The sequence below is a fragment of the Pholcus phalangioides genome, unplaced genomic scaffold, assembly GCF_987345545.1.
Source record: "Pholcus phalangioides strain wild (caught in Gottingen) unplaced genomic scaffold, Ppha-v1.0 ptg000039l_1, whole genome shotgun sequence".
Classification (NCBI taxonomy): Eukaryota; Metazoa; Arthropoda; class Arachnida; order Araneae; family Pholcidae; genus Pholcus; species Pholcus phalangioides.
This window is the reverse complement of record NW_028301625.1, coordinates 5,310,679-5,453,854: the sequence shown is the minus strand read 5'-3', so window position 1 is coordinate 5,453,854 and position 143,176 is coordinate 5,310,679. Positions and strand designations below refer to the sequence as shown.

Sequence of the window (143,176 nt, the reverse complement as noted above, 5' to 3'; positions counted from 1 at the left end):
TCCACTTTACCGAGATTCATTGTCTAATACGGATTAAATTTTCAACACTGTACATCAAACGTGGGGAGAATGTCAGTTATCTTATCAATCATCTCTCTTTGTTGATTTTTTTTCCCAACTTCTACTAATAAAGATGTTGACAATAACGACTGATCCCCTGGAATGGTTTTATCTTCAATGTTTGAAATAATTTATTGAAGCTTGGAAACGACAAGTCTGCGACGAATGAGATCAAAGAATTACCTTGATGAAATGATGAGAATTATCTGAAGTTAATCAATATACTCACTTTTTTTAAGAAATGATCACATACCCCTCTCATTTATTTATACCTAACCTGATCATATTTCCTCTTGAAAAATTCGAGATGTTGCAAATCGTCACCAAAATAGTTGATAAAATTAAGAAAAGCCAATTGTCACAAAAAAATGCCGAAAAATCACTAATGGCGGAGAATGAAGAACCACTGAAAATCACGGTGGATTAAAATGTATTTCACAAAAAGAAAAACATAACAGATAACTGAGATGAATACTCATATTTATAATCATAACTATTAGCAGTAGTTGATTAATTGTGAAAATAATCTTAATATTCAGTAAAGGAAAATTCAAGCAAGCTTCGTTGAAAATATGGGAAGAAACGGGAAATTTTTATAAAGGAAAAGTCGAAACAATCAAAATTACGGGAATATCCCGTAAAATACTGGTCAATGGTCACCTTATGTAGACCCGAACGTATGTGAAGGAAGTCCTTCTGGATCATGTAATATTTTCCTTCCCCAGCGAAGGGTTTGAGGGCCCGTATCACAAGATAACCAACATGGCGACTTCTCCGGGCGTTCATTGATGAAATAAATCTACATAAAAGAAACGTACAAATAAATCGATTTCTTTTCTTCGTGAACAGGCGCTAGATATTTCGAAAAGAGTTTTTTTTTTTGAAGTGCAAGGATCTGTATGTTTTTAAATCGAAAAATGTTTCACATCGATGCAGTTGAGTATTAACCCCTTAACTGTGGGAATACGTTTCGGGAAAATGAATGAAAAATGGAAGTCTTTCCCTATTTAATTTCGTGTATTATATCAATAAAAAAGATAAGCAAACTCAATTTGGCCGTCAATGTGAACACAAAAAACACTTTTTCTCGTGTCCAACAGAAATATATATTTCTCTTATTTATTATTATAACTTCCAATCACAAAACATTGTACTTTTTTCAGTTTCCCGGGCGAAGTGCAAACAAGGCGCAGGTAAGAAGTTAAAAGATAAAATAGAGACGTAAGTTTTCATTTTCATACTTGATAAAATATTAGTAAAAAGTTAAAATCTGTTAATGCTAGCATATAAAACTCACCGGCTAATACTTTTATGCATAATTTTCTCGGTTTCTTATCTTAAGCGAATTCAAGATTTTAAATACGTATTAAGAACTCAATTCATTTTTTAAAAATTATTGACATGGCAGAGAAGCCCACTAAATTTCCGCATTTCCAAAGTGAAATAGGCACTTTTTTAACATTGATTTCTATGATGATCATCCTGTGCATGTTGAAAATTTCATGTGAAATGCTTAAAACGCTAATATCTCAGGATGAAATTAAAATATGTCAGTGTTTTTTATGTCAGTGGGTAGATCCCGTTACCAATACCCCACTCTGGTTTCAATACCTCTTCCGTTCCGAGTACCAGGCTCGCAGCTCGAGCCCGAGTGGCGCAGTGGTAAGATGCTCGTCTCCCACTATGGAGGTTACCATCAAAGTCCCCGGATTCGAATCTGGACAAGAACATCAGAAACAAGTTCTTCACCTCCGAGCCTGGGGCGACCACAGATAGATGGCGCCCTCGTTACCTACCCAACTCCACTGGTTAGAAATTGGCATATGGCGATATATGACTAGTGAAGTAGGCTCACAGCCCACATTCATAACGAAACTGTTTTACGCTGTATATCAGGAGGCTCACAACGCAAATATAAGTCAATGGTGTCGTCAGGTAGATATTCTTAAGACGAATCCAATAGTGCTTCTCTGGTTTTCATACCTCTTCCGATCTTTACGCCAGGCTCACTTCCCACTTTCGTAACGAAACTGTTTTACGCTATATCTTAGGAAGTTGACAACGCAAATAGACGACATTAGTATCGGTTAGATATTTGTAAATCTGATGATATCTATTTCATTAAGTCAGTACCTGCCACGCGGTTCAAGGCACAAAACATATTAACGTCAAAACTTGCGACCTACCCCAATTTTTTTGCTTTCTTTCAAACCTAGCGCAACTCCGATCTATTGCTATGGGCAATTTACCACTGAAATGAGTCATGCCAGAAGTGTGTATGTGTGCCTAACAGTCTGAGTGCATATTTAATGTTGTGGGTGAATTTTTAGTGCCGCCATCTATTTTTCAAACTGTAAGTGAAATGTAATGATTGAATAGGTAGGTAGTTTGTAGGTCTTTTAATTTCTTTGGCGAGACTTTTTATTGGGAAGATCGGCTCATATTCATGTCCCGAAATTCGGAACTCCAGAAAACCAACTTCAGTCGAAAACCACTGTGCCGCCGTTGGGGTTAAAACCCGGTCCGTCACTATGACCACACGACTCCACAGTGGCTCAAAATGATGCTGATGATTATGACGTCTATGGGAAAAGCCTCAGTGGCCGGTTTTTAATGATACGCAAGATCAAGGCCGTCTGAACATCTTCATGGTCTTTCCTGGGCAGGGTGATGTTCTGGGGCCTCTATACCTGGCTGGGCATACCAGTCTTTATATTTACATAATTTATTCTCGAAAATCGTAGTATAGTCTCAAATCTCATTATTATATATATATATATATATATATACTTTTTATATATATACAGCAATATATATGACCTATATACCTTAATGCCTAAAGTATCAAAATCGATACCTGCTTTTTTCCGAAATAAATATATAAAATATGTATTGTGATTTTTTTTATTATTTTTCCCTTTATCTGGCTACTGTAACGAACACATTGATATTTTAAATTTAATTTGGAAAATGAGTCTTCTAAGGGTTAAGGCTTTCAGGTTGTGCCCATGTGGACAAATGCCATAAAAGGACCCTGCGCATGACGAGTTTAAGAACAAAACAGAAATTATAGTGTAAATATATCCGGTGATTCCATAATCCCTCTTGCAGCATTTTAATGGTGAACCGTTAATCCTACAGGTACACTTCCAATTATCCAAATATTGTGTAGAGCTCATTTACGTTATTCATAATGCAAGGGGTCGTATAGTTATTAAAATATAAAAATTAACTTTTTATAAGGATACCCTGCCCTCAAAAACCCAATTAGAAAGTTTTGCCTTGTCTCTCTTGATGCCAACAAGTTCCACATGTCTGTGTGAGTGCAATATTTTCTCTGAGATATTTTTTTTTTACTTCAAAAGCTGAAATAAGTTGGAAAAGAACAGTATAAACGAGGGAAGAAAGCATTGGCCGTTATTTATGCTGTTCTTTCCCAATTCTTCTCCGATTTTTTAAATTCAAAAATGTCTCGGCGAATATTGCACTTAGAAACGTGGATTTTTTTTTGCGGGCATCAGGAGAGACAGGGCAACAACTTTCTAATTGGGTTTTTTAGAACAGGGTGTCCGTACAAAAACTTAATTTTTATATTTTAATAACTATACAACTCTTTGCAACATGGATGACGTATCTAAGGTCTACACATCAGGAGGTTATTTGGACACTTTTTCTGATTAGAAGTATGCCTGTAGAATCAACTGTTCGCAAGTAAAATACTGCACGGGGAATTATGGTATCACCCTGTATATAGTAGGGGGTAGGGGGGTTACATTTTATGCGAGTTACATTTGCAGCACCATGGGGTTCTCTGTTAAGTGTTAGTTGAAAGACGCTACTATAGAGGTGCCCCGCAAGAAAAACTACTGCCTGTAGGTTCGATGAAGATCTCGGCCTAGGAGCACATTTCAAGAACGTGTAGGCCCCGGAATTACGTGAATAACATTCGATGGTTAAATTATCAAAATTAATACATTATCTGATCCCATGGTGATTTACGGTGAGGAAAGATGGAACTCTCAAAAAACCAGTGAAAATTTGCAGCTCATGAATGGAAAAACATCAGAAATCTATCGGTGAAAGGGTTGATACGATGACATGATGATAAAAGAAAAATTAGTTAATGCAATCATTTTGGCCTACTGCCGATATTTCTTTGGCCTTCGTATTTTGAATTTTGCCCGTTTGAAACAGCCTTGAAGTTGCTCATCACAATATTTTATATTATTTCTTTTTTTTTTCCTTTTTTTTAAGAACGAGACCATACATTACGCATTACGATGGTGAGCTAACATATCTTTAAATTTGTTTACTCAGATGCATTTAAGAGTGAACTGATATGGATTATCATATTCAGGACTTTGTACTACAAGAGTCCGGACTCCAAGGTGTGGTAGATATCGCTAGAACATCTTTCGGTTGTTATGAGCTTTATCCAATTCCATGATAAGCTACGAATGATAATTTTTTTTTTCTCAACCAGGTGGCCAACCTGTGGTTGTTGAATGACAGCCATTCAGTTCAATGAGAACAAAAACAATATTAAAAAAAAATGGTGATAAAACTGCATCCAATGGATGGAAAGCAAAGTCTAAATGTTCGAAAATCCAACTCCACGGGAACCGTTTTTCGAAAGTGCAGCGTCACATTTCCCAAACGTGCAACATACAATGACCATATGATCCGTATTTCCCGTGAAATTACCACGTTTTTTCTCTCGTGATTTTGGCCCCATCCTGATTTTTTTCCCATTAAGAAGCCTTATGAGTTTTTATTCTTTCCTGAAATTAAGACTTGGAAATATTTTAATGACTTATAAATTTGTGTTATGCATAATAATTATGAGTATATTAGTATATACAGGGGATTTCATAATTCCCCTCACCGCATTTTACTGGTGAACGATTGACCCTAGAGGCATACTTCCAATTAGTAAAACTATGCAAATAACGTGTAGAATTCAGATACGTCATTCATATTGAAAGGGGTTAAAGTAAAAACTTTTATTTTTTATTTGGGCACCCTGTCCTAAAAAACCCAATTGGCAAGTTGTTTCCCTGTCTATCGTGATGCTAACAAAAAATTTCCACGTTCCTGAATACAATATTCGCCGAGATATTTCGAAAATGAGATAAAGAACCGCATAAACTAGTGGTTCCCAAACTTTTCTCACCCGCGGCTCCCTTGCAAATACAGCAAATTCTGCACTTAGAAACGTATTTCAGCAAATATTGCACTTAAAAAGATGGGGGTTTTTTTTGCCTCAGAAGAAACAGGGTAACAACCTTCTCTCTCTAATTGGGTTTTTAAGATAGGGTGACCAAATCAAAAGTTAAATTTTTCCTCTTACAATATGAATGACGTAATTGGAGTCTACAGGCTATTTGGATAATTTTTCTAAATGTCATCAATGATTCGCTAGTAATTTGCGGCAAAAGGATTTGAGCGTTCACCCTGTATATATGACGTGATCTGGTTAACCGCTTGTGTGCATAAATTACCTTGGTGCAACAAAAAAATCAATAAATATGCACGTTCTTTTCAGTTAGAACACCCCAGAAATTTACGAGAGCAATTCAAGAAATGCTCGCATTGAGGGTGCAGTTGTGTAAAGTTGCATTTTCATCTTCAAAGAGGTTTTTTTTTCGCATATCGGTGGCAAAAAATGATTGATTGCGTTGTAAAATGCCAAATTATTTTTTCCTCTTTGTTCCAAAAATTTAGAACATCTGACTTGAAACGGATTATAACATGAATATTTTTATGCAAATTTACATCAACTTGATCGAATAAGTGTTGTAAGTCTTTGAGTTGGTTATGAATGTGAATCTAGAATAGTTCAATCTTCGCATTACGGGTAGAAAAACGGGAAATTTTTTGCAAACGCAAAATTACGTGTGTATTTGCTTGGACAGTACGGGAAAACGCGTGCTGATATCAATAGCTTCTCCTGTGGCTATATTTGGCCTTGACCATGGATTTCATATGCATCCAGACATTGCATTTATGAGTCTCCGGGAAGGATCTGGATCGGACCTCAGCCATGAATCCCATCTTCGCTATTGTAGAGCCAATAGCAGCTGGTTTGCAATTGATCAGATTTTTTTTAATCTCTTGATAAGATCAGCATCGGGTATCAGATATCACGAAATAACTGAAGTATCGATGATGTTTGATGGACATTGGAAACGCGGGATCCTATCAATAATTCGGCAATATCCGTCAAACATCATCGATATACTTTGGTGATATCTGATGATTGTACCCGATGCTGATCTTATCAAGAAATTAAAAAAAGGCTGATTAATTGCAAACCAGCTGCTATCGGCTCTATAATAGCGAAGATGGGATTCATGGCTGAGGTCTGATTCAGATCTGTACCAGCAACTCATAAATGCAATGTCTTGATGCATATAAAATTCATAGTCAATGCCAAATATGGCTACAGTACAAGGTATTGATATCAGCACGCGTTTTCCCATACTGCCCAAGCAAATACACACCTGATTTTGCGTTTGCATAAATGTCCCGTTTTCCTACCTGTAATGCGAACTATTTCTAGATTCACATTCATAACCAGGAAAAACATACAACTCTTATTCGATTAAATTGATGAAAATCAAATTTGAATGAAAATATTAATGTATTAATACGTTTTGAGTCAGATGTTCTAATTTTTTGAAACAAAGAGGAAAAGTAATTTAGCATTTTACAACGCATTCACTCTACTTTATTGAAATTCTTTGCCACCGATATGCTCAAGAACCTCTTAGAAGATGAAAATACAAATTACAACCGTACCCTTGATTTGGGCTTTCCAACTTGAGATTTTCATGAACTGCTGCCGTAAATTTCTGGGGGTACTCTAGTTATTTTTGAAAGGATGTCAATGATCAAAATCAACCCTTCAAATGCGAAAACAGGCGATTTTCGTCTCTATTTTCGCCTGTTTCGACTTAAATTCCCCAACATAAAGGCCGACATCAGTCAGTCAAGGAAAAGTGAGAAAATTATTTCTCTCTCTTCGGCAGCAGTTTAGCGTCTGTACTTTCATCTAGAAAGGATAGATGGAGATCACACAAAGATTACAGCTGTCGAGGTTTCAACGTAATACAGGAGAGTTGTATAGAAGTTTCCCCCCTCCCCCTCTAATCCGCGATCTAGCTAAAGACGATGAGAAGAAACAATAAAACACATTTACCGCCCTCTATACATCATTTAACCCTTTCAGACCCGAGCATTCGGAATTATCAAAATGTTTTTACATGTTTGATACTCAAAAATTCATTAAAAACATAAATGTCAGTAAATCTTTATTTTTAAATTTTTTTTTGTGAAGAAATAATTTACTTCTTTCAAATTTTTTCAGCCAAGATGATGCAGGATATATTCATCTTCACAAACAATTTTTTCCAGAATTTTATTACTAAAAATTTTATGTAATAAGTCACACTTTTCCAGGAGATACTTCCCCCCCCCCCTCCCCTCCGGTAAGCCATCTAAAAAACCCCCTGAAAGTTCAACTTTAAGTGCTGCCCTCTGATGAAAGCTCTCAAAGTTCATATTTAACATATTTCTAACTCAAAACTTACACAATTCTTAAAATCTTAAGTCAGAGCTCAACTCCTTGAGGTCAAAAGAAAAAATTCTACAGTAAGAAAAGTAACTTCTTGGAGGCGTCGCAAATCGCATACACGTGAATAAGTGATTGAAAATTATGTAAAATTACGTTTAATTTCTTCTTTCCCGTATTACCTCACAAAATTCTAAAATTCTTTTTCCCCCTCTTTCTTTATATCAGTTTGCATGAAATCAGCAGGAAAAATTTTCATGAGCACCATTAACCTATTTCTGATTAATCACAACGTATCACCGCGATGTGTTGATTAAATCTTATCATGGAAAGGTTCAAAGCTTCTCTCTATTCATTTTTGTTTTTTCTCAACACCTTATGAGAGCCGAAATGATAATACGAACTTTGGACGACTTCAAATTAATGACAGATTAAATTTGAAAAAAAAAAATATGTATAATCTTGACGTCCATAGCTTATCATCATTCCGGTTTAAACCGTTTGAGCACTTAATATCAATTTATATATTTATATTATTCTACAATCGAGATGTGTATGATGACGGAAGTAACCCGGTCGTACGTTTACATATACAAACCCAAACCCTTTGGCTTTTGGACTTTGTAATTTTATCGAATCCGTTTTCAGAATAATGAAACCATAAACAAGTGATAATATATAGTACAGTAGATATGAAACGATAGCCCGACGTGCGGAAAAGTCAATGTCTTCGAAGGGGAGGGGGGGGGGTGTATCGCTTTCTCCATTCTGCGTTGTTGAGCGCTCCATTACTTTATATAATCGTGAGTCTGTCAGTTCTCTGACAGTTCTGAAACTGTCTCTCTCTGACTGTTGTTTTTCCGTAATCCTATATGTGGCCGAAGTCTCCTAGATATTTTCTCATGGTCGAATTCAATGCACGTGCCCCATTTCGGTTCGCACGCGACCACAGACATCGCCTTTGTGTTTGTGATGAATTTATCCCGACGTGAAACTGAAAAACAAAAATGCATCAAAGATAATAGAAATAAAAATACAGTAAAACTTTTTGGATTATGAATAACTCGGTTTTTACGACTGTTTAGCAATAAAAATTTTAAACAAATTTTGAGCATTACGAGCAAAAATTTTACTTTATAAACGAGAAATTTCTCGCAGTACCTTTCTAGATAAGGTCAGAGAAGGGGGTGTAAATAATACTTACAGCCCGGAAGTTCAGCCAAAATGCCATAAATGCCTTTTTTTGCATATTTTCAAACTTTTTTAGTAAAAATTTGAAATAAACAATATCCGGAAATTGGATAGCATGTATAATAGAATAAGATCTCAAATAATAACAGACAGTACGAAAATACAGTGCCACACTATATCTTTGAGACAAAACTAAATGATAAAATTTTCACAAGTAAATGAAAAATATTTAACAAAAAATCAAAATAGAACCACACAGGTAGATGCAATAGAGTACATACCAGGTACCAAAGCCTAATAAAACACTGTATAAAAAGAGCTTTTCCTACATAGCCCCTAAAGTTTTAAACTTATTTTATACCGAAAATCAATTTGGCAATAGAAAAAAATATAAATCATGTAGTATTTGACTTTGTTAAAAATATTGGTTGTGAAATGATTTTAACAAACACTTTGTAATCAGATATGAATATAGTTTTGCACTATGTACAAAAAGAGAGAGAAAAAATTGTAAAATGATAAAAGAATGTATATGGTTTTGATTGTGCATATAAGTGTAGATAGGTAAACATGTATATGTATGGTTTGTAATGTTCTAATTGGTAGAGAGAGAGAGAGAGTGAAGATATATTCACAATAAGTAATTTAATTATATAACCGTGATGATGTGTAATCATCAAAATGTGACTCTCAAAATGAGTAATTAACATTTTAACATATATCGCAATCGTAAATATATAAATAAAAATACAATATATAACATGTCTAATCATTATAATAAGCTGTTGTTTGAACCATGTGTTTATAATTCCCTTTAGACCTGCTGGAAGGACTTTCTAAGTCCCTTGAGGTAACAAAGTGTATGTATTTGTATATATGTCTGTGTTTTTGTGATTTGTTTATTTTAAAAAAATGCATTTTTTTGAAATTTTCGTGCCGTGTGTGTGTGTGGGCGCGCGCGCGCCTATTTTAACATAGTTTTAATTTTATTAGTGAATATTTCAGTAGTATCTTTTTAATTTTATAGTGAAGTTTATCTGTAAAACTTGGATATTTTGGGCATTGGAAACTTCAAAACAATTGCTCTTAAAATTTTCCAACTCTCAGTATTCAATGCCGTCAGAAAGCCCACTTTCCCCCCCCCCCCCCCCTCCAGCTCCATTTAGACGCAACCAAGTGATCAGAGAGATTTGTGGTGCCATGCATTAACTTTGCTTTGGCCGGATGGTGTTAGAAGTGAACGATTTTCTTTCAGATGAACGCAGCCCGGTTAGAAAAGCAGAGGAAAATTAGAAGTTTTTGTTCCCCAACAGGCTTCACATAATGTGTCTCGCTCAGACATTGGACAGCGTTGTATGTGCCAACACCACCTGTAGCAAAAAGCCTCAGCGCGAAGCTTAGACGTCACTGAAGTCGTCCATTTCACCTGTAGAGCAGGCCGACGTATGCAGAGTTGCCAACTGCTACGGATTGTCCGTAGTTTCTGCGGACGGCGGCAATGAACTACGGAGCTACGGGAGACGCTATCAATACTACCGAAATTGGTTTAAAAAAATCGGATCTTTGAGTTTCTTGTGATGTTTTACTTATTTTTTATTATTAATTTTTATAAAATTGCATCGATCTTTACTGTAACGATGAATTCGTATACGCATATGAGAAAGTTCGAGAGAAGACAAACTCGGAGCCGATCTGTAAAGTCGCGTCTACACCCGCCGCTCTATCAACACCTTCTAAGAAGAAAGCCTCCGCGTGAAGCTCGTGACGTCACTGAATTCGCCAAATTTCACCTATAATCATTGCATTATACAGCAAAAAAGTAAAGATATCGGCCTGCTATATCCAATGGCTACAAGTGAAATAACGTCTTCAGTGACGTCACAAGCTTCGCGCGGAGGCCTTCTGCTATAGAAGGTGTTGGCTCTACTCGATGCACAAAACCCTGTTTCCCGTCAAAACCACTCCACGATGTGGGCTGAAAACAATGGATTAGTGCGGCGGGTCCGGACCCGACTTCATTTGCATAGTGCATGGTCGCGGAACTTGCGTCGGAAAGAATGTTTAGTGGTAGGTGCCGTAACAGTTCTAATACGAAGTAAACGGAGATTGGGGGAATAGGGTTGTGCTAGACGGCCGTATATACTGCCAAAGCCTCCTAGATACTACTTCTAGGAGGCTTTGATACGGCCCACGAGGGCGTATGCGGGTTGGGATTGCATTGAATATATATATATGAATTATTAAGGGACTCGACAACCTAGTAACGTTGTTCCGGGGGGGGGGGGCGCTCATGCGGCTGAGCCCTATAGATTCCAGTTCCACTGAGGTGCTATATTTAATGAACTTTGATTTAAAATTTAAAAAAATTAAATTTTTGAGTGATTATTTTTTATTATAGTATGATTATGTTGTCCTAGGGGGGGTACCCCCCCCCCCATGGCAAAGCTGAACATTCATCATTACTGAGAAGGGGTTTAAGCTAATGTTGGCATGTCTGCGTATGCGAAAAATCTCTACCTTTTTCACAGTATATTCAATGACTATAGGTGAAATGGGCGACTTCAGTGACGGCACGAGCTTCGCGCGGAGGTTTTCTGCTATAGGAGGTGTTGGTATAGCGAACCGATGATTTCCCCAAGAGGTCTTGAAACGTCATATTTCACACAAGGCGGGGTAGGAGCAGACACAGGGCTGGCTATTATAAAACAACCAAGCATTAAATGCATAACCACGGCTATTCATTAAACATACTGTATATGCAGTGTTCGATTAAATTGGCAAGAGTCGCCCTCGGGAGGTGTGACAGATGCGCCCACGCAAGGCCTCGCGTTTGAAGGAGTCCTGCATGTAAAATATAAAAAAGTCACTTTTTTTTTACGAAAATAGAACAAGATAGCCATGTTTCAACTATAGAAATGATAATGATTATTCCAAATAATACAAGTAAATGAGAATTATTCGCTACTCGAGGGAGCCGCGCAGATCATTTTCTCTACAGACTCCGCGTCTGGTAATGGTGGCCCTGGAATTGGCCTAATCCTGAGGCTCTACTAACATTTTATTTTGAACTTGAAATCAATTTAATTTGGATAATAATGCAGTTATTATAAACTGTAATTAAAAAACAATAGACGGATTAAATGCACTCGATTTTTCAACTAGTTTTTGGACCCTTAATACCTTTGTTTTTAGTTATTTTTCTTCCTTCCAAAAATTATGCCTTTTTTAGTGCCTGTTGTAGGCATTTCTTGTGCCTTTTTGCCTGCCCATTTCGACCGTTTTTAGTTCCAAAACTTCCGGGCTCTAATAATAATATTCAGAAAGGGGCACAACCTCCGGCCTAGGATGTGAACGCGGCCCGCCAAGGGATTCCATCTGACCCGCAGAAGGTGTAAAAAGTATCAATACGCACACCAGGAAAAATCTATTTTCAGTATTTCATAGATAAAAATACGAGAAATCGGGAATCCTCACGGAAAATAATAGGGCATGGCCAGGTATCCCCAAAAAGGGCAGACAAAGCTGCCGTTCGTTACTGAAATCACTGAAACATTGCCAACGATAAGAAATCAAGCGCTACTGGTAAAGCACAGTGGATTAAAATGTAATTCACGAAAAAGAAGTTTAATTTGACAAATGCCTGAGATATGGAGATGGATATTTATATGGCTGTTTATTAATCTCGGTAATTACAGTCGTCATAATTTTCATAATATAATTTATAAGTTATGAAATTAGTTTAAATCCTTGATTTCAGTAAAGAATAAAAATTCAAATGAGCTTCGTTGAAAATACGGGGGAAACCGAACATTATATGTAAAAAAAAAAAATCCGGAAAACGGCCAAAATTACGGGAAATGTTCTATAAAACAGGATTCCCTCTCAAACCTCAAATGGGTTTCAGAGGGAATCGAACACACAACCTTCTTTACGTGTGTCTGGGCTCTAACCACCAACAGCAAATGCCGGCTTTGAGCACAATTAAGTATATCTATTGTTAAACGTCACCAGCAAAAATTTCACTATTAGTAAGGTAATGGTTCATCACTCATTTCGGCCAATCACGATGAGCGGAACTAGGAATGTAGGGTTAGCTTATGAGCGCCCGTGTGGGCCCATGCAACACCTTCTATAGCAGAAAGCCTCCGCGCGAAGCTTTGACGTCACTGAAGTCGTCCATTTCACCTGTAGCCATTGAATATAGCAAGCGAACGTATGCGAAATCTTTACCTCTTTTTGCAGTGTATCCACCCGGGCACGGCCCGGGGACCTCAAGAGAAGAGGGGCCCCCCAACAAAAATGAGATGCGGTTGAAATTTTCTAGAATTTACTAGGTAGGGCTTCAGAAAAATCTCTTGGCTCGGGGGCTCCATGATGCTCCTAAGACTATAGGTGAAATGGGCGACTTCAGTGACTTTACGAGCTTGCTTTCTGCTACAGACCAGACGGTATTGGCCCATGAGACATGGACGGTTCGAGAAAAAATTTATATCATTGCGAGACCTACTTTTGGCACACCCCGACCACGTTTTTTTTGGGTCTACGAAGCTTTTTTTTTCCCTTTTAACACGGATTTGGCACACCAAATTTCATGTGTTAAGACGACCCTGCTCATATCTCAGTTTCAACGAGCGAAAAAATAACATAATTTCATGAAGGTTGTCATAATCAAGTTTGACTCAACATGTATGTAAGAAAACGCACTCGTAAATTTTCAGTTAAGTCATGGGCCCTCCCCCTCAAGGGTGGGACTAGCAGGATTCCAGGGCAATTCTTACTTTTTGTCTTTCCACCAGTGCCATCTTAACGGATGGCCCATCCGGGCACGGCTCGCAGGCCTCAAGTGAAGAAGACCTCAAAAATGAGAACGGGTTGAAATTTTCAATAATTTGCTACGTAGAGCGTCAGAAAAATCACTTGGCCCGGGTGTCCTGATGGCCCGGCTTTCCACACTATAAATTCATTTGTGAGATCCCGTGAAAAATCTGGCCTGGTCCCCCGCTTCAGGATGCAAGAGCCCATGCCAAGGGGCTCTGCAGCAGTCTGAGGGGGGGCCATGAGTAAAGTATCATTGAAAAGCAGTGTTGTGTGTGTGTGCCAATAATAAAAGAATCAAACAACCAGACATTTTGAAATTCGCATAAAAAAACTAAAATCGCGTTCTAAACTAGAAAATGTAATTATTTCAATTATATAAAGCTTGGTTTGCTTCGAAAATGGATTGGTATTTTTCCGCCAAAAAAAATCCCACATCTAGTTTGAAAAACAGTAATAAGTCAGTTGGCAGCACCTGAAAAGCGCCAAGTTCACATATATGTCTTGATTTTAACCGCTTTCTTTCTTTTTCTTGCAACTTCGGAAGAAGAGCAATTCCTTTGTCATAGACAATGGGAGACAATGCAGATGCAAGTCTCATCCCTGCGTAGTGGGAGCGCACAATAGACCTTTCAATAGATTACAAAAGCTTTCACGTCCTTTCGCCGCAAAAAAAAAAGTGAATTTTCGCGGCAGAAAAGTTACCGCCTCTGTCATTGGCGCAGGTTTGAGCACCCTCATCACAGCACGGCTGGGTATAAATTACCAGAGAGCCAATCATTTGTAATAAATTCATAATAAAATTATCACACCTAATAATAAATAGACATCTCAAGAAAGAAATTTTTATACTTGCAAATTTCATTTAAAATTTTTGAAACATTCATTGAAAATATGCTCTCTCAGACATAATTTTCACACTTACCGAGGTTTCTTTTTAAGCAGTTTTTGATTTATTTACAAAACACACAGAGCAGCAACTAGGGGAAGCGGGTCTATTGCTTCGGGCACTGGACTAGAGGGGGCGCCGAATTCACCCTTTAACACACTGCTACATTACACGTGGATGTAAAAACCTTGCTTGCCCCAGCTAACAAAGTATCTAGCTGAGGCCTTGTACATACTTACAGACAGTGAAGTTGGGTTAAGCCCAGGGTGGCAAATTCGGAGGGGCGGCAAATTTTAGTAATAGATGGTCAAGAACATTAAATTATAACGTGAAAAGGCGGAGCAATGAGAATAGCCCGCAGGCGGAAAAGCCATAAAGCTTTGTGTCTGCATACAGATTTAGTAAGAAGCATTTAGATGATTTTGTACGAAGGACATTATCCCAAGTATCACAAAGATATAGATCTATATCGTAAAATTTCAATTTCCAATATTGATCTATATCGGGCCACGATATCGTTCTAGCTAAAAAAGGCATATAGTCAGAGATAAATAGATATATATCATGAATGGGGGGGGGGGATGATATATATGCAAGTACTTTAACTTTTGGACGATAGATGGCGCCATTTCAGAAGAAATTAATTTTAAAAAAAAGTCTAGTTTTCCTGTGGGTGGGTTTGAGCAACACCTGCTTTAGAACCTACCCCACCTCGAACTTCATGCTTTACCTTGTATCGGCTGCTCGGTGCTATTATAACATTAATTTACAAGTAATCGTTTTTAATTTTTATTTGAAAGGTCAAATTTATTCATTTTGATATATACACAAAAATTACAAAAGAAAAAATGCGAGACATTTATCATCTAGAGGCAGATGATTGAAAAAATTATATTATAATTAAGGAAATTATATAATAATTATTATATAACATAAAGAAAGACAAATTAATGTATTAAAATTAATGTATTGTGTAATATATAAATTATTTATTTAAAATTATTAATTTATATAATAGAAAAAAAAAAATACGCAACACAAAAAAGTTAAAATTCTCAAAGTATGGTAAAAAATGAACAAAACATCGAAAAGAAATAATAGTAATAAATATTTTAAGAAAAACACACACATATAACAACAAAAACAAGAGCAAATTTTTCTAAATTAAAAATTATGTGCAATTATAAATACAACGCCACAACAGGCAAAATACCCAACGAGGTGGCTGAGAAAAAGATGCCCATAAAAATATGGATGTCATATATTTCAAAAATAAAATATACAAGTGGCAATTAAAGTTACGGTGGATAAGTTCTCGCCTCCTAAAATGCGCAACACAAAAAAGCACACATCATCTACGACGTAAAATATACACAGTAAGGATTCAATTATATATAATTGAGGAAATGATATATCAACATAATTAATCCTATTAAAATCAAAATTTTAATATGAACAATTGTTCATTCAAACGGTTTTTTTTTCCATTGAATTTCCATTCAAACAAAAAATTTTACACTCGACATTGAATTTTAATTTCAATGCACACAATATGTTGATGTATCAGCATAATGTGTATCTTCCTTTCTTTCAAACCGAGCACAACTCCGATCTATCGCCATGGGCAATTTACTAGGGGCCGTTAAAGTATTACGTAAGCACATTTTTAGCCATTTTTGACACCCCCCCCCCCTTGTCAGCAAAATTTCGTCATCAGCTCTGCCCCTCTGAATCCTAACTCATATTTTCATAAAGGGTGTTGATGACGTAAGCATTACCCAAACCCCCCTCCATCGATGATGACGTAATACCTGAACGGCCCCCTACCGATTGCGTTGTGCCGGAAGTGTGAATGCGTACAGTGTTGTGCGTGAATTAGTGACGCCACCTATATTTCAAATTGTGAGTGAAGTGTAATGATTGAACATCTGTAGCGAGACTTTTTAACCGGAAGATCGGCTCGCATTCGCGTTTCAAGTTGGGAAAAACAGAAAACCAACTTCAGCTGACCACCACCGTGGCGACGGTGGAGTCTTGATGTGTATCTGATATAGATCTATGTCTCCTAAGATATATATCGTGAATCCGATATAGATCTATGTCTCCTAAGATATATATCGTGAATCCGATATAGATCTGTCTCCTAAGATATATATCGTGAATCCGATATAGATCTATGTCTCCTAAGATATATATCGTGAATCCGATATAGATCTACGTATTTCAAACTATATTACAATAATTTATTGTCCCAAGTTGTTTTCCTTCAAAGTAAGATTATTCACATGGAATCAAATACATATTCGACTGAAAAATTAAAGACTTGATCAATTAATATCATAAATAATTTGCACCATATAGGACGAGATCGTTCTATATCATAGTTATGAGACATCTGATATTCCTCTAACATTTCGATATGGTCCAGATATTTTACTATGTCATTATGCTACTTGGGTGTGTTCCCCTTCGTGTCATCAATCGATCTAGAGCAACACCACCTATAGAAAAAGGTCTCCTCACGAAGCTTGTGATGTCACCAAAGAAGGCCATCTAACCTATAGCAACTGAAAATACTACAAAAAAAGGGTAAAGATAAGCATGCAAATTGGCCTGCTATATCCAATGGCAATAGTGAGATGGCCTTCTTCAGTATGTCACGAGCTTCGTGCGGAGGCATTTTTCTATAGGTGGCACTGTCTAGAATCGGAAGAAAAACGGCCTCTGATAATTTATCGGGAAAATAATAAGTGAAGTTTTCATGAAGATGCTTTTTCGTGTTCATCAGTACAAATCCATTGATGGTCCGTTGATAGATGTTTCTCATTATTATACAGGGTGGTAACTGTCGTCGACACTGCCCAGTAATAACACATTCTTTGCGAAAAACTAATATGGAAATGTTTTCAGTTTTTTTATTTGACCAATAATTAATGAGTTATAACGCTTTAATCACTTTACGATCAAAAACGTTATTTTGCGTCCAAACGCTATATATATAGTGGAATAAATTCAAACAAGTTTTCTTTCCTCTCCCCTCATCATCGCGAAGCTTTGTTGTAACCCTATGAAAAAAGTTGCTTTTTACATCCGTTTATTCCTTTACTCCTCATTGGAGTTGGGCTACTTAAATCAGTTTTTAAATTATTTTTAACTCTAAACAAATTTTCAGAATTAACGATTTTGCTTGGGGGAGACGGTATTTGCGCACTTTCCCTTATAAATTGGTATAAAAGTGTGACTTGATGAATTAATAGAAAAAATTCGAAACAACTAATTATATTGAATATGCCAATTAATAAAATAACTAGTTTGATTAAAAGTTTCTGATTGAATCGTTATTATTTTACTGTTTCCACAGCCACCTTCGTCAAGCTACCATTTTTACATTCTTCATTGAAGCTTTTACACGCTACAGTCTCGATGAAATTGTATAATTGCTCAAAAATATTGTTCTGTTTTATTGATCAACATGTGATGTAATTCGAAAGACGGTAAAAAAAACGATCGCGCAGTAAACACTATGTGCTATGTATGCACCTTAAATGATTCCATTTAACAGTGAGGGAGAGCAAACTTCCACATTTTGGCAAAAAAAAGTGTTGATTTTGAGAAAACAATTTTTCAATTAGATCTCCTTTGGCTAACACTTTAGAAATCTGGAGATAAATTTGCCAATATAGCGAACGAAGGTACTACGTAATAACAAGGTTACAACGCCACACTACTTGAAAAAAAGCGCCAATCACGAGAGAAGACCGAACTTGGCTTCTAACAGGATTGAATATGTTTCAGTTCATTTTCAAAAATTGGCAAACCCTCTGCTGAGAGAGAAATTTACTTTCGTTCGTGTTCGGCGCGTAACTTGCCGTTTGAAAAGTGGTAAGTCACAAAATTTCAAAACATTGCAACTCCTTAATATTTGTCCGATCCGAAAACGAAACAAACTTTTCCATATTAGTTTTTAACAAGGAATCACGTATGTAATTATTGGGTGGTCGATAGTTACAACCCTGTATAGTTCCATACCCAAGTTTGTTTTTTAATGCAATTCTTTTTTGGCTTGGCCTCCTAAAGTTTTGCAACCCAGGAGCTTTGCCCCCACCCCTCTAGTTCTGTGTCTTACTCCCCGTGTAATTTGTATCTAATTCATTTTACTCACAAAGTAAACTATTCACGTTGAAAGAGCCAAAAAAAGTACTTTCACTTGGTTAAAAGTGATGGTTCTTAACCAAGGGTCCTTGGAGAGATTTTAGGGGCTCCGTGATAAAACAAACTCATTATTTTTACATTGCTATATACAAAATGTTATTTTGTAAAGGCGTCCGTGACCTTCACTTTTCTTCATTTTATTGACGCGGGAGTCCTGAATGAATGAACGCTAGAACTCTGCCTCCGGACTTATCCCGTTGCCGATATCTCTTCTAGCCCAGTTCCGTGGCGTAGTCGGGCACAGGGTGTCTGTGGACTCCATCTCTTACTGGCACAAACTGTCCATGAAACACAAAACGTCAAGAACCTCTAGTAAAACTTCTTCCGAAGAAAACACTGAAAGAGAAAAATAAAAGCAGTAATCAGGATATTATTTAAAAACTATTATTATTATTTATTTATAGATTGCTGTGGGGGAAAAGGCCTCGCAAGGCTCTTACTCCGCTTCACAAGGACAGCATGTGAAAAATACGAAGGTTTTAACAACTGGCTGTTGCGAAGATATATTATGGAAAGAGAGAAAATTCAACTGCCCCTACGGGAAATCGAACCCACGTCCTTTCACTTTCCGGGTGAACGCACTAGACTACAGAGGCACCGAATCTCTAAATCTTTCCTTGGAGCTCGTGTACACTGAAAGGGACCGTACATGGACGGCCGGACCAGACTCAGGCCAAGCTCACAACTGCTGACGCTGCCACCAGATGGCGACTTATACAAGGATGCAATTTCAAATGTGGCAGTTATAATGCGGATGAGGAAAAATTTAAAAACCGCTTAAAGGGTTAAGGTGGTTATAAAAAATAAATAATCCAAATAAAAGTGAAAATGCAATATACAAATACAAATACAACGCCACAACAGGCAAATTGCCCAACGAGGTGGCTGACTTAAGAACATCATGGATCCCCGAGAGCCATATTTTGGAGGCCCTACCTACTACTGCTACACCACCCCCCTACCCCGCGGAACCCCCAACGAATCGGTACATGCGGGAATGTGCGTGTACGTGTAGTGAAACCTGACGTGAAGTTTTTTGTTTTTCTGTAATGCTTGTTATGTGTAGTGCTGCCATCTGCCACCAGTTTTTCTAACTATGAGTGAAGTGTTATGATTGAATGATTTATCGTTGTAGGACTGTTGCTCTCTGTGGCGAGACTTTTTAACGGGGAGATCGGCTCGCATTTGCGCCTTGAAGTTGGGAACCACAGAAAACCAACTTCAGCCGACCACTATGTATATATAGCAATTAAAAACGCAGTGTAGACAATAAAAGTTCAATACCGACTGTAAAATAAAAATGTAGGCAGAAAAATGAAAAAATAAATGATAATAAAATACAAATAAATAAACAAAATTAGAATATAAAACAAATTCAAGGGGAAAAAATCGTTAAAAAGGGTAAGTTTTTAAAAAAAGGCGATAAGTCGAAGTTGGATAGATTTCTGCAGAATTCTCGATATGATGAGCAATATCTCTGACGATAAAATGTTCCATGTTCTGCCAGTTATGCATTTATAGCTGTTGAATCACACGTTGCCTCTTGCCATTGATATTCTGATTTGAAATAAGTGTCGACGAAATCATGCTTGATTACGCAGTTCAAAAAATGGTGATTGAGGTGGTGAATAAGTGTCGAAATGTATGAGTCTGTAGCGGAGCTTTAGGTCGGCCTCCATGCGACGCGATTCCCCAGTGCTTTTACTCTTTCTTCATAGGCGAAACTATGAATTATTTCTGATTTTTCCCCATGAACTTGATATATTTGATGGTATATGGGCAATGCCGTCTTAACGCATGGGCTCATCCGGGCACGGCTTGGGGCCTCAAAAAAAATTAGAAGTAGTTGAATTTTCCAGGAATTTGCTAGGTAGGGCCTCCGAAACATCACTTGGCCCGGTGGCCCATGATGCTCTTAAGACGGCCCTGTATATGGGCTCCATATTTGCGAGCAGTATTCCAATATTGGGCGTACAAAGACAGTGTAGGCATATAAGATTTTAGGCACATCACGTTTCGTACATACTTTCTGTAACACGTAGGTAACTTTACCCGCTTTGCATACAATATCTGAATAGTGGTGGGAAAAATTCTAGTTGCAACTAAGGTGATACCTGTACAAAGGGACTAAATTTCAACTGATACAAAAAATGAAGGGAGTTCTGAAAGTTCCAAGCTTTTTAAAAGAAAAACTTATTCTCAAATTGTTTATTGTCCCTCCTTAAAAATCAAATTGCCCCCTTGCGAGGCGTGAGCCCAGGTCCGTAGCCAGAACTTTCGTTCGGAGGGGGAGACCAAAGTGATAGAACAATAGATTTGGCCATCTTCCCTTTCTTCGGTCACTTTCTCACATTTTGGGGAGGGGAATACCACCCCCAACCCCGCTACGGCCTTGCGTGGGCCCCACGTTGGGAATCACCGATCCAGCTGCTTTTTGAATGTTAAGTATTGAAAAATCTATCAGTCGACTTCGCTTATTGACAGCTCTGTAGGAAAACTAAAAATAAATAGCACAATATGAGAATCCAAAAAAGAAAAAGGAGCTGTCTTTCTTTCAAACCGAGCACAACTCAGGTCTATCACCATCTATGAGCGATTTACTACCTAGTGAGTTGTGTCGGAAGTGTAACTGTGTGTGTACCTAACAGTGAGTGCGTATGTAGTGTTGCGTTTGATTTTTTCAGTGCTGCCATCTATATTTCAGAAGTGAAGTGAGTGATATGTTATGACTGAATTATATTTGTACTGTTCTTAGGTGTGTTGCTCTTTGTGGCGAATTTTTTCAAGGAGGAGATCGGCTCGCATTCGCGCCTTGAAGTTGAGAACCACAGAAAAAAACTACTTCAGCCGACCACCACTGTGGCGACGGCGGGGTTCGAGTCCGTCCCTATGACCACTCGACCACCACAGCGGCTAAGGACCTGTCTGGTTTTCAAACTCTAGACGGCTCCGGTTTTCCTCAAAGTAAAATACGTGTGGGAAATTAAACACCACAACACACAAATAAACACACACTGATGAAGAGACTTATGTTTCAGTTTCATTTTTTTTGCTTCTGGAAAAAGAGAAAGGGAAAAAAACGCGGCACCCTGAAAATGAGAACAAAATGGGAAAATTTCGAAAACGATTCTCCAACTAGATCTTATCGCGCTTGTCCGGACTTTTTTTTTCAGGGGAATTTTTAACGAATCGGTTATGTCGCCCACATCTTGAAGCAAGGGCCCCAGACTAGTGAATTTATAGTTTAAAAAAAAGCAAAAAAAAAAAAAAGCAATAAGCGTCCGGAGCCATGTCAACCCCACCCTTGTGGGGTCCATGGAATCGGTAGATGCAGGAACGTGTTGTCTGTGAGTGCGTGGCCCTAGCGCAGTTATCTTGTCAGAGTTGTGCTTGTCGTGTTCTTGCTGGTGCTGCCATCTTCATGAAGTAAAGATGTTAAAGGCTTAAATTTTTTGTAAAAATCATGTTGAAGAGACTTTTTCAAATGGGAGATCGCGTCTCGAACCCTTGAAAACTGCAGTCTCGCCCGGATCACAAGCAATGAATAATTCAGCCAGTCCAACTAGATCTAGTCTTTTTTAATTTTTTTTTAAGTTGGAAAAAAAATACTAATCTGCAAGCAAACTAAATTTCAAAATTAAAATATTATTGCTAAAAAATTTTCTAGTTGTTTAGATAGCGATTTTAGGTGTATTTCCTGCGAATAGTTGTTTGAAATTTGTACTGCTGGCAACACTACATTTGAGAGAAAATAAAAATGGGCATTTTCAGCGATATTTAATACATATGATGGAACATTGATGGCAACTTGTGGGAAATTTCACATATCCGTGGGAAAAACTAACTATAGAAAATTGAATTTTTTGAAAAAATGCAGTACAATATTTTTCTGGTGTAAAATACTTGACTACGTATTTTCCCCTGTAGATAGCAGCACGTTTTTTCGAAATGAGCAAGGAAAATTAAGTCAAAAGCTATACGAAACTATACGTATAGCTCAATGGTCAAAAGGGAAATTTTATTCCTCGAGGTTACCATCCATCACTGATGCAATGATGGTAACGTATGGGAAAAATTGCCAAAATTTCTTTACATGGGAAAATTTTTGACAGTTCACCGAACAAAATATTTTTTTTAAATAAAAAATTAAGTGCAATATTATCTTTGTGTGTGTGTGTGTAGTGTGTAAAAATTCTTGACTATGTATTTTTCTCGGTAGATGGCAGCACATATTTCGTAATGTGGGGGGAAAATTTAGTCAAAAGGGAAATTTCTGAGGGAAATATTGCTCGATGAGGTTACGATTACTGCTGCGGGAAATTTCCCATATTAGTAAGAAAAATTGGCCAAAATTTGTCTTCGTGGGAATTTTCTTGGCGTTTTCGGGAAGTTTTAAGACTTTTATCAAACAAGGATTTTTTCGGAAAATTTTTTTTAATGCATTGCAATACTTTACTAATGATATATACTTGACTATGTATTTTCACCGGTAGATGGCAGCACATTTTTAATGAGCGGGAAAATTTATAAAAGAGCAGACAGAGGGAAATTTTGCTCACCAAGGTTACCAACACTGGTGTGCAACGTGGAAAGTTCAGTGGCCGTTCTAGTTTGGTGTTAGTTGTGATGAAGTTGAATTTGTACAGTGTGATTGAATATCATGAAATCGGCTATTTCTATACGCTAAGAATATAAAGATACATGAACACGATCCATCCTCGAAAAACTAAAATTTCATTTATAAGTCGGAAACAATTCAGAAAGAGGTAAGCCTATGTTGTATACCAGGGCTTGACAAATCGAAAAAAAAATTTAGGTGCCAGCAAAATTTCGTAGGTACCAAGGAATTTTTTTTCCGACAAAATCGGTCCAAACTAGTGTATTTTTAAACTTTTTTTTTAGTCGCCATAGTGACTTGGCGCCTGGGATTAGTTCGGCCCTGTTGTATATTCCATATAGAAATATACCCTAATGTATATAATACTTGCTCTCTGTTGGGATGTGGTATGTATGGTGTGGTGTGTAATGTATAAATAGGTCATGTGTGTGCGCGTTAATGGGAGTAAAAGTGGTTAAAACCCACACACTCCAACCGTTGAGTTTGTCTCTCTGTGCAATTAATTAATAAACCACAATGAATACTATACCTCACCTTTGTATTTTCTTTTATCCTATTTTTTTACCTATTATTCATCATTACTATTTTGAAAATTGTAAAAACTCTTGGAAAATTTTGAGGATTCATCAAACAAAAGAATAATTTGGGGAAAAAAATATATAAATGTATTGCGCAGTGCTTTTCTTAATGATAGATATTCTCAGTATAGATGGCAGCACATCCATTTTAAATGTGTGTGGGGGGGGGGGAATTTACTCCAAAGGGTAAATTTTTTGTTGGGCATGGTTTTACAGAGTAACTTACAAAGGTGTAATTCAGCATTAAACAATTATATAGCATTGTAATGAGTAAATTATTTTGTGAATTCTAGATTTATTTCAACTAAACACTGTTTCAAATTCTTATGATTAAAGTATTTTTGATACCCATTTATGCTGTGTACATTTAGATAAATTTGTTTTTTACTGAAAAAGTTTTCCAGTACATTATTCAGATGTACAAATTCTCAATGTACGATTTACAGCCATTTGGCTACTTTTTTTCATTGCCAGATCTCATTTAGCGCTATTTGGTTACCAGCATGACAATATGAAATACCATAGTGACTCCACAACTGTTTAAGAACTCAAATGAAATAAAGTAAATAAAAATCCTAATCATCCTTTACTTTCTTACAGAAATATTTAAACTTACTCCTGTTGATTTACATGAATGCACTTGATCTTCAGAGAACAAGATTTTCACTAATCAGCGCATTTATGTGGCCAACAAAACATTAGGCACAAAAATCAAATGAAACTTTTATATAAGCCGATTTCAGATTTTGAAAGTTGATTGCTTGTAGTTCTCTAAGTTCTAACGCTCGAGTGGTGTGGTGGTAAGATGCTCGTCTAACACGATGAAGGTTGCCGCCATGTCCCAGGCAATGCTGTCTTAATGCATGGCCCCAGCGGCCTCAAGAGAAGAAGGGCCTCACAAAAATGAGATCTGGTTGAAATTTTCTACGATTTACCAGGTAGAGTCTCCGAAAAACCACTTGGCCCGTGATACTCGTAAGACTGCCCTGGTCCCAGGTTCGATCCGGGAAAGAATGTAGATATCAAGATATCTTTCCTAATGAGCTTGAAGCCACTACCGATAAATGGCACCTTTATTTTCGATCCAACTCATTAGCTGCAATAAATTGCTTATAGTGATATGTCCGGAGTTGGTGTGTGGTGAAGTAGTGTAGCCACAAGTTCTATACAGGGCTTGACTCTCTCATCAAGCCCTGATCTATTGTAAAATTTGACAGTGATATGAAATCTTCCTTGTACTCAATAAAGTATTCTCCTGATACACAGTCAAACTTGGTTTTAATCACACCTACTATAACGTCAATAATCAATATTTGAAAAAGGATTTATTTGAAGAGTGTTGATCTCATTTGCTTCTCATTGACATGGCCAAAACCGAGACCTAATAATATTTTCCCTTAAAATTTTTTGTTCATAAAAATAACCTGTTTGCCCTGGTTTTTTCAATCAACGCTTACTTTAATTCTTAATTAGAGATGAAGGTACTTGCGTAGTTTTATGGTTTTGCATAACTTCTAAACAGTGTTATAACGAATGACTAAATATTCATTTTGCATATATGCTATGCCATTTTTTTTTTGTGAAATATATTTTAAGACTTGCTGTAGCACCAGGCACAGATCCGAATGCGGGTTAGCGATGGGGATGATTACCCCTTCCAAGAGTCAGATAATATAGGGAAAAATTTATCCGTCCCATAAAATGCAGGATGATTCTACAAACCTAAATAACAAATCACTGCTCCCAACATCTCCCTTAATGTGTGCTGGTTGTATCAACACCTTTGTTATAATGACAAAAATTTGAGAGATCTTCAATGTCCAATTACATTATAACAGAGCTTCACTTATATATTTATAAACAGTGTTATAGAAATACTGACAGTAAATGAAAAGGACTCAATCAATGTATGTATTGATTCCCTTTCCAATCAAATGATCACACAGCTGTGTCAATAATTGAAAGTTATGATGCAACAGCATCATTTAACAAACAAGAATTTCATTTGTTTTGTTATTTGTAGTAAAGGGTTATGTGGAGTCATATCTGGACGCTTAGGAAATCAATTTGACTTATCCAAGTTTCCACTGACAATATGTTCCCCTATAGTTGTAATGCAACATTGTTTCACTATGAGATTTGTTTGTATAAACACATGCTCATATAGCCCATTGGTTCTTAAAGTGTGTCAACTTTTGTCAGTGGTGTCTTGGTAAGCTGGCAATATTGATGTGTGCATGTTCTATGAAGCGGTTCTTTGTTAGACTGTTCTAGGGAACCGCAGACACATGTTGATTAGAACCAAAAGGCAAATTCCAAAGGCGACAAAAGTTTCAGAACTGCTGCATTAGCCACATTAGTGAAAACCTGTTATAGTACAAATAGAATTCTGGTTACAATGTGTTGTTATGTTCCATAAAATCACCTGCCCTTATATCCATTGTGAACCGATGCTCTTATGACAATTTACATCCACGCTGCTCCTGCTTTTTATATGTCTTGGTTGTTCATTACTTCGTATAGGTTTATACAAATTACTTATAATTGGTTTATACTTTGTATTGGTTAGGTAATAAAATTTTGCAAGCATGGCTAATTAACATAAACATGTGGGATACAAAGTAGTTATTAAATTTGTATTCACAAGTTCAGCCAGTTTCACAAACCAAACGAAGGCTATACACACATCTCAGGGGTTGACAAATCATTAAAATATTTAGGCATGGGCCCAATTTCTCAAGGGCCAAGCATAGTATTTTGCTATTAAAAAAAAGTCCTAAATAATGCTCTCTTTTACTCTTCCCATGTTAATAGATGTAGTGTAATGAAAAAAATTTGTGTCACCCTTAGAAATTTAGTATAACTTATCTCAACTACATTTAGAAAATTTTAGCTGCTAATACCAATGTTCTAGTCGCCATGGCGACCAGGGATTTGTACAACTTTGTCATACATAGATCCTTACTTTGCACTGCATCTTTTTTCAACTTTTCCCACAGCTCAAGTTTCTCATCACCGACCTTATTTGCTTGCAACATAATTTTCTCTGCTTGAATCAGGGTGTTTTTTCTTGTATCAACATCCAGATTTCTACTCAGACGAGCCCATACTATTGATAACTCCTTCATGAGTGCTAGAAAGAAAAAAATCACAACAAAGAGCCATATGTATCTCCAATCGCTTGATCATCATTGAAAACATTTGTTTAGGATTAAAAAAAAAAAAAATTCGGCAAAATACCACAAAAAGTTGTTTTTTTTTTTTACCGAGGTACTTGCGGTCTCTTTCGCGCAGCAAAGTGAAACTAGTGTGCAGATCTTTTGGCAAAGGAATGTTGTTCTCTATGTGACTGTCCAAGTATTTCGTCAGCGCGATGAACTCGTTCTGCTTTCCGTTTTCCGCCATCGAGGTGTTACCCACCCAGACACCCACTCCTTGAAATGACTGATCGGCTGACCATGTTTCCGCTAGACAAATACATGAAATTGGATCCCAAAATCGCTGGTTTTCGCCGAAAAGCGATGCCAAAGGTAAAAAAAGTTGCCAGTTGTCGCTCTAAATCCCTGAAAAATATTTGTAGTTGAAGTTGACCATACGTCCCGCATTTTCCGGGATAGTCCGTTTGATTGCCTGACTATTTTGACTGTTTTTCCAAAAATATCCCGTTTTTTTAAACAGTTTACTCGAATTTGTTGTTTTCATAAAAAATGTTGACACAGATAATTTTCATAACTCATTAACTGAGTTGACATTATTTCAAGTGATATATATTTGTATTTTCTCTGAATATTGGCAACTTTCAAAAGTGAGTTGGAGGATTTTGAAATGTTTAGTGGCAGTATTTCTCAACGTACATAAACCATGTAGAATATTATGCTTGTGAATTTTTTTTTTTTTTTGTCGGAATCCTGCTGCTTTTCACATTTGAAAGGCGACTGTGTGAACAAGTTAATTCCTTCAATAGATTTTCTTCCACATCTTAGGGGCCGTTCAAGTATTACGTCATCATCGATGGGGGAGGGGGTTTCCGATTTCCTGACTTTTGATCACAAGAGGGGAGGGGGGTTTGGGTAATGCTTACGTCATCAACCACCCTTTATGAAAATACGAAATATTCTTAATGGCAACTTACTCGGTATGCCAAAAACGAGAAAAACCTTTTGATAGTTTGTGGGCACTTGAAGTAACATCCCCCAATTGATAAGTGTCCCTTAAAGCCACTTTAGTGATCTCTAAATGTTTAGCGGATCCAAGTGCTCTGGCAATGTGTCCGGGCAGCTTAAGTGATCTGGAACTGTGCCACGCATCACTTAAATAATCTGAGAATGTGCCGCGGGTAAGTAGTGAGTGATGTAGAACCGCACCGGGGGCCACTTAAGTGCTCTAAAACTACTTCACATGTCACTCAAGGGATCTGTAAATGTGTCACGGATCGCTTAAGTGTTCTGGAGTGGTGTCCCCGGTCATTTAAGGGATCTGAAAATATGCCACGGGCCGCTCAAATGTTCTGGAATTGTACCACGGGACACTTAAGCGATCTGTAAATGTGCCGCTTAGTTCATTTTTACAAAATTGGGTTAGAGGAGGGCAAGCTGCATCAAATAACCCCCAGGGCCATATTTGCTCCGCTGGACAAAGGCGTTTATGCGATTTATCATTATATGGCTTAGAGGGTGGGTCGCAATGAATTTATTAAAGATAAATTTTGAGTTCACAGCCTTCAAATAACATTGAAATTAAGAGAAATTGATTATAATAGCATATATAAAGGTATTTTCTTCCGAAATTTCAATTAAAAAAATTATTTTTTTGCATTAAAAAAAATAAATTTTTGATCGTGGGAGGGGGCACGAGAGCCCTCCTATGCCCCCCCCCCCCCCCGTGTACGTCTCTGATCCCACCAATATGCGTTAGGATTCAGAGAGGCAGAGCTGATGACGAAATTTTGTTGACAATGGAGGAGGGGGTCAGAGTTTTGCTTACTTTTGCTGACGAGGGGGTCAAAAATGGCTAAAAATTTGCTTACGTGATACTTGAACGGCCCCTTACGTGTTCAGAGTACCATTAGTTTTTCAAATAAAACTTGGAGATGGCCAGTGAATTTCACGGAAAATCTTTTTATTTTATATTTTGGAGAATAAATACATTCAGAGCACAAAGTAAAACTGTAAATAAATATGTGAAAATGTTCTGGTTTCCCTTCACTTTGAGGAAAAGAGTTTGGTGGGCGATGAAAAAATAAATTTGAATCGATTAATGAAAATAAAATATTCGGAATTCTCGGATCGCCACAAAACGAACTTATTCTGAAAATCTTTTGCAACTTGGGAATTGAAAACACCGATTTGTGGGGTTTGAGAAAATTTTGATTGGTTTTGTGCTATAATTGGCAATTTAGCAACAATGAGGCTTTTCGAATAGACGTCATAATCAGCATCACTCTGAGGGACAAACACTGGATAATCCCCATAGAGATAGATCAATGTTAAAATTGCCGATTTTAGCGTAGAAATGCGGAAATTTAGTGGGATTTTCCGCCACATCAATAATTTTAAAAATTGAATTGAATTTTTGATTTTCGAAATATTGAGTTCGCTTAGAAATACGAAGTCCAGAAAAATTGAATATAAAATAATGAGCCAGACCCATTTTTGAAGTGGATATCCATGCAATAACATTGATTTCATCTTTTTATTTATATCTTCTCAAGCACGAAAATGAGAATTAATGTCTCCGTTTTGTTTTATAATATCCAATTGCATCTCTCAATCCATATAGTTTAGGATGTTTTGAAATTATGGGCCCCATATAAATTACATTAAAGAAATTCTGCAGCTTTAATCAAGCATTTTTTGAAGCAAAAACAGGCAGATCAATAACTTCGAAATATCTAGCTCCCATAAAAAAGAAAAAAAACGATTCATATTTCTATGTTTCTTTAATTTAGATTTGTTCCTTTTATGAGTCGCATGTAGCATTCCTTTCATGAGAGTAATTAAAGATAATTCCAGAATTAATGAAAGAAATAATTTCAGAATTAATGAAAGAAATAATTCCAGAATTAATGAGATATAGTTTCGGAATCAATGAAAGAAATAATTTCAGCATTGATGAAAGTGATAATTCCAAAATTAATTAAAGAAATAATTATTCCAGTATTAATGAAATAAATAATTTAATCTTTTTTCATCTTTAGATGAGTTCCTAATCCTTTTTTTTTATCTTTAAAACCCAATATTTAGAGACTGAACTGTACATTTCTATGGGCAAACGAACTTTGTTTTCACCGAGTCACGTGGCAATATAAGCTCGATGCATAAGTGATATCAGTAAGGGGCCGTTCAAGTATACATAAGGAAAGTTTTTGCCATTTTTGACCCCCTCCCCCCTTGTCAGCAAAATTTCGTCATCACTGCCCCTTACCTCCTAACGCATATTGGTGGGATCAGAAACGTACGCGGGAATGAGGTCTCGTGCGCCCCCCCCCCCCCACACGACGGAAAAAAAATTATTTTTTTTAATGCGAAAAATATTTTTAAAAAAATTAAAATTTAAAAGAAAATACCTTTATATGCTATTATAATCGATTTGTTAATTTCAATGCTATTTGAAGGGTAAAAACTCAAAATTTCTCTTTAAAAAATTCATTGTGATCCACACTTTAAGCTATATATGGTAAACCCTTGACGCCCATGGGCGGAGAAACGGGGGGGGGGGCCAGCGTCAAGGGTGAAGTTGACTGATCTAATATATATATATATGAATTGACATCATAATCGTGCCCCCCAGACTTCCAAGTCTATCTCCGCCTATGCTTGACCCACAGACCAAAAGTGGCCCTGAAGGTTATCTGATGTGGCTTGCCCCTCCCCCCCCCCAAACCTAATTTTGTAAAAATGAACTAAGCGGCACATTTATAAATTGCTTAAATGACCCGTGGCATAACTCCAGAGCATTTAAGTGGCCCGTGGCACATTTTCAGATCACTGAAGTAGGCCTCAAAGATCACTTTCACGTTAAAAGATCACCTAAGTAACCCGCGACACAGTTACAGAACACTTAAAGTCCCACCTCCTAATGAATGTTGATGGAATCAGAGACGTAAACGGGTGGAGAGGTATAGGAAGGCTCGTGCCCCCTAGAAGATCAAAAAAAAAATTTTTTAATTAAAACTTCTAAAGAGAATATCTTTTATATGTTATTATAATCAATTTCTGATAATTTCATTGCTATTTGAAGACATTCAACGCAAAATCAAAATTTCTTTTTAAGAAATTTATTGCGACCCACCCTCTAAGTCATATATGGTAAAACCTTGGCCTGTGGACCAAATGCAGCCCTGGGGGTTATCTGATGTGGCCTGCCCCCAAACCTAATTTTGTAATAATGAACCAAGTGACACATTAACAAATCGCTTAAATGGCCCGTGGCACAATTCCAGAACACTTAAGTGATCCGTGGCACAATTCCAGAACACTTAAGTGATCTGTGGCACAATTCCAGAACACTTAAGTGATCCGTGGCACATTTAGAGATCCCTTGAGTGACATGTGGCACAGTTTTAGAGCAATCAAGTGGCCCCCACAGTGTGGTTCTACATCACTCAAGTTAAACGTGGAACATTCACAGATTACTTAAGTGATCTGTGGCATAATTACGGATCACTTGAGTGATGCGTGGCACAGTCAGGGCCATCTTAAGAGCATGGGCCAAATGATTTTTCTGAGGCCCTACCTGGCAAAAAAAAAAATCTCAAAAATTCAACTTCTTATTTTTATGAGGCCCCCGTGCTGGGCCCATGCATTAAGACGGCACTGGGCACAGTTCCAGAGCAATTAAGTGGCCCCGAAACATTTCCAGAGCACTTGAAGGATCCGTGAAATATTTAGAGATCATTAAAGTGGCTCTAGAGCCACTTTAATGATCTCTACAGATCTGTAGGGGACTTATCAATATAGGTAGAATGTTAGTTCAGGTGCCCAATAACTATTGAAAGGGTTTTTTTCCATTTTTGGCACACCAAATAAATGCCATTAAGAATATTTCATATCTTCATAAAGGGTGGTTGATGACGTAAGCATAATCTAAACCCCCTTCCCTTTTGTTATCAAAAGTCAGCAAATCAGAAACTCCCTCCTCCATCGATGCTAACGTAATACTTGAATGACCCCTAAGGCATCTAGAAAGGAGGATCATATTTGAATTAAAAAAACTAGTTTTGCAGTTCCAAGTGATGTCTAATCGTTAAAAAAAGCAAGATAGGGAACAGCAGTTAACTATAACTAAGGAGACTGGATAAGGAGTACTATTTGGACACTATTTCTAGAGGCTATAGCTATAACGATAATACACTGATGTCACACTTCCTTTCAAATTAGAAATCCAAATGCAGGATATTGCCAGAAATCATGCAAAAAGTAAGCAAAGTTGCCAACTAACAAATAAATCATTGTAAAATCGCCAATGGTGGGAGATGAATTCATTTTAATTCTCTCTCTCTCACTGCAATTTGCAGTTAATTAAAATGAACTCCACGAAATAAAACTTTCAAACTTTGCAAATATATGAGACATTATAGTTGAATTATCACAATTTGCATTCGAGCGAATGTAACCAATAGGCTTATTGTGGTTGCATTTTTCAAGTTTTATAAAAGAACTTTTCTAAAACTTTTATAATGTAATGTTGGCCTTACATTAAAAACCTGTCACGTTCTATTTTGTCCATACTAGGGTCACCATATGACCCGTGATTTTAGTAATCTCTATGATTTTTATGTGAATGTCCCATATAATTTCAACTAAACCTACTTGAATTTTTATTCTTTATTGAAATCAAGGATTAAAATTATTTTCCCAACTCATTTTGATAAATAAGTTATCAAATATTTTTCATCTTCAATGGTCTTTTATTGAAATACATTTTGATCCACTGCGATTTACAGTAACATTTCACTTTACGTTATTTTTCAATGGTAACTGGCAACTTTACTAATCTTTGGCAACAATCAGTGATTTCCCAAATTTTTCCCCCAGGGAAATACGGTCAACCTAATCCACACTTCATTAAAGAAAAACTACAGGATGTTGCCAAATTTGCCAATTTTCGGAAAATAAATTATTACTGCAAACCGCTTATATTTTTCTATCTATCCTAATGCAGTGGCTGATGAATTTTTTGTGGAGCAAAATGCAAAGTAGAAATCATAAATACGGGACATTGCAGATTCTTGCCCACAAAGTTGTCAAACATGGAAAATATTCCCTGTGGCCTGTGTGTGAGAAATTGAGAGCTACAGCATAACACAGTGGATTGAAATGTATTTCGCAGGAAAAAAAAGTTGAACATGACTAATAGATGAGATTGCCACCTGTCAGTCGAGTGGTTAGGGAGCTAGCCTCTCACTGTGCAGGTCTGGGTTCGAATCCTGGTTTGGGCATGAATGTCTACTAACCACCTAACACTAATAAATTCCCTGGATGGATCATGCTGATACCTTGGGAATACGGGGGGGGGGGGGGGAGATTGCAGTATTTAAAAAAATATATATATTCATAGTGTTCAAATGTAATAATGCAATAATTTATAAGTACAGTTATGAAAATTATCTTCATCCATGATTCCAATTAAAATCACAAATTTAAAGTAAGTTTAGTTTGAACATGTTTCCTCGAGAAAGAGGACGGGAAATTGGGATCTCGCATACAGAGAATTGCCAGTTGTTGCTAAAGCTAAGCAAAGTCACCAATTACTGCAGAACTCACTGGAAAAATCTCAATGGGGTGGGAAGCGAAGCACAACTGCAAATCGTATTGGATTAAAATTAATCCTAGAAACAAACTTTCAACATAACAAATAAGTGAAGTGAATATTCATATCGTCATAGTAATTAATATAATTTTTGAGTTGGGAAAATAATTCTTGATTTCATTAAAGTATAAAAATTTGCGTAGGCTTCATTAAAAAAAATTGAACAGTTTTATACCGGGCTGTGTGCTACTAAGGGGAGTGCAGGTGGGTCTGGTACCCTGGGGTATGGACTGGAGGGGGTGCCTAATTGACCCTCAAACTGTTCCTTCTACATTACATGGGAGTGCCATAATGCATGCTCTTCTTGGCTGACAAAGTATCTAAAGCAAAAATATGAGAATGTCCCGCGAAATGCACGTCATTTGGTCAGCCTACTAATACACCACAGACATTTGATTACATGCTATGTTTATAGTCTATTTTTGTAAATCACTGTTTGTCGATTAGTAGGAATTATTTTCTGTATTTCTTCTCTTTCAGCCAGGCCTCAACTGTATACGTAATTTTTCCTGTTATTGAGTGAAAGGAGTGAGAGTTGAATTTCTACTGTACAAGTGCAGTCCAGCAGAGCAGCCAATATTTAGGCACGTAAAAATTATTAGTGGCTATACTTCGGTTGCTTTGCTAGATGAAATCATATTTCTGTGACGGAAAGCAATGTTTTTGATGAGATAAAATGTCTCATAAAGCAGAATGAATGTATTGTACCAATGAACCCTCTAAAGCTGGGTCCAAATCGACTGAGCAGCACCATGCTGAGCCAGACAAAAAACGGTATGGTGCCTATGTGCCGGAACCTAGGAACGCCAAGCCATTTGAGGTCCCCAATAAATTTTTAAGGGGGCTGAGCATCCCTCCCCAATAATTTCTGAAAAAACAATGCAATGCACCCTCCCTCTTTTGCGTACGCACTTGAGTCCCATATATATGGGATGACCAGCAACTTTCAGTCCCCCAATGTTTTCTTCATGTTGGCACTTCTGGTATGGTGGACTGGCTCTGCACATTTGCCACACAAGCAAGCCGATTTCTTTTGATGTGCCAACAATGAGTGGTTCTTATTCTTCTGAGCACAATGTTGTGCAGTTTTACTGTCGGAATCAAAGTGCTTGAAGAACTTCACACGCCTTTGGTCAGAATTGCTACAACTATGCTGAGCCTCTTTTCTATACTGGTTTTGTTCTATTTGATACTGTGGGTCTGGACCCTGCTTGAGCTGTTCGCAGACATGTATGCTCAAGATATACTCCATTGGTGTGCATTTGAGACCAGGTATGGCCTGGATGATGTGCAGGAGTGTATAGGTTCATAGGGTCTTCCCATATTTTACGGGACATATCAAATTTTCCAATATTATCCAGCTCTTGGGAGGGACGATCACCCTCCTTTGAATCCAGGTATAGCCTTGTGATAATGAGATTTTTTAAGTATGAAAATTGGTGGGAAGATACTTCCAACCCAGTAGAAAACTGCAGAACATCACTTTGCTTTTCATCACTGATGTTTTTCCCATAAAAAAATTAAAATTTGCCATCGGAAGCAGGCCGTCATTTGGGGGGGGGGGGCAGGGAGGGCCATTGCCCCTCTGGCTTTTGAAAATACACTAAAAATGGTATATATATATATATATATATATACACATATACAAATATATACATACATTGAATATACATGCTTTTGCCCCCCCCCCCTCTCCTGGAAAAAGTTGAAATGACGGCCCTGACCGGGAACACAAACCTCTGCTAGTGCCAGCCTGGTCACTCAATCGAACCCTTTGTAACCTTTGGATGTGGAGTTATTTTAAGAGCTGCGTTCATCAAAGTTTTGAGCTTAACTGCCTTGAAAAAGGCCAGGATTACACTTTACAAGTTTGAAAAAAACAACCAACAAGCATATCGGTTACATTCACTCAAATGTAACTGATATGCTTATTGGTTGTTTTTTTTTCCAAATTTTTTAAAAGATCTTTTATCAAACTTTTATAGTGTAATCCCGGTATAAGGGGTGTCATGACCCTTGGAGTCTTTTTTTTTAGAAATGACTTTAAAAATATTTCATTCCACTTAAAATCAAATGAAAAAAATTTAGTGTCAATCGGTTAATTTTGTTTTTCAAAATGAAAAAAACAAGTAATACACTTCGAACGTGATTTTCTCTGATTGCAGTTTTTGAGATCATCTGTTAAGATAAAAAAAAACTATTGCACCAAAAATTTTGAAATTTTACAGAAATGTTTATTTGACATTTGTTAGTAAAATTGAACCTTGAACTTGAATATCTGACTATTTGTTAGAATTTAATGAATTTTTAAAGTTTAAAAAAAATACAAATTTCAAACAATTTGAATTCAGCACACATTTTTTTTTAAATACTTCCTATTGGTCAACTGCAAAATGGGTTATTAATTGTACTAACACATGTCAAGTAAATATTTCTGCAAAGTTTCCAAAATTTTTAATGTAGTAGTTTTTTTTAATTCTTTATGCTTAAGCTTATTCTTAAGCTCAAAAAAACTTAATCTGAGAAAATCTCATTCAAAGTGTTTTTTCTTGTATACAGAGTGGTCATGAAATGACCATCGCTTGTGATCATCAAGCATTGATCTCATTCAATGCTTGTGATCATAAGTATCTTCACACATTTACATTTCAGTAAATTAATGTAAACAAATATAGCAAGGGTTAATTCAATCAAGAGTGTTTTGCTACAATTATATATTTCATTGTATCAGGAGGCATGATTCCCCACATCTTGCAACAGGGCCCTTAGGCTAGGATCTTTGGTAGACCCCAGGTCACTTGCCACATGCCCCTCTATAGTGAATTAATAGTATAAAAAAACACAAAAATGATTAAAATCGTCTCAGGCTCTTGGGTTGGAGCCCTGTCAGCCCCAACCTTGTGGAATCCATGTCAGGAGGCCATCAATAAACTTGTAGAATGATACAGTTACAATTATATATCTTTCTTGCAAAAGAGCAAAACCTTTTCTGCCAACAATTTAGAACGGTATTGACCTGCCTTACAGTGAATATTCCAATTTATTCCATAGATGATTTGTATATTTGAGTCAGTGCTTTGGGTAGGCTAGTGTAATTCCTCAACATTCAATTCAGCAATCCAGCTCTCCTGCACAGTCTTTGTTCTATGGAAACAAAAAAAAATTGGGCCTCATCAAACTATTATATTATTATATATTGACAATTGTGAGAGACTACCACTCAGGCCTGTCCTGGGGAAGGGAGCCCATAGGTCTGGCATTGCGAACACTGGACAAAAGGGATGCACAAAATTCATCCTCTCTTTCATACTTCAAGTTTTATGGGGGCACCAAAATGCCTGTATGCTAACATAGTATCTACTTGGTTGCAGTCATGTGTGCCAGACCCTAGGGATTGAGGACATTTGAGCCCCCCCCCCAATTATTTCTGAAAAAACAATACAGTGCACCTTCTATCTCCTGTGTATGCACTTGAGTCCCACCATATAATATATATATATATATATGGTGGGACTCCCGTATATTAGGGGACGACCGGTGACTTTCAGCCTCCCAAATGTTTTCTTCATGCCGGCGCCTCTGGTTCCAGTTACCACCCTTCCCCACTAATTTACTACCAATAACCAAAACACTGTCTAACAGCTAACTACAGACCCCTATACCATGCATTATAGTCAGAGAGTCTCCTTATTAATATAGAAGGATTTCTTGCTCTAAAAATATTTGCAATTATCTTCCTGTTTTATGTATCCAACTTTATAAAAGAAATGCAAACCTCTACTCTTTTATTTATCTGTATCTTGCATTACAATGCTTGAAGGAAAATGTCTGGAAACTTCAAATTAAATAGTATACATGCATGCATTTTATGTGAAATACTAACGATACTAAATTCAACGAGATGCAGTTTTGTTAGTTCCTAAATAAAATATGAAGAAAATAAAATATTAAAAAACAAGGGGAATTTTAAAATTAACATTGAATTCAATAATTTTTAATTCCATGAAAATTTTTACAAGGTTTAAGTACAGAGAAGCACACACACTTTCTCAAGAAGAACACACTACACTTTCTCAAGAAGAACACACTACACAGAAGAACACACTACGCAGAAGAACACACTACGCAGAAGAACACACTACGCAGAAGAACACACTACACAGAAGAACACATTACACAGAAGAACACACTACACTTTCTCAAGAAGAACACACTACACAGAAGAACACACTACACAGGAGAACAAACTACACAGGAGAACAAACTACACAGAAGAACACACTTTCCTCAAAAAAAAATATTTGAGGCATTGTAAATGAGAAACATGCATATTTACTAAGTTTGTATCTAAAAAAAAATTCACAAAGCATAATAAAAAATAAGATTCACTATTATACATACAATAAACACTTCAAGAAACTTACAAATTCATTATTTACACAAGTGAAATAGGTACATGCATCATGCACTATTTCTTGACTAAACATTTATTTCTTATAACACATTAGGCTTTTGCTGCCTTTATTTGTACTGTGATGGAAAGATTTTTTTCAACCGAGTAACAGGCATTTTCAAGAGCAGTAATCAAGTGATGCAAAGTTGAGGAAAACCCCTGTATTCACAAAGTTGTCTAGCTGAGCTTGTGTTGCTTTGATGTCATCGGTCAATAGCACTCTCATCTATATATATTTGATTGGTTTCTTCATGCCTGACCCAAACGAGATGCTAGTTTTCTACTATTTGGCTCTGGAAACCATGTCATTGATCTTCATTTTTTTCTTTTCCCTTGAAACAGTGTATGTGCTAGTGAATCTCAATATTGTCTCTCTGAATATCTCTCTCTGTTGTATCAATACTCATATCTTATCCACAAATGAAAGCTAATACCCTTGTGTGAATATTCGCCCATGTAAAGTTTGTTCGATCCCTTCAGTAATGAAAGGTTCTGTGCCTTTTTATGCATAATAAATGCAGTGGTGCAGCCTAGGCTCAATCGGGGGCTGGGGCCCTGGCTCTCTGGGGGTTGTCATGAATGCTATCCAACAAGTTAACCATATGTTAGAGGTTCCTTGTAAATATTAACATGGGGACGTGTCTGGCTTTTCTACCCTTGAATATTCAGAGATGCAATTGAAATTTAATAAGCATGCATACTGTTTCAACAGAAAGAATGAAAGTGATGAGTGTTTCATTTTCAGCACTAAATAGTATGAAAATTGCACTTTGTCTGGAGAGAAGCAACTAATCAAGTAGTTCAAAAATCATGACCAATCACAATGCAACAGTGAAAGTCCAGTCGGACAACTTCATAAATACAGGCTTTGTCTTAGCAGTGCTGAATATACACGACAACCGAACATCCCAAAATCTTTCTATCATAGTACATTTACTTTACTTTTACTACTCACTTTTACAAAGCGATAGGTTTTACAAACTAGTCCTCTGATTCTGAACAATATGTCATTTCTTTGAACATCTTTCCCATTTGTGAACTTTCGATTTTACGATCCAATTGTTCAAGTCTGTTCCAATTCATGAAAACGAACGTTGACTGTATTTATTTATCTCAAACTTACATATGACAATATTGTCATGAAACAATTTTTTACAACAGGCAAGCACAGCTTCTTTCAGTTTGCAGGCCAGATATGTGAGATGGTTGTTGCTCAAGCACAACAAAGTGGCATAGTTATTAGTGGCATTATACTTCTACATTCATAACTGTTGTGTTGTGGATTGATAACTTTATTTAGAACAATTTTTGTGAGTCAGACGAAATCCCTTTGAGCGCTGCATTTGGCCCATGGGCCAGGAGTTGTGCACCCCTGGTTTACAACTTCTTCAAAAAATTAGAACTTGATTGACAATTCAATGAATATACAAGATGCCCTGAATTCATAGGCCGCACATGAGAAAATGTTACACATGAAACCCACCAATATTCATCATAGGAAATACACAGTCACAAACACAGAGAGGAATCATAATCACATAATCATGAAGGACATCATATGAGAAGATATCTTATACTCATAGCTGGCATTCTGATCATTCATGCTCATCAAACATTTTGTTGATTAACATAGAAGTTACCTGTCGGAGACAGCTGGAGGCACAGTAATTCTATAGTGTAGTCTATGGAGCATAGGATCACTCATGGTGTGGTCTTTGCAGATCTCTAACATTGCCTTGAACTACATCTTATATCAAGTGCATTTTGGCTTTCTCTGTATTAGCAAACCACTCAATCTCGTGTGATGGATGCTGTGGTTTAGCTGATTCAGTGCTTCTAAACCATGCTACCTCATCATGCAATGCTCTTTACCAGCACTGAGCTGCGTTTGAAGTTGCATATCTATGACAGGCTTTGGTGGGTATTACATCATCCCCTGATGTTTGGGCCATTAATTCAGGGCCGCTCCATACACAAGTTATTATATCAACAGTTAATGATATCCCTATTTTTGCATGTAATCAATTAATCAGTTTCCTCTTTTCTATAATTGACAATTTGCATCTTAGTTATTTTATGCTTAGAAAACCTGAGTCATTTCTGATTATTTTTCACATGTTGATTCAGGCATTGTCAGTTTCTCAACACAATACATCTAAGAAAAAAGCAACAGTCCAGGATATGCTAAAAAATTAACTGTTCAATATAATCAGCTTAATCAACAGTTGTGATTCACATTTTTTTACAATGTTCATCCTAATACTATTGGAGTTTTAGGGAATATCTTGTATTTATCGCCGAGTAAGGGCAAGCAAGCTTTGAATTTGCTGCCAAAATTCCCCTGAAATGAAAAAATGTTGGAAGTAAGATGAATAAAAAATACATTGAATCAAAAAATTCCTATATATTGATCAATCATTTAGAATTTGGAGAGGATTGTGCAGCTCCCTCTACATTCTAAAAATGCTTCCCCCCCTCCATAGGCCAAGGTTTTTTTCATGGGCCTCTCCACAGTAAATTTGTTGGGTAGAAAATAACAGGATTCCCCTCCCTGACTTCCTAGCTGGAGCCCTGTCAGCCCCTTCCTTTATGCGAGGGAGGGGGGTGAGCATGATGGCAGCCTGCCAATAGATGAGGTTTGCAACCTAATTTGAGGAAACCGTATGTCTTAAAGGAATCTACCTGCTTTGCAAATTGTAATTATTGCCCCTATGTTATTCCACCTGATCCAATTTTTTTGACTACCATTCAAGTGCATCAATTGCGGTGGCAATCACCCCACATTTGACAGAAAATTTCCAAAATGGAATGAAGAAAAAGAAATTCAGAAGATCAAGGTCCTTAATAACATCTCGTATATTGAAGCACATCATCGTATAACCTCTAATCAAGCTCCAATAGTAGGTAGATCATACGCTAATATGGCAACAACACCATCATTAGCTAATAAGACTAACAGTGTCACTAAAGTGTCTATTACTACTCAGACTGAACCCATAGCTGACACATTTACTCAAACATCATCCAACCACCCATGCAATAGTTGTGACTGTTGTTGCTAAGCTGGATTCCGGAGGGAGTTTACCTCTGAAGAAATCGGAAAAGCTACAGCTAACACATTTAAAATTTTCTCAGGTACTAAACCTAAAACCACATTCGGAAGTAAGTCCAAGAAAAAACACATTTCAAAAATGGATACTCTAAAAAAGCCATTCAAAGAGCACTAAAAAATATGTCACTACTTGATGATAAATCAATTGGTGACATGGATCTCGATAATCCATCAGAATCGGCTAGTACTCATCATAAACTAGACCGGAATAAATTCAAGGACCTTGAACCATCCACCTCTATTTAATTCTTTAATTTATAGCCAACATAATTCAATGGAACATTCGTGGTCTTAGATCCAATTACAAAGATCTCAAGGATTTAATCAATCGATATCATCCTCTTTGCGTGGCACTGCAAGAAACTTTCATGAAGCCCTTGAAGACATGGAGCATCCAGCGACATTCCCTATTTCGTATTGATTACGATGGCGGAAGTGGAGCTCGCACAGTGGTGTTGTTCTGCTGGTGCTACATCACATGTCGTTGCATGGTTTAACACTGTGCATGAACCTGCAGGCCATATCGCAGTAGAAATCTTTACAGGCTTAAGAATCACCATTTGTTCCATTGATCTGCAACCAAATGACACCATCTTACAGAGAGATCTTGAAGATCTGATTGATCTATTACCTCCGTCTTTTTTCCTTCTTGGAGACTTCAATGCTCATAATATGATATGGGGATCTAACAGCAACACCCCTCACACACCTTGTCTATCACTGGTACACTCTACGTGGATGATCTGCTAATATTGTATCAATCAGTGAATATGAGGTCAGTCAAGAGACAATTACAAACCACTCTCAACAAGATCAGCAAGTGGGCTCATGATAACGGCTTCCCTTTCTCCGCTGACAAAACTGTCGCAGTGCACTTTTGTCGACGTCAAGACCTTCATGATGACTCACAGATGTCTCTAAACAATAATCCAATACCAATAGTAGAAAACACTAAATTCCTCGGCATCACATTTGACAAGAAACTTACATTCAAGCCTCATATTGCACAATTGAGAGCTCATTGCATGAAAACGCTGAACCTCTTGAAGGTCATATCTTCTACATCATGGGGAGCAGACCATAAGTCTCTCCTTCACATAAATATAAATCTCTTGTAAGATCAAAGCTAGACTACGGTTCTATTGTATATGAGTCAGCACGTCAGAGCTATCTCGCTTTCCGCATTTGCTCTGGAGTTTTCCAGACGTCTCCTATGGAGAGCCTGTATGTTAAATACAATGAGCCATCTATTACAACAAGATGCCAGCAACTTTCTTTGAAATATTATATTAAAATGAAGTCTTTACCAAGTCATCCACTTCATAGTGTCATTTTTAATCCCTCATTTCATAGACATTTTGCTGCTCGTCCTTCATGCGTTCCATCTTATGGTCTTCATATGAGGGCACTCGCGGAAGAACTAAAAAATGGGACATCAGACGCGAACAGTCTCTGCCAGGTGTCTCTATCATTATACCCTAGAGCTACCACAGCAGATGTCATATATTCTTTTGGCACAGGGGTAGGTACAACAGGTACTTCCCCATATATACCAACGGCTCTAAGAGCCCTGGGCGTGTCGGTTGTGCCTACATCTGCTATGAGGAGACATCTTTCAAACTACCTGACACATTCTCTATTTATTCGGCGGAACTGTACGCTATCCTTCAGGCTCTCCATCATATACGACGCAAATGCCACCAACAATGCATCATTTATACTGACTCTCTCAGTGCATTGCAAGCACTGTGTTCCATTACTTTTCACATTCATCCATTTATTCATGCTACTTTTCATGAATTGCATCACTCATCCATCACTGGATACCACAGGTCATGTTGGAATACCGGGCAATGAGAAAGCAGACCGATAAGACCAGATACATCCCACCTTACATCTTTTGCAGATTTCAAAGTGAGGAGAAAGCAGATGCTACAGCTCAAACAACATCCAACATTGACAATAGCTCTTTTGTTTCTACCAGTGGCCACTTCTCAATGCTTCGAGAAGTGAGGCATTGCCACTGGCAGGATCATTGGGACACTCAAATAAATAATTAACTACATGCCGTCAAGCCTACACTTGACCATTGGCGTTCAAGTTGCATGACCAACCAGAAGGAAGAAGTCTTGATTGCTTGGTTGAGCATAGGACAAAGTCGCCTCACACAATCATACCTTCTATTAAGAGAAAGTCAACCATAGTGCCCTCACTGTCAAAGTCCATTGACCATTGCTCATGCTTTTACTTGCTCGCAAAATTGTACAACCATTGTACGACCGCTTTTGGTCAAAGTCATCTTTCACTTTGTGACATTTTAAATGACCATCGCGATGCATCTCACATTTTTAACAAATTATAGCTATTTACAATCTACGTCATTGTTTTACGTTTCACTCAATATTGTTTTTTAAAATGCATAGTACTTTCTTGACAAGACAAGGACAAGTTTTATCTTATTTTATATTAGTCATTTGTTTTGGCGCAGCTTGACCTAATTGATCCTTGCGCCAGTAAAATTAAAATCCAATCTAATTTTTTTTTTTTTTTTTTAAGTTCTTTTTTATTATTGTAATCCATCATAATGTTCAATTGGCACTTTTAGCATGGGGCTCCCGAATAATTGACGAGCTGGCAGGCTTGAAAATCTTTAGATGGCTAAGTTGTCCAAGAATTTTCCTTTGTGCATACCACCCCCCCCCCTCCTTCATGGAGCAGGTTCCTAGGCTAGAATTTTTTTGGGCTTTCTTTTTACTCATGAAAAAAAACTTTCTTATGAATTTACAGAACGAAAAAATTTTAAAAGTAAAATAAATAAAACTAATGTATTTTTTAATGTATTTGCTTGAAAAGAAAAAATTAACATCTAAATAACTATACATACCATCAGGGGAAATTTGTTGTCATTCATTTGACATACAGAGCATCGTGTTGATTTCCCACATGAAAATTCTCAAATTATCAATGACTTCTTTCAGTTGACGATTATGAAGCATCACACTCTATGAAAAATAAATATCTATTGAAAAATCAATTATAGGACTTCTAACTTAATCAAATTAATTATAATGTCAATTTGAGAGTCAGAAACCTTTTATTTAGAATAGTTATCTATAGATATCTGTGTATGCTAATACACTCATTGCCATAAAAATTTGCGCACCAAGAAATAATTGTGGGATCGAAACGAAAGTTGGCATGAAGGTACATGTTGGGCAGATATGCAAATGATTAGAAATGCAGCGTGATTGCGTAATGCCACTAGAGGGCGTTGAACTTCGTTCTCCTTGGAGTATAAAACAGGTAAGCAGAGCTTGCTGGAGTGTATTTAATCGTTTGCAAAGGAAATGCTGAGGTAGACATGCCGTTACGCCGCCGTCGAAGACCATATGAGCAGTTGTCAGAGTTCGATAGGGGAAGAATCATCGGGATGATGGAAGCTGGGTGGTCAGCTCGACGAGTAGCTCGTCAACTAGGCAGTTCTGATTTTACTGTGAGGAGGTGTTGGGACCAGTGGACAGAAGAGACGTCATTTACACGGGGACCAGGTTCAGGACGCCCTCGACAGACCAGTCGTCGAGAAGACCATCACATCATCCGAAACGCACGCGTAGAGCCAACTGCCTCATTGGCCGCTATCCAGACACAGGCAGCAGCTTCACTACAGGCCCCTGTGTCTTCCCGAACCATCGCAAGGCGCCTGGCTGAAGGACATCTGGTATCGCGGCACCCATTACATGTGCTGCCAATGACACCCACCCATCAACGCCTCCGTTTGGAGTGGTGTCGAGCACGACGGAATTGGACTGCAACGGAATGGAACCAGGTCGTCTTCAGCGACGAATCGAGATTCAACTTGAGCAGTGATGACAATCGTGTTCGTGTGTGGAGGCCCCGTGGTGAACGCTTCAATCCTGCCTTTGCTTTACAGTGACACACCGCTCCCACAGCTTGTGTCATGGTATGGGGTGCCATTGCTTACGATACACAGTCACCCCTAATATTGATCCATGGCACAATGACAGCCCAGCGGTACGTCCATAACATCCTTCAGCCACATGTGTTGCCACTCATGGCAGGGCTCCCAGGAGCCATTTTTCAACAAGACAATGCTAGGATACACACAGCAAGGATGTCACAAGACTGCCTCCGCCACATTACCACCCTTCCCTGGCCTGCTCTATCCCAGATTTGTCACCAATCGAGCATATCTGGGATCATTTGGGACGGCAAGTTGGACACCCTACGAGGTTGGTCGAACTAGAGGCGCATTTACAGCAACTGTGGAACGAGATGTCTCAGGACATCATACGGAACTTGTATGCCTCAATGCCCGCTCGTATCGCATCGTGCATTCGCGCTAGAGGGGGTCCAACAGAGTACTAAAACTTCTGTTCATCTGTACTTTTTTCTGCAATAAATTATCCTTTTTCCTGGATTTTCTAATCACTTACTTATATCAACGTAGTACTTACATGTGTAAAATTTCGTTTCATTTTGACGACTTCTTCTGGGTGCACAAATTTTTATGGCAATGAGTGTATGTTTGATAATATATTTAACAATTTTGCTAAACTACAGAGGAGTAAAAATCCTTTCAAACGATAATGTCACTATTCGCTATCCATATGAAGGTTTTAACGTGCTCCACATTCAGTGCACACAAGCTCTAAGAAAAGATTGAAATTTGTTGCCTTTGTAGTCTAGTGGTCTAGGGCGCTCACCCGGCAAGTGAGAGGGTTTGATTCCCTGCAAGGGCAGTTGAATTTTATCAGCCAGCTGTGTTAAAAAACCTTCGAAAAAATCCTTTGCCTGATATTAACGCAATAAAAAAGAACCAAGGATATAATACAAATAAAAGGCCACAACAGGCAAGGTGGCTGAGAGAAAGATGCGCATAACAAATATGGATGTCATATATTTCTAAAATACAACCCCCAATTAAAAATACAATTATAAAAACTAAAAACTATATATACACAATAAAATATTATACAATGCCCATAAAAAATATTCATGGTTGTCTTATTCTAAGTATGAATAGCTTCTCAATTTACCCCAACATGCTTAAAGTATTTCTTTTTAAACATGTCACAATTGTGCTAGAATTTACTACCCCTGGAGTGAAGCTATTCTATTTATTAACAACCCTATTAGTGAAAAATTCCCTGCGACACCACAATCTAGAATTGTCCCTTACCAATTGATACTGGTGTTCCCTTATCAAAGTAGTCGATTGACATCGTATTAATAATTCATGGTCCATCCTATCCATCCCGTTGAAAATTTTGAACACTTCAATCATACCCCCAGCATTTGCATTCTTCTAATGTGTAAACAATATTCAAGAAATTAAGTCTTTCTTCGTAGCTCAAGTCTTGCATGCCAACAAGGGCATGCGTATCTCTTCTCTATACCCCTTCAACTAAGTCGATGTCCCTTTCTCTAGGTATGATTTCCAAAACCTTACAGCATACTCCAGTCCAGGATGAATTAAGCCTCAGAAAAGTGGAAGAGTGACTTTAGGAGAACACAAAGAGATCTTTTTGAAAATGAAAATATATATATATAAGTATTCTATTCGCTTTTTTGATCACCGATGAACAATTTTCAGATAATCTAAGTCGCTCCTCAGTGAGAATTCCCAAATTGGTGACCCTAAGTGCATCCCAAATAGTGAAAGCCAAAAGATTACTGAAGATTTCTTGAAACAATGTTTTAATGTAAAGCTAATTCATTCTACATCACAGGAATAAAATTTATTTTCTTCATCAATGATAGCATTTAAAAAACGTGAACATGCATGCTGATTCATACCATCAAATAACTACACAGCTTTAAAAGTGGATTGACTATTTTATTAAAATTAAAACATTGATTAAATGGTCAACCATTGTCATTGCCCATGAGGGCAGAGGATAATGTGACATCGAACATGGAGACTAGAATTTTACTCATTCATAGAACAAAATTATACAGGCTATGTCATCTCATATATAAGAGCTTCTTCGGACCCTGAAATGAAAGTATATTATAAAAATTTCAGGTAATTTTTTATTTTTTATGATGTGATCCTCACGTATTCCGAAGAGATCGGAATTAGCATTAGTAGACATCCATGATTGAACCGGGATTCAAACCCAGACCTGCACAGTCAGAGGCTAGCTCCCTAAACAAAACATACAGCATGTGGACAAAAATAACTAATTTTTTTTTAAACCATTTGGTCATTGTTAGTTTTACCTGTAAATTTGTTTGTAGATTTTTCTCAAAAAGATGTTACCACATACAATTAAATTAAATTTCTTTGTTTGTAAATTATTTTCAAGTTTGACAACATGGAAATTCAGACATTTGTCATTTTCACTTCAAAATACAAAAAGGAGATGGCCGCACCAGTATGACACGAAACAAGCATAACTCTGACAACATAAATAAGTAAGGTCCATGCATATATACACCTGAAACATGTCCCGGCATGTAACCAGTTTATTAGGAATTTCCCAGAGGAATGTTTATGAGGTGCATGTATGGCTAAGTAGTAGTATCTTTACGTTTGGAAAAATTAATGCCTATGATACTGTAAATTATCATGTATTCTAAGGATATCTTCAAAGAATGGACTGAATTGACACTATACAGTAAAAATGTAAAGTATCAAAGAGACACCTTTTTAACCCTTTAACTGCTCAATCATCTATGAGCAATTGATGCAATATTATAAAAATCAAATTCTTAGTAAAACAAATGATGTGATTTCTTGAGAAATTTACACAATTTTTTGCACAATTGAAAGGTTAAAACGCACCCAAACAGAGACCATTACTGTGCGTGTGTGTGAGACTTTATATGCCTTTAGCTGAAAATCCTAAATGTTCTTTTAACCCTTTAAATGGTTTATGAAATTTCTGTGATCCACATTATAACTACCATAGAGGAAATCACTAAACCTTTTAGAAATTGCCATTGTTTTCAAGAATATTTTTTTCTGATCTTGTGTAATGATAAATGCTTTCCCTCCAAAATCAATAATAATAATAAAACCAAAACAAGGAAGATAAATACTCCATCTATTTTCTATCATTTATTCTGTATAGGCATATACAACACTGAAAAGATGGGAAAAAAACACTGTTTCTCTCCTATTACCTAACTGAATAAAAGCTCACTCCGCCCACTGACAGTTTATTGACAGGATGGGGGAAAAGGAAAACATGTTATCAGGGAAAGCTCTCTTTACAGAGCTAGCTGGGCTCGGGATTGCCGAAATGAGAGGGTTTTAGGAATTCAAGATAATTGCCGCTGTAAAGGCTAATAAAGTCATAAATAAATCCATGATAGGGTTACTTACTTTACTTACTTCCAATTATAGAGTTTGATTATAAGGGTAAATTTTAGATGTGCTAATAAGTTACAATAATGCCATATCCAACAACCTCAAGATCAAGTAAAAAATAACCTGCACTTTCAACTTGCTATATCTTTAAGTTATTTAGTCCCTAGATAGTCTTGATTAATCCCCCATGTTTAGGTTAGTTTAATTTGTTACACTGTCATCTGTGCATGCATACGTAAAGTTCATACTACTGTGGCCATGTTATCAAAGTTTGGCTTTGATAGTGTCATTTTTTTTGTTCTTTGTCAGTGTAAACATGACCACTTTATTAGCAGTGTGTGTTAAGTATAAAAAGACAGCAATGATTCGATTTTTCTGGTCTGATGACATGCCAGGAACTAAAATTCATCAGATGCTTAAAATACAATATTGAGAAAATACTGTATTACATAAAAGTGATAGAAAGCAGAGTATGGAGTGTAAATATTGCCAAAGAAAATCAAACAGAAAATGTGATGCTAATGGTTTTTTTGGGACTTGCAAAGATTTAGTGTTGGTTTAAAAAATAACTAATTAGAAGACTAACTGGAGAAAGAGCATGTGCCTAACAATGCAATATATAGTGAGTTGCTAGCCAACAACATGAGGCCAGCAATTCGCATCAAACACTGAGGCCTTTTGTCAAAGAAAGTGATGGCAATGCCTGCCCACACACTGCCAACCAAACCATTACATCTATTTGAGTTTCAAGGTCCTGGAACACCCTGACTACAGCCCAGATCTTGTCCCTTCTTACTCCAGACCGCTCAAAGATCCTATATAAGGTTGTTAGTTTTCTATGGACAAAGAAGTGTGGGAATCCGTGAATAGTCCAGACAAACTGGTTGGAGAACCAACCAAAAAATTCTTTTCTGAGTGAAAATAAGAAAAAGCATTACTTTGTACTATGCTTTTATAATGTTTCTTATCAGAGTTGACAGGTTTTTTATGCATGACAGTTTTTGATAGTCTAAAATGCAGGGTTGTTTGGTTTAAACCTTGGTTTTAACCAAGTGGTTTTTTTCAAAAAATCAAATAAATGTTGCCTAAATATCATTTTTTCCTTGAAAAATATCATATTGGTTCATTATTAGCCAAACTTTTTCATTTTTATCGCATTTTATATCATTGGGGTATATTTTGATGGTATATCTTTAAATGGCATAAAATGGTGTAAGTGGTTTTTTTTTCAAAAGTCTCATAAAAGTGGCCAGAATATATATATATTTTTCATATGAAGTATCTTAGTCATTTAAAGTTATATACAGAAGCCAAAATTTTGTCATTCTTACAACATTTTCTAACCTTTGGCTACATTCTGATGCTCTATCTTTAGCAAATTCATGACTAAGGATTGCATCACACATCTAAATGTAGTGGTGTATTATCTCACAGGGTTTCTTTTTCCCTTCACAAAGAAGCAGCTACAGTAGTGACACCACCATGCTAGGGCCAGGTGGTCCTATAATCCAATAAAGACACCAACTTTTTTTCTCTCTCTCTCTCTCTCTCTCTCTCTCTCTCTCAATAGTTGTTTTTTTTATACTTTCACACACACACTGTTAAGCCCAGTTAATCAAGGTTCTACTGTATAGTAGTAACAGATTTATGAAAAATAATCAGCTATATACAGGGTGATTATAATTTAAGTTTTGATTCCAAAACTATACAATAAGTACTGATCAGAATGACTTGAAAATTTGCATGGATACTCCTGAAGCAATGGAAGTTTCTTTCGCAAAAGAAAAAAGTGCAACATGTGCAAGTAGATGATGCTGTACTTGGCCAGCAGTATAATCTATTTTGTGCAACCATATCATTTCAGCACTTCCACAGCATCAGTGTGTGGATAGAACTTCTATCAAGATGCACATTGCAATACCAGCAAAGCAGCTGCTGAAGACCCATTTTGACAGGATGCACCTTAACCCTTGCAACTGGGGGTACCTCAAAATGTTATAAACAGTGGTCAGATTGCAAGCTTTGGTGAATTGCAAACTCCAGCACATTCCCTATATGTTAGAAGTTCCTCAGGAATATTAACGGGGGGGGGGGGCGGGTTTGGTTTAATAAAGCTGAAATTGCAAGCAAATCCACATTATGACCATGGCATACTCCGATTCTGTTGTTGAACAAGAATTTTTGTGCTTTCAACCTCATAGCCAGAACACGCGGCGGACAACATATTTAACAATTCTTAAGTAAGTTGTAGTTATTTGTTCAATTACTTCATTTTTTGTGATGTTTCCATGAATTATGAAATCGTGAAATGCTATAATTAAGGTATCATTCTGCCATGACTGGCTATCGTTTCCATTCTGCGAGCAAATTTCCCACATGTTGGATGATGTCATTAATTTTACATTTTTAAATATTTTTTCCCCTTTACCAAATAAAATTGAATTTTTTCAGGAATATTCATGTCAATTTTCAAGTCATTCTGACAATCACTCTTTTTTTACTGTGTTTCGAAATCAGAACCTTAGTTATAATCACCCTGTATATCGTAGATCATTGCTAATTAATCTGCATTATTTATGCTTCATTAAATACATTATATTCACCTAATTTTTATTACTTTTTGCAAAATAGCTTCCTAATTAAGTATACTGAAAGTAACTGGAGAAAAACATTTATATATTATATGATTAATAATAACATTAAAAGAATTTTCAAATACCCAGTAATCCATTGAGTTAAGCAAAAAATAATTAAATTGCAAAAGTTGGTTTTTGTTAAAATTTAATAAATATTTATTGATTAATTAGCATGGGAATAGTGTTAATTACATTAATAAACATTTTATTTTAGTTACTTATTGGAAGTTTGAATGATTTTTCAGAAATTTTATTGTTTTTAATGTCAATACTATTTAAAACAAAAAACCGGTTTAAACCAAAAAAACCGGTTTTTTACCAGCCCTGCTAAAATGTCACATCATAATCTTCAAATATTGCTTTTCAATATAAAAATTCCCATTGAAAATACACACATTTATTGCATGTAATGTTTAAAGTGACTATGTTGTACATAGAATAAATACTTAATATGATTATAAAATTATTTTCTACTCTCTACAGAATTATTTTGGGCAATATATACAGTAGAATCTCATTGTAATGGACTAATAGGGGTTAATATAACTTGTCCATTTTAATGAAAGTCTGGTTTATAACAAATAATTCTAATAGAGGTGTAATGCAATAGGGTGTACATCAATTAAAGTATAGTAGTTACCGATAAAAAGTGTTTATTATATATCAAATAAAAACAGCCTTCAACATAGGTTGAATTGAAAAAAATGTGTACGTAGACACTCCATTAATCTTAATTTTTCTGGCTAGCGAGTGGTATGAGTAATGCAGTACATCCCATGTTTACACAAAACAACACAATGATCAATGTTTAATCGCTTGCTTGGAAATGCTGTTTTAAACAAGTTATTATTTTTTTATGCTGAAAATGGGTTTAAACTCGTCAGATAAAAGTAAGCATTCTTTATTATTATTATTACAATTTTTTTAACTATCAGTTATAAACAAAGTCTGTTATAAAGGGGTCCATTCTAATGAGTTTCTACTGTATGTATTTTTTCTGGCAAAATATACAATTTGCATAGCATAGCATAAAAGCTGAAGGAAAAACTGTGGAATGATTTAATATTCTTCAAGATGATTTTTGACCTTCCAAAATTTCTTTAACTGCTTATCTATGTGTATAGATATAAACATTTGCTGTACTCTTTTTATAACAGATAGGTGTTTAAAAAGTTATTTTATGCCATATATGTAATGTTTATTTCTGTTATCATTAAATTATCTAGATAATCACTAATACTTAAAACAATACTCTTATTGTGCATAACATTAGAATATATCTAGCAATCAAAACACTAAATTGCAGGACTAAAATGTCCTTTAATTTGGCAGTGCTGGTTGTATATAATGCTTACGAAACTCCTATAACTTATTCTTAGTAAGAATGACAATTTGACTACGATATGGTATATTTACTACTTCATCAAACACCAACTCTAGCCATATCACTATATTGCAATTGACTGCCATTAATGAGATGGGTTGAAAATGAAGGCACTATTTATCAGTAGTCACCTCAAGTTTGTTACGGAAAATATCCTCCCTTGGATTCGAACCCAGGATTGTGACAGCAACCTTAACGGTGGTAGACGAGCATCTTACTACCATGCCACTCAGGCATATGGTATATATACTAGCATTTATAATGCAGCGACTGAATGGCGCAGTGGTAAGATGCTCCTCTTCCACTATGAAAGTTACTGTCAAGGTCCATAGGTTTGAATCCAGACTAAGAACATCAGAAGCAAGTTCTGTACCTACTGAACCTGAGGCAACCACTGATAGATGGTGACTTCATTTCCCACCTAACTTCCACTGGTTGGAAATTGCAGTGTGGTGATATATGAACAGAGTTGGTGTGTGGTAAAGAAGCATTTATAATGCAATGGTTTTCCCTATTAAAGCTGTATCTAAACGTGCAAAACAAATTCTTTGGGTATCAAATCCTATCAGCTCTGCTTTGATTGAAAATATTCTTTTAAACTGGATTTATACGACCTAGGCTAAGAAAATTTTAGATGAAAATAAATAAATTCAATTAGTGTATTAAGATTACAGATGCTGCATGAGAATTTTTAATATGGAATAAAACTTTGGGCAGATCTAAAAATTTAAAGTATCAAAACAGATATTTTATAACTCAGTAATTATAATTCAAAATATAAAACACTTTAATCTACATAGAAGTATTTTGTTATTTAACATATCTGTCAGGTTAAAAACAAATATTCAACAACAGGTCAAAAAATTGAAAATAATTTTTTGACTATTATAATACTAAGTATTATAAAAAATAATACTAAATTATTTTAATACTAAAATGACTGCTCTTGGCTGTTCTAGATATAAATGCTGATATCACTTGAAAAAAACTTCAATATCTTCAATTTTTTGTACACTGAAAGAGGTACAGAAAAAATGAAAAATCACCAAAAATTGAGTGTATACGTTGAATACTGTTAAGATTATAGTGTTTTCAAAATCAAAAGCAGTTTTAAACCAGTTTTTGACATTTTAAACCAGTTTTGACACTTGTAATGTCAAAAATTGGTTTTTGATGCCAAAAACTCAATTCTGCTTTTCATCAGTTAATTCTTGACCAAAAGCACCAAAAAGAAAGAATACTGTAAACATTGACATACTGGGTGAACTCTTACATCATTTTTGTAAATAACTTGTGAAAAAATTAAGTGTGAATAGCTTTTGGCTATTCTTTGTACATGATTTGAAACTTAACATTTCTTTACATCTTATTTCCACACAATTATTTTCAAAACAGTACCTCAACAAGCTGTTTGTTTTCTTCTTGCAGTGCTTTCATGGCATCTGAAGGAGGTTTTTTGTTCTCTGGCTTTGAATCTAATTCATCTTTCAAGGGAACAAGGCTCTATGAAGAGATAAAAATGCTCACATTATATTTATTATACTATACAGTCGGCCCCCCGTATTCGCGGTTTTTTTTCCTTCATTGGAATTTTTTTTTCGACAGCACTCAGCAATCGTCATTCACGTGTTTTGTTTACAAAATTTGAGCTGTATTTGTTTAGGATGGATCATTCTTCTAATGCTACTGATAATGCTTTGAAAAGACTAATAAAAGTGAAAACTTTATAAGAAAAATTGGATATATTGACGAATACTATGCTTGGTGAAAGTAAGTCAATACCTGCTGTGGTCCGCCATTACGAAATCAACGAATCTACGGTGAAATGCATCAAGAAAAAGGAATCTGAAATATATATCTATATTTACAGAATGATTAACTTCTTAACAAGAAACAACGAATGGTTACAGAGAAAAACAAATAGAACCTCGGTAAGACTTAAAAACGAATATCAAATTCCAAAAACTAAAAAACATCTCTTCCAGAAAAGTTTCTCTTTCAATGCACCTAAAATAATGAATTTATTCCAATCGGAGTACCAAACAACTAACAACACTAACAAAAAGTACGAAATATATCAATATGTAAAAACGTCTGAAATAACGAAAATGATATTTTCCTAGCATTATGAAATGTTCTTGATTGCTCTATTTCATTTTCACATGTCCTGCCAATAGCATATCTAGACACTATTACATAAATTATGTCTTGCACACTGAATCACCTACAATATATATAATTCTCGAATTTTTGCGAAACCTTCACAATTGTGAAGTTACAATCGTCTATTTTATATTTTTTTCTCTGATAAATTTTATCCCATTGCTTTATGTCTTCATGCAAATAGAAAACCTAATAACATTGTAATGTACTTTGGTTCAAATTGGCGGCTAAACAAATAGAAATATTCAAAGGAAAAGAGAAAAAGATATATATGTGTGTGTATATGTATATGTATGTGTGTGTATATGTATGTATGTATGTGTGTGTGTATATGTATATGTATGTATATATATGTGTGTGTATATGTATATGTATGTATATATATGTGTGTGTATATGTATGTATCACTCATTGTATTACTTTTATAATTATTATTTTTCTTTTTATTTTTTATTTAATTTAATTTTTTTTTAATCTCTTATTTTGCTTGTGTAAACGGATAAAACATAATTCTTATAGGCTTCCTGGAAGGACAATTGTCCCTTGGGGCCACACAGATGTCTTTATTGTTTGTGTGCGCGCTTAGCGCTCAATTTCATATGTATATTTGTGTATTGTTAAATTAATAAAAAAAAAAAAAAAAAAAAAAAAATTCATTCAGCCGTGGCTGTAGGTGCACCCGTGGCAGTCAAAACTTTGGGATCCACGTGTTTCTCATACAGAAAATGTCATTTTTTGTGGTTACAAGACTGATACAAAAAGGTATTCCAATTGATTGTAATATTATAACAGAAAAGGCGAAAATTTTTACTCTTCCATAAGGAAAAGGCTAGTGAAACGTCTATTTCATCAGAATTTTATGCAAGTAAAGGTTGTTTCATAAGTTTAAGAAACAATTCGGATCACGCAATACAAAAATTACTGGCGATCAAGCCTCTGATGACCAGGAGACAGCTAGAAAATTTCTGAAGACTTTGTAGAAAATTATTGAAGAGAAGGGTTATGCACATCAGCAGGTGTTTAACGCTAACGAAACTACATTATTTTGGAAGAAAACGCCACAAAGAAGTTAAGCAAGAGAAAAAAGCGAGCTCCTGGTTTTAAGGCAAGTAGAGATAGACTTACTATGTTGTTTTGCGCAAAAATGCATATGGGTACATGATAAAGCCCACTATATTTTCAAATCTGCGAATCCATGAGCATTGAAGGGAAGGATAAGCCAAAGCTCCCAGTATTTTGGACGAACAACAAAAAGGCTTGGACTATGAAAACACTTTTCCTGGATTGGTTTAAACGGTGTTTCGTTCCAGAAGTCAGGAGGTACCTTGAGAGTGAATACATGCTATTCAAAGTTCTTTTGATACTGGATTGACCGAGGAGGAATTAATGCAGCTAACTGGTCCTGAAACTGAAGCTGCACGAGATGAAGATCAAGATGAAAAAGTAGAAGACAAGTTCAACTACAAGTAACATAGCGGAAGCGCTTCGCAAGCTCAAATCAGCAATAGATTATTTTCATAACATATATCCCTCTATTTTACGTTTTTCAGATGCAGAAAAATTAGTAGAGGAAGCCTTGTCAACATACTTGATGATATGAAAAAGAAAAAATAGCATACATAAACCACAACATTCTTTCAGAAAACATCGCCAACAATCGCTGCACCCTCTTTGACATTCCTTTTTACCTCTGCGTCACCCTGCTCTCTCTCATGATGTTCACTAAACGAGATATACAAAAAAAACCTACGGTTTCTGTTATTCGCGGTCATCCCCGGAACGTAGCCCCCGCGAATACGGGGGGCCGACTGTATACCTATTTAATATATAAATATATCTATAAGATATAAAACTAATATATACAACCTAAAGATGTTCCTGCGTGAGGTTGCAAATTGTTAGAAATGTTGAATAATTTTAATCAAATTTGTTTTTGTTTTTTGCTATATATAAAAATTTCTGATATTTTATATTTCAAATATTTCCACACTTCTATATTTCATTCCATTGATCAACAACAAAGCATTTACAAACAAATTTATTTCATTAGTTGATGCTGCCCAAATGGCAGTAGCGGGAAAGGTTTGAACAAATCAATATTACTCTGGTTAAATTTATTTTCAAGTTAAACAAATCAGCAAACAAAGAAGAAATATTTTACTTCAGAGAAGAAGACGTTTTTTAAAATGGACATAAATGTGTCATCAGCTGTGCATGGTTAACATATGTTTATTTGTGTTTAAACAAATTCTGGTAATCTGTTATTCAGTGTTCTCATTATTTTTAATAGAGGGAATGAGTCCTATTTCTATTTAATGAATTCTTTGATTCAATTAATTTTTTAGAAGTTCCTATCCCCACAAAGAGCTTTGTGGGGATAGGAACAATTTTACAAATAAAAACATAAATTTTAACTGATTCATTAAATCAGGGTTTGACTGTATATACAGTAGCTCTCAAAAGTCTTTTGACAACTATAAACACGTCTGCAAAATTTGTATTTTAATTTTTTAATGAAATCTATCTCCTATGTGAAACATAAAAACAAAGTCTCATTACAAACTATTATGAACAGATTGCAAAAATTTACAAAATTTTCATATTTAAACTTTTTAAATTCAGAAAAAAATTAGTTCACTTCTATGTTGGCTCAAAAGTCTTTTGACACAGACAAACAGGAAAGCAAACACCTACTAAATAATCAAATCAGTCATGCATTGGGCACCATAACAAAGTAAAATAAGTCAACATTTTTTGGAAGCAGTTTAGATTGTAAAATTACTTACCATGGTTGGGTATGGGCACAATGAGTTTGTCCCATGGTCAGTGGGTATTTTTTCTATTCCTTTTTCATCGCCCTTTCTTCAATTCTTTTTTTCATTTGCGCCAAGATCAGGGCAGTACATGCAAATGAGTTGGCGATGCAAACATTATTGCATTTGTCAAAAGACTTTTGAGAGTTATTGTATTAGCCCACACAAGAGAAATACTGTAGGTGTATCCATATATTATATACCCACAGGGACGTTCCCCCCAACCTTGAATCAGGCAAAGGGAAGGGGAAAAAGAATAAGGGATATTTGCTAGCCACACTTGGCAATTTTCTGCACCTGAAGAGCAAGTTTAGATTCCAGTCAGACAAGGTTGGACTGACATCTCAGCTCTCCTCCCATTTGTTATGTGTTAAGATGTATTATTCTGTATTAAGGTAAAGAGAAATAACTAAATCAAAAGTGAAATAATCAGAGCTTTGAAATACAATATAAAAACAGATCACAGATGGTGTAGGAAAGTTCAATGGTGATCTTAGACATGCATGAGCTTAATCTTTGAGACAAAGTAAAAATGTGAAATGCCTCACAATTTTGCATATCATCCGTATGCAGGAGCCACGCTAATCTTCTCTGTATCATTCCAATTTTAGTGTATGTACTGCCAAAGTTAGTACTTAATTGTGATCACAAAAGCACTAAAGATAGCAAAAAAGTTTGAAACCAGCAAAGCAAACATCATATTGTCGTGACAATACCACAACTAAATAACTTGATTTAAAATGTTTTGGAAAAAACATGTTTAAACACTAGATGAAGTGTATATTTAACATTATATTACATAAAAACAAACAAGAATAACTTCACTTAGACTTGTGTTACAGATTTCCTAGTTGTAGCATATCAAAGTGCATGCTAAGATGTGTCATTTTTTCGTACTTACCTAAAAATCATAAATTTTGGGGTTTTAGTATTGAGGCAATGATATACGGAAGACTTTTGCACTAAAAAAAGGGGGAATAACTAAACTGTCATGAAAAATGACAAATAAGTTTTAGTTTATTATTCAGGAGTTTAATATTCTGAAGAAACATGAAGGAAAGAATTTGAGCAAACAAAATAAAGCAGATAGAAACAAAAATGAAGCTAAAGTCCACAAAGAACTCTGCTGAAAGACAAAGTTTACATAACACTATCAAAAACTTTATGGGGACTCTCATCCAAATAAAGCTCTTAGATGGCAAGTAAAATGAATGTCTGAAACATAGCAAACTACAGCGCACTGGCAACTGCCCCTTCCAAGAATAATGGACCAATCAAACAATGGGATGACAAGTCACATCACATAGCAATTCACTCATTCATTTATGCACTTCTTTAATTTTTCCCACTGCTTTGTATGAATGCTCAAGATATTTACAAATTACACAGAGTCTGTGACTCCCATGTCCTGACAGGTAAGAAAATATAAGTTTTCATGGCCTGCAGTCTACCTTGCCTTTTTCTGGCATGTTGTCTAATGTGTGTGGGGGAAGTGAAAAAAAATTTTTTTTTTTAACCCCTCTTACTGTATATTACCTATAGATATATTACTTTACAGCCTATTTCAGTTTTTCTCTGAACTAATAAAGCCACGGGGCCTAGTTGTGAATGAACACTTCGAAAGAAATTGTTCAGAAACTTTATGCAATTTTATTTTTTCACCTTTTAAAAACAATTTTTGATTTTTTTAATAATTACCATTTTATTTTTTGTATTGAAATGGCAAAGATTAAAATTTTTAGTTTACATCTAAAGGTGAAAAAAACTATTTATCCAATACAAAATGTAAAATTTATAAGTTTTGAACACACACACGCACAGAAAAAGATATCATTAAATTAGTACATTAGCAAAATAAAAATCATTATTAAAATCTTAGTACATCAACTTCAATGTGTGTATATTCCATTCCAGCAGAGCTTTCATTGCATTTTTCATAAATGCGTCGTAGTTTCTTGAAAGCAAGAGTTATATTTTTCAAATTGTCATGAAGCTTTGCTTTTCTTTCCTCCTGTTCACTAATGCTCTGCAAAGTGTTAGTTGGCGGCTACAAAAGAAAAACATGAAGAAAAAAAAATCAATAAGCAATATACATAGTAATACTGGGAAAAGTTACCATATTTTCCCTTCAATAAAATTACTTTACCTTCATTCAAATATGATAACACATGTCACATTCAAATATGTAAGTTATCAAATTCTGTATCCATCACATTTTCAAGAGCAAAAACAAAAAATGGCACTCTATGTCTGTTCAGTTCTCACCACCCTACTATTTACAAGAAAATAGCCTGTTTCTAAGGGGGGAGGGGTTAGGTTAGCTCTATTACTCTTTATACAAAATAGAAAAAAACTTTCTGAGTACTCATTAATTTTGATTGATTTAATTGACTACATGTCAATTAAGAAATGCTGAGCATCTGTTTTTCAGTGCAGACTTTGATTCTTCCAACTGACTGATGTAAGATCTAATAATTTCTTCGCATCATGAGTTCCAGGACAACTTACTGATGCCAAGGTGTATCACTGTATCTGGAAAAAAATGTAAGCATGCATTCAGAATTTACAAATTTCTTTTATAATCATTCAGATATTAACCATTAAGATTATGACTATCGCTTCTACTAATTTTTGAGTTCATAAATTCTTCTTGGTACAAAAATCGGCCAAAGACTGCTACTAGAAAAATAGCCTCTGGGTGAACTTATTATGTTGTCTGAGGATTGATACTTTTTTTTAAATTCCTTTCGCACCTGGATATCAATACATGGACTCACCTGGGCACTGCCAGGGGGCTCTTGGTGTGCAGGGGAGACCCTTAGATGATTTTACAATTACCATCAATTGTTCTCAACTTATAGGGGGATCTCAGAGCTTTGTCTGCTCGCCCCCCCCCCCCAATGTTGCAAAGCCGGCTCTGTTTTCTTGGCCCAGTTAGAACCCACTTTACAGTCCAGAATTAGTGTATTCCTTGCTTTAGGGGACGGGAGTGTTGGTAAAACTCAGAATGAATTTTTCGTTTCAAAAACTGATTCATATTTAAGCCAAGCCGCTCCCCCCCCCCCACCCCCGATACAGGAACAAATTTTTGAACACAATTTTGAAAACTGTGCTTATACACAAGTATACAGTAACTATCCAAAACCTGATATTTTTGAAAATCCAAGTCCGGAGGTTGCCAGATTTTTGAATGTGAACTGTGCTTAATTTATGTGCTCAAAAGTATACTCTTAAGTATGCTCAAAACTAACTATTTGATACAAACAGTTGTATGAAAATTTCATTGGGAAGTTAATTTAGGATTCAAAGTTTTAATGAGGTTTCCTGTAATGAAAAAAAAGACCACATTGATCTTCAATGGGACTATATATTTTGATTCCATTTCATAAAAGGCCCTACTCAGGCAAGTTGTACTTTATTAATTTTTACATATTTATAAATACAGTTGATCCGGCTCATACTGTTTTTCAAAAATTGCAACTAATGTCTACAAGAATAATAAGATAGTTTTTCACAGACCATAGTTATTTCCTATAGTATTTTTAATCTATTAACAAACATTACAGTACATATAGAGATTTAATAGGAAGAAATTATGTATTTGTTATTCCAATAAATATTTACGTACGTTATACGAGGTGTACTTTGTAGAGAAAAAGCAAGAAATATATAAATAGAAAAAAAGAAATCTTACATATTTTGATTGATGTACAATACATCTTTGAACCTAGGATAGTGTTTAACATGCTGGGAGGTAAATTGAATTTTTTTTTTTGCTGTTGTAACTCTCGAAAGCAAAGGGTTATCATCTAAAAATTTAAGAATTTTTATTTAATCCCCTACATTTACAGCTTTCCTTTTTGACTTGCTCTGAGACATCCTGACTCAAACAGTGCTCAGCAAAATATAACGTTATTACTGCTTCATTTTCAAATGCTACTTGATGCTGGCTCTGAAATCTGTCAAGTTATTTACATTAATCCCTGGCACACAAACACTGTTTTGTTTTTTTACCTGTGAAAAAGGTGAAAAGTACACTGTTTTAAAGGGAGGAAAAAGCCTGATATGAATTTTTTTAACGTTGTAAGTGGGAATAGTAAAAAATTCAAATGTTGCATCCAGGAAAAATTAACATTATCAATATAGGAAAAAAGTTAAATTCGCAAAAATTTGTCATACTAAGCAGGAACATTATAAGCAGAATTGACTGTAATACAAATGTATTTGTGTGTGCATCAATTTGGTCACAATTTATTTGCACAAGAGCAACACAATATGGAACAATGAAGAAGCAAAAAAATTAATCTTGGAGCACAAACAATTTTGCAGTTCACCTGAAACACCCCCCCCCCCTCCCCATAATGAACCAATCTTTTTTACGTCACAACAGGCAAAACAATGCCACAACAGGCAAAATGCCCAATGAAGTGGCTGAGAAAAAAATGCCCATAACAAATATGGATGTCATATATTTCAAAAATACAGCAACCCAATTAAAAATGCAATTACAAACAATATATATGATAAAATATTATACAATGCCCAAAAGAGCATTAAATTTCCTGTCTACACCACTGACTGCATTTTCCAATAGATTCATTCGCAGGGCCAGTGCAAGAGTACTTATCACTTATCACACTTAATGCAAAGAAAAATTCATGCACCTATTTTCAATATGTACTTATAAACTCACATGCAAAGCGAATGTAAATAAATTTTAAAAATAAAAATTTCTTATTGACTTTTTAATTAACAAACAATATAAAAATTGCTATTGGATTGCTGTATTTAGATTATGACACTCATATTTTTATAGGACTATTTTTCTATTACTACTGTCCAACCCTGATATAACGAATTCAGATTCAATGAATTCCTCGATTCAACAAACTTTTTTCTAAAATTCTGACAAAAATAAATTTCAAACCCCTATTTAATAATAAATAATAAATAAAAATCCTCAATATAACAACTTTTTTTAACTCTTAAACTGGTGTGGTGGGATCATTTTGACCCCCACACATTTTTCCTCTTGTCACCCCTTGAGAAAGAAATGCATCTGGACCAACTTATTTTCAGTACCTTTCAAGCTAGTTGTTTACATGTGTTTCACAAATTTATGTGATATTATTCTATTTTTTCTTCCCTCTATATCCTTGATCAAAGTGACCCCCCCACTCACCACTTGCGTAAGTGTTTTTTGCCTTAGGACAGAGTGTTCAGGTCGAAATGGTGTATTGGAAGAGTGATAATGTTCTCGATAACAGTTTCAAATTAATGGTGAAACATTGGATGTCCAAGGTGAGGTTGAGGATAGTGTTGTCATAGGCGGAGATAGACTTGGAAGTCTGGGGGGGGGCATGGTCATTATTTCTGAAGGGCACGATGATGATGATGATATATACATATATACATTAGATCAGTCGACTCCACCTTTGACTCTGAGGTCTGAGGGGGCAATGTCTCCACGTCCCCCGTATCTCCGCCCATGAGTGTTGTTAGTGAATCCTACGCAAGATCTGTGTGATTAACGTGTAATGGTGTTGTTTGCAAATACTGTGTTTCTGATGTAGAATAAGATTAATTTTGATGCTTGTGGAAATACAGTAAATATTATTTTAATTTGTAAATTTTATTTTCTGAGTATATTTCAATCATATCTGTTCATTTTTTAATCATGAAAATTATGTTCACAAAATTTAATATATAATTTAAAAAACATTTCAAAAGTCATACATTCCTTCATTTTTTTCAAATAAGTGATTTAATAAAAGAAAATTTTTAAGTAATAAGGAAAATAATTAGAGAAATTTTAAAAATTATTTAGTGAATTAATTGACAGATGAATGAAGTCATGTAAAAAACCCATTGCTTTTATGAATGACTGTTTTTGTTGATTTTTAAAATGCATTAATACTTGCTGGGGTTAAAATGACCCCACGATGCCAGTTACGCACAGAATTTTTACAATGCCTGTTAAGTTTAAAACTATCCTTAATGTTTTTTTATTATTCCTCATCCTTTGAAACCACAATTAGACGATTTAAATTCCCAGGATCTGACCTTCAGCTTTTCTTTAGAGACAAACAAGAAAGAGGGAGTAGGAATCTGCTCCTTTTTGGATAAAGGTGGCAATAACATCATTTAGAATGTGTGTGGGATGGTTTCAGTGGCCAATTGGTGTACACCAATACTGTAAAACATTGTGCTATTCATGTTTAGATTTCAGTAAAGAAATAAAGTTACTTCAAGTTTGTGCTCTGTCTGGACAAGAAAAGAATGGTGGGTCAAATGAACAAAAAGTGTTTTTCTGTTAGACAAAAAATTACAATTTTGACAGAATTTGGTAAAAGCAGTGAAAGTACCAAACAAACTTCTATCAAGCAATTTTTACATGCATCCTAATTTTATTCTTAAGCTAATTTTTTTCAGTTGTTGTCAGAAATAAGTTTTAACAGCAACCCCAAAGTAGCTTCTAAAATTTGCTGTTTCAAGTATGATCAATTTGATCCCAATTTGAAATTTTCTCGATTTAACGAATAAAATTGTCATTTTCTTCTGATTTGTTAAATCAGGGGTTAGACTGTATTTATATTTTTTTCTGATATTGATTTTTATTTTTTTTAGTCATTTTTTTTTTGGCAATTCGCCTATTGTGGCCTCTGATTTTCTATTTGTATATGTAAAACTAGAACAAATGGAGATATTTTTTTCCAATGGAGCAATGCTCCATTGTTCCAGCACCCCAGGTGGTAACCTTCTACTTCTGAAAATCTTGTGTATTTAAGAATTAATTTAAGTTACCTGAATAGATTTCAAATTTTGGAATAATTCTGTTGTCTTGTTGACTATATCTTGAACTGTCTCTTGGCCAATACGGCATAATAAAGCCATGTTCACATCTTTTTGTGGTTGCGGTACTTCTTCATTGGGGTTTATAGAAGATATAGAAGTTGAAGGCTCTATTCCATCCTGAGGTTCAGACACTTCTACAGGAACTATACTGGAACTGGAATTCATGTCAGGAGCTTAAGAATCTCACAAAGATGCTTTAAAATTCTACGAGATTGAACTAGATTCTGTAGGGGCAAAAAAAAAATAAAAAAAAATATATATATATATATATATATATATACAAATTTGACACTTATAAGAATTAAATATATGTATTAATCCAACAGCATTCACTTTCAAATTCTATTCACGCTAAGTTATGTTGACATTAAACACCAGACATCTCTGATAAGATAAAATAGGATTATCCTACCTCAGTATATATATATATAATGCATTTTAACCATTCATCTCTGGCCAATTAATATTTCCTTTTCTTGAAAGTTTGAAGTTAACAAAATATATTTTTTGATTAAAAGTTTTTTATGAATACATTGAAATGAGTTCACACACACACACATCAAGTTCATAGATGTTTTTCGAAATCATAAAAAAATTAATAATTGAAGTATTTAATAATTAGGTTTATAAATTATGCAAAAATTGGCATGACATGCTATTCCGACATACCCAGATGACTGATTAAGAGCATTCAAAAATGCTCTTAACCAGTCATGAGTGCTCAAGAGAAATATATACTAGCTGCAAGTATCTGCAACTTTGTGGCAGTGCAAATATTGTGATGGCCTAGCATTGTAAATTGAATAGGATTGTAATGATGTAAATGATGGTAATCTTACAGAAATAGCTGATGAAGCTCAGTAGAGAAGGTAGAAAGATTGTTGGTCTATACTTATTTGTCACTGAACCAGAGTCGCCCTTAGGGGTGCGCAACAGGTGCGGTTGCACCAGGCCCCATACTTGCGGTAATGATAATTTGTTTCTTAAATTTTAAACTTGCATCAGATTCAGTTATTTCTTTAATTTATTCAGAATTTTCATTAATTCTAGAAGTATTTCTTTGGTTTGATCAGAATTTTTATCAGTACTAGAAGTATTTCTTTGATTTATTCAGAATTTTCATTAATTCTAGAAGTACTTCTTTGATTTATTCAGAATTTTTTTATCAATTCTAGAAGTATTTCTTTCATTTATTCAGAATTTTCATCAATTCTAGAAGTATTTCTTTTATATATTCTAAATTTTCATCAGGGGTCTGGAATTATTTCTTTCATTTATTCTGAATGTTTATGGGTACTGGGATTATCTTAATTATTTTTCTCATTTTTTATTCAACGATTCTGAATTTACATTAGTTCTCTGATGATTTCTTTCATTAGATCTCAATTTCAATTATTTTGAAATTATTTCTTTCATCAATTTAAAATTTTTTCCTGTTAGAAATTTTCATTTAATTTTTTGTTAATTCAAATTTGTGTCTATATTTTTTTATATGGAAATTTTTCAGCATTTTTTTTTTCCTGTACATTTTATTAAAATGTATGAATTTTTGTACGTGCTGATTCCTTCTTTCCCACAGAATATATAAAATCTAGGCTAATGGAGCCTCACGCCTGGCAAGGGCAGCCCTGCACTGACCTCTTAAAAGGCATCTTAATGTTACAGGAAATAGAAGCAACTCAACCTGTATATATAGAGCTTGTTTGTATAAAGAAGAAAGAATTTTCATAAAGGAAGCTACAAACTTTATGAATGTGAAATGTACTATGTGCACATAGGTTTGAGCACTTGAGATTGCACACAAGGCCAGTTTCTAGCATGGGCAAAACATGGCACGTGCCCAGGGTCCACAAAGTTTCAGAGCCCCAAAATTGGTCGCTTTTTGTATTAAGAGCACAGGCCTATCTACCCTCCCCACACCTCATTGACAACCTTTCATTTTCACCCCTACCAATTCCCTGCAGTCGCATACCCAGCCTTTTACTTTGATTGTTACCAAAACTGGAGGACCAATTTATGGTCATATTGTATTCAATATGTCTTACCTCTCTAGCTGTGTTTTTGAGTGAGTTTCAGCAGAGACTTCCAGCTACATGTTTCCTTAAATATGGTAATAAAAATTTAGCCTGATGGAAAAAATTCCGAAATTTTTGCCTCAAGCTTTTCAGCTGCAAAATAGCTTATCTGATGCACACATTCCCTTTTTTATTCTTCCTAAATTCATTTGTTTAATCACAAAGAAAAGGTTCTTTTCTTCTTAAAGTTTTTTTTTGTTCAATCTGCTGCCTCCATTTCTCTTCCCTTAAGCTCATCTCTTTATTCATTTATTTGTCAGTTTCAGTTTCTCTGAGAAGTATCTTCCCTCTATATGAGAAGAGAACATTTATAACTTCTCTTAACATGTCAGGTAAACAAAAATGGCTTACTTTAAAAGACAAAATTGAAATCCTCCATTTTACAGAAAGAGAAAAAGTGAGTACTCATACATGATCACTGACCATTTTGGTAAGTTAGATAAATTTTGTTCATAAACCGAGAATCTTTCATATTCAATGGGAATTGTATATAATTCCTATATCGAATTGGTAATTATGATAAATCGCAGGGCCATAACTAGGCTGGGGCAACTCGGGCACTACCCCGGGGCCCCACAAATAATGTACATTTATTTTACATAATTTTTTCCCTTTTAAGGGGCCCCCAAGAAAGTGTCTATACCGAGGCCACGAGAAGGCATGCTACGACCCTGAGAAATGGTCAATTGCTTAATTAACTAGACATAATGCAATTTACTATATTCTAGGATTGCGAATTCAAATGGTAATGTTGATTTTGTTTGTACATGTTAACACTTGCAAAGAAACCCAATATTAAGACTGATAATTGATTATTTACATGTTCTTTTATCTTTATACTTATTTTAATTTTTCTGGCAAAATATGCGTAGTATAATGGCCAATGTTCCATAAATGGAACAGTTTTTATTTGTAAAAATATCAGATAAAAATTAATTTAAATATTTAGGATTTTTTTTATTGTATATAGAAGAAAATTCAAGGTATTTTTTGAAAAAAGTTTGGAAACACTTTTCAAGCTGGTGTAAACTTTTTGACGAAACTTTGAAATTTGATATTTTTTAGGCCTTTTTTTACATTTTGATTTAAAATTTGATAAAATTTCAATTTTTAAGTAAATGGAAAATTATTTTGTGTCTTTTACTACTACATATGTCAATCAAAGTAAATCAATCAGTTTCTTCGTACTGTTAACACATGAGCATGCTATTTGTGCGTTCAAAAATGCATGTTCCATTTATGGAATATTGGTCTTTCAAGAGAGTAGAATTCACGGTTAGTATCAGATGTGTGTTGGGCTGCTTCAATGTTCTTTCACCTGCCATTTATTCATTGAAAGTCATCACTTGGAGAGGGACGATTGTCCACTGTTGAATTTGTGTCACGGATGAAGACAACATTTTCAAAAATGATTACGTGACAACAGCTTCAGCAGAATGCTGGATAAATTTTGTGATGATGAAGATAAATTATATTCCCCCACGATAGCAGGGTGTTGGTAAAGATGGCAAAATTTCGTTGACGAGAGGTGTCAAAAATGTGCCAAAAATCTGCTAATGTAATACTTGAATTGCCCCTTATTAAGAGGTCTACTGAGGTTAATTGCATTTTTAATTGGGTTGCTATATTTTTGAAATATATGACATCCATATTTTCATGGGCATCTTTTTCTCAGCCACCTCGTTGGGCATTTTGCCTGTTGTGGCGTTGTATTTGTATTTGTTTGCAATTTGTTTTACTAATACATATTCACAAACGGCTTTAAAAAATAAAATCTTTTTACTTCTCAGAAATCAGAATGCTTTTCATCATCTACTGCATATTCGAATAGTGAAATCCCGTTTTAACGAATACCGTTATAGCGAAAATCACGTTTTATAGTGAACACTTTTCTAATCCCCCAGATAAGCTCACATAGGAACAATGCAAAATCTTGGAATTCCTTTATACGAAATTTCGCTATAACGAAGTGATTTCTCTGGTCTCTTGGAGTTCGTTATAACGGGATTCGACTGTGGTAGAAAGTTGACTTCATTTGTCAATTTTTGAAAAAATTAGGAAGGTAATGAGCCGAGTTGTTTGGTTTGTTCAATATTTGCTAGCTATTATTGAAATATTATCATGTTTTGCGGTTTTGTTCAGAATTCCGGGCCCCTAGAAACTCCATATGGACGATCTCACCTGAGGTATATCATATACGAGTTCAACTGATGCATGCGATTAAACTCAAAACAATCATTCTATTTCAAAAAAAAAATCCAATGTTTCAGAACATAGAATTGGATTCGTACCTCCAATTACAACACGTTCATTATTTCGCCATTTAAATTTGTCAATCAATGATTGCACAACTCCATTTCATACCATCGTACCTCTTCAGTGATTTTTTTTTTTAACTCCTTTCTTCCAGCGGTTAGTTTCGGTCTCTTTAGTCATTGCCACCTTCAAATCAAAAAATATACAGACACCATGACCATATGGGCCACACTTTATAAGACTTCAGCCTAATGACTATATGTCCTGTATTTCACAGGACAGCATACTGTATTCTTATTTGTAGTCGTGATTATTGTAATGTAATTTCTGAGTTGGGAAGATAATTTTACTAGTTGGTTTGAAAAAAGAAATGTATAAAAAAGTGAAAAAAACCAGGACATTTTCATAAAAAAAGTCGGGACAGCCAGAAAAAAACCGGGACTATCCCGGGAAATACGGAATGTATGGTCACTATACTGTTAAGCCGAGTTTTCCTAGGAGCAGGTTTCTTCAGCACGTGGAGCGTAAAAATGCTGATTGGTCAAAAAAACCTGAATTTCAGGTTTTTAACCAATCAGCGTTTTCACGCTGCACACAGCGTAAAAGTTTTACTCCTAGGAAAACCCGGCTTTACTCTTTTTCGCAAAACATGTCCCGGCTTTACTCTTTTTCGCAAAAGATGTCCCGGCTTTTCAGGGATTTTCAACGAACCCAACTTGTCTTTTCTTAATTTGATTCTTCAAATTTCAACGATAAAAATTACCTTCCCAACTCAGAAATTACATTACAATATAGTAATGACTACAAATAAAAATATTTATCATGTATATTTGTGTTTTTTTAATTCACTGCAATTTGCAGTGCTTTATTTAAGCGCTTCCTTTCCCGGGATTGGCTACTACTGTGATTTTAGCATGAGTTAGCAACTTTGCTTACTTTTGGCATAATCTTTGGCGGCAACTGACAATGTTCCGTATTTTCCCCGAAGGCCAATATACCGCATTTTTCTCGAGTAAATATGGTCACTCTATATCTATGTATTTTCTCTGAATATTACGCGTATTAGCAACATTTCGACACTTCAATACTTGAATTATAATTTATTTTAATTAAACTCCAATAAAACATTAATTGACGTTTTTTTTTGTTGCATTGTACTTTGATAAAAGGCGCAAGTTGAAGTAGTTCTCAACAGCAAAAACCATATATACATAGGCTGACCATATCTCTTCCAGAGAAATACGGGACATCGGGATTCCAAATACGGGAAAATACGGGACATCGCCAATTATCGCCAAAAACGATGCCAAAACCAAACAAAGTTGCCAAATATTATCGAAATTACGGAAAATCACAATGGCGGGAAATGATGCATTACTACAAATAGCAGTGGATTAAAATGTATTCCACGAAAAAAAAACGTTCACCATGGCAAATGTGGGAGATTAATATTCTCATATATAGTTGTAATTATCGTAAAATAATTTCTGAGTTGAAAAATAATGTCAATCTTTGACTTCAATAAAGAATAAAAATTCAAGTAGGCTTCGTGTAAAATACGGGAAAAACCGGGACACTTTTGCCAAAAAGTCGGGACGGCCAAAAAAACAGAAAATACCGGCACTGTCCCGGGAAATACGGGACGTATGGTCACCCTATATATACAGAGCATTATGCTTATTAGCATTTTTTCCTTCCTCTCAGAAGCCTGGCGTTAAAAACATGATTCCTATAACTAATCAAATTGCTATCCAAGGCACAACGACCTTTAACGCTTTCAACAACACTATCTACGCGCTCGGTTACATCGACAACACTTATGAAATTCAAACTTTCGAATTTACAGGAACAGACATACCTTTACAATACAGAGGAGTCAATGTTCGGAGCCCTGGAGATTACGCTCGCTACAAACTACCTATATACAGCCACAAATGCAGTCACATGAACGACCACAAGATGATGTTCTGGGATTCCATGGTTAACGCTGAACAGCTCATGGAACTCAGACCAGGTAAGAACGCTATTAGTTACAACTGGATTGTTTCTCCACAAGACGAACATATATTTAACACTAACAGTATCATGTATCCAGATCGGGCCGAAGTCACATGGACTCATCACAAGGCTATGAACGACCTCAACGTTACACCCAACAAAAAAGCTATTCAATGAGCCAGACGCAACTGGAAAGAAACACGAAAAAATGAGACATTGTGGTATGGAATCTAATTCTTATGACGCTTCAATACCTAACTTTTTTCATTGAACTCATTCCTTTATTCGACTCTAACACCACTGAAGCTCAGATATGCATTGTTCGTAAAATAACTTTCTCCGTTATTCTTAATTTAGCTGTAAACAGGCCTAATCAAACACCACCTATTTGTAGGTGATGTTGCTATCGGATATCTGGATTACACCGCACTCTTCAAGAGCAACGACCCCGAATTTCAACTGCCTAATCTACAACAGATCTGCTGGAACCTCACAAGCAAGACGATATCCTACCCTGTATACCAAGAACAAATCAACAGACAGCAACTGAACACCTACATATACTCCTACGACGACACCACGCCTCCAGATGAAGACACTGCTTTACTTATGTCTAAAAAAACATACCTATGGATAAATAAACGCAGCGGCGTATACCGCAACGAAAATAATATATGTGTGTCTCTCTTTTTTTTTCCTTTCAACTCAATAAAAATAGTCTAAAAGTAAATCCACAATAACGAAACCCATCTATAAACTTTAATTCACCTCCCCAAAATGTTTGGGCGTGAAATTCAAACCAAACCGTTGGCGTCAGCCCACGTTTTAACACATAGCCAAAGGCTTAAATGTGACCATGTCACGGCTGACACCAACACATTTGACAAGCAGCCGTCTTAATTAAATTACGATTCAGATTTTATACATCTTGTGTGTTGAGAATAACGTCGATTAAAAAAAAACGTGGACATGGATTGTGAATTTCACCAAATATCCCTTTTTTTCATTACATATAATTGCAGAATAAACACATCCAGAACGCAAAGTAAAAATGTTAACAAATATGGAAATATTCTGGTAGCGTAGCCGGTCAATTTTTTGCACTCAACTTGTCGCAGTGTCAATTCGTCGCGGTACAAATTTGTCGCAGCTCCAATTCGTAGCTGTACAAGTTTGCTGCCGTGTCAATTCCATCGAGAAGGTCAATTCGTCGTGACGTCAATTTATATATTACAGCGCAGAATCAATTCGCGCGCGCGTCGAACCTTCACTATACATGTTCCACGCGAGCTTGTATGTAGGTTTTTGTCTTACACGTGAAATAAAAAACATGAACAAAAGTGTACACGCACACACTGAAAATTATTTTTTGTCAATGCGGAAAGGTCATCAAAATTAAAATTACAATATCAATTACATTTAAAAATTTAACTGCATATAAAAATTTTATATTTGAAAATTCAGTTATAAAAATTTGAAATGTTAAATAATTGATTTTTGCTGTGATAAAATTTCAATATCGTGGAAAAATTTCGGTTTGTATGATATTCCCCAAATTACACTGAGCCTATCTTTAACGGTAAATTTCTCTCTTCCCCCCCCCCTCCGAGAGTCGCCAACATTTACCATTACAGTATCTTCATAAGAACCTGAAAAATTAATTCATTCAATTAAATTAATATTTAATTTTTACCGTATAAGCCGCATTTCCCGCTTTTGTTGGGATTTCTATTTCTCACAGCGAAGGGAGTTGGGCGCAGATCAAGGGTAGAAATGTACAGTGCTTTGTGCTTATGAATGACGGATGGTTTTCATATTGCCCACAGGATGAGCACCGACAAAGACCATGTAATCACCAATAAGACAACTATGGGTCAGTCGCATAGATATAACCATTAATCTTATGCTTATAATCAGTCGCATATCTTTGGCTGGCTTGTTTGAATATTTTCACATAGTTTTTCATTAGCGTCTAGGCTTTTGGTACAAGGTTGGTGTGCTTGGTCTACATATTTCTGTTGGCAAAAACATGGAATATTGCATGAAAGTGGAAATGATATGTTGGTTTGCGTGTGTGTTTAAAAGTTTTCCCCCATAATTCATGTTCCGAAATTAGAAAACTTTTAATGCAATTGAATGAATTAGTCCCTATTATTAATTTTCTTTGAGTTTTTTGTTGTATCATAAAATAGAGATACAGATTATACGGATGACAAAAAATAATGTAGTACTTTTTAAATTAAATTATTTGAATTCAATTTAAATTGCAATAAATTAAAATACACGTATCGTTAAAAAAAGAAAAAAATTTATGATAGTTTAAAATAGCATCACTTGTTATTCTATTAATCATCATCTGGCTTTTTATTGCGATATTCACGTTAGATAAGTTTTAAATAAAATGTTACTCAAAAAGGCACTGAAAATAAATAAAGGTTTAGATATTGTGGAGTGTTTATATGTGTGATACAAATTGTTTTTAAAATTAAAATTATCCTAATAAATGTAGGCTATAATCAGAGGCGGATTTATAGTTTTTCCACCTGTGGGCTATTCAAATTTTGCCTCCCTTCTTTCTAATTCATGTTCTTGATCACCAATTACTCAATTTTGGTTACGCCCTTTCACTTGAACTTGTCCATCTTGGGATAAAAAGCCAGCATATCACCTCCCCACCCAGGAAATATACCTCTGAATATAATCTTATATTGTCTGCTAATATTAATTCACTTGTGTTGTTTAAGAAATGCTTACTAATCGTTGACTCTGTCAGACCAGACACGACCCAGGCTCTGTTCCTCCCGGTATATAAGCCTTTTATCCGTGTGGGTTGACTAAACTTTGACTGGAGCCGTATGAGTGTCATGTACATAAAGTTACATACAATGGGCTAATTAAAAGTCTGATTTCATTCTTTTTACTTGAGAGGTGTTACTATAGAGTTGAAAAAAAAAAATCAAAAATCGATTGACATTTGCAGTGGTGTCAGGTGCCCAGGGTACTTTATGGAATGGGTATGAGCACCCAGAGAAATGATTCAGAAATCAAAATTTCCTACTTCAAGATCAAGACAAGAACCCACAAGTTCCAAACACTTCCGGCATCCTTAGCCAGTCAAAGGTGTCGATATGGAGGAAACATTGAGGGGGTGGGGGACTGAAAATCGCCATTCATTCCGTATATAAGGGACTCAAATCCGTACTCAGGAGGCGGAATGGTGCATTGCATTGTATATTCATGAGTTATTGGAGTGGGGGGGGGGCCTCAAATGGCATCCCCCAGTTTCTGGTGCCTATGGTCGGAGTGTTTGAATATTATTTCGGTGTGATAATACAAAGTGATTTGAAATGTACATTGCATTGCAAAAAAATAATTTAAAAATAAGGCTTTTCGCAGCTGCTACACATAAAACTTAGATACCTTGTCGATAAAAAATTCCTGAAAAGATATCTCTGCATGGATACATTTAATAGTGAATTACGTAAATCGTGCTGTGGGGGAGGGACACATTGATCGCAATATATTATCTCGATGTACACCCCCAATGCCTACAGAAATCCCTACAGAAAGCGGGAAATGCGGCTTATATGGTGGAAATTAAATTTTAAAAAATTCATTGGATCCCAATTTATTATCTTGTTGTACGTTCCAATATGTCCCTCAATGACTTCAATCAATACGTTCCTTCATTTGTTAAAAATTAAAACAGAGATAGGAAGGGGGAACATTTCCAAATAAACGAGAAAAAAATTAGCTCAATTTTTTACGCCTAAAGCAACTACCCTATTTATAAGATCACAACATATGAATTTTAAAGCAATTGAAGTTTGTTGCGACGAAATGATTTCGCTACAACTTTGCACAGCCCCAAAATGAGTCTGCGAAAAATGTGTACCGCGACGGAATGAGCCTGCAACAAATTTGTACCGCACCGAAATGAGCCTGCGACAAATTTGTACCGCAACCAGTCTATAGCACGACGAATTGACGCTGCGACAAACTGAACGCAACGACTTGATCTAGACCATAGCCTCCCAAACTTTTTGTTCCATCGCCCCCTTCATCAGAAATGTTTTCCTCTCATCGCCCCCCAACTCAAGTAAACCCATAGGATCCAATGTTAAATCAGTAGGTTCTATCACCCCCCTTGGACCATTCCATCGCCCACCAGGGGGCGATATTGCCCACTTTGGGAAACACTGATCTAGACCCTTCTGGTAGCAGTCTTTTTCTCCACTTGAGGGGGAGGGGTGAATGGAAAAAATCCAGAATCAATGAGAAACAAAATACTGTACTTGGAATTCCCGAATCGCCACACAAACGAACTTATTCTGGAAATCTTTTCAAACTTGGGGAATTTAAAAAGTTTTTTGTGGTGTTTTTAGAAAGATTTGGTTAGTTTTGTGCCATAATTGGCAATTTTGTCGTTTGTTCGGCGGAAATTGGCGATGTCCCATATTTTTTCAAGGAAATATTGTCAGCCCAGACTTTACTAGGCTGATTATATACTTTACGATCAAGGACGTAATATTGCGTCCAAACGGCAGTGGAATAAATTCAAAAAAGTTTCGTTTTGCTTCCTCTCTACACATAACAGCGAAGCTTTGTTGCAACCCTACGAAAAAAAGGTTTTTTTACCTCCGTGATGCATCCTTCTATTATATAAGGAGGAGGATACGAATCCTAAGAGCAAAAGAGAACAGGTAAATAAGTAAGAGCAAAATGAGAAATCTCTACTTTGTACCTACTCTATTATCTAAGTATTTTACAGATAAGAGAGGGGGAGAGATAGTGTAATAGAGATAAGTATAAGAGAGATATATGTACTTATGTATTATACCGTTTTCCTTTTGTTTGTTTTTTCAAATTACTTCTTTCTTTCCATCCTTTTTCTAACATGCGGTTAGGTTAGGACAAGGTTACAATATTTATCACCAATTCATCAAACAGATCATCTGAACTTGCCAATCACTTGTAAGTGAAGCGGTTAATAAAAGAAATAATTTCAGATTAAAAATTTTGAAAGAAATAATTTCAGATTAAAAATTTTGAAAGAAATAATTTCAGATTAAAAATTTTGAAAGAAATAATTTCAGATTAAAAATTTTGAAAGAAATAAATTCAGAATTTTTTAGAATTTAAAATTTTATCCTTATTTTCGATAAGAATTTTTTGTCCTGAAATAATTTTAACAATAAAAAAATATTTTTCTTCCTTTGTTACATGATGAGATTTCCCGCAATCATAATGGTTAATTATTTTAAGTGTATAAAGTTAATTAGTTTGTATTAATTAAAGAGAAAAACATGCAATTGGTTAAAAATTAGGAGAGCAGTTAAAAATAGGTAAAAAAACACAACTACTGTAGTTGGCAGAAAATTTTGTCACCAAGAGGAACATGAATATACTTGGGAAACAGACAAATAGATTAAAATTTTACTAAATTTTTAATAAAAAGTGCAGAAATATTTGTAACCACTTGATTGAACTAAATTTCAATATTTATGAAAAAAATTAGCAAGACTGTGCAGCTTATTTAGTGGAAAAATGTAAGTTTTAATGAATGCACCTTTGCATGTCAAACTTTAACAACTAATATCTAATATGATTAAATAATCTACGTTTGGGTGTACCCAAAATTCCAAAACGAACACGGCTATACGCGTTTCAGAACTATATGAAGTTCCTTCATCAGTAGGAGAAACAAAGAAGAAAGAAAATATTGAAAAAACTCCCGCTATAAGGAGTTTTTTCACCCCCCCATGGGGACAGTATTTTCCACTCTGAGAAACACTACAAATTAACAGAACCATTGCAGCTTCTATAGTCTTTCCTTTTCAGCACTTTATGCATTACACTTAACTTTGGGATACCAGTGTATTTCAGAGAACCAGGCTTACATATATATATGTTTATAACATTTGAAAAATGTTAAAGTCAAATCAAATCTCAACACATATTTCCAGGCAGCACAGTGAAATTAATATGCCACTTCAGCTTTGTAGCCTTTCAGTACATCCTGCAGGCCACAATGTAGAAGCTGTGTTGAATGCTCACAAGTAGCGCCTATGCTAAAAGATGGCAGAATGCGAGGTTATTGTTGCAAATGGTTTTGTTTACATCTGGAGAATTTTTGAATTTAAACTACCTATCATTTAAAGTGTGAAATTTACGCAAACCTTCCTCTGTGACCAAACTCACATAATCTTGAAGGACAAGTATATTATTTCATTATCATACTCTCTAAGATGAATAATACCAAAGGGCGCATTTCCATAATGTTTCATTTACAATCTATGCATGGCAATTCAAATAAAATGCAGAGCCGTCTTAAAAGCATCGTGGGCCCCCCGGCCAAGTGATTTTTACAAGGCCTTATCTGGAAAAATTCCTGAAAATTTCAATTACTTCTCATTTTTGTGAGGCCCCCCCCCCTTCTTGAGTCTCCCGGGTGTACTTGTGGGAGGGGGCATATTAATGTGCCACCGATTTTTGGGAGCTCTACATGATTTTATTTTGTTCTTCAAATGCTATCAAGTTTGAAATGAGGGTGGCGGCAGATGAATTACCATCAATGACTGACAACACACCCTTTCTACGTCAGAAAAGGGAAGAGATATCACTCAACCAACAAATTAACAAAGCAACTTGTACCAAAGGAGATTTTGTCCTGGTGTGGAATATCAGGGCATACTTTATCCAGGGGTGAAATGATGACATATTTTAATGACTCTGGGAAGGCTTGTGTCTCAGCCATGAACAGAAAAGGCAGGTTTTGGGTTTGATCCAACCCTAAAGATGAGCTTTATTACAAAAATACCCAGATAAAGAATACAATCGCTTCCTCAGTGAGGTTTGGAAATGAAGGGAAATTGATGGTGCCTTTGAAGAAATGAATTTATAGTGCATCCTATATTTTATTTGTAATGCCACAAAAGTTCTTTTTAGAGTTTAAAAGACTTAATGAAGTGTTAAAAGAAAATGTCTTGTTTTCCCCCTTTCCAGTAACTTGACTATAAAATTTTTCTTGCAAACAAAACAAGCTCTATTTGATAGAAGAGGTAAAAATGCATCAGGGGTTACTCAGAGCATGCATTGGTTTAAAAAAGTAGATGGCACATTATCCACTTTGGATAGAAAAAATGTGTCAAAAAAAATCCTCCCCCCCCACTTATGTGATAAAAATTTTCTTTAACCAGAAATTGAAAGCTAAGGTGTGTAGCACCATCACCTACAAATTTTGTCCTGATAAATTTATTTAAGAGGTTATAGTAAAAAAACCCTACAAAGTGGCACATTATTACCCCATTTTAAAGTAACTTTTTAAATTTGAAAGTTTTATGTCCTGCTTACCACCTGTAGGATATAATTTACTTACATTTATTATTATTTACTATCAAGTTTTTTTTTTAATTTCTAGACAAGACATTAAACAAAGTTCAATCATTTTCCTAAGATTTTTACCAGAGTTCTTATATTTTTCCTCTCATGTTTTCCCCCCTCAAAAGCTAGGTGATAATGATTAATGGATAACTCGATTCAAAAAAATCAAAACAAAATTAATCTTGATCCAGACCAAAAATCTTGAATGAGTAATGAGTGATTGTTATTCAAATAAAATGACTTGCAAGGAATTTAAGAAATTATTATTGTAGTTATATCTTGGGAGATACACAATACTTCATAGTTATACCGAAAACAAAAACTATACCTATGTGCATCATAATTGCAACTGAAGCATTAGGGATAGTACATCTAATTTACACAAAGGAAAAAAAATTGTGTATTTTCCTAAATCTCACCTGCGCACATAGAAAACTTTAATTTCCACAATATACATATAATCAGTATTACTATATTTTATACAATCAAATAGCTTTCAGAAATTTTGCATCAATGAACAGCAAAAGTGCATGGTTCATTTATGGTCTGCACATAAAAATATAGAATCATGCAGAGATTACCGATAACTTCATATCATGGTAATTTTATGCACCCAGGAGTGTTACTTAGTGGGAATCTAAAATTTAAAATTACTTCCAAACTGCTACACGAAGATATCTATGTTCTAGCCAAGATTCAAACCTAAGATATGCCGAACTAGAAATTGGTGTTCATCAGAATCTTCAGGAAGCAATAATCAACAAAGAAATATCATTTAGAAAAAATAGACTTTAAAAATGCTAAGCACCCAATTATACAATGAATAAAAACTAGGTAAACAGTTACTTCAAATCAGTATGTATACCTTGATATATGAAGAATAACACTTTTCATGAAACTAAAAAACAATTCATAGAAATAAGATTCAAATATTTAATTTCATTTTTGAGAAAAAAAATTAAATTCATACACATTAAAAAGTAGTAATTTTCCCCTATAAAATGTACGTGGAGTGTATAAGGTAGTTTTTCAAGTTTATTTTTGAGCATTCTAATTCATTTACCATCTCAGTACTGTTGCATTTTCTTGATTTTTTTTCCCAAGTTTGCAGTAGCTATAAAACAAGAGACTAATGAAAAGCTCAAAAATCAAGTTAAAAATTACCATAAATACTCCAAAAGCTCCAGGAAAGTTCATGAAGAATGTGTGTGAACACATTTGCTTTAAATATATACAATTCTTTCACACAAATTTTTTTTTTCCAGTTATGCAGCATAGATTTAGATGTTCTGTGAGAGAAAAATATAAATTTTGCAAGATAATTCCTCTTAGAAAACAAAAAGCACCAGCTTTTACAAAACCTTTAACATTAACAAAAATATATATATTTGAAAAAAGTAAAAATTGAAAATGAAAGAAAAGCTAGAGTTTCAGGAAGGCATTATGAATAAAGAACATTCTTGAATTTTATATATTTTTATACAGGGCTACCATTTTATATATACAGGGTACATGGAGAAAGTCACATCTGACCTGAAATAATTTGCAAAAAGCCCACGAGGAAGAGATATATGCAACTTCAAAAACTGTATAATAGTGACTAGCCAGATAAGATGTAAAAAATAGAATATTTGGGGGAGTAAGTTAATAATAATATACTCCCCCAAATGAAAAACACCAATTAGGTAGTAAATTTGTGCCTGCACTTATGCCTTAGAACTTATTCCATGAGATTTGAGGAAAAATTCACTGAGACATCAATATTGACACTCCTGATTTTTGCTAAAATCTATGAACCTCTTTGAAATTCAGTTATTTAAACACTTAAAAACTAGCAAAAATCAAAATTTCAATTATTAACAGCTTAGCAAATTTTTCTACAAATCTTGAGGAAATTTCCTTCAGTATAATAGAGCAAATTTTATCAATAGACGTTATTGTTGGGAGTCGTATAAATATTTTCATACTGGACTCTTTCCCAATCATTATTTTACGTTCTGCTGTTCATTGTCTCCAATTAAACTGTAGACATTTTACTATACCACAATCCAAAAATTACATATAGCTCTCTCCATTTGCAAGTTATTTCAGATCAAAGAGACTTTCCTATGCACCCAGTATGTAATCAGGTGAATATTATAATTGGTGACTTTCAGGTAAGCACAACAAATGAAACTAGGCAATCTAACCTAATCTAAGTCCCCAAGCAGTCATTTTTGTCAGTTTTAATAATAGAATAAGCAAGGTGTATATTTTGAACTAAAGTTCAAACAAGTTTTTCTGACACAATCTAAAAAATTGAGTTACCTAGTTGTATAGTGTTCACAGAACAAATTATATTATTACTTATCTTTTTATGATTATCAGAAATTGTGTCTGATTTTTTACAGAGTGAAAACATGAACTTAAATGAGAAAATGTTTCAAAATATTTTAGGTATTATGATATGGAAGAGAATCTTTTACTTAAAAATATGGTACAAAGTACAATAAACTATATTGCATGGAACTTTGAAATCTTTCTTGTACCTAATTTTACACAGCATAAAAAATCTATTTGGGTGAATGCAGTTTTTCACTTTTGAGTAAAAAGGAAACCAAGATTCCTCATAAAATACTGGGCATTGTTACAAAAAATTAAACACCATAAATAGTGATACATAAAATTATTGCTCTAATTTTGCTTATAAAGCAAGCAATAATAAAATAGTTGAAAAATAATTCTAAAAATCATAACCACACAACAGCAAGCACATCATAAATAAATTTTGAGTACAATTGTTCAGAATGTATTTCAGTATCTACATTCAAGAATATCAAATTTATCTCAAAGAATTCAAGAAAATACTAAAAAGAACAGTTGCTATTCCACTGAACTTAATAGCAATACATTCATTCAAACATAAAGGCATGTATACATTATTGAGCAGAACATGTAACACCCCCCGGAGCAGTTCTAATCCGTTCTTGGGTACACAAACCTCCTTTGTGTTCCTTTCTTTTCTTGTGTTCGTTGAAAAACTGACTCCTGGTGGTCAAGTTTGAATGGCTCAAAAAGCATTAGTTTATCATTCACAACACTACAATTTACTGAACTAATTGTGAATGCTTAAATTACATGATCCGCTCGCTAATGTATATGTGCCTTAAGGCACCAAGGACTGCAGAGCACAAGCAGGAAAAAAAAATTTAACCCATTCACACACAGGCTTTTGGCAACAAATTTGGATGATCTTTATTAGAAGTATCAGCGATAAATCTGGTAGCCTTGTTTGCACGTTAAAAAAAAAACAAGGGAAAGAAAGAAAAATAGAAGGGGAACCCCAAAGCAGAATGATTTGCATTGTTCTTCAATGAGCCCTCGGCTGACTGGAAATGTTCTATATATGGTAAAAATCCCCATCAGTGTTTTCTACACTTTTCTTAGAATTCTTCTACATTGTTCTGCAGTAGCACTGATAGTTCAGCGATATACGTCACAAATTTCGGCATATTCTGCTTTGGGAAGGGGGAAAACTATAAAGCAGATGAGAGTAGGTCTACAGCAGATTTCTCTTTCACCCTCCTTTACATGTTCTATTTCTCTCATATATACTGTATTTACTCGCATATAGAACAGTGTTTTTATTGCTTCATAAACCGAGGTCGTCCTTTATCCACGAGCGCAGGACTTATTGCATTTTTATTTTTGAAGATCGAAAGATGGCATGGAAAAATTGTACACTGAGTGTATTGTACTAAATCATTATAGCGAAACTTCAATATAATGACACTCTATGGACCCCAAAATTGTTTTAGAGGAATTTATTTTCTGTATACAGTATCATTGTAGTGAGGTTTCACTATGTATTTTATGCTGTTAAATTCTGTGAATAAACAAAATAAATAGTTGCATTAATAAATGTAGTTTTTATTATTTTTGATCTCCAAAATCATACCTCTTCCCATAAGTAAATACAGCATATAGTAGAAAGATACATTATATGGGAAAGGGGAATCACTGCACACAAGAACATAGAAAAGATGGAGACGGAAAGAAAAACAACTTTGGTTCATAGGGTTACAATAAAGCTTTGTAAAAGAAACAGACACAGTGAATGAATTTATTTCGCTGGTATTTGGATGAGAAATTTCGCCCATGATTGTAAAGGGGTTAAATTGACACATGCTCATTGGATAACTGATAGTTTGTTTACGAAGCCTGATCGGCACAGAAATTTCAAATACAAGTATAAACATTTTATAATTCAACAGATACTTGATATGTTTAACAAATTCGAAAAACTTAGCATATTTCCCTTTGATAGAACACTTTCTGGAAAAGAAATAATTAAAACTTCCATACTTTATGAGACACAAAAAGGGGGTTCAAGACCAGTCAAAAAAATCACATTACTATGCTACGATTTCGGCCATATAACACAAAATTCTTAATAACTTTGAGGAACCAAACTACAGCAAGAAACAAATTATTCGGCAGGTGATGCATGCTAACTAATATTAACAGAGCTATTTGATTTTTTCAGATGAGCATCAGCAAAGATTGAGAAAAATATGGTTCTTGAAAGGGATATTAAATTTAAATTTGTTCAATATTAGTTAGCATGGCTATGTGTGTATTAAATAATGCACAATGCAACATAATATACACACTCACACACATATTATATAAATATGTATGTGTGCATGTACCTACCTGCTGAAATAAAGATACCATCACCAAGAAAATGGATGGATATATCCAACTGTCTGGATCATGTGTTTCAAATATCACGCTGCACTGAAATGTATATCCCAGCCAATTTTTTATACCAGTTTCTTCAAGTTTTATATTAAACAAATATAGTTGACTCTTTACGAATGTCACAACTAAGATGATAAAGGCAATTCCAATAACAGTTTTTTTAAATATCTTCTAGAATTATTCACCTTGCTCTCCAGCACCATCTCCTCGCAAATGGAGAGCAGAAAATTTATTTTCTAAATCAAGTTGAAGTCCAGATGGTGTGTCAGCCTTTGATTTAATACCATGTTTGACTGACTGAAAACTTTTATCTCCTTCATTGCTAAAAATGAAATAAAAAATAAAAAAACGGATTAATTAAATAATATCAAATTTTAAACTGGTGAATTCATATGAGACAACATCCTATAAACACGTGTTCATCAATTTCAAAACTGTTAAAAAAAAATTATGTTTTTATGCTTTGAAAACTTTTGATTATTGAATCATTAGGAAAAAACATTAGGACTTTTGTGGCCATTATTTCTATGTAATAGAAAGATTTCAAGATTTCATTAATGAAATCTTTAATTAATTTCATAATTATTCATTAAGAAAATTAAGTAATAGTATTAAATCTTAATTTCATTAATGGCCATCATTAATGAACTCTGTTTCACTCACATGAGTGACAATTATTTTCAGGAGATAGTGGTCAAGTGATGCAAAGTGGAGGACAAATTGTGTATTCATGAAGTTGTTTAGCTGGTAAATAGAAACAATATACAGTGCCAACCACACAACTTGACATGTGGATAAATATATTGCCCAGTTAACTTGATATTCATTATTCCCACAGTTGGCATGTTACTGAATTTGATGGGAATGTGCGCTGATCCAGGATGTGTTGGGAGCCAGGTTGCTGGGTCGTCTTAAGGCAAGGCCCGGGGGCCTCAAGAGAAGAGGGGCCTCACAATAATTATATCCTGTTGAAAATTTCGAGAATTTGCCTAGTAGGGCCTCACAGAAATCACTTGGCCCGGGGGCCCATGATGCTCTTAAGATGGCCCTGCCAGGTTGTGAGAAATCCAGCCTGGTTTTTTTAGGTAAAAATGTGGAAAATTTAATTTCTTCATTCTTTAGTTGAAAATTATTATATATGTATGTTTAGATTCTTTATTACACCTGAATATAAATAGTCTAGCATACATTGAAATTATATTTAATAAAATTGAATCTAATGTTTCATATTGTTTTCATATATAACATATACATGCTCACACACTATTGAGTTATTCTATTTGAACTTCCACATGCAGAAGTGCCAACTTTTGGAATCCAGAAATACTGAGATTCTCCCGAAGGGGGTACCCCCTCCCCCCGGCACTCATAAACTCGATCAAAAAAAATTTCTTTTTTTTTATCAATTAAGAAAAAGTTACATTGCCACCCCCCTCGAGCAGAATATAATTCCATGTGTGTCTTTCCATGCAGAATAGAAAATCACATCTACATACTGTTCATAAAACATAAGTGTTTCCTTTCATGGATGCTATCAGTGATTGATGATCTTGGATATATGAACTCTTAAAAGCTTTATATAGCTTAAACGTTTATATTTTCTTTCTGAAGACATATTTAATCGGATGAAACAATTTAAAAAAACTTCAAAATACAAAGTTGCTAATGAAAAAACTTGTGTTTAACGCACGGCTGCTAATGGAATACAATAACAATTAAACAGGAATTTCGGCAACCAAGGTCATGCCCCTGATAAATGATTGCAGAATAGAGAAATCACATCTACATACTGTTTATAAAACATAAGTTTTCTTTGATGGATGCTATCAGTGATTGATAATCTTGGGTATATGAACTCTTAAAAGCTTTATATTTAGCTTTATATAGCTTAAAGTTTTATATTTTCGTTCTGAAGACATTTAATCGGAGGAAACAATTAAAAAACTTCAAAATACAAAGCTGCTGATGAAAAAACGGCTGTTAATGGAATACAATAACGATTGTACAGGAATTTCGGCAACCAAGGTCATGCCCGTGATAAATGATCGCCGATAAACGCTACGTAAACAAAGTCACGTCTTTGCCAGTTGCTTAAATGCGGTCACCAAGACTTTTTTTACGGCTGCTCGATGGGAATGACCACGGCTGTCTTCTATGGGTATTTTCCCTAATGACAACGGCAATCATTGACGTGACGACTATGTGAAAGTTTGCGTAAAATCTAATTTTCTGTGAAAATCCGGAGAGTTGGCAGGTCTGCACGTGTATGAAATGGAAAAGAAGACAATTTGAACTTATATTAATTCAATTATCATAATTTTGGTCCTAATATAAACTCAATAATAATAAATTACCAAAACAATTAAATTATATAATTATAATGTGTTTAAAGAACAAAGACAAGTTTACTGACAGAATTAGATAAACAAAAACTCTTGTTTTTTTGGTTTTTGAGACAGGCCCGTCATTTGAAGGGGTCAAAGCCGGCTTTTGAAAATACACTAAAAATGGTATATGTATATAAAAATATATATATATATACATACATTGAATGTATATCTATGGTCTATCACAGGAAGGGCAATTCCAACAGTTGGAAAAAGCGGAAAAGCTAAATTCTGTGACTTTTTGAAAACGTTTGTTTAAATGGGGGAGGTTGTTATAACGAGAGTCGACTGTACAAAGAAATTAAGGTCACCTGAGGAAAGAAATTAAATATGCTGAACTATCTGTTAAGTCTTGGAATCTCTTCACTTGGATCTGGTAGTTTTTATAGAAAATCAGTCAATTCTAGGTTGGTCACAGATTTAAAAACTATTTCCAATCTTCATGCTGATGTTTGCTTCTCTTGAAGACTGAGAAAATATTTCAGGGTCTTTTGCTCCTAAATAGTACTAGACAGAGCCAATGCTTACAAAATATGAAAATTGCTGTTAACAGTGCAGACAGAGGTTTCTTAACTTTTTTCTGCTAATTGAGGACGAGGATTGAAGATTAATATTTTCTAACTCCCTCTTTAAAATTTATTTAAAGACCATTCCACTTTAAGAGCTGGTGTAACCAATGAATTTTGTTTCTCTTCTAAAACTTCTATCAATCTAAGTTAAAACCAAAATCATTGCCAGTTTTGTTCGAATCAACTTGTATTTCCCCAACTTAAACTTTCCATTAAATTTTCACAGAAACATTTCAAAAACACAAAATAGTTTGGGACAATACAAGCAGTAAAACTGAAAGGCATGTAAAGAAGTGAGAATTTGACTATCAACTATCCTTATACTGACCAAGACACAGGTACTGGAACAATGCACGTTAATGGGTCATCATTTAAGAAGTCACATCTATTCATAAGGGTATCTCGATTTAAATCTGCTTAATTCAAATTACATGATTTAAAGGGCGCAGTAGCCCAGGTCGATAAGATACTCACATAAAGTACCAAGGGATGTTTAGAGGTGTTGCGAGTTTGATACTTGGTTCTTCCTTTTCAGAAACTTACACAGAAACTGTGACATGACCACAGAAAAAGATTGCTATCACAAATTGCTATTTAAATCAAATACTAAAACACGTGTGGACATTATTGGACATCAGCCTTAGACTTATTCACAGACATCAACGACTACTACTACTGAACCATACATATATCTCGTACAAATTCCTTTATGGAATTTGTAATGAATTAGTGCATGCCAGAATGTGTGTTCTAATTGTATGTGTGATCTAACGTATTTATATTGAAAGAATTGAATGTTTTGTGTTCTTGCTGGTGCTGGAAAAAAAAATCGTTCTTCCACATTTTGAAGTAAAGATGGCAAATGCAGTAATTTTCATGTTATGTCAGTGTAGTGTTGTAGGTGTGCCTGCTCTCTGCCTGAAATTAATGACTGCTCTTGATGAAATGAACTATATGCAAAATGTGTAAATTACAAGGTCTATTGTTAAGAACCAGATAATTTTACTGCACTGTTCATCTTTTTGCTTAAAGGGATTTGTATATTTCAACCGCTCAAGGGTACAGCTTCATAATTTTTGGCTAATGAAGCCCTTTTATGTCTAGTGTTTTATAGATCTTTTTGAACATTCTTTAATCTTCTTCATAGTTAAAATACAGAAGACAACTTAAACACTATAGGCAGAATATAATATAACTCAGAAACAGAATATAATTCCATGTCAGTCTTTTCGTGCAGAATAGAGAAATCACATCTACATACTGTTCATAAAATATGTGTTTCCTTTCGTGAATGCTATCAGTGATTCTATCTTGGGTATATGAACTCTTAAAAGCTTCATATTTTAGCTTTATTATAGCTTAAAGTTTTATATTTTCTTTCTGAACATGTTTAATCGGAAGAAACAATTAAAAAAACTCAAATTACAAAGCTGCCAACGAAAAAACGTGTTTACCACACGGCCGTTAATGGAATACAATAACTATTATACAGGAATTTCGGCAACCAAGGTCATGCCCTTGATAAATGATTGCAGATAAACGCTACAAAAACGCAGTCACGTCTTTGCCAGTTGCTTAAATGCAGTCACAGACTTTTTTAAGGCTGCTCGATGGAAATGACCACGACTGTCCTCTATGGGTGTTTTCCCTAACAACGACGGTAATCATTGACGCCACAGCAACGTGAAAGCTCGCGTAAAATCTAATTTTCTGCCAAAAATCCAGAGAAATTGACAAATCCGGAGAGCGGGAGGAAGGATGAAAAATCCGGAACCTCCCACCTAAATCGGGAGAGTTGGCAGGTCTGTATGTCTTTTGCAATTTGGTCCTTCCCAGATAGTCAGAATTTTGTCAGTTAAAAATGGTTAAATTTTATTAATACAAAATATTGAAACAGGATCAGTGCGGACATGATGAATGCTGATTTGGAATTTGTGCTGACCTACACAAAGTGTAATTGTGACAGCACCAAGTGCTGTCACAATTTTGAACTTCCTGGAAAAAAATTGAATAGCTGAGGCATGCGAAACACAAATATTTTACTGAATTGCAGCAGCTGCTCTATCAACTTCAGCTGACGTTGCTGGATATTGAAGGCACCTTGCATAAACACCGTGATTTTAACCTTTTTTTGCAATTATCAACATAATATACATTTTCATGACAATAATGGCTAAAATTAATTTTGGTTAAATAGGTAGTTTCTAGTTGTTTTTGACAAAGAATCTAGTTGGAAAATATTTTTTTGACGGTTGGCAAAATTGGTTACTCGGCAAAGACAATCATATTTATTTTATGGCTAAGCTTTTTTGCCGCTGTGGTGGTCGAGTGGTTATAGTGACGGACTCGCGATGCGAGAATCCGGGTTTGAACCCCACAGTGGTGGTCGGCTGAAGTTGGTTTTCTGCGGTTCCCGACTTCAAGGCGCAAATACGAGCCGATCTCCCCGTTAAAAAGTCTCGCCACAGAGAGCAACAGTCCTACAACGATAAATCATTCAATCATAACACTTCACTCATAGTTTGAAAAACTGGTGGCAGATGGTAGCACTACACATAATAAGCATTACAGAGAAACACAAAAAACTTCACGTCAGGTTTCACTACACGTACATTCCCGCATGTACCGATTCGTTGGGGGTTCCGCGGGGGGTGGGGGGGGATGCATGTGTGGTGTAGCAGTAGTAGGTAGGGCCTCCAAAAAAAAGGCTCGGGGATCCATGATGTTCTTAAGTCAGCCACCTCGTTGGGCAATTTGCCTGTTGTGGCGTTGTATTTGTATTGTATTTGCATTTTATGAGCCTTTTATTGAGCATGGCATCTTCAAATAGGTGATTAAGAAAATTATACTAGAATAGATAAACAGTGAGAGTGGCAAAACCATAAATCCACCTGAGGGGCAAGGAGCAATTTTCACTATAAAAAGAATTCAGTAAATTTTCTTGATTTTTTATGTAATGCTAGCTACTTTTAATCAGCCAAATTTAAGTCAAAAGCTTGTGGTTTTAATATTCATTTGGTGCCTGCTTAACCCTTTGGCTGCCTGAATAGTCAGAGAAATGTTTCTCTCTGCAGGAGTGAAAAAATATCTTTTTTTTCAGTTTTATTTTGTGAAAGATAGATGACAAACAGTGCAAATTCAATACAATTGAAAGAAAAGGTATGATACAAAAAATCTGGATTCGAACCCACTGTCACTAACACACTAAGGATTTGAGAGGGAGACATTCTACCACTAACATCATCCCTTGTGCATCTCATCCCATATAGTACAAGCAAACCTATCAGAGGGTAAAATAAAATATAAAAAAATTTGCAACATGAGTATCCCATCTATACGTCATTTTAAGAACTTCATCTTAAAAAAAAAAAAACTGAATAAGAGAATGATTGAGCAGGCTACTATGCTCTTTAACATTTAATTGGCTTCACTTTTTGTCTTAAATTCCTTCCATCAGAAAACATGCCCTGTATCAATCTGCAGATACCACACAACCATTGCTTCATGTATGGGATTTTTTCACATGCTTTACAGGTAAATACCATGGCAAAAACCTGGTAAAAACAATTAGCCTTTATTGATTTTTTTTTTATTGATGAAAATATGTAGATTAAGTGTTTTTATTTTACTAATAAAGATTCATTTATATTTACACTCATGTCCATAAATTAAGGATAATGCCAGCTCCGGCAAATAAAGGTTCAGAAACAAAACAAACGTTACTTATTCATAAAGCCCATTTATTAAACAAAAGATGAAGAACAAAAACGATGGTGTATGTATGATACCATTCATAAAAACTACGATTTTTGCTCCCTGGAGCAATTGTAAAAAATATCTCCTTTACAAAAACTTACTATTACATGGTTAGTATGATGGTTAATACATTGTATGTCTCCCATGCGATGAAATACAGTCCGTACAACGCCTAGGAATGCTGAGTATCAAATTATCGATCTGATCTTGGGGAAGATCACTCCACTCAGCAAGCAATGCTCTCCAAAGTTCCGGTACACATGTAGGAGGTGGTTGACGGGCTGCAACTTGTCGGCCAAGCATGTCCCACACATGCTCTATCGGATTCATGTCAGATGAGAATGCTGGCCATTACATACGGGTTATATCCTCAGATTCAAGGCATTCTTTTACGATGTTTGCTCGGTGAGGACGGGCGTTGTCATCCATAAACACAAATTCTGCACCCATGGCACCCCTAAACAAACGTACATGTTTTTCCAGAATGATGCCCCGATAAATTTGGGCTTTCATGGTTCCGGTTTGAAAATGCAGATCTGTTCTGGAACCCAGTATAATTCCACCCCAAACGAGCAATACTGCATCACCGTAACGGTGTCGTTCAATGATGTTGTCTTGGTGGTAACAGGTACCTGGCGTTCTCCATATGAAAGTCTGACGTGAATCAGACTGCAAGCTAAACCTGGACTCGTCGGGAAACATCACACAAGCCCACTGTGACGATGTCCACATTGCATGTTCCCTACTCCAGGCTAATCGCTGCCGACAGTGAGTTGCCGTGAGCGGAACACATATGACAGGCCTGCGAGCATATAGACCAATATCGCCCAAACATCTGTACATGGTTTGCCTTGACACTGTGGTACCCGTGGCTGCAGATAGCTGACGAGACAGGTCGGATGCTGTGTTCAGTCTGCTTCTTTTGGCAGTTACTGCCAAATACCAGTCTTCATTCGGAGTTGTAATTCGGGGGCGACCTGTACTGTAACGTCTACTGACATTTCCGTTATCTTGGAATCGTTGCCAAAGCCTAGAGATGACACTTTGGGCAATTCCAAGTTCCTCGGATACTTCCATCTGAGTACGCCCACATTCCAGGCGGCCGATAATTCTACCACGTAAAAAATCATGCACATGCATCCTCTGTGTCATAACTATTCGCTTATGGCACTGAGCGCCTTACAGAACTGTTGTGAATAATTTTACTTCTTTGCCACCATTCCTTATGTACCCCCCTCTTACACTCTCGTCATTGTGACGTACTATCGGCATCATCTGGTGGCTTCCTGAAATTTGCATATCATTCTTGCAGATGTGTGTGATAATTCTACAGGTGAAATTTTTACTTTAGATTTCGATTTCCGTGTGATTCTGAATTATCCTTAATTTATGGACATGAGAGTATTTAAATAAATAATAATCTTAAGTATATTTTATAATATATGTATACAGTTGGATCTCTATAGTTAGCTACCATAGAAGAGAATAAACTATGAATAAATTATATGTAACACAACTTTTTTATAAATATTTCTGCTCCATTTCCATGTATCAGTAGAAGAAAAGATAGATAAAACCACTAGAATCATCACTGTTAGTTCGAAATTTTTAATTACAATGAAAATAATGCTTCAGAAGTTTTTTTTTATTTTTGCTAACCTGTTGAAGTACAAAATCGTGCAGAAAGCTTCATTATAGTTGGTTTTTTACAGGAAACTTTTGACTGGTAAAAATCTGGTAAATACTACCACATGTTCGTACAACAATAAGGCAGGGCTTGACAAATCAAGGAAAAATCCAAGCCACAACCAAATATTTTATGAACCAATATAATTAATATTTTGTTTTAATTGTTGTAATAAATTAATGTTTAAAAATAAAACATTGTAATATGCAAAAAATAAGTTTTTCATCATGTTATATACCTCTATTGTGTTCAAAACATTATCCAAAAGCATTCATTTAGGTTTTTGGTGGATTAAACCAGTTTTTTATACCTGTCATGTCAAAAACCAGTTTATAACAATTTTTGATGCCAAAAACCCAACACTTGTTATTACCAATAAGCCCTCATAAGATTACTTTTTAAAAGACTCTTTATAAACATATTTTGCCCAGAATTTATAGCCTTTACTTGTTTTTACTGCTATTCATATTGGTATATGATAACAATATAATCTTTATGTGAAGAGAATTTATAACATGATGAAATGAGCATATATAGCACCAGGTTTACAAACCTCTAGGAGGGGATAGGGTGCACCCAGAAGACTTGGAATCACATGTAATGTGGGGTTAGAGACATTTTCCTGATACATTAGGTGGTGTTATACTGGAGAGGTGGTTCCGGGCGTTTGATGCATTACCTGCTCGGTTGTTGAATCTATCATGACTTGATCTCCTGGAGTTCCCAGGGGCATATCAAAACATAGGTGGATGATATTCCTGTTGACCGCACTGAGGAACTTTTTGCCTGAACTGCAGGGAAGTCTAAGACATGTCCAGTATCTTCCAAAATGTTTGAAATTCAATGCACGTCTGAGATGTGAGACTCACATTACAGCTCATGAATGAAACTTCAAACACCTTTGACCTGTCTCTTCTTGATGCACATGTTATTAAAATCTGTGTTCACTTACATTATGTCCTTTTACTTCCACTGGTGATTTCTGTGTACCCTACCGCATCAGGGAGCATTTCCAACTAAGTATTGCTGTGTGATTCTCAGTCGTCTAGGCATATCTTACCTCTACTAGAAGTTTGTAAACCTGGTGCTGAGACACCCTGTATAGGTACTTTAACAGACATGCTATTAAGAATATAATTTTCGTTTTTGGTGTTTGCACAACAGCGGCTTAAAATTATGTATTTTGTTCAGAAAAAATGAATGAGTAGATAAAATTTTTAAATAATGGCAAAAACTGATATTTTCTTCTGAGGGTGGTAAAAACCATCAACAGTAAATACCATGGCGATTTGATTCATAGTCTATGTGAACTATAAACACAGTCTTTGATCTGCTACCGCTTCACCCATATGTAGCGACTTTGTGGATTTGCAGAACAACTCAGCAATGAGTATGACTTATGAAGTTTTTAATGTTCTTGTTAATTACACATCTTAATTGGATAATTTTGTTAATTGCTAATAAATTACGCTGATCTTCAAAATCTGTGGAATTTATTTGATTGTCTCATCTTGTATCACCGCACTAGACACAAAATAAAGTGTTCCAGACTCTGCCATGAAGCTGGGCTGGAAGAGATCTCGGCAACAGGATAAGTGTAGTGGCAAAGTTCTGGCGTTCATTCATGTATCACTGCACCAAATACCCAGAGTGGAACCTGGGTTGTAACGTATCGAGTTACGTTACAACTGCTTATTGCTTGCGTAAAGTTTTGAATATGGGGATAATCACACTCGTCTGTGTGGCATAGACCTAATACAGTAGCGTCTCTGTAACTCGACACCCCAAAAGTATCAACAAACATGACCTAAGCAGATGTCAAGTTAACAGGGTTTAACTCTAAATTTTTGTCAGATCATTTTTGTGTACATAATTATACATTCAAACAATTCCATTAAATAAAATGCTCAAATTCTCTCATTAATTTTAATCCAGGGTTGTTTCATAATAGAATCAAAAACATATAAAAAAATTTATCTCATGAAAAATAATTAAGTATATTTGTTTTTCTTTCCGAAGAGAAAACAAAAATTCTTCTACAGTGTTTAGTTTATCCTGTGATTGTTCAGTCTTTTTCTGAGTGCGTAGGAATCGATGTACCACATCTACAGCTTATAATGCATCATGGCGAAATGGTGCAGATACTTCTTCATCTGAACTTTTGGATTCTATTTCTTCAGAATATGAAGCACTTGCTCTTTGGTTGATTGATTTTAGAATATTATAGTCAAAAGTCCAGAAGTTACAAGATCAGAGTCAACGTTCACACATTCATCTTCGATACAATCACCCACAGCGTTATTTATGCTTTCTCCACATGTAATCTGAAACTTCAGAGAAATTATCGTTTTCCAAAGACTCAGAACAAAAACCAACATGACGGAAGCAGTTCCTAATCATGGCACTCATGACTGACTTCCATGCAGGATGTCATTTCAAAAGAATCTAAAACAGAAATTTTTGCGTATATTATAACATCTACAAATTTTTTGGTCTCATTTTCTGTAAAAAGTTTTCATACTTAGGATAATTCCTTGATCCAGTGGTTGTGAAATTGCTAATGAATTAGGTAGTAAAAAAGCATAATTTAATTGCTGAAAGGTCTGTTATTTTTGGATGAGCAGTGCAATTATCCAAAATAAATCAAACTTTTCTAACTTGAAAATTTTCCATCTAGCTTCCTCAACCATTGTTCGAAAATCTCTGATGGCAACAAAAAGGCATGGATGACATCATAGACCACAGGAAGAGTTTTAACATTTTTAAAGCACTGCAGGTTTTTGATTTTCCAATAACTAACGGTTTCAATTTTTCAGAGCCGTCTTGAGTTTGATGCCAAAAGAAATGTCAAATGTGTTGCGATCCGATTTGTAAATCAGATGCTGCTGATATCAATCCGCCATGACGTCATCGATCATGTGCGATCCGCCTATATAAAGGAAGATTTCCTCTGTGCACACACACATACTTAACCCTGTCTTTTAGTTCAGTATCACGGCGATGTGCGCTCGTAAGAGATGTTTTAATCTTAACTGTTTTTATGTTTAGTTATGTTAAGTTTCATTGAATAAAATTACTTTTAACCCACTGCATTTCCGCCTCTTAAAACATGGCACCGAGATAGTGATTCGATCCCCACGACTTCGTTTTCCGGTGATGATGCTTGATCCTGTGAACTTTTCGTTCCATGATGATGCTTGATCCTGTGAACTTTTCGTTCCATGATGATGCTTGATCCTGTGAACTTTTCGTTCCGTGATGCTGCTTGATCCTGTGAACTTTCGTTCCGTGATGCTGCTCAATCCTGTGGACTTTTTCCTATAGTGCTGCTCGTTTCCGTGTACTTTTTCATCTGTTCGTTCCATCATGGTTGTTACTGCTCGATGGAGGTAAGAGGATATTTCTGATATTTCGATCGTTCGGTTTCGTGTTCTGGCCATTCGGGAATTATTATTTTTTTTTTTTGCCCCCTTCCTTTCTGGTTCAAAGAAAATAATTATGGCATGTATAGGATCAATGTGTGAATTCCATATTTCGGACCCTCCCTCGTGGGACCTTTACAGGGAAAAGTTAACTTACTTTTTGGAGGCTAATTGCATTGATACACCCGAGTTAAAACGTGCAGCTTTGATCGTGGTATGCGACACAAGGACCTTGAGTATAATTCGTTCTCTGATCGCGCCAGCTACAGTTGCCGATAAATCTTACGATGACCTCATTACTGCCCTAAAAAATCATTTCAGTCCGAAAGAATCTGTCATTTATTGTAGGTTTATGTTTCATAAACGTATGCAACGACCTGGAGAAGGGATAAATGACAACGTTGCGAAACTGCGACGCCTTGCCGGGAATTGTGATTTTGACGCCACCTTGGAAGAGAGATTGTGTGATCAATTCGCTTGTGGGATTGCGGATGGGGCTATTCAGAAGCGGTTGTTAGCCAAATTGGAATTAACTTTTGAGTCTTGAGACCGCTGTGTATAGGGCCTTGGCTATTGAATCGGCCTCATCGCAAGCTCAACGGATGCATTCCCAAACGGGCGCTTGTGGTTGCAACGTGAGTTTCGTGGATAAGGTGGAAATGCAGCAAAAAAGGGGAAAAATTCCAAATTCCAAAAAGGCTTGTTTTGGTTGCGGCGAAATGCATGATCGAGCCGTTTTCCGTTTCAGAAACGTAAATTGTAGATCGTGTGGGGTCAAGGGTCACATTGAAAAAGTATGTCGTAAAAAATAGAGTTCTCGTAAATTTCAAAAACGAAGTTTCAAAAAATTAAATGATGTTGATACAGTTTCTCTGAAAAATTATTCCTTAAATACAGTAATTCAAATTAATTCTCTCAAACAAAATATTTGTGTAAAATTGGACAGAAAAACATTATTGATGGAACTGGATTCAGGATCTTACTATTCCATTATTTTGTTCGATACTTTTCGATCTTTGTTTGGTTCTAACAGACCCAAAGTATCTCGTACTTCCGTGAAATTCACGGATTTTCAAAAAAACTCAATAAAACTCGTGGGCAAATGCAAAGTGCAGGTTCAGTTCAAAAACTGTGATTCAAGGTTGGAACTTTTGATTGCCAATGCTCGCTGTTCCAATATATTGGGTTGTTCGTGGTTTCCCTTCCTTGGTATTGGTTTCAGCGGCATAAATTCTATTTCCGATCCTGTACAAGGCGTTGCTGCTGAGTTTTCTGAAGTTTTTGAGGAAGTCTTGGGAACTTATACAGGGCCTACTGTTAGTCTAGCTATCGATCCTAATTTTCCTCCCATACGCTGTAAGGCTAGAAATGCTCCGTTGGCACTTAAGGCAAAAATTGAAGATGCTCTTGAAGTTCTCCAACGAGAGGGTGTTATCGAGCAAGTCGATAATCCCAAGTGGGCAACCCCTGTTTTACCGGTTCTGAAACCATCGGGTCAAGTTCGTTTGTGCGGAGATTACAAAATTACGCTTATTAAAGCTATGGCTGCTTTTCCGTATCCGATCCCTTCCTGTTGTCAAATTTAGAGGGAGGCGGATTTTACGCTAAAATTGATCTCGCACAGGCGTACTTGCAACTGCCCGTGGATGAGGAGTCTGCCATGGCACAGACAATCATCACTCACAAAGGAGCCTTTAAGGTTAAAAGGTTACAATTCGGTGTAAATAGGGCTCCAGGTCTTTTCCAGAGCATTATTGAAGACACATTTGCAGGGCTTGAATGGGTAGTCCCTTATTTTGATGACCTTCTCATAAGAGCCGAGCCGCACAAAGAGTTGGCTTCCCTTTGAAAATAGTGTTAACTCGTCTGCGAAATTCCGGACTTCGTGCCAAAAAAGAAATATGCCTATTTGATGTAACAGAGGTGGATTTTTTGGGGCCTCAACCCTTTTCAAAATAAAACTGCACTGTCTTTTGTTATCAAACATCTTTTCGTCAGCTTGATTTTTGCTTTTGACACCTTGTTTGAAAGAGCGGCTGTCATAAAATTTTTTGCACCCGTCTATTTAAGATGATTTTTGCTTACTGAGGGCACTATTTGATGCCTTGAACAGCAGCACTTCAAATGAGCTAAAAAATTTTTATAATTTTTCAATGTTTTTATACTTGGAAAGAAATTGTTGCAAAATGGGAGAGAATTTCGGAAGAATCAACTCGATGTTTGGCGATATTGACGATTTAACGCTCGTTATTCGGCAACATTGGCGATTTAACGCTCGTTATTCGGCAAAGTTTCTAAACTAACATTCGTAATTCGGCAGACAGGTGCTTTTTACTCCCGGAATGAAAATTTTTTTCACGAAACAGCGGGATTTAAAACAATGACAATCAACTACAGTAATTTCTGCTGCTTCCAGTGACGACTTTTTTTTTTAAACGGAAACACTCAAATTTGCACTTTAAAGCTGAAAGGCATTGCAAACCATCTTCAGTTCCACGATCACGGACAGTATCGGGGTTTTGCGATGGATAGCCCGATCAGGGGCCGATAGTTTAAGTATAGTGTAATAAAATACGCTCTTCTCGTAAAGAAACGTTTCGTGGCTAGCAGGAACAAAAATTTTTTGGCATTCTTTCCAAAATTCCGGGCATACTGAAGCAAAATTCACTATTTGGCGCAGAAAAATGCGAAAATACGCTATTGGAGCAGGATGGCGCAAGATATTAGTTTTGGCGCAATTGGCGCAGAGTTCCCACCCCTGCACTTGGAATCAGTCATGATAGAGTAAGTTTTCAGAGAGATTACTTGATGGCTCCAATTAAAAGTAATTAAATTGTAGTAGAGTCAGGACTGCACATTAAAAAAGTTACATAAAAAATATAGGTGTGATTAAAATTTTACATTATACGGGGAGTTTTTTTAAATAAATTAAATAATAATAACAATAAAAATTCAGACTTTGCGAGATCGCACGAGACAGAAATTCAGCGACCAACACCCACTATTGCCAGATCCAGAACATTTTCATTTTCATTTATGAACTCACAAGTTTCTTTTGAGATCGCAAGATTTCATTTTCCACCAGTATGCATTCATAGTTACAATATCAACAGCAATATAAAGGATATTTACTTTTGTTTTCCTTTTGCTGCTGCTGATAATGAAGGAAAATCAAGCTCACTATTTAACTCAGGTGTTGATTTTGGATGTCTCCTTGAACTACCAGCACTGTTTGGAGAATTCGATGCTGAACTACGTAATGCAGGGGGTTTGTATGCAGCAGGTTTGGCAGTCTCTGTAATTTCTTTTTCAGGGGATTCACCTAGTTTGAAATGAATTGAAACAAACGAAACCCATCAATACAGCTTACGAAGGTCGATATATAACTAAGAAACTGTCAAATATATCTTCAACTCAACCAATACAGTCTCAACTATGTACATTGAGTTTAATAAAATAAGTGATACAGATTATTAGAAGAGCAAAACTGACATGATTAAATATACCAACATATAGGCTATAAACTATTTTTAAAACATTAAAAAATGTATGGTCAGGATCACTTATTCTCTTTTGCAATATCTCTTGATGCAATACTGTCACTAGAGATTTGGAACATTGATTCAGCATGAAGTTGGCTCCCCTCTTTCCTCATTGATAAGAATATCATTTTTTTTTTCACTCAGAGAAATTGTTGCTCTAAATAAGTAATCTATGTTTTCATTTTCTTTACCCTTTTTGGCACTTAACTAATCAAAACCGGAGAGAAATGATGCATACCTGAGAAGTCATCTGTGGCAATCTATGTTTTCATTTTCTTTACCCTTTTTGCACTTAACTGTAACCAAAACCAGAGAGAAACGATGCATACCTGAGAAGTCATCTGTGGCAAGGTCCTATTATGTATAGAAATTCTTGAAAGAGGCTCATTATAAGTAACTAAGATGAAATTAACAATTTGATAAGTAATTTGCAGTATTGCCAGTGATTTGCAGCAAGAGGAGTTAGCTAGATTGCACCCTGTATATAATATAAATATTACAAATTCAAAAATCCATACCACAAAGGCTGTAAGTAAATATAACAGAAAATAAAGTAAATGTTGAACCAAAATATGTAAATTTTTTGAAAATGTAAAAAATTTGATATGTAAAAAAAAAAAATTTTCAAATGATGAAATGAATATTCAAGGCCAGTACTGGGTTTGTCATTAGGGGGGGGGGGGAGATACCTAGACACTGGTTGAAGTGGCCTGGGTGTTCCCCCGATGACAAACCCATCACTGATCTTGAATATTCTCTCATTTCATCATTTGAAAATTTTCTCGAATTTGCATATTTTAGTTCAACATTTATTTGCTTTATTTTCTGTTGTGCTTACTTTCAACATTTGTGTTATGGATTTTTGAATTTGTGTTATTTGTATTATATCAGGGTGTCTGCCACATATCAAAAGCAAAATTCTGTGACTTTCAGTGATCTTTTCTCATCCAACAAAATGAGCCATGCTGGACTTTTTTTTACAATAGTGGTTCTCAAACTGAGTCCTGAACCCCTAGGGGGTTGTTTTAATAAAATAGGGGTCTTAATGAAAGGAGGAATGAATTTCCAAAATAAAAAATTTGATAAGAAATCAATTTTAATCTTTTGCAACGTAAACTAATTGAACCATTCAACATGTACATATCATAATATATTAAAATTGTACATCTACGAATAATCAACAGACAAATATATATATTCAGAATTAACTTTCTAACTGGCATAGCAGAAATCACCAAACCTCCTGTAAAATGCTACATTTTCTTTTAATGAAGTAGGCTTTCTTCTGATTCTCAACAGGTGCAAAGTAAAGGGAATGGGAAAATGTGCTCCATTGAGAAAGCACATACAAAATATCTGAGCTTGTCGCTGATAAAATAGAAATATTTTTGCTCCACAACCCATTGAAAGGTTAATTTATGTACATAGAAAAAATAACAAAAAAACTATTTGATAGCACGTGATAGTGCAGTCACTGTTTTATTTTGAATGAAGGTGATTGAAGAGGAGGGGGTTGGTAAAAATTGTTGTCAAGGGTGGGCGGGTCGATGGTAAAATTCTTATCAAAAGACAGTCATGCTTAAAATAGTTTGAAAACCACCAAAGCACGATATAGACTAGAAGATAATACACATATATCATAGCTGCCAACTTTTGAAAATGAAAATTCGGGAGATTTTCACGCACACCCGTATTTTATGCTAAAACCACTCCCTAATAAATACAATAGGGATTTTTCCAAATAAAATAGGGATTTTCCAAACATAAAAGTTAAAGTGTAGGGAATAAAATCCCTACTCAAAAACTGAAGTCAAATTAAAATAGGGATTTTACACACATGGAAGTTAAACCCTTGGGAATAAAATTCCTACGCAAAAAACAAGTGGAATTGGAGGTCAAAACTTCAATGATGTAAAAATAAATATTGTGTTCAATCAGAAACGCTGTGGACAAACATTCTGCGCGAATGACCCCAAAATCATCGGAAGATGAAGGAAAACACCGTCAATTTTTCAAGAACACTGACTTTTTGTGACACTTGCTTGATGTTTTTTTTTCACTTCACGACTGATGATGGCAGTCTTTCCATGACCGATGTTTATGTCCGTAACACAACTTGTACAAAAAGGAAAAGTCAGCCCTCTTCTGGAACGTTTGATGAAAGGAAATTCATCGGAATAAGTATCTTTAAAATTGATTAAATATGTTTTTGCTTATCATTATTCATGCTTTGTTATATCGCACGTACGTAACTTCAACAAAAGAAATTTTGACCACATGTGCATCACCATAATCTTCAATTATTATCCAGGACTATTGGCTGCTAAGCCATTTCCCTGCACGATAAGGCAAACAACTTTCTTGTTACCATCAGAGGGTTTGTAAAACTTCCTTAAAAAGGGAATTTCCCCATTTACGACGTGTGACGTCATTTCGAAAGGGAAAAAAAAGAGGCTTCATGCCCACAAGAAATTCCTTAGGGATTGTTTTCATAAGCGGGGATTTTTTTAATGAAGTAGGGAATTTTTAGGGACAATTAGGGATTTTTGTGATTTTCGTAAAAATTCGGGAGATTTAAGAACATTTCGGGAGATCGAGCGATGAAGATAAAATTCGGGAGATTCCCGAAAAATTCGGGAGACTTGGCAGCTATGATATATATACAGATCAACTGAACAAATATTTGATGATTGGGGGGGGGGGGGTCAAGGATAGAAGGGCTGCAACCCTCTTATGCCCTATGTATCTCTGCCCATGGAAATACTCTTAAAGCAAAAACAGAAAGCAAATTTCTCTATCAAAATCAAAACTTATTAATGAAAACATAAAAGGAACCAAGGAGATAATGTATTTCATTTAGACCAAATTTCTAAAAATTTAGTTTAATGAGAGCCAATACATGTTTCATACAAAAAGCTATTTTGCATTAAGGAATGCCATTTAATGAGGTTCAACTATTTATTTGCAAATTGTTCGTTTTTGCAGCACCACAGTAATTTTGTGCTCATAATAAATTCAAATGAGACTTAGTAAAGCCAAAGCAAATATCTCAGGCCACATAAACCACCCCAAGCATAAGCAGATACAAAATTCTTGAAAGGGGGAGAAGAGGACGAACGTATATCCTTCCCCACTTTGGCCAATGATACTCTTTTTAATGAACGGAAGACAATCATCTCTCTACTGCCCCCCCCCCCTCCCTTTAGCACCTATGCACTCAAGCAACTTTGTGATGTTGCTTAAACCCTTAATAATTCACAAATATTCAATGAAATTAAAATTTTAATTGTATTACATTTCGCTATTTATAGCCATCTTCATGTTCCCTGCTATAAGGGCTCTTGGCCTCAAGTTTAATAAATAAATATACGGGGTGATTATAAAAAAAACTATCCCGACATATGGGCCCCTAACTATCATACCATTCACAGAAACTGAATGAAATTTTGGCATAAGGTATTTTGAGGTATGCGCTCAAGAATGATAGGGAAAACAAGTGTCACTCTAACAGTTACGTTTACAGTGAGAAAATTTCGAAAATATCAAATGACAACACCAAGTTTTTTGTATTGGAATGTGATCTCCATTGTGAAAAACACTAAATAGTATTCGAACGGCAACTGTAGCATGAAAATCACCGGCGGTAGATAGGCTAAAAGTGAGGACAACCAATAAGGACAGAGAAGCAGCATAAAATAAAGCATTTTATTGTGTTTCACAAATTTTCCACATGACCTCCTTCACACACGATGACACTTTGCATGCGGCAGATGGTGGATAGCACTGCAGCACGTACCATGGCAATAGGAATCTCTTGAACCGCAGTTCTGATGGCATCTTTCAAATCAGATGCAGTTTGCGGACGAAACTGATACACTTTGGATTTCAGATATCCCCCACAGCCAGAAATCCATTGGTGTGAGATCAGGAGACCTTGGTGGCCACGGAAACGGGAAATGAAGGGAGATAACTCTGTCACCAAACTGTTGACTTAAGACACGTTTGACTGAAGACCCTACATGTGGAGGAGCGCCATCTTGCATCCACACAACTTCAGATAGAGCATTTTGCCGTTGCAATGCGGGAATCGCATAACGAGTTAACATGTCCAGATAGCGAGCACTCATTACTGTACATGTTTGCAGATCACCGGCAGTAACCTCTTCAAAAAAGTAAGGGCCGAGGATGAACGTACTCGTTATACCACACCACACCACACCACACAGTCACTTTTTCCTCGTGTAATGGACATGCAAGCACATCATGTGGATTATTGTCTGCCCAGTGCACACAATTTTTCAAATTCACGTTACCAGTTAACGAGAAATGTGCCTAATCTGTCCACAGAATGCGTAAAGGCCAGCTGCTATCTTCATCGTACCGGATAAGGAATTGATTCGCAAAATCCAGCCGTAATTGATAGTCTCCCGCTTCCAACATCTGGACACGCTGGAATCGATACGGAAACATGTTTAGAACAGAGAGCAGAATCTTGCGGTCAGTTGAATTCGGCAGATTCAGAACACGTGAAACACAGCGTGCACTTGCGGGACGAACTGTGCTTACGGTCTGATGAACTTCTGCAACAGCTTCCACGGGAACAGAAGGTTGTCCAGACCGAGGTAGATCGCATGTGCAACCAGTTTCTTCAAATTTATGAATCAAGTCCCGTACAGCTTTGACAGTGCACGGGCCTCGCCGTAATCCATGGTTTCTGCGGTAAACAAGCAATGTCTCTGCGGCATTTTGTCCATTCAGGTAATAAATCTCTACGATTTCCCCACGTTCTTTCCCTGAAAGCGGCATCTTGTTCGGAATGGCAGAAAGCAACATACGTGGCTCGCATTTCGCAGTGGCTTTTCTTTCACCTAGCGTGACGACGTCAGTTATGACTGTGTCTTACGTAGAACCCGACATTTGCATTTCTTGGTTTCTTCTTCTCGTTTTATGGAGGACTAATCAGGCTGGGATCTCAGCCGAAGAAACGGTGTGACGAATGAAACGAACATTAATGCTCTGGTGCACGGCAAAGTCCTTTTCACTTTTTCCTTGCCTAGCTCCGGGGATTTTTGTGCTACAGGTGCCATTCCAACGCTATTTAGTGTTTTTCAATATGGAGATCACATTCCAATACAAAAAACTTGGTGTTGCCATTTGACATTTTCGAAATTTTCTCACTGTAACCGTAACTGTTAGAGTGACACTGTTGTTTTCCATATCATTCTTGAGCGCATACCTCAAAATACCTTATGCCAAAATTTCATTCAGTTTCTGTGAATGGTATGATAGTTACGGGCCCATGTGTCGGGATAGTTTTTTTATAATCACCCTGTATATATATGCACATCATATTTTCACTTATTTTATATGGAAGGCTTGTTGGATATTTTCAGAAATACCTACTTGCATTAATTTTTTATTAATACACAATCAATGTTTTTTTTTTTTTTTCAATACGAGATCTTCCACTGACATAATGGAAGAATAGAAAACTTGATCTAGTTGAGATGACCTTGCCAATAGTGAAGCAAATTATTGGCTTTTCAGTTTTGATTATATGATGCTCGACAGACAAGGCCAATTTGCAAAGCCTTATATAGACTAGTGCTCGTAGATTATTTGAGTCTTTGGTAAAAGTACTACCCATAGTGCAAGAAATATCTTGTTTATCAAGCCAATATCTGTTAAAAAAATTATGAAATTTTTGGTTGTCTCATAATAAAAAATTTTGATTTATTAGTAAATGATAACACCACCACTGATCGCATCATCATAGCTTGGATTCACTTTAAGTGTACATTTTAAGACAATACTACAGAAATTGTTTTTTTCCTTAGATTTATTTTTTATTTAAGAAAAACTTTGTCTGCATTTCTTGTATTTCTTACAGTATTTTACTTATTATTATTGTTAAATTGTGTCTATCTTTACCCAAGCGTAACAATAAATTTATATACGCATGTAATAGAATGAAAGAGCTTGAGAGAAGGCAAACATCACAGAAAAAAAAAGTTGTTCATCAAATTGACATATCGTTCGTCATTAAGTGTTACAATGGAATATTTGGGCCAAACTGAAAGGCTTCATCATCACTAAAAGGACATCTGTGACAAGCTTATGATCCAGACCAACTACAGAGCATCATGTTAGAACAAATAACAATAGCAGATAGTTGAAAAGGTTTTCGCGGCCGCCATTTGCATTTGACAAAAATTGTTCAGGTTCTTCATCCGTTTGAGTTAGTTCACAACGTTTCCCCAACACTAGTGGTTGGCATCATCAGGAGAATTGATAAAACTGGATCAAAGTCAAGTTTTCCTGAGTCCCAGGTTATACGTATTTACGTACATGAGTGGCTTGACATACACTATTGTTTTGTGATTGGTCAGTTGATCCTATGTCTGGCAGCAAATTGAAAACAGTTTTTATGATGGGAAAATCTGACTGGCCGAGAGATGTGGAGTTATCTGATTGGCTGTTGTCGTCATTCTGTCCCTGGATCTTGAAGTGGAAAGTTCTTGTTCTTCTGAGAGCGGGTGTCCAGGATCTGCTCAATTTCAAAGTTTCTTCTCTTTTATTAAAGCTGTTTCTGTGCTGTGCTTGTATATTTCAATAGCCTCTCTGTAGATTCGTGGAAAGAAGTGGTCAACATTAGCTATTACCTGTGTTTTTGCTGAACTGCACACTGTGGTTGTCGTTAAGCGCATGCTCCACCACTGCCGACTTTTCTGTTTGGCCTATTCTGCAGCATCGTTTATGTTCTTTTATTCTCGTGGCCACAGATCTTCTTGTTGTTCCAATATATACCTGGTCACAGGTGCACAGTATTCAGTAGATCCCGGTATTGATAGAGGGTCACAGTGGTCTTTTGCTGATCGCAGCATTTCACATATTTTTCTGGTTGGTTTGAAAATGGTCTTTATATGTTTTTTCATGGCCTTGCTGATTCTTGCCGTCGCTCTGGGGATAAAAGGCAGCACAGCTTTCCCAATTGATTGTGACTCCTCATTTTTTGATGGTGATTCCTTGATAGGGCATAAGGCTTTTCCGATGTCGTCTTTTGTGTAGCCAACGAGGCGTACTGAAAACCTTGATCGCGAGGGCAAGAAGACTGAAGAAAAAGATCCAAGTAAAGAGATTGAGCACTTAAAATCAGTTTTCTGCTCTAATGGGTACACAAAAGATGACGACGGAAAAGCAAACATTCTTTTCTTTAACCTGCATGATGTTTTGTCTGAACGTGGTAAGGCAATCTGTAAAATGCACCCACAGTGTGTTTAGTAGTTTTGCATCTGCATAGACGTGCTCAGAGCTTGTTTTGGAGAGAATATTTTGTCGCAGGTGCCATAGGAGTTCTGATATGAACAAAATATAGGGGGAAGTTAAGTGTTTCCAGACGTCCCTACATGCGACCCACAACTCATGTAGGGAGGGCTTGCATTTTACTGAGGGACTCAGCAACCTAGCAAAGTTGGTTAAGGGATTGGGGCTCATGTGAAATCAACCCCTATGGGGTGTTATATTAAAAAGAATTTCAATATTTTAAATAAAAATCTAATTTAAGTGATTTTTTCAAAATCAAACTATGATTATGTTGTAAAGCTCAACATTCATCACTTCTGAGAGGCTTCATGACAATGTTTGTATGTCTGTGACCACATGGTATGAATTGAACATACAGTTGAACCCAGTTATAATGCCACCATCTGTCTCAGACAATTTTGCCATTATAACAAGATTAACAGCATATCGGATCAAGGACTTCAGAGCATTTCAGAGAAGCTCTATCAGATAAATTCACATGTTTATTATGAACTAGTTTGTATTTCAGTGCCTTATTAATCATGCCACTATATACTGTAATTTACCTTGGCCCTGGGACCCAGGTTACTGATCGAATCTGGGTCTTTTTTGAGGGAAAGTGGGTCCCCCCCTAAAAAAATTGAAGTCCCCTCTCTTCCATCATTCACTGGTATTCCTGTGAATCAAATTCATTTGTAAAAACATGTTCAATCCAAAGGTTCATTAATAAAAAAGATTACCAGCCTATATAACTAAGTTCTTTTACTTTCATTTTCTACTATTAGAGAACCAAATTTTTATGCATTCTTTTTCAAAATTACGGGTATTTGACATGCTATAGTGTGTCAGCAGCATCCCTGTTAGTGTTAGTCCATAAATAAAATAACTCATTTTATATGCATTCAATTTCATATTGAGAAAATACATAAAATTGTAAACACTATGCAATGACTTAAATATTTCCTGATATAAAACAGAAAAACACACACTTACCTTTGAAATTATTTTAATTCTGCACGAATTTAGTGACAAATTTTATAAAAAAAAAAAAAGAATTAACAGTGGCATTGCTTTTAATCCGTAATATTGATTTAAACTGGTTTGATAATCACAAATTTCTAATTTTTCCGATATTGAAAGCACTCCTTTTGACATGATTGAATGTAGTAAATTAAAGGAGATGATACCACTCGTATCAATTGACCAGCGAGTAAAAATATGCATCCCTTATCAATAAATCTGTTGTTTTCAATATGTTAATTGTTCAGCTCTACAAGGTCCCTACACATGTTCAGGTATTCAATGCGCTTTTTAAGGCCCCCCGACCACACCATTATTCTTTAAGTCATTTGCTCTAAACTGTTATGCTGAATGATAATAACAGTGGAATAAAAAGTATAAATCCTCAACTCCTTTCAAAAAAGAAAAACATGATGGAAGAAGAAATGTGGAAATTCTTGGAAAATGGTACACTAACTTTGTATACACACCCAAACAATATTTGGCGTTATAATGAGTTGGTGCTATAAAAGAGGTTTTTTACATTATAATTCCTATATGGAAGATTTTTTCACTGAATATTTATGGCGCAAAGCCAGGTTGGCACTGTAACAGGGTTTGACTCCTTTTTTTCCACTGAGAAACAAGTTGAGATTTAGCAACCAACCCAAATGGGATCCCCATCAGTATATATGATAGTGGTTATATTTAGCCACTGCGGTGGTCGAGTGGTCATAGTGACAGACTCGTGTTGTGAGGTCCCAGGTTCGAACCCCACCGCCTCGGTGATGGTTGGCTGAAGTTGATTTTCTGTAGCTCCCAACTTCAAGGCGTGAATGAAAGTCGATCTCCCCTTTAAAAAGTCTCGCCACGGAAAGCAACAGATTTACAAACAGTACAAATGTAATTCAATCATAACACATCACTCACTCAACTTCTGAAATATAGATGGCAGCAGGGTTGGTAAAAAAAACCAAAAAACCAGGTTTTTTTGGTTTAAACCGGTTTTTTGTTTTAAATAGTATTAACATTAAAAACAATGAAATTTCTGAAAAATCATTCAAACTTCTAATAATTAACTAAAATAAAATGTTTATTAATGTAATTAACACTATTCCCATGCTAATTAATCAATAAATATTTATTAAATTTTAACAAAAACCAACTTTTGCAATTTAATTATTTTTTGCTTAACTCAATGGATTACTGGGTATTTGAAAATTCTTTTAATGTTATTATTAATCATATAATATATAAATGTTTTTCTCCAGTTACTTTCAGTATACTTAATTATGAAGCTATTTTGCAAAAAGTAATAAAAATTAGGTGAATATAATGTATTTAATGAAGCATAAATAATGCAGATTAATTAGCAATGATTTACGATATACAGGGTGATTATAACTAAGGTTCTGATTTCGAAACACAGTAAAAAAAGAACGATTGTCAGAATGACTTGAAAATTGACATGAATATTCCTGAAAAAATTCAATTTTATTTGGTAAAGGGGAAAAAATATTTAAAAATGTAAAATTAATGACATCATCCAACATGTGGGAAATTTGCTCGCAGAATGGAAACGATAGCCAGTCATGGCAAAATGATACCTTAATTATAGCATTTCACGATTTCATAATTCATGGAAACATCACAAAAAACGAAGTAATTGAACAAATAACTACAACTTACTTAAGAAATGTTAAATATGTTGTCCACCGCGTGTTCTGGCTATGAGGTTGAAAGCACAAAAATTCTTGTTCAACAACAGAATCGGAGTATGCCATGGTGCTTGGAAGGCTTCTGGATGTTTGTGCTTTTGCGGTTATCATAATGTGGATTTGCTTGCAATTTCAGCTTTATTAAACCAAACGTGCCCGCCCCCCCCCCCCCCCCCGTTAATATTCCTGAGGAACTTCTAACATATAGGGAATGTGCTGGAGATTGCAATTCACCAAAGTTTGCAATCTGACCACTGTTTATAACATTTTGAGATACCCCCACAGCCAGAAGTTGCAAGGGTTAAGATGCATCCTGTCAAAATGGGTCTTCACAAGCTGCTTTGCTGGTATTGCAATGTGCATCTTGATAGAAGTTCTATCCACACACTGATGCTGTGGAAGTGCCGAAATGATGTGGTTGCACAAAATAGATTATACTGCTGGCCAAGTACAGCATTATCTACTTGCACATTTTGCACTTTTTTCTTTTGCGAAAGAAACTTCCATTGCTTCAGGAGTATCCATGCAAATTTTCAAGTCATTCTGATCAGTACTTATTGTATAGTTTTGGAATCAAAACTTAAATTATAATCACCCTGTATATAGCTGCTTATTTTTCATAAATCTGTTACTACTATACAGTAGAACCTTGATTAACTGGGCTTAACAGTGTGTGTGTGAAAGTATAAAAAAAACAACTATTGAGAGAGAGAGAATATTAAGACTGGGAGATATACAGTAGGAGATGTGCTACTTCTTATGGGAAAGAAAATGAAAATGTATGTGAGGTAGTGTAACTACTAGTACACTAGTCTTTGTCCTTTAAGGACAGTTGGTGTCTTTATTGGATTATAGACCACCTGTACCTAGCATGATGGTGTCACTACTGTAGCTGCTTCTTTGTGAAGGGAAAAAGAAACCCTGTGAGATAATACACCACTACATTTAAATGTGTGATGCAATCCTTATTCATGAATTTGATAGAGCATCAGAATGTAGCCAAAGGTTGGAAAATGTTGTAAGAATGAGAAATTTTGGCTTTTATATATAACTTTAAATGACTAAGATACTTCATATGAAAAATATATATATATTCTGGCCACTTTTTGAAAAAAACCACTTATAAAATCTTATGTCATTTAAAGATATACCATCAGAATGTACCCTAAGGATATAAAATGTGGTAAAAATGAAACATTTTGGCTTATAGTGAACCAATATGATATTTTTCAAGGAAAAAAATTATATTTAGGCAACTTTTATTTGATTTTTTTAAAAAAAACCACTTGGTTTAAACCAAACAACCCTGGATGGCAGCACTGAAAAATCAGGGCGATTATAATTAAAGTTTGTTTTTGAAAAAGCTGTAAAAAAAGAACCACTTTTCAGAATCACCTGATATTTCACCTGAATATACATGAAGCAATTGGATTTTGTCCGGCTAAGAGAAAAAAATGGTTCAAAAATTGACCGATGTATGGTGCTTTACTTGTCATAAGATGCAACTTAAAAGACATGACATGTGCACCGCATGTCGCAATTGTGATAAAAGGTGTGGAACATGCAGTTCCTATTATTCTCTGTGTCCGAGAAGGTTGTCATGATGTTGTTATTAAAGGATCGGGCTCTGCTTTTGAAACTTTTTACAAGAACAGTGACTGTGCTGCGTGGAATCTGCATCAAAGAAATTCTGGGCATTAAAGGGTATTAGAAGTGGCTCTGGTCCGATGTGTGCAAACGATCTAATGATGATGATTGCTAAATTCAAAGAGACGGGTTCGTTTCACGTGCAATGTGACAGAGAGAGGAAAGCAATTGCTTTGACATCAGTGGAGCAAGTGGCTACACTGATAGTGGAAGCGTCAAGCAAGTGCTTTGGGAATGTGCAGTGCTCTGGTAATTGGCCGAAATTTAGACATGCCTATCAGCACGGTTCGTAAAATTTTACGACACATCCTGCAATGCTATCCATACCAAATTAAGCATGTTCAAGAGTTGTTTCCTGCAAACCTGCCAACACAAGAACATTTCGCCCAGCAATTTCTTGCTCGGATGTATGGATAGCACAATTTTAATGCACAATGGCACTCCTCCGAATATTGCAACACCAGTGAAGCAACTGTCGAATTTCCATTTTGACAATGACAGAGTTATCAGTCGCCATTTTCCAACATTTTAGCTACCACGACCACCTGATCTGAACTCTGTGGGGTCAACTAAAAAATATTATGTACAGTGGTCCGATTGCAAAATTAGCCAAGTTGAAAAACTGCATTATGCAACACATTGACAACATCACCCCTAATGCACTTCGATCTGTTGTGGAACATGCTGTTGTGCTCTTTCGGCTCATAGGAGAAAATGGTGGACAGCATATTGAACATTTCTTGAGTAGCAGCTAATTTATCACATCCTTGTTATGATGGTTTCATCAGTGTTTGCTTTTCTATAATTTTTCTTACGGTCACGTCTTTTAATTTGCATCTTATGACGAGTACAGCACCATCCATCAGTTAATTTTTAAACTATTTTTTCTTTTGCCAGACAAAATCCCATTGCTTCATGTATATTCAGGTGAAATATCGGGTCATTCTGACCAATGGTTCTTTTTTTTTATAGCCTTTTCAAAAACAAACTTTAATTATAATCACCCTGTAGTTATATTTTACAATGAACAGACACAAAATGGTAATTACTTCTTTCTTCTTTTTCTTCACTTTCTTCTTTTTCTATTACCACTGGTGCAGTTGGAGTAACAACTTTCCATGGGCCATATAGTCCATCTCCAGCTTTAGATATATCATCATTTTGCTCTGCCATTTGTTCTTTAAGCTGTTCTTCTTCTTTTTCTTTATCACTTTTCATGAAAAAAAAAGTTTAAATTCATTTAACCTTTTAGGTTCACAGCAAGATAAATAAGAACTTCAAATACCTTTCAGCGTCTACATAAAACTGGTTGGGATTTTCACAATCACTTGTCGTAATTACTATTTTTAAAACAGTGCCTGCAGCTCATTAAACCCTGACGATAATGATTTTGGCTGATTTTTATAGGTCAATGAGATACTTGCGTACAGTACCAAACGGATATTCAAAAGTATTGCAAGTTTGATACCCAACTTACCCTGTCAGAATATTTCCTGACATAGAGATACAACACAGTGATATTATAACAGCAGAAAGCACTGCTACCACAGGAAGTCCCCACTGATAGGTTAGCGCACCAACCCTTCAACGATATGCATGGAGAATTTAATGTAGAATGCTGTCATTTAGATTCAACAATAAACTATAGATAACCTTGTGTGCAGAAAATGACCATGGTGCAACAAAAAATCATCATAATGATCACGATTTTTATAACAAATATAATGCCACAACAGGCAAAATACCCAACGAGTTGGCTGAGAAAAAGATGCTCATAACAAATATTGATGTCCATATTTCAAAAATACAGCAACCCAATTAAAAATGCAATTACAAACAATATATACACATGATGAAATATTATACAATGCCCATGAAAAATACTTATGGTTGTCTTATTCTAAGTATTGATAGCTTCTCAATTTACCCCAACATGTTTATAGTATCTCTTTTTAAACGTGTCAAATGTGCTAAAATTTACTTCCCCGGGGGTAAACTATCCCATTTATAAACAACTCTATTAGCAAAAAATTTCCTGCGACACCACACAATTCAGAATTGTCCCTTACCAATCAATACTGGTATCCCTTTGTAAAAGCAGGTGATTGGCGGTGTACTAATAATTCATGGTCCATCCTATCCATCCCGTTGAAAATTATGAACACTTTGATCATATTTCCTGGACACCTGCGTTCATCCAATGTAAATGCATTCAAAAAATGAAGTCTCTCTTCATAACTCAAGCCCTGTGTGCCAATAAGGACATGCATAGCTCTTCTATGCACCTCTTTAACCAAGTCTATGTTCCTCTGCAGGTATGGTCTCTAAAACCTTATAGCATACTCCAGTCCAGGACGAACTAAGCCTCGGAAACGCAGAAGAGTGACTTTAGGAGAACATGACGAGACCTTTTTGAAAATGAAACTAAGCATTCTATTTGCTTTTTTTGACCACTGATGAACAATGTTCAGAAAACCTAAATCACCTGTGACTTAGGTTAAAATTTATTGTCAGGATAAAAGTGGTTTTAATGAGCAGCAGGCACTGTTTTAAAAATAGTAATTACGACAAGTCAATGACAATTCCCAAATCAGTGACCCAAGGATGCAACATCCGGAATAGTGATACCATTTAACTCGTAAGAGAAACGCAGGTTGTTCGAACCAAAATGAGCAACCATGCATTTGTCAAAGCTAAACATCATGCTCCAATATGTTTAAGTTGGTAAAATGAAGCTTGTCAAATTCATTGGATGATAATTGGACACAGCTCCTCTACTACCCTTTTTAAATATTGGAACCACATTAGCAAGCTTCCAATCCCTTGGGATTATATCCTCAGCAATCTGTAAATCTGTGCGACTGGCCCCAACAATTCATTAGTACATTCCCTGAGGACCCTAGGATAGATATCATCTGTAGTCGTACAGATGATCTGTATCAAGTACAGATGAATGGATACCAAGCAAAGATAATTGGAAAGAAAAGTTACATTCTTCTGTGGGGAATCAAACCACCAACCTCACACTTTACAGATGCGTGTTCTACCATTAAACTACAGAGGACAGACATTTTCTTTCCTAAGAACACTGTGTTCCTTTGGGCTGAACTGTGTGTGACTGGAAAATATTCTCAAGATTACATATATTATAAAAAACTAGAAAATATTCTCAAGTTATTTATAATAGTCCTTCCAAAAATATTCTCCTCAATGAGAATATTCTCAAGGTATTTATAGAGATTAACCTATTTATTATATAATACATGTTAATACAAATATTCTTGAAAATATCCTTTGGAAAAGCTATCATAACCTGAGAATAATAATCATAAGAATATTCTCCAGTAATTTATAATAGTCCTTCTGGAGAATATTCTCAAGAATTTTACATCTCTAAGTAAATCAAAAAGTAAAATTTCAAAAACTTATATTATAAATATAAAATAAATACACCACCACAACAGGCAAAATGCCCAACGAGGTGGATGAGAAAAAGATGCCCATAAAAATATGGATGTCATATTTCCAAAAAAAAATATAGCAACCCAATTAAAAATACAATTAACAAAAATTATAATCAATATATACACCTAAAATACTATAAAATGCCCATAAAGAATACTTATGGTTGTATTATACTAAGTATGGATAGCTTCTCGATTTACCCCAACATGTTTATCGTATTTCTTTTTAAACGTGTCAATTGTATTACAATTTACTACATCCAGGGGTAAGCTGTTCCATTTATTAACAACCCTATTAGAGAAAAATTCCCTGCGACACCATAACCTTGCATTGTCCCTCACCAATCGATACTGGTGTCCCCTTGTAAAAGCAGTCGATTGGTGGTGTACTAAAAGTTCATGGTCCATCCTATCCATCCCATTGAAAATTTTGAACACCTCGATCATATCTCCTTGACACCTGCGTTCATCCAATGTAAACATATTTAAAAAATGAAGTCTCTCTTCATAACTCAAGCCCCGTGTGCCAATAAGGACACGCGTAGCTCTTTTCTGCACCCCTCCAACCAAAACTATGTCCCTCTGTAGGTATGGTCTTCAAAACCTTACAGCATACTCCAGTCCAGGACGAACTAAGCCTCGAAAAAGCGGAAGAATGACTTTAGGAGAACGCGAAGAGACCTTTTTGAAAATAAGACCACACAAGCATTCTATTCGCTTTTTTGACCACCGATGAACAATGTTCCGAAAACCTAAGCCGCTCATCAATGAGAATTCCCAAATCGGTAACCCCCCATATTGTAAAAGGAAAATTCTATAAAGTTTTTTTTTTAAATATGTATTTCTACACTAGTGAATTGAAACTAGTGTAAATAAGTTATTGACATAGTTCAGTTGCCTGATCTTCTACCAAATCTTTATCAGTCTAGACTGTTACCTCTTTCTATCCCATGGTCAGCCATGCCAACAATGGCTTAAAGCCATAGGTGGAGATAGACTTGGAAGCCTGAAGGGGGGGGGGGATCATTATTGCTGGGGGCACGATGATGTCAATTCATATGTCGACTCCATCTTTGATGCTGGGGGAAGGGGCATTGTCCCCCATGCTCCTGTATCTCCGCCCATGATTAAAGCTCGTCAGTAGTGATGAATGTTCAGCTTTGCCATGGAGGGGGTACCCCCCTAGGACAACATAATCATAGTACAATATAAAAAAAAATCACAAAATCTAATTTAATTTTAATTTAAAGTTTATTAAATACAGCGCCTCAGTGGCACTGGAACCTATTGCGGCCCAGGCCACTTCAGTCCCCCCACCTCTCAAAATGATGTTCCAAGGTCACAGAGTCCCTTAATAATTCATGAATATTCAATGCAATCCCAACCTGCATACACCCTTGTGGGCCGTAGCAACCCTACGCATATTCATATCAGAGCTACGACGGCACCTGCGACGAAACATTTTTTCAGACACAAGTTCCGCAAGCTTGGCCATGCACTATGCAAATAAAGCCGGGTCTAGACTTGCCATGCTGAACCATTCAAAAAATCTGTTTTTAGTCCACAGCGTGGGGCCGTTTTGACAGAAAACAGGTTTTTGTGCGTTTGGGCATCGAGTAGAGCCAACACCTTCTATAACAGAAAGCCCTCTCACAAAGCTTTGACATCACCAAAAAGTCGCCCATTTCACCTGCAGCCATTGGATAAAGCAGGCCGACATATGTGAGATCTTTACCTGTGCAATATATGCAATGACTGTAGGTGAAACGGACGAATTCAGTGATGTCACGAGCTTCGTGCAGGGGCTTTCTGCTATAGTTGTTGATAAAGCGGCATTTTTACAGACTACCTTTCGCGCACAGACAAAACAGTTTGGCTCCAAGTTTGTCTTCTAACTCTACCACATGTGTATACGAATTCATAGTTATGGTAAAGAATACAATTTTATAAAAATAAGTAAAACACAAGAAACTCAAAAACCCAATTTTTTTAAACCAATTTCCTTAGTATTGAGAATATCTCCCTTAGCTCTGTAGTTCATTGCGGCCGGCCGTAGAAGCTATGGACAATCTATAGCAGTTGGCAACTCTGCCCATGGTAGAAATACACTGGAGTTGTGTTAAGTTTTAGAAATAGAATTCTCCATCTTTTTTTGAATCCTCAGTTTCCTGTCACTAAGTTTCTTCTAAGGGAATTTTCATTTGGTCCTAAATTAGGGATGACCACATCCACACATGCATAGAAGTGACTTGAGATATATAGGCTATACACAGTGATACCTTGGCTAACAAAGATAATTCATTCTATAATGATATTTGTTAGCCAATACATAATTCCCCACAGGTTTCTGTGTAAAACTATTTAATTCGCTACAAGGATTTGTAAAACATTTATGAGCACAAAGAAAAAATCTGACAGATGAACAGCATCACAATTGGATGAACAGAATTAAAAAGAAGAGAAACTAAAAATCTTTTTCATTTTATGCTATTTACACAACTTAGGTTTGTAATGTGGTTGCCCATATGCATAGGTACCAATTCACAGACTTGAAAAATCTGTAGTTTATCATGTGATGACATTCCGTATCAAAGAAAACATGTCAAACAAATAAAAGGGAAAACTCAGACATTTTTTAGAAATTTCAATGGGTGATCATATATAAGTCCCATTTTTCCGAGATGCATTTTTCACTGTTCTGATTTTTTTTTTGGCTATAACTGGCCACTTTGCTTGCTTTTGGTATCATATTTGGCGACAACTACTGATTTTTCGTACTTGAAATCCTGATTTTCCATATTTCTCCTGCAGGGTTCCCAGCAAAATCTGCTCAATCATTTCCCTGACCAAAAACGTGCATTCAAAAAAAAAAAAAATAGGAGGGGGGTACCTCTTTAGACAACATAATCATAGCATAATATTTTTAAAAAAGCAAAAAATATTTTTTTTTATAGCACTATTTCAGTATCCTATAAAATTGACTCAAGCTAAAGCAAAATGGCAGAAACGACTTGGTAACAAAAACAATTGTTGTCCAAAACAGTGTACTTATCAACCACAGATAATTCTATCCCGTCTCTCCTCATAATACGTTACCTTTTTTTTCGAGGAGTCTTCTCAAGTCCAGTGTGTAAACTCTCTTCCTTGATGCACAGCAAATTATGAAGACATGCAAGTTTTTTAAGAATGAGGCTCTTTTGCGAACACTTCCAAAATCACAGTGCAAAATGTGAAATTACAAGGTCCAATGTAAATAAGTCCAGGTGAACTGGATGGTTTTACCGAGCTGTCCATCTTTTTTTTCTTTTTTTTGGGGGGATTTGTGTACATTTTACTGTTCAATGCCAGTGCCATAGTTTTCAATAAATTAAGCACTTATTTCTAGCTCTTTGCAGAGCTTTGTAAACATGGTTTATACCTTTGCATGTCCTAAAAATAAAGAAAATCAAATGCTATAGGGTAGCACCAGAGTCACAAAACTTAGAATCAGTAGTTTTTAACTGGGAGTGCGAAAGAGTATTTTGAGGGTGTGAGATAAAAAAAAACATGTTGACTGATTATCAAAGAAAATTAAAATTGGGGCGGCTTCCCAATACAGATTAATTTCAAGAAGTTGTTTTGCGGAAGCCGCAGTCTCCAACTTATCAGATTCCAATCTTGCAATAAATTTTCACATGAGATCTTGAAAAGAGCTTCAAACTAAAAAGGAGCAAAATGTTTGGGACTGAGATTTTTTTAGAAATGACTCTGCGGGGCGACAGTCTTAAAAACTCACATTTAATGGGGGGATCTTTTACTGCCAGGTCAACATAGGTAGCAGGCTTACCTGAAAGAGACCTGTTGTTCTCTATAAACTTTACATTGTCAAAAATGTCTATAGCTCTTTCTAAACATTACACATTTTCAACCCATCAGTGCAGTCTTAAGGCATGGGCCCACCTGGGCATGGCCTGGGGCCTAAAAAAAATGAGGGATCCGGTCGAGATTTTCAAAAATTTGCCTGGTAGAGCCTCAGAAAAATCATTTGGCCCTGCAACCAATCCCCTACTAAAAAAATTCAGAGAAAACAATTCTTTCAATTTTACTCATTTTTGATGTCTAATGTCTGTGAAGCGTGTGTAGCAAGGAGGAGAATTCCAGAATTCTATACACAAAACATATATATACCACTGAGAAGCTGTTTCATCCCATCAAGCTGCCTTCCATACAACCCGAAGGTAGAACCCCTCCCCATGTTGGCATAATACTTGAATCGAAGCTGCATTAAGAGTAAGCGTAAACAGTCCTATGGTTAAACTGGTATCCAAACGGCATCAGCGCCCTCTCTGTTTAGATGGGTGCCTGCTGGCCTATGATTGGCTGCTAGCATCGGGTGGGAAAGTCATTTCCCATAATGCATTTCCCCATGACGGCGCCATTTTGTTTACTTACTCACGTGAAGACTCTCGGTTAGGTTGGTTAGCTATTGCTCTTGGTTATTTTGGCAAATTGTTCATCTTTAAACTTATAAAAACAGACCTTCTGAGGGCCAACTAAAATTATATTTATTGAATACGTCCGCGTGCATTTGATGGGTGTAAAATGACACGAAGACGGGTGTTCACAAGTATAGATTTAGCTGTTGAAGTGTCTATAACATTGTTATTGTTACTGAGTGATTTATATTTTTATGCACAAGTACGTCTCCTATAAAGAAGTAAAAAATGTACGCTTTAGTGGGAATTAAGATTTTTAGGTTCGTAGCAATAGACTGATAAATAAATCAAGGTTGAAATCGGAATAACGCGATCAAGGGAAGGGGGAAGAGAAGCATGGGAGGCACATGATCAATCTGCAAGTTTGACAGATCAAACTTCAGATGGCACTGCTATCAATTCGGCGGCCTTTCTTTAACATTGAGTGGGTACGCTTAACTTACAAGCGGCTTTGATTTGAATAGCTCCCTATACAGAGGCAGAAAAAAAAAGCAAGAGGATAAACCATTTTCTCAGAAGAGGTAGAAAAGAAATTAGAGTTGGTATTGGCTTTCTTTTGAACAATGGAAAGGAGGGTCTCCTCCTCAGATACCCCCATTCTTCCATTTACTGAAAAAGCAGGTTTAGTGACCTTGACCAACATTGATTTCCAGTATATGTAAAATCCCACCTTTCAACTGATAAGACATTTTGCTCATGCATACCAAACTGTCTCTCAGTAGGGGATCCAGAGGAAAATGCAGATAAAGATTGTTGATAAGGCTTTCTTATTCTTTCCCAGAGGATCTGAAAAAGATAATCTTCTATGGGGAAAAAGTTAAGACCAACCACTGGAATGGGAATTTATCCCCTTTAAATTTTTTCCCCCTTCAGATTTTCCCTGACTTTTGACAAATATTTAACATTTTTCCTGACTTTCCCTGACCATTTTTTGATTCCGACTTTCCAGGTCGCTGGGAACCCTGTCCCGAGAAAATAAGATCATCCTGAAATTGTAAGGACTGAAAGAGTATTTTCTTTAGGGATTTTCCATTCAAACAAAGCTCAATTTGAAGATTTTTAGAAATTTTTCTATGAAGATACAAAAAATTGGAAGAATTAGATTTCTGACCGGAAGATTTTAATAAGGCTGAAAAGTTGGAAGCATTGGCACCAATGCACGTGATGAGGTCAGCTCATTTCTGTCTCATACATGCAGATGGAGAAAATAAACTCTTAGAATGTTGAGACAATTCAGTTTGACGATCCTTACAGTTTGTACTAGAAAAATCTAGAAGTTCCTGAACATCTGAAAGTTTAGGCTTCTATATTCTTTGTACATTTTCTTTTAACTTAATATTTCATGAAATGGCTCTGAAACTTTCTGAAATAGAAATAACAGTACCTTATTTTAATGTGTATAAATAACCTCTTTTTGTCAAAAATTAGATCCCAAAAATAGAGGGGTTCCTATACATGGATAGTACTATAGATATGTACCACCATGGATGTGGCATCAAGACATTATCGCTATTCAGAACCGCTTGGTGATAACAACTTACTCTCTTGTCTGACTCAATAAATTACTACTACTCCAATTCTTGTGTGTGTGTGTGGGGGGGGGGGATATAAATCAATGATTAATTTATTAAAAACAACTTCAGAGCAAACTGGTTAACGGAACATAGTTAAATTATACAACTTAAAATAGGTAACTGATGTGCATAAAAGTAAATAGGGAGCACGTGAAGAGCAAGCCAACCACATTTTTATATAATGCTAGCGGTGATGTAGCATCAACGTAATACAGGGTACGATGATGTTACAGCAACATAATACAGGGTACGATGATGTTACAGCAACATAATACAGGGTACGATGATGTCACAGCAACATAATACAGCGACACCTACAGGTATTAAATAATTGGTCAATTCTTGTAATTTGCGATGACAGTGACTCTGATGATAATGAACTAGTTCAGCAAATACTTTTAGTCATGAACCTTCCCCCCTCAAATCTTGGTGTCTGCCATGGACCTACACTTTTAATTGTGGACCCCCTCCCATATATAGCAGCAGAATCTACTGCCAATCTAACAGTGTGAATGTTCTTTAACAAAGGAGGACATTCTATCCAGTACTAATATAAGTGATGCCATATCAGTGCTATCTACTGGATGACAAAAAGGACTAAAATATTTCATACTCCTATTAAGAAATGTCACCACATACGCATAATTTTTTCCAAGTTATAACAATATTACTACTACAGTCTATCAATGCTCTCACAGTGCTTTTGTATGTTAATTTAATTATTTTTTAAGTAATTTATTTATATGATTTATTTTTTACCTTAACATTAATTTTTAATTTTTTTCATAATTCTACAATTGTGCCATGAATTGCAAATCGCTAAACTAGTTGATGTAGCTGATTATGGTGCATCAGATGAGTGATGAATTTAACAGTTTCTATGATGAATTAAAAAAAAACCTTTTTTTTATATCTCAAAATAAAAATATCTTCAATGAAAACTTTTTCCAAATTTCAAGCCCAAAAAATCAGGGGGTTCCTCATACATGTTAAAATACGATATATACCTGGTAATCGATTATGGAAAAAAATGTGTCAAGTCTGGAAAAATAAATTTCGGATATTTCTTAAATACCTACATGCAAACTAAACACATTTAGAATGAGCAGAAAAAACCTATAAAGTGATACCAATTTCAGCGAAATATCTCCATTTAATGGCTACAAGCATTGAAAGATTGACGGTCAAAATCGAATTGTCGGCGAAATTTTTAATCACGAATTCCGCAAACACTTCTAGCTAAAATCTGTTGATTTTTTAAAAAAACTTGTCTATTCTACCAGTTTCTGAAAGAGACAATGATAAACCACATATCTGTGTTTAAGTTCAGGAGAAATTTAGCTTTTTATTAGCAATACATCACTGTAATCAGTGTTTGTTGAAGTAGACAAACAATGAAAATTTGGAATTGGCGATAATTTGATTTTTCAGAAAAAATCTCATAGGGTGATACTACCTTTATCTACAAGATATCTGTATTTAATGAATGAAAAAATACAAGTGACAATTTGAATTTCACCAAAACCCATTAAATCATTAAATTACTTTCACGAACACAGATTTCAATGCGATGCATTGTGAATGAAAGGATAAATTTCTCCTGAACCAGAACATAAGGTTTACCATAGTCCCTTTTGGAAGCTTGTAGAATGGACAAGTTTTTGTTAAATTTGACTGATTGACATAGCTAGAAGGGTGTTTGTGAAATTCGTAATAAAAAATTTTGGCGACAATTCAATTTTGAACCTCACCAATCTTGAAGCGCTTGTAGCTTGCCATTACATCCAGATATTTTGGTGAAATTGAACTCATGTAATAGATTTTTTTGCTTGTTTTAAATAAGTGCTTAGTTTGCATGTAGGTCTTTCAGAAATGCCACAAATTCAAATTTTCAGACTTGACACATCTTTTATCCATAATCGATTATCCACCATAACTCGAAAACGATTCAAGATAGGACAGAGTTGATAGGGTGTTTCATGCTCCAATTGGGCCCGTCTATTCCCCTCCCCCCTTCACTTGGAAGAACATGTCTTGTTCACACTTTTATAATAGGTTTGAGACCTAAAATTAATATTCAGACAACTTAGGGCAATAAACTACTGACTTGCAATTTTCTTTGGGGGGGGGGGGGAAAAGGTGGTATGCTTTTATATGAAGAACCACCCCTGCTATTTCATTGAAAAATATATAGCAATTTTTGAGGGGGGGGGGTTAGTGATTTCTATTATGATAAGCGTTAAGTACATTTATTGGCATAACAATGCAAAATCGAAAATAAAAACACATTAAAAAACTTAATCACCTCACAGATAATGCCTGCACTTTCAGCCCAGAATAATCGCGTTCTTGATTATCATCAATATTTTTCCATTCATCATCTTCCTATAAAAAAGGAAAAAGAATTTATGAAGAACCAGGGTTGTTTGGTTTAAACCTTGGTTTTTTTAAAAAAACCACTTTGGTTTTTTTCAAAAAATCAAATAAAAGTTGCCTAAATATGATTTTTTTCCTTGAAAAATATCATATTGGTTCACTATAAGCCAAAATGTGTCATTTTTACCACATTTTATATCCTTAGGGTACATTCTGATGGTATATCTTTAAATGACATAAGATTTTACAAGTGGTTTTTTCAAAAAGTCTCATAAAAGTGGCCAGAATATACATAAATTTTTCATATGAAGTATCTTAGTTGTTTAAAGTTATATACAAAAGGCAAAATTTCTCATTCTTACAACATTTTCTAACCTTTGGCTACATTCTGATGCTCTATCAAATTCATGAATAAGGATTGCATCACACATCTAAATGTAGTGGTGTATTATCTCACAGGGTTTCTTTTTCCCTTCACAAAGAAGCAGCTACAGTAGTGACACCATCATGCTAGGGCCAGGTGGTCCTATAATCCAATAAAGACCCCAACTGTCCTTAAAGGACAAAGACTAGTGTACTAGTAGTTACACTACCTCACATACATTTTCATTTTCTTTTCCATAAGAAGTAGCACATCTCCTACTGTATATCTCCCAGTCTTAATATTCTCTCTCTCTCTCAATAGTTTTTTTTTTTATACTTTCACACACACACTGTTAAGCCCAGTTAATCAAGGTTCTACTGTATAGTAGTAACAGATTTATGAAAAATAATCAGCTATATACAGGGTGATTATAATTTAAGTTTTGATTCCAAAACTATACAATAAGTACTGATCAGAATGACTTGAAAATTTGCATGGATACTCCTGGAGCAATGGAAGTTTCTTTCGCAAAAGAAAAAAGTGCAAAATGTGCAAGTAGATGATGCTGTACTTGGCCAGCAGTATAATCTATTTTGTGCAACCATATCATTTCGGCACTTCCACAGCATCAGTGTGTGGATAGAACTTCTATCAAGATGCACATTGCAATACCAGCAAAGCAGCTTGTGAAGACCCATTTTGACAGGATGCACCTTAACCCTTGCAACTTCTGGCTGTGGGGGTACCTCAAAATGTTATAAACAGTGGTCAGATTGCAAACTTATAAAAAACATATTAAAAAAAACATTGCAAAAACATAAACAAAACAGTGGTTATAATAATCCCTCTTTATTTGAGCAGTTCCGGGAATTAATAGAGCTGGCACTATCTGTAGCTAGAGATCATCTATACTCTATTCGCTCTAACTTGGGTCCTGATGTAAACAAAAGCATGTGTGCGATACTCAAAATGATTGGTTGAAGAACATTTCACCTTTCTTACCGTACAATACCACCAAAAATATAGTCCTTTGTCATTTGCCTCTCATTCCATAAAATACCTCATAATTTTTATTTTTTTTTGGTGTTAAGGCCCGTTTACATGAGGCAAGTGCTTTAGTTGGTAACTTAATTTTAACTTACCGATTCTTCTTGAAAGTGTCCACACAATAAGTTTTAAGTAGACGCTCATTGGACAATTTTTACGGAGGTGAGCGCAGTTAGCGCATGCGCGTTTCAGTCTACTCAAATCCACGGAGAGAGACAGACGCAACGCGCGGGAGTATAATAGTAATAATTTTTTATTTATCTGGCATTCAGAGAGGTGCTTTTTTTAAAGCTCATAGCTTTCGTAACGATGGATGAAAATGATCAGGTAGAACTTAAGATTACTGTGATCAGAGCCACATTATACGATATATTTTTTAAAGAATATAAATTTATTCACTTTCACTTACTCAAGAGGGGTATAGTTATGTGGTACACATCGAGGACGATGTATATTCTGACTCCAATTGAAGAAACTGTTAATAATATTTAAGTTCATTTAATTTTAAAAACTATTTACATAGGCTAACAATATTAATTCCACATAATAAAAAAGGAGAAACTATATCACTTGCGCGAGAGCAACACACTGAGCAAGAAGTGGGTCACGCAAGGGAAACAGTTCGCTTGTCCCCTTTTTTCGCCTCTGCCACCCACACATCAGGAGGTGCACGTAAGGGGGCGAGAATGCAGCTTTGCTGTCAACAGAACGTTTCCTCGCTGTAGTCGTAAAACAGTATACACTTCAAGAGATCTCACTTTGCCAACATATATGTGCGTGTCTGGTTTCGAAAAGCCAGTTGAAATATCATTTGCAGCTGCGTTTTATTAGGTGCCTATAACTAAACAACAAAAATTTCATTGGGGTAAACAAGATTTTTTTTTCTTCTTCTTTTTACAACTGCGCTACGAAACTCACAGGGATAGGAGTGGGAGGGGGGGTTACTTATCGTAACGAGTGCATTCACAAAAACTTCGCAGTATTGCTCAAACGGCTCTCTTGAGTAAAACACAGTTCTTTTGTTCACAATCTATTTTTCTATTTTTTTTGTCTTCTGTACATATCAATCGATTTTAGAAAATTAATTTTTGAGTATATTTGATGTTAAATTCTTACGTATCATATTTGGAGATAATTTTAACCTTTTTTTTTATTTCCAACGTAATTTTCTAATTAATTAAATGTCAGAATCTGTTCCCGGCACATCAAGCTTAAAACACCAGCAAGGTAAGCCACTGAGAAGTGCAGAAAAGAGAATAATTTTGCATGTCTTTGAAGAGATCTCAAAGAAAAATCCAACTTCATCTGTTAAAGACTTGGAGAATATGACAGCAGAACTAACAGGTGTCGGAAGAACTAGTGTACAGAGAGCTCGGAAAGAGTTTCAAGACACCGGAACAATTGTTACACCAGGTAAGAAAAAGAAAAAAGAAAAACCGTGCTTGGTAAATGTGATGATTTTGTGCAAAGTGCAGTGCAGGTGATAATTCACAATTATTTTAGAAGTGAAATTCCAACTTTGAATAAAATTCTGCAATGCATGAATGACGATCCAGATTTGCCGAATTTGGGAAGAACGACGCTTTACACGTTAATTACAAGTCTTGGATTTGAGTATAAAGCGAGGAGCAAGACCTCTGTCATTGTCAAAAGAGATGACATAATATTATGGCGGATGCAGTACTTGAGAGCAATCAGGCATTTTTGAGATGAAGGTAAAACTATCTACTTTTTAGATGAGACTTGGATTAATGAAAGGCACACAACTAGTGAAGCGTGGTCTGACAGTACGATAAAGACCAAACGACAAGCGTACCTGGAGGGTTTATCGACAGGGTTGAAAGCCCCCATTGGGAAAGGTAGAAGGCTAATCATAGCCCACATTGGAAGTGATAGTGGTTTTGTCGAAGGCGGCCTACTGTTATTCGAGTCCAAAAAGTCCGGAGATTATCACGAGGATATGAATGGCGACGTTTTCAAGACCTGGTTTGAGAGCATACTGCCCAAACTTCATCCAGATAGTGTCATCGTGATAGACAACACTCCATACCACAGCGTTCACGTGGAAAAAAAACCAAATTCGTCTTGGAAGAAACAGGATATCATCAACTGGTTAAAGCAAAAAAACGAAATACTGGACGACTCCCTCATCAAAGTGGAACTTCAACAGGTTGTGGAAAAATACAAAAGTGAATGTGATAAGTACGTCGTAGATGAAGTAGCAAAACATGCAGGTCACAAAGTCCTCCGGTTACCTCCATATCATTGGATGCTGAATCCGATAGAATTAATTTGGAGTCAAGTTAAGGGATTTGTTGGTCGAAACAACAAAACTTTCAAAGTTCCAGAAGTCCGTGAATTATTAGCAACTGCTTTGGATGGTGTGACAGTGGACAATTGGTGAAATGCGATTTCTCATATCATCGAGGAGGAAAAGAAACTGTGGCAACTGGATGTTAAGGTCGATCTGACGGTTGAAGAGCTAATCATCAATCCATCACAGAGTTCATCAACATCCAGTGAAAGCAAAATGGAAGGAATTTCACTCCTACCAGTATCCATATAATGATCTCCAACCAGTAAAATATTGAAATGCAGTAAAACAAATATAGACCCGTAAGTAAGTAATGAAGAATGGTAACAAAATGGTAAGTTATTCGTAATTTTATTTCATAATGTATTTGATAGAATATTCAGACCAGAAAATCATGTGTGTGAATTAGTTCAAAGACATAATTTTTAAATTTTGATGGGGGGGGGGGGAATGAATAGAAAATAAGTAAAGGATTTCTTAGTATCTACCATAAAAACAGAGCCGCCATTAGGGTATGTATGACAGGTACCGTCGCACCGGGCCCCATGTTTTGAGGGACCGTCCCTGTACTTATAGTAATAATGACGTCATGGAATCTTAATTTTCATAAATGCTAGAATTATTTAATTTATTCTGAAATTTCATGAAGGGGGGGGGGGGGTGCTCAAATTATTACTGTCAATTATTTTTCTTACTTTCAATTCGATTCTGAATTTACATTAAATTTTAGACAATTTCTTTCATTGATTTTTTCTTAATTTTAATTAAATTTTGTCTTTTGTGTGTGTGTGTGTGGATATTTTGTAATTATGTATGAATATTTGAATGCCGATTTCCTTCTCTTCCAGAATATATAAAACCAGGGCTAAAAGTATTTTGAGAAAACTCTCCCTATTTTAATTAGTGTTATCAACTGTTTTTATTTCAACGAAATTCGAAAAACAGTGAAAATTTTATTTTCTGAAATTCGTAATAAAAGAATTTTCCTATTTCACATCTGAAGTAAAATTGTACGTGTTTGGAACACGTAATGAAGGGGCAGGTAAAATTACAACCAATAGAGATAAAGGATGCGGAGTGATATCAAAAATTGGTACAGCGGTTTGTTTACATCAGGACCCAAGTTAGAGCGAACAGAGTTTAGCTATAGATGGGGTTGACAGAACACACCCATAGTAATATGGGGGCAGTTATATTAAAATTTAGAATATATACCAAGTTTGGTTTTTCAATTGGTATGGATAAAGTGGATCCCAAATATGACATTTTTTCAATGTACAGGGTGCATCCAAAAGTATGCAAAACTTATATAGTAATGCAACAAGGAAATTTTGTTCAAAGTTATTACTATATAGGCATGTAGCAAATCAAATTAACCTTTTCTGACTCAGTGAGCCCATTCTGGGTAATAGATATGAGAACATAAATTCCCTTTTCAAATACTGGAAATAAATGATAAATAAAAATGAAAAAGAAAAGTAATTCATGGATTTTAAAGTGATCCTTAAACTAAAATGAATTAGTTTAGGGATTACTTTGAACCTTCTTCATCAACACTAGATATCAGCACCACACAAGCTGATCCATACTTTCGCCTGTGTTTATTTTTTAAAAACTTGTATTTTTCAAAGAAATGGATTTCTTGTTCTGTTGTTTTTTTTTTTTTTTTTCATATAAAAAGGATTTCTGGAAAAAAAATTCTATGTTATTTTGTTGGCTGGGCACTAATCTCTTTATTCTGTATAAGTTTTAACTTTTTACATTGACAGCTTGCCTAAAAGAGTCCCAAATTCAAGGTATGGGGGCACACCTATAAAATTAAAACGGCAAGTGCAATCTTTACAAAATTACATCTGCATACTCCTCTAATCCTGAGTAGATTGCCTAAATTTTTTTTTTTAATTCCAACTTTAAAGGGTAGCATATCGGAGAGGGTTAAAGCTTTTTTGAAACATATTTATAAATATGTATGTTTCAAGTTCATAATATTATTTTTAAGGAGCAATGATGTCAGAACATGGGCGGAGATACAGGGGGGGGGGGCATGCCCCCCTCCCCCACATGAAAGGTGAAGTCGACTGATCTAATGCATATATATAGGCCTATAGATGAATTGACATCATCATGCTCCCAGCAACAATGACCGTGCCCCCCCCAGACTTCCAAGTCTATCCCCGCCTATGTGCCAGAAACCTTCATTTCACTCGCAAATGTGATTTTGAGTGTAATTTTAAATACAATCGAACCCCGATATAACGAATGCTTTGATTTAACAAATTTTTTCTGACAAAAAAAAAGGTCAAACCTCCATTTAACAGGGAAAAAAAACTCACAATATAACTTTTATCAAACTATCCTTAATTTTTTTTTTCTTATCTCCAGTCACCCGAAAAGATTTATTATCTCTAGTCCACAACTGGAAGATTTGACTTCTTTGGATTTGACCTTCTGCTCTTCTTTACAGACAAATGGAAAAAGAGAAGGAATGTGTTCTTTTTTGATTAAAGGAGCCATTAAAGCCGTTTACATGGAAAATAGAAGAGAAATTAAAATCTGCTTCAAGAATTTTCACCAATGAATACTCTCCCATTTCTTTCCTTACAAAGAAAAAAGTTCTCAAAAAGGTTCTAGAACTCCCAATGCTATCGCAATACTGCACATGTAAACAGGGCTTTAGAGTGTGCATGGGAAGGTTTCAGTGGCCAGTTGGCGTACATCAATACCACTAAACCACACATGTACTATGTCCATATTCCTCTGCAGAACTTCTAACGAATTGGTACAAGTTGGAATGGGCCTGTATGTGTTGTGAACCTAATGTAAAGTTTGTTCCTCTGTAATGATTGATACGTGGAGTGCTACCACCTGCAATCAATTTTTCTAACTATGAGTGAAGTGTAATGATTCCATAATTGTGTCGCTCTCTGTGGTGACAATGGGATTTGAACCCAAGACCTACACCAATACTGTAAAACAACGTTTCTCAAAATATGCGATGCAGCTCTGAGGTGATTTGTACACCTTTGTCTTGGGCATCGCTGCCAGAGTTATATAGTAAAAACTTTTTCATCTCTTTGATAGTGATTTTTTGAAGGGCTCTCTTTCTGTGAAAATTTATTTTTGCGAAAAAGGTCATTAATTTTGTGAAAAATAAGTTACTTTATGAGAAGTGAAATAATAGAGTTAATTCATCATAACAGAAATGAAATACCAAATAAAGGTTTCATTTTTTTGTGAAAGGTCTGGAAAACAAACCCAAATTTTGGCTGTACAGACCTTCGAATATGTATAAACTAAAAGCATATATATTCATAATTTGCTTGAAAAATACTTTAATTTGATACTGCATGCTTATATATAACAATGTCTTTGAAATAATTTCCTAGTTACTATTTCCTACCTATAAGTTTTGTATACTTTTGGATGCACCCTGTACATTGAAAAAATGTCATGTAAATTTGACAAGTAGAAATGACATATTTGTGATTTACTCGATCCATACCAATTGAAAAACAAAACTTGGCACACTTTCTGAAGTAAAGCTGTAACCAGATTTGCAAGACATGTATTCCTACTATGCAGGTTATATTCTTTAACCCAAATATCTGTAGTTCAGTTTGAAGTGACCATCTACTTCAATGTGGTATGCCATATGAAATTTGGAGATGAATGCTTTTCTGTTTTCGACACAAATAATTGTGTTCAGGTATGCAACTCCCTTGGTCACCAGCACAATATGAACCTGACTATCAAATGTGACACACACATTTCTGCGGGTCTAGGTCAATTCGTTGCGGTACAAATTTGTCGCAGGCTCATTTCGTCGCAAGCTCATTTTCTCGCGACAAATTTGAATTGCTTTAAAATTCATATGTTTGTCATGATCTTATAAATAGGGTAGTGGCTTTAGGCATAAAAAATGGAACTAATTTTTTTTCTCATTTATTGGAAATGTTCCCCCTCCCCATCTGTTTTAATTTTTAACAAATAAAGGAAAGTATTCATTGAAGTCATTAAATTTTTAAAATTTAATTTTTACCATATAAGCCGCATTTCTGTTGGGATTTCCATTTCTCATAGGAGGGATGTTGAAGAGACAAGACCCAAATAAAAAAATTGAGATCAAATAAATTTTTAAATTTTAATTTCCACCGTATAAGCCGCATTTCCCACTTTTTGTCGGGATTTGAGTCCCTGAGTACGGGTTTTAGTCCCTTATAAACGGAATGAATGGCGATTTTCAGCCCCCCCCCCCTCCTCAATGTTTCCTTCATGTCGGCACCTTTGACTGGCCAAGGATGCCGGAAGTGTTTGGAACTTGTGGGTTCTTGTCTTGATCTTGAAGTAGGAAATTTTGATTTCTGAATCATTTCTCTGGGTGCTCATACCCATTCCATAAAGTACCCTGGGCATCTGACACCACTGCAAATGTCAATCGATTTTTGATTTTTTTTTTTCAACTCTATAGTAACACCTCTCAAGTAAAAAGAATGAAATCAGACTTTTAATTAGCCCATTGTATGTAACTTCATGTACTTGACACTCGAAATTAAAATTACAATATCAATTACATTTAAAAATTTAACTGCATATAAAAGTTTAATTATAATTGAAAATTCGGTTATAAAAATTCAAAATGTTAAATAATTGATTTTTGCTGTGATAAAATTTCAATATCATGTGGAAAAATTTCGGTTTGTATGATATTCCCCAAATTACAGTGAGCCTATCTTTAACGGTCAATTTCTATCTGCCCCATGGGCTCGAGAGTCACCAACATTCACCATTACAGTATCTCCATAAGAACCTGAAATATTTAATTAATTAATTATTCAATTTAATTAATATTTAATTTTCACCGTATAAGCCGCACTTCCCGCTTTTGTTGGGATTTATATTTCTCATAGCGAAGGGAGTTGGGCGCAAATCAAGGGTAGAAATGTACAGTGCTTATGACTGACGATTCGATCAAGTTTTCATAATGCCCACAGGATGAGCACCGACAAAGGCAATGCAATCACCAATAAGAAAGATGACTATGGGTCAGTTGCATAGATACAATATAACCATTAATCTTTTGTTTATAATCAGTCGCATATCTTTGGCTGGCTTGTTTAAATATTTTCACATAGTTTTCATTAGCGTCTAAGCTTTTGGTACAAGGTTGGTGTGCTCGATCTACAGATATTATGACCAAAATTAAGTAATTGGTGATCAAGAACATGAATTAGAAAGGAAGAAGGAAGGCAAGGTTTGAATAGCCCACAGGTGGGAAAACTATAAATCCGCATCTGATTATAGCCTACATTTATTAGGATAATCAACGATTAGTAAAAATTTCTTCTTACAATACAAGTGAATTAACATTAACAGACAATGTAAGATTATACTCAGAGGTATATTTCCTAGGTGGGGAGGGGGTATGTGGGCTTTATCCCAAGATGGGACAAGTTCAAGTAAAAGGGCGTGACCAAAATTAAGTAATTGGTGATCAAGAACATGAATTAGAAAGGAAGAAGGAAGGCAAGGTTTGAATAGCCCACAGGTGGGAAAACTATAAATCCGCATCTGATTATAGCCTACATTTATTAGGATAATTTTAATTTTAAAAACAATTCGTATCGTACATATAAACACTCCACAATATCTAAACCTTTATTTTCAGTGCTTTGAGTATCATTTTATTTAAACACTTATATAACGTGAATATCGCAGTAAAAACCCGATGATTTATAGAATAATACGTGATGGTATTTTGAACTACCATAATTTTTTTCTTTTTTTTTAAAGATACGTAGAAGATTTCAATTTATTGCAGGTTCTTATGGAGATACTGTAATGGGGCAGATAGAAATTTACCGTTAAAGATAGGCTCACTGTAATTTGGGGATTATCATACAAACCAAAATTTTTTCACATGATATTGAAATTTTATCACAGCAAAAATCAATTATTTAACATTTCAAATTTTTATAACCAAATTTTCAAATATAATTAAACTTTTATATGCAGTTAAATTTTTAAATGTAATTGATATTGTAATTTTAATTTCGATGACCTTTCTGCATTGACAAAAATTAATTCTTTTCAGTTAACTGCGTGTACACTTTTATTCATGTTTTTATTTCACGTGTAAGACAAAAACCTACATACAAGCTCGCGTGGAACATGTACAGTGAAGAATCGACAGTTCGACGAATTCATTCTGCGTTGTAATGTATAAATTGACGTCACGACGAATTGACACGGCCGCAAACTTGTACAGCTACGAATTTGTACCGCGACGAATTGGAGCTGCGACAAATTTGTACCACGACGAATTGACACTGCGACAAATTCGTATTGCGACGAATTGACACTGCAACAAATTTGTACCGCGGCAGATTGCCACTGCGATGAATTTGTACAGCGACAAATTGACCGGCTATGCATTTCTGCCCTTTGGAATTAGTGGGGTCATGTAGCATAGTGGATTGAAGCTTTAAGGGACCATTGTGAGTTGACATCCACTTTGAAAAAGTTTTGTTACAGCAAGCAGAAGACCAAATATGTCAAACAGGGTGGAGAAAAAATAGAAAACACAATGCATATAACAAACTTTAAGAACGATTAGTGTGTTTAAAAAGGCAGTTTGATGGGAGCATAGTACAGCAGAACCTCCCATAACAGATACTTCCAGTTAACACACTTTTTTAATTATGTCAACAGACTTCATTTTATTTCACTACCAATTAACAAAAAATCTGTGAGCGAGCAAAATTGTCTGTCCCAAGTGTTACCGTTATTGACAGATTCCATTGTGAGTTGACATCCACTTTGGAAAAAGTATTGTTACAGCAAGCAGAAAACCAAATATGCATTCAGCAACAAATACAACAGGCAACTTGCCTAACAAGAATGGGGAAAAAATAGAAAAAACAATGCCTCTAACAAATTTTAAGAAAGATATGCGTGTTTGTAAAGGTAGTTTGGTGAGAACATAGTACAGCAGAACCGGGTTTAAGCTAGATAAAAAGTTCCTTTAGCAAAAAAGCAAAAATAGGACCAAAAGCTATAGCAAAATGCTATAGTGCTAATGATTTATTGTTGGATATCTTCTCGTTTCATACCTCCTGTAAGCATTTTAACAAAAGTGGCTACTACTTCTTTTGCCTTCTAAGATTTTCTTTTGAATTTTGAGAAAAATACGATTAGCTTAAACCCTGCAGCAGAACCTCCCATAACAGATACTTCCATTCATAGGCAGAGATTGGGGGGGGGGCACCCCCATATCTCCGCCCATGCTTCCAGTTAACACACTTTTATAATTACATCAACAAGTTTCATTTCACTACCCCTGCTTTAATAGGAAAGACGACTCAGTTAGCAAAATTTTCTGTTCTAAGTGTTACCGTTATCGACATATTCCACTGTAAATAATTTTTGTCACTATAATCAAGAAGTCTGCTGATAGAACCGATAGCTTGAAAAAAGATGCAATACAACACATATTTTTACCTAGTCAAGGGCTGCATAAAACCCCCCCACGTGGCCAAATTGTTGGCTACTCCTGGTGTATCCAGACAGTTGCATTGACAGTTAATGCTCTACACACTATTGTTGGACATGGTTGGAGTAGTAAATCATTTTTTCCACTGAAATAAATGCTATATTAAGGGCCTCAAAACATTACCAGGGATTTATGGGTGGGGGTAGTTATTTTATAAAAACACAAGGGAAAAAAAGACATTCAAGTGTTTTTTAAGATGAGAGTTGAAATATTCTTGGAATTTTGTGAAAATCAAAGGAAAAAAAAAAGTTGAAAATCTGTCAAATGCAATGAAAAGCTACATGTATATGTTTATCATAAAGGTCACATGGACCAAGGTTTGAAAATCCGTCACTTAATAGTAATTAGTTTTTCAATGAAATATTAAATTACCTGCTCATTTGCTGCTGGTGTGTACTTGGAAGTACTAAAAGAAGATATGAATGTTTGCTCTCTGGATTCCTTTTTAACATTCTTCTACGCAGGGCCAGATTAAGACGCTTCTGGGCTCTAAACACTTAATTTTGGTGCCCCCCCCTTTTCATGGCATTTGCAATTCAGAGATTTTTTTTACGTTTAAAAGGCTAATAATTTTTACTTTCAGGCTTTTTTCACATTTAGCTTTCTTATTTTTTGGCAAGAATTGACAATATTGCCAATTCTCTCCAGGGTGACCATATGTGCCATATGTCCCATCTGTCTATTCTTGAATCTATCATTTGGAAAAATAAAAGCATAAGAAACGTTAAACTAAATTTTATACTTCAGAAGTAGGCAGAATATGATGTGAATACTTCTAAGCACACATTTCATTTGTTTAAAGGTTCTCTCCCCTCCTTCCGCTTTTTCTAGTTTTGCACAGTCTTTGATGATACCTTCAAAATCTTGCTATGCAATACATCTGCTTTTACTTTTAGTAGAGATGAAGCATCAAGCCTTTCTATTGTACTGTAATTTTATTTTTATTTTTTCAATGACTAACATAATTCTGGCTTCAAAATAAGTTACATTTCTGTAACTTTTTCATTAAAATTTTGCTTGATTCAATATATTTCTTAATTAAGAATTCTAAATTTTATATCATATCTGTTAAAATTGAGCAAGCCAAAAACACCATTGAAATGCAAATTAGGGTTATTATCCCTATTTTTGAATTTGCCAAAATGTACATTTTGGAATTTTTCCATTCATATTTTCCAAAAAGACAAACGTTAGATTTCTTTTACCTTTTGTTCTAGTCTTTTAAAAACATTTGAAGATATTTTCTCCCATTGACTGCTTTTTATAATTTTCCAAACCGGCTTGAGGAGGAATCGCTCAACTTCAGCACGGCCAAAATATTATTCACAAGTACTGTACCTTAGTTTTGGTTAACCACCATCATCGGGTATCTTTTCTTTCCGATATATTTTCTGAGTTTGTTTGCCATCTAGATCTGGCAGCATTTTTGCTTCTACGCCGAGTCAAACTACACGGTTGATCCACTTATGATCCATATACGAGTATACCCACACAAAAGATCTGCATGGTTTACGTTCATGCATTTATTCTGTATAACTTTGGTCTACACGATACCTGTGACTACCTGGCCATGCCTCAGGGAAGTGCTGAGAGGACCCCTAACAATTATATCTGGTTACAGTTCTCGAGAGCAAGAATGCAAATTGGAAGCTAGGTATTTTTAGCTAGAGGAAGGGGGGGCACAGAAAAATCACTTTGCCCGAAGCCTCATCGAAAGCATACATAGGCCATGATCAGGGCCGTCTTAAGAGTATCATGGGCCCCCGGACCAATTGATTTTTCTGAGGCCCTACCAAACAAATTCTCGAACATTTCAACCAGATCTCGTTTTTGTGAGGCCCCTCTTCGCTTGAAGTGCCCGGGTGGACCCATGCCTTAAGACGGCACTGGCCATGGTTGAGACCTTTCGAGGGACACAAGGAATCTTTCTAGAGAAATTTTGAGGTAGTACTTAATTTTCAAAAGCAGTATTTTAAATTAACAGATATTGATTTTTGGTAACATATAAAAGCATTTTCTTTCGATATTTTAATTCTTTGAACAAAAATATTTAATTTCTTCATCATCCTGTGAAGGGTACAGGGCCCCTACTTGCGAAAGCCTTTGGAGCTTATGATACTGTTAAGAAAGCTCTGGTCTTACTATATGGAAATTTTGTGACATCTCTTTCCAAAAACTCATTAATGTGTGTGTGACCTCTAATTTGCAATATTATTAGTTTCCCCAGATTTGAGATTTCAATATTGTTGCTGTAGAAATAAGATATATGTGCATCTCATCTTGCATCAAAGAGAAATTTCAAGATGCTTTCATTTACAATATGATCTTTGAGGATTTTCTACCCAATGGTCGATACTGTGAGAAAAAAAAAATTGTACATTAATTTAAAAAGTATAATTTGATTACTTTTTGTGGTGCCCCATTTCTCCTGATGCCCTAAGCACGTGCATATTTTGCTGAATGGTTAATCTGGCCCTGCTTCTACGAGGTTTAGCTCTTCCTTAGAGACAAAGGGAAAAAAAGAAAGTAGAAATGTGTTTTTTGAATCAAAGAGGCAATAAGGCCATATTTTGAGTTCGTAGGAAGCTCTCACTGGCCAATTGGTGTACACAAATACTACTACTACTAAACCACACATGCACTGTTGTGAACCTAACATGAAGTTTGTTTCTGTGCAATGCTTGATACGTATAATGCTGACATCTAGCATCAATTTTTCTAACAATGAGTGAAATGTAATAATTGAATAATTGTATTGTTGCTCTGTGGCAAGACTTTTTAAAAACCGGGAGATTGGCTCACATTCACACCTCAAAGTTGGGAATCACAAAAAAAGCCACTTCAGTTGACCACCAATGTGGCGATGGTGGTGGGGGGTTCGTCACCAATTCTGTAAAACAGTGTCAAAGTGTGCATTGCAGCTCCTAGGTGCTTTGCCAACCTTTATGTTGGGTGTCGCTGCCAGAGCTATATGGTAAGAACTGATATTTCATCAACTTTCTTCTCTGATATTGTGCTTGCCACACTGGCTCAGTGGTCACGAAAGTGCTGTGTGTGACGTCTCACAGCCTTCCCACTTTTTTCTCATAAATGACATCGGCTTGCAAAATGTACTGTATTGAAGAGGACGATTTTAAATTTTAGTTGTTCATTTTTTTACTGTTTTAAGCGAGTGATTTCTTGTTCATGGTGTTGTTCTAGTGTCACTGGTATGCACGGGTGGCATTTTTATAATTTTTTTTGTGATTCTTGTGTAAATCAGTGATAAACAAATACGAGATCGCGTGAGATTGGAACATGTAAGAACAATTCTCAGAAGACAAGGAAACTTTGGATTAAATTCATTTATCATACTTTTCCTAAAGACCCAGAGATTTGCAATATATGGATGTCTAAATGTAAAGAGGTTTGGTCAAGTAAACTGTAAGTGCACTTATAGTTGCAACAGTCATTTTCAGGGGCGTCGGAAATGTTTCGAAACTGGGTGCTCGTCTTTAGTTTTATATCAGACATTTTAATTTCTGAATCAGTTCTGGGGGTGCTCAGATCCATGCCACAAATTACCGTGGGTGCTTGAGCACCCACAGCTCCAACGGCACTGATAATTTTCAACCTATCGATTATAAAGATGATCTGGAGAACAATCCTCTAGGTTTACCTTAAAAAAAGTTTGAAGGATTGAAAGGGTAATTGAAATTATGTGTCTCGAATTGACTTTCAATCAACCCAATAAAAGTTGACGTATATAATTCAACTGAAATGGATCCAAGAAAAATATTCTTAATGAAAGTAATCTCATAAGCAAATGCAAAACTTTTTATTTTAAATGACTAAATGAAGCAAGTCAATAAATAAAAAGAAACTAATGAAAATAATTGAAAAGATAATTTTGGAAAGAATTCAGTGAAATGAGCAGTAAAGCAATTTTGCCAGGGTTAGCACTGCTGATTGCCTTATTGTCAAACTGTGACAAAATATTCCATTTGGCGAATAAATAAAAGATCGAATTCGCCAAATCGCGTGAGTGTCCATTCAGCCTCTTGATATTGGAATCTTTCATTTGATGAATGTCCAACATAGGTGGAGATAGACTAAGTGTGGGGCATGATGATGTCACTTCATATATGTGCATATACACTGGGTTAATCAGATCAGCCTTTGACTCTAGAGGGGAGGGCATTGCCCCCCCTTTTTCCATGCATCTCCCACGATGTGCAAAAATCCAGAAGTGAAATTTCTGTTAGCCAATCGTGAACAATGCAAAAGTTTTTTGATCAGCCAAAAAAAATAAAAATTTCGACAGAATTTGATAAAAGTGTTGAAGGAATAAAATTTTTATCAAACATATTTATGCTCTTGATCAATCTGACCCAAATTTAACAATTTTATCGATTTAATAAAACTGCCAGTTCTTCAGATTCATTAAATCAATGTTCAACTATATGTCAATAATGCCATGTTACATATCTATAATGAAATGAAATATTATGAGATTTATGAACATTGTATATACATGTCCATCTCAATCAATTCTATATTTCTTTGCCATTTATTTTAGAAGATGGAACTGAATCTGAAGGTGTTATGGATATCACAAATGCTGTAGTAGCTCATCTATTTACAATTGTGTGAACATAGTTGACATTATGAAAGAGACAAAAATGAAAATGTATTAACCCCAAAGCAGAATGTGCCAAAATCTGCGACGCACGTCACAGAACAATTAGCGCTACTGCAAAACACTTTGGAAGAATTCTAAGAAAAAGTTCAAAAAAGCACTATTACATATATGGGGATTTTTACCGCAGAACATTTCCAGTCAGCTGAAGGCTCGTCGCAGAATAGTGCTAAACATTCTGCTTTGAGGTGTATTACATAAGATGTAGTGCCCAAAGGACGAATTGTTGTACATTAAAAAAGTGAGTCGATTTATGTAATCAAGTCTTTTAGGCCGGTATTTGACTATGAAAGTTCTTCCATAAAACCTGAAAAATTCAACTAATAATCTTATCGGTTGCATTTGCTCGGATGTGACCAATAAGCATATTGGTTGCCTTTTCAGGTTTTATCAAACAGGTTTTGCAAAACTTTTATAGTGTAATCCCGGCCTAAAACTGAAAAATAGAACACTTTTGACATACATGAATGTGTTTGAGAGGATCAAGTGCTACAGTTCACATTATCATAAGCAAAATTTATCTCATGATGAATAACATTATCACAGTACTGCGACGTCATCATCAATGGAATATAGAAAAAAGGGCCGGCTAAGCCAAGCAGAATCAAGTAGATCTATTGTATCTTACAGGATCAAAAAAATATATATTTGAAGACAAAATCTGTGTGTATTTTGTCAAATAGTTGTTGATATTTTGTGTAAGCTCTGATGAAATAGGAAGAAATTTTTGGACATTAAGTCATTCCAAAAGCAAGGATGTTGAAGCAAGATTGGCTTTCCTGAATAAAGAACAAGATGTTAAAAAAAATCATAGAAATTGCCTTTGTGAAGAAACAAGAAATCTTGATGCCTTTCATAGGGTGACACTTGACCCAAAATGGGAAGTTACAGTTCAAAAGGCCATGTGACTTGGAATTTGCAAACATCATAAACAGAATCTTAACACCATGTGACAGTAGTGTGCATCCTCACATGAATATGAGAATCATACAAAAGAAAGTATAAATCACTTCTAGATAAAGGAAGTTTCAAGAGAACTGTAAAAGCACAAAATGACTTATAAAAATTTCATTCTTTTACTTGGATTATTTCATGTTGAATTCCTTCAGCTGTTGTCATGTCACATTTCCCTCGCTGCATCCTCTTAAGATTAATATTCCTGCAAAATTTGTTACTCCGTAGCCGAAGAGCAAACTTCTGCAGGTTTGGGCCTACGTTTCCACAAATTTCAAGGAGGGAATACTTTTCAGCATAATTTCCTTAATGTGTGACTTAAAATTGGTTTCGTGATCAAAGGATGCCCTTAATCTAGTAGAAGTGATTTATACATTTCTTGTATAACGTTCATATTTACGTGAGGATGCATGTAACTGTCACACTGTGATAAGATTTGCTTCACGACATAGGCGGAGATAGACTTGGAATTCTAGGGGGGGGGGGAACACGATGACGTCTATACATATATACATATATACAGTCGGATAAGCCGACTCCACCTTTGATGCTGAGGGGCAATGTTCCCCACGTCCCTCGTATCGCCCATGCTTTATGATGTTTAAAAATTAAAATCACAAACAGGTATGTCCTTTTGAACTGGTAAATCCAGTTGTAGGTTAAGTATTATCCCATCAATAACATCGTTTCTTGGCGAAGACAATTTCTATGATATTTCATATTGCGAGCCAAGGCATCTTGATCTTCATTCAAGAAAGTTAATCTTGCTTTAATATCCTTGCTTTTGGAAGATCAAAAATTGTTTTTCTTATTTAATCAGAGCTTACACAAAATGTTTGATCATACACACTTGTTTGACAAGATACACACAGATTGTCATCAAATAGCTTGTAAGATGCTACAGAGCTACTTGATTCTGCGTAGCTTAGCTGACTCCGTTTTCTATATTCTGTTAAAAGATTTTGCCGTTGCAGTACTGTAATACTGTTACTCACAACGAGACAAATTTTGCTCATGGCAATGTCAACTTTAACACTTACTATGGTAGAAAGTGAGAATCATCTCAGGAAAGTAATGTTTTGCGTCCATGTTTCTCTTTGTTTCATTTTTCAGAATGCAACTTAGTTACATGAAGAGACTCACTTGTAACACAAAAATTCATCCTTTGGACATTACATCACACATAATACATACTTTTTCTTTTTTGTCTTTCATAATAATGTCTCAAACTATGTTCACATAATTTTAAATAGATGAGCCATCAGAATATTTGCAATATCTATAATATCTTTACATTCAGTTTCATCAACAGTTCCACCTTCTGAAACAAATGGAAAAGAAATATAGAATTAATAATAGACATCTAATATATAGGCCTATACAATGTGTGTTCTCATAAATCTCATATTTAATTTCATTAGATATAACATGGTGTTATTGACATATTTAAAATTACACAGAAAATGATATTTATGAGTTAAATGAAGGTTTCTGACATCATTGCTCTTTGAAAATAATAGCAGGGGCCTGTCCAGACTTTTCTGTAGGACCCTCTCTCTGTGAAAATTTGTTATTTTTGTAAAAAGGGTAATTAATTTTGTGAAAAATAAGTTATTTCGTGAAAATTAAATAATTGAGTTAATTTATCACAAAAGAAATGAAATTCCAAATTTAAGTTTGCATTTTCTTTGTGAAAGGTCTGGAAAACAAACCCAAATTTTGGCTGGACAGACCTTCGAATATGTATGAACTAAAAGCATATTGTATTCATCATTTGCTTCAAAAATGCTTTAATTTCATACTGCATGCTTATGCATAACAACGTCTTTGAAATAATCACCTTGTTGCGTTACTATGCGAGTTTAATGTAACTATGTGAGTGACATAAATTTGACAAGTAGAAATGACATTTGTGATTTACTTCACCCATACTAATTGAAAAACCAAACTTGGCAAACTTTCTAAAGTAAGGCTGTAACCAGGTTTACAATACACGTATTCCTACTTCGCAAGTTACATTCTTACTGAAATACTGATAACCCAAACATCAGTATTTCAGTTTGAATTGACTGTCTACTTCAATGTAGAATGCCATGTCAAAATTTGGAGATGAATGCTTTTCTGTTTTTGGCACAAATAATAGTGTTCGGGTGTGTGGGACTACCTTGAAATTTCAAGGGGACCCATTGCAAGTTGATATCCACTTTGAAAAAAGTATTGTTACAGCAAGCAGAAAACCAAATATGCATTCAGCAACAAATACAACAGGCAACTTGCCTAACAAGAATGGAGAAAAAATAGAAAAAACAATGCCTCTAACAAATTTTAAGAAAGATATGCGTGTTTGTAAAGGTAGTTTGGTGAGAACATAGTACAGCAGAACCGGGTTTAAGCTAGATAAAAAGTTCCTTTAGCATTAGCAAAAAAGCAAAAATAAGGGGAAAAGCTTTAGCAAAATGCTATAGTGCTAATGATTTATTGTTGGATATCTTCTCGTTTCATACCTCCTGTAAGCATTTTAACAAAAGTGGCTACTACTTCTTTTGCCTTCTAAGATTTTCTTTTGAATTTTGAGAAAAATACGATTGTAGCTTAAACCCTGCAGCAGAACCTCCCATAACAGATACTTCCATTCATAGGCAGAGATGGTGGGGGGGGGGGGCACCCCCATATCTCCGCCCATGCTTCCAGTTAACACACTTTTATAATTACATCAACAAGTTTCATTTCACTACCCCTGCTTTAATAGAAAAGACGACTCAGTTAGCAAAATTTTCTGTTCCAAGTGTTACCGTTATCGACATATTCCACTGTAAATAATCTTTGTCACTATAATCAAGAAGTCTGCTGATAGAACATAGAAAAAAGATGCAATCCAACACACATTTTTACCTAGTCAAGGGCTGCATAAAACCCCCATATGGCCAAATTGTTGGCTACTCCTGGTTTATCTAGACAGTTCCATTGACAGTTAATGCTCTACACACTATTGTTGGACATGGTTGGAGTAGTAAATCATTTTTTCTGAAGAAAATGCTATTTTAAGGGCCTCAAAACATTACCAGGGATTTATGGGTAGGGGTAGTCATTTTATAAAAAATTCATTTGTTTTTTTAAGATGTTGAGAGTTGATGATGAAAGAGGTGAAAATCTGTGTCAAATACAATGAAAAGCCATATGTATGTTTATCATAAAGGTCACATGGTCCAAGGCTTGAAAATCGGTGTCAATTGATAATAATTGCATCGAAACTTTTAAAACGAAATATTAAAGTACCTGTTCATTCGTTGTTGGTGTACTTGGTGAATTAGAAGAGGATATGGATATTTTCTCTCTGGATTCCTTTTTAACATATTCTTTTTTGCCGCCTTCTTCTAATTTTTTAGCTATAGTATCCGTGGTAGTAAATTTTGACTTTTGCTTATTTTTCTTATTCTTATCTTTCTTGGCAAAAAACTCATCCAAACTAGAATCTGCCATGTTATGTGAAAATATACCGAGCGGGCGCCACGGAAATCACAAGCACAACTTATGCAATGACTATGTGGCCGACGGACAGCGTGCTCTTTTCGACGTTTTCCCGCTTTCGGCTAACACAAGGACCTATTCGCCCACAACAATCTCTTCAAGCTTTTTAATTAGACGAGCGATGTATATCGATAGAAAGAACGATTTTTTTTTTTTTTGCCGCACAGCTCGTGGTACTTTTTCGATTTTACCATGCCGAGTACCACAAAAGATGAAAATAAATTATTGCACATTAACATATCCCCGACTTAAAAATTGTAATTAATCTTGTCAGAACAATGCAAAATTCTTTCCCGTGACAGTTTTCGCTAGTGCAAAAGTGACACCGAATCCTAAAAAACTCTAACAAACTAACACATTAACCTTGTATATTTCTTTTTTCTACCCGTCTTAAAACCCTAGGTTGGTACAAAAGGACGTAAAACAAGTCAAAGTCAAAGTGACACCGATTTCAACTGATATCACTTCTGCATGGCCCCCACAAGGCTGACAGGGCACGGGACAATTCTAATCATTTTTTGGCCTTTTCACGCTATAAATTAACTATAGAAGGGTCCGTGAAAAGTGTGACCAGGGGGCCCGCAAAAGATCCCAGCCCAGGGGCCCTGCTCTAAGGTGTGGGGTCCATGCACTCCTGAGACTGTCATAACATGATCAAGTAGTGTATTTACAGGGGCGGGGGGCTTTGAGGGGGTAGCAAATTTTGGAGTATGCAAAGAGGGGAAGAGAAATTTTTTTTTTTAAACTCACGTTTCGTAAATGTGTGGAAGTGATATGTGCCATTTCTATCGCAAATAATATATAATTAATAAACTATATTGTTTATTTTTATTTGTTTGTATTTTTTACACACAGACTGCCGTTAAAGTAA

General features: G+C 35.6%; 4 protein-coding genes and 1 non-coding gene across 6 annotated transcripts; 1 reads left to right on the top strand and 4 right to left on the bottom strand.

Annotated features, from left to right (window-relative positions):
• Positions 1-16,757: 16,757 nt before the first annotated feature.
• LOC149065488 (inhibitor of growth protein 1-like) lies at positions 16,758-27,482 on the bottom strand. The gene is made up of 3 exons (XM_089253433.1): positions 27,203-27,482; positions 26,902-27,069; positions 16,758-19,076 (listed from the first exon to the last, which is right to left on the bottom strand). Exons 1-3 carry the CDS (start codon positions 27,339-27,341, stop codon positions 19,006-19,008), a joined length of 378 nt encoding a protein of 125 aa, XP_089109559.1. The 5' UTR covers positions 27,342-27,482; the 3' UTR covers positions 16,758-19,005.
• A 10,236-nt stretch (positions 27,483-37,718) lies between these two features.
• On the bottom strand, positions 37,719-69,004 carry LOC149065486 (mediator of RNA polymerase II transcription subunit 30-like). The gene is made up of 6 exons (XM_089253762.1): positions 68,865-69,004; positions 64,448-64,722; positions 59,526-59,690; positions 54,066-54,170; positions 44,196-44,313; positions 37,719-40,540 (listed from the first exon to the last, which is right to left on the bottom strand). The coding sequence occupies exons 2-5, from the start codon at positions 64,661-64,663 to the stop codon at positions 44,215-44,217; spliced, it is 585 nt and encodes a 194-aa protein (XP_089109888.1). The 5' UTR covers positions 64,664-64,722; positions 68,865-69,004; the 3' UTR covers positions 37,719-40,540; positions 44,196-44,214.
• On the bottom strand, positions 58,172-58,278 carry LOC149065487 (U6 spliceosomal RNA). The gene has a single exon (XR_016195641.1). It is a non-coding gene; the product is annotated as a U6 spliceosomal RNA (small nuclear RNA).
• A 1,547-nt stretch (positions 69,005-70,551) lies between the features above and the next one.
• Positions 70,552-71,500, top strand: LOC149065485 (uncharacterized). Its single transcript, XM_089253996.1, has 3 exons — positions 70,552-70,843; positions 70,925-71,048; positions 71,222-71,500. The coding sequence occupies exons 1-2, from the start codon at positions 70,552-70,554 to the stop codon at positions 71,002-71,004; spliced, it is 372 nt and encodes a 123-aa protein (XP_089110122.1). The 3' UTR covers positions 71,005-71,048; positions 71,222-71,500.
• Positions 71,501-78,981: 7,481 nt separating this feature from the next.
• Positions 78,982-142,417, bottom strand: LOC149065484 (protein CDV3 homolog). 2 transcript variants are annotated; one of them, XM_089253970.1, is made up of 6 exons: positions 142,054-142,389; positions 140,072-140,098; positions 121,801-121,880; positions 111,032-111,192; positions 97,907-98,096; positions 78,982-83,275 (listed from the first exon to the last, which is right to left on the bottom strand). In XM_089253970.1, exons 1-6 carry the CDS (start codon positions 142,255-142,257, stop codon positions 83,131-83,133), a joined length of 807 nt encoding a protein of 268 aa, XP_089110096.1. In that variant the 5' UTR covers positions 142,258-142,389; the 3' UTR covers positions 78,982-83,130. The 2 variants fall into 2 exon arrangements, with proteins under 2 accessions (XP_089110096.1, XP_089110097.1); XM_089253971.1 differs by lacking the exon at positions 140,072-140,098 and having other exon boundaries at positions 142,054-142,417.
• Between the last annotated feature and the right edge of the window lie 759 nt (positions 142,418-143,176).

Excerpts from the sequence above, each read along its gene's own strand:
- LOC149065485 (XM_089253996.1), top strand. The coding sequence starts at position 70,552 with ATGATTCCTATAACTAATCAAATTGCTATCCAAGGCACAACGACCTTT. Across the intron at positions 70,844-70,924 it reads GCTCATGGAACTCAGACCAG|ATCGGGCCGAAGTCACATGG; the intron begins GTAAGAACGCTA and ends TCATGTATCCAG.
- LOC149065486 (XM_089253762.1), bottom strand. The coding sequence starts at position 64,663 with ATGAATTCCAGTTCCAGTATAGTTCCTGTAGAAGTGTCTGAACCTCAG. Across the intron at positions 59,691-64,447 it reads AAAATTTGAAATCTATTCAG|CCGCCAACTAACACTTTGCA; the intron begins GTAACTTAAATT and ends TTTCTTTTGTAG. Across the intron at positions 54,171-59,525 it reads ATACACACATTGAAGTTGAT|AGCCTTGTTCCCTTGAAAGA; the intron begins GTACTAAGATTT and ends ATCTCTTCATAG.
- LOC149065488 (XM_089253433.1), bottom strand. The coding sequence starts at position 27,341 with ATGGCGGAAAACGGAAAGCAGAACGAGTTCATCGCGCTGACGAAATAC. Across the intron at positions 27,070-27,202 it reads AAGAGACCGCAAGTACCTCG|CACTCATGAAGGAGTTATCA; the intron begins GTAAAAAAAAAA and ends TTTTCTTTCTAG. Across the intron at positions 19,077-26,901 it reads GAAAAAAGATGCAGTGCAAA|TGTTTTCTTCGGAAGAAGTT; the intron begins GTAAGGATCTAT and ends TTTCTCTTTCAG.
- LOC149065484 (XM_089253970.1), bottom strand. The coding sequence starts at position 142,257 with ATGGCAGATTCTAGTTTGGATGAGTTTTTTGCCAAGAAAGATAAGAAT. Across the intron at positions 140,099-142,053 it reads CACCAACAACGAATGAACAG|AAGGTGGAACTGTTGATGAA; the intron begins GTACTTTAATAT and ends CATTTGTTTCAG. Across the intron at positions 111,193-121,800 it reads GTGCAGGCATTATCTGTGAG|TGATAAAGAAAAAGAAGAAG; the intron begins GTGATTAAGTTT and ends TTTCATGAAAAG.